This window comes from Schistocerca serialis, chromosome 4 (assembly GCF_023864345.2).
Source record: "Schistocerca serialis cubense isolate TAMUIC-IGC-003099 chromosome 4, iqSchSeri2.2, whole genome shotgun sequence".
In the NCBI taxonomy this organism is placed as follows: Eukaryota; Metazoa; Arthropoda; class Insecta; order Orthoptera; family Acrididae; genus Schistocerca; species Schistocerca serialis.
The window spans coordinates 193254113-193398291 of NC_064641.1; the positions used below are offsets into that span (position 1 = coordinate 193254113).

General features: G+C 40.9%; 1 protein-coding gene and 1 non-coding gene across 3 annotated transcripts; one reads left to right on the forward strand and one right to left on the reverse strand.

Annotated features, from left to right (window-relative positions):
• Positions 1–56321: 56321 nt before the first annotated feature.
• Positions 56322–56396, reverse strand: Trnas-cga (transfer RNA serine (anticodon CGA)). The gene has a single exon. It is a non-coding gene; the product is annotated as a tRNA-Ser (tRNA).
• Positions 56397–63272: 6876 nt separating this feature from the next.
• LOC126473320 (activating transcription factor of chaperone) lies at positions 63273–112606 on the forward strand. 2 transcript variants are annotated; one of them, XM_050100303.1, is made up of 3 exons: positions 63273–63428; positions 80178–80528; positions 110990–112606. In XM_050100303.1, exons 2-3 carry the CDS (start codon positions 80288–80290, stop codon positions 112009–112011), a joined length of 1263 nt encoding a protein of 420 aa, XP_049956260.1. In that variant the 5' UTR covers positions 63273–63428; positions 80178–80287; the 3' UTR covers positions 112012–112606. The 2 variants fall into 2 exon arrangements, with proteins under 2 accessions (XP_049956260.1, XP_049956261.1); XM_050100304.1 differs by lacking the exons at positions 63273–63428; positions 80178–80528 and adding an exon at positions 109709–110035.
• The last annotated feature ends 31573 nt before the right edge of the window (positions 112607–144179 follow it).

A 144179-nucleotide genomic window follows, 5' to 3' on the forward strand; every position in this document is an offset into this window, starting at 1 on the left:
TTCTGCAGGCACCCTTTGTACAATGACCGCTGCTGCTGTGGTTCATGCAGGAACTTCCGCGCGTCCTCATCTCTAATAATAACAACAACAAAAGGCCTAAGTATGAACGTTACTAGTCTATGATAGCATCTGTGAAATACACATGCACTGGAACAATATAACACTATCGCCACAATGAAGTGACGTGATGCGTGCCTGCAAAACTGGTAATAACCCTGTATCCAAGGTTCTCGGGTGTCCAGCCGGATCCGATCATCGAAGTTCCACGATATTTCGGCGAATAACCGTTCCGCCATCATCAGGTGGTGCTGATAACCCTGTTTTTGTAGTAAAACGAGGGCTGACGAGTACTGAACGATAGGCTTCTTCAGATGTGTTATGGACTGCAAAGGGGTCGCCAACAAAAGGGTTGAACTAGCCGTGTTCATAGAGGGTAAGGGAATCTGGACCACTCTCGTGAACGAAACTAAACTCCAGCCACACAGACAGCTACGCTTTCCAGGCTATTGCGTCTACCAAACCGACCGACCGATCTGCGCGGCTGCGGCTGGAACAGCAATCATCATACACCAAGACATAGAACACACAAACATCGAGCTCCCTGCACTTGAAAGATTAGAGGCCACGGCTGTCACGGTCAAGCTCAACGGAGCGAACACTAGCTGATATCGGAATACAATCCTCCTGACAACTTTGTACCACGCGATATCAGCACATTACTCAGCACAGCACCGCGAGTAATAGGCGCTGGCTAAACACCCTGGCTGGAACTCAGCATACGAAACGCGAGCAGCAGAAATCTATACGAACAAGCACTAAGCCGAAACTACATTAGACTAGCCCGCCGAGCGGCCTAACGTACGGCTTTCCGGAGTGGGAAGGAGAGCGCCTGGTCCCCGGCACGAATCCGCCCGGCGGACTTGTGTCGAGGTCCGGTGAGCCGGCCAGTGTGTGGGTGGTTTTTAGGCGGTTTTTCATCTGCCCCGGCGAATGATGGCTGGTTCCCCTTATTCCGCCTCAGCTACACTATGTCGGCGATTGCTGCGCAAACAAGTTCTCCACGTACGCGTGCACCACCATTACTCTACCATGCAAACATAGGGGTTACATTTGTCTGGCGTGAACGTTCCCTAAGGGGGGGGGGGGGTCCGCACAATAATCCTGGGTTCGGTGTGGGGCGGCGGAGGGGTGAAGTGGACTGCGGCAGTCGTCGTTGGGTTGTGGACCACTGCAGCTGCGGCGGGGACGTAGCCTCTCCGTCGTTTCTAGGTCCCCGGTTAACATACAACAACATTAGACTAGCGGTGGCCGAGCCTACGCTCATATTCAATCAGAGGGATCACAGGCCAGGCGTGACAGACATAGCCCCCATCAAGGGCGTCATAGTCACACTCAACGATGAAGTTGTAAACGCGCTATCCTCAAACGTCACCCCTGTTGTACTTCACACGAAAGAGACACTGCAGTACAATGAACCACGCAGGATACTGAACTGCAATTGCGCGAACTGGGCACTGTTCAAGGAAACGCCTGACAGTCGTATCCCAGAGACTCACGAAATAACGCAGACCGCACAGACTGATGAAGCTGTCGAAGCCCTCACCGTCGCGGTTCAGGGCGCAATAGCCGACACCGTTCCAGCAATCACACCACAACGCTCAGCAGCACTGCCCACTGAAATCCAGGGGCTGATCTCAATGAGAAAGCGTCTCAGGAGATTTTGGCAGCCCATCAGGCACTTGTTGTACAAAAAGCACATTAACAGTTTCCAGGGTACCGTACAGGGAAAGATACAAACATTTAAAACCACACAATGGGTCAATACACTCGGAGAGCTACATCCCACACAACCTGATGTGTCGAAACTAGCCCGTCACCTCACCAAGGAGAAAAACTACGTAAAAACTCTACAAGGGCCTGACGGACCAGCATATTCAGCGGAGGAGAAAGCTGAATTGATGGTCAGAACACTATCAACGTCTTTCACAGCGAACCTGGTTCCCTCCGACGCAGCTTTCGCACTTGAAACGGACCAGGAGATCACACGACTTCCTTCACAGCCCACACACGACGAAATAAGACGTACTAGCATACATGAAATCTCAAGGGTCATCAAGCATACCATAGCTGGAAAAGCTGCTGGTCCCGATGGCATTCAAAACCGTGTCCTCCAGGAGTTCACGGATAAAGCTATCGAGTACCTAACACACACTGCGAATGCCATCCTGCAGCACGATCGCTTCCCTTAATATTGGAAGGCATCCAAGGCCCCGATGTTCAGGAAGCCCGGGAAAGACCACTTCCTATCACAAAATTACCATCCCATCAGCGTACTGTGCTCGCTCAGCAAGATTGTTGAGAAGGTAATTCTTAAACGTTCCACTAGGCACTACATTACCAATAACACCCCGAGGCCGAGGCAATTCGGTTTTAGGAATCAGCACTCAACAACACAACAACTCCTCGTGTAGCGTAATATATCACAGACGGCTAAAATCCAACAAAGCAGCTGGGGCTGTGTTCCTGGACATTGAAAAGGACTTCGATCGTCTATGGCACAACGGTCTCATTCAGTGATGCTGGTTTCCCTAGTGGACTCATACGTCTCATACACACATATCTTACCAATAGATGCTTCTGTGCTGACGTTCAAGGCAAACAGTAAACACAACACGGTATTCAAGCGAGAGTACCCCAAGACATAATTCTGGGTCCTCTTGTTTAACCTGTACATCAATGACTTCCCAGCTGCAATAAACAGGATGGAAGCCATATAAGCGGATGACACGGCCATCCTAGTGCAAGACTGGAAAGCGTCAAACATTAATTCATGTGTACAGACAGCTCTCAGAACTGCGGAGCCTTGAGTGGAATCATGGTGCGTTGAAGTAAAAAATCGACAAGTGCGAGGCTGTGCTGTTCACACGAAAACTGAAACACCTGCACAAACACCAAAACTGCAGAAAAATAACACTACACACAGGCACTATATGTTTCTGTGTGAAAGTGAGATATCTCGGTATCTGGCTGGAGCAGAAACCAGAGATGGGGGACCACAATGAATACGTCACCAAACGAGCAAACGCCAGGCTCAAACAGCTTTACACCATGCTCAACAGGCAAAACGCGTTCAATAGGAGGGTGTCGAGGTCCATGTACACAGTACTAATTACACCAGTGATGTCGTATGCAGCTCCAGTTTGGGGATATGCAGTTCCAACGCATCTGCGCCGCCTGCAGAATAAAGTGATACGTATCGTAAGCAACACTCCACGGTACACACGGGCCCCGGACCTTCACAGAGAATACCGCCTTGAGACTCTCACTGAGATATACAAAAATCTTGCCACGCAACTGAATAGGAAAACGAGACACTCAAACAGTCCTGTCATCCTTAACCTGGGTTACTACGATCACAACCACAGGTGGAAACACAACTGCCCAAAAATACTACTACTTAGGGACAATTAACCATCTATGGATAACATCAAGACACAAATATGGCAAATATTGGTGAACCCCCGCAGCACAGCTAAATTAACTGGCACCGCGAGGTGTAAACTAGCCAATCAACCGGCAACGCAGCTAAGTCGTGTTGCACACAAACAGCAAACAAACCCACCCAAAACTCTTAAACAGTGATCGATTTATGACCAATCGTGACCAACAGACCATTTATGTAACAATCTTGGCGGTGCAGACGCTGCAGCTGGCCCAAGAGACTTCGCAGGTGCCCAGCCCAGCAGTACCCCTCCTCGATACGACTGAGACTCTTTTATGACGACCTAAGCTTGAAAGGTGGCTACACTGAGCCACAGCGCCAGAGATTGCGCCAAAGAGTATTATTCCGCCGCCCCCACTGGCAGTGCTTGTCGAGAACTCGTGGTGGTGAGTGCTTGCGGAGATGTCGTAGTGAAAAGTTCTTGTCGAGAAGTCGTAGTGGAGAGTGCTTGTTCCATGTTTTATGCAGTTGTTTGATGGGCTAGACAGCAGATGTCGTTCGAATGGAGATATTGTAATGATCAGAGTGCTTTCGTCAATATATATGAAGGTAAAATATTCCCTGTTTTTTCATTATTTCAGTGTCTTAAATAATGCGTCATTACAGGTTCAGTCAACAAAGCATCTGGCTCGTGTTCTTGTATTAGAGTGTAATTCTGGTTTCCTTACGCAATTATAGTATTTCAATTTCTTTTAATTACTTCAGTATAAATGGTATTTAAAATATCTTGCCTTGTTGAAGAAGAACCGTGCCAGATGTGTACGTTGAATCACACTCCCACACACAGATCAGTTACACTTGTGTTTTGGTTTCGTAGGTTTTATAGTTGCTGGGGACTTAATTAATTAATTGTGTTAACGAAAATTTTCATTTCATTCTTTGTTGTTGCTCTATGCAGTCAGATTGCGTACAAAAACTAGTCAGGGCCAACCGTTTACGAGACCTCGTAATCGGACATACAGCTACTAAAACAAAAAATTAAAATTATTTGCATTTTATTTAATTAAGCCCTCATGCAAGCTATGACAACAATTGCACTATACCCAAGACTAATAACCACCCTACTCTTGCATGATCTGTTGCAGACAGCAAGAAATCGCTGCTGTTCTTACTCACCGAACAGACTATCGCAGTTTTTTCCCTTGGCACTTGACTTATCACTTTTTTCCTCTGTCCTTGAAACTGCTACCCTTCGTTCGCTTTTCGTTCACTACCTATCTCCTCGATGCGACCATGTTAGAGGGCAATCCAATTCAAAATGGTTCAAATGGCTCTGAGCACTATGGGACTTAACTGCTGAGGTCATCAGTCCCCTAGAACTTAGAACTACTTAAACCTAACTAACCTAAGGACACCACACACATCGATGCCCGAGGCAGGATTCGAACCTGCGACCGTAACGGTCGCGCAGTTCCACACTGTAGCGCCCAGAACCGCTCGGCCACCCCGGCCGGCTAATCCAATTCAGACGCACGGATAACATAATGGCCCCACATCCCATGAAATTCTCGATTAGTAACTAACCATACGGAGGTGACAGTATATCTTTCGAGATGGTCACCACGTCGGTGTGGGCGTGGAGGGGCTCCACCCTTTAAAAAAAATGTCCCAGCTGACAGCTGCTGTTGCTGCTACTGTTGTGTTAAAGGCAGTAACTTTTGTGTGTCCTCATCTGTAACACTCACAGCAAAAAAGCTAAGGACAAACGTTATTAATTTATTAAAATAGGGCAGAGTATCTGTAAAATAGAAGTGCACGGAAGACGTGTAACTTTAGCGTCGCATTGGATTGCGGCACACAGGTAGACACAAAAGTGGCGGATTTCTTACCAATAATAACCACACTGTTACAGAAAAAAAAAATTGGCTAATGCTTATTGGTAGGCTTCTGCTTTCCAGTGCTGCGCTGCTGCTGTTGGTGGTGCGTCAACTGGATGGACTTACGTACTGTAAATTATGGTGCTTGTGCAATAAACCCGCAGAAGTTAAAATTGCTCAAGGAGTGGGGGGTTGAGATTGCACGCCATTGGTTACTCAGTATTTTCGTAAAATGCGTGACGCCATTGGTTACAGGTGGAGGGAGAACTGGGATGCCAGGAATAATGTCACTATCCCAGCGCCGGATGCTGGCGTCATCACTTTCGGGAATGCTGATGTTGACGTCAGCGATTTCGGCACAGAACCTGCAGTGCCCCTCAACTTATGTTGTCATTGTAGCAGCGTGTGCATAAAATGGGGTTAAATGCAGAAATCCGGACGCTTGCTAGATTCTACAAGATCAGCACTTACGGCATGCCGGTAGTTCTGCAATCATAATCCAGGCACTGGGCCAATAACTGGCTTTTCGAGACATTTCGACAGGCCTTGTCTTGAACAAAAGAAGGCCAGCTGGGTTACAAATCGGCGTCCACTGTGTGTTGGCTTCTGCCAATGTCTCTCCACCATCTCATTGGGACCTCCTGTTGGGGTCCAGCTGCAGCCTGAGTGGGTTGGGGGTCACCAGTCTGCTGACACCTTGGACTCACCAGTCTCGATTCTGGCTCTAGGCCATGGCCGTCTGCTGCTAAGGCAGCATGCCAGCTATTTCCGACTGCACTTACGAGAGCGGTAGCATTCCCCCTGACAATGAACACGACAGAAATATGTACTGCAAGCAAGGTCGCCACTCTGCAGTATTTACAGGAACGATGACACTGGCGCCTCCATGTCTGTTACCCGATCAGAGTCGTTGACTTCTGCCGCCATCCACTTCCTGTGGACACTGTAATATGTCTATCCAGCCAGGAAGTCAATAAATTATTTGTCTCCATCGGCTGCCTACATCTTCTGTGTCAATGGTCCTCATTCACCAGAGAAACACTTGTCAGAAAAACTGTTGGAGGGTTGGAATGATGACAGTGACATTGGAGATCCCGCAGTAGCATTCTACAAAGACGTACAAGTAAGTGCTGCCTTTCAGTTTACTTTTATATGGGCCTGCTCGTTAATTTCCTGTCTTTCTTTTGTATCCGTTTTGGAGTATATTTTAGGCTCCTGGTAGTGATAGATGCCTAAGATGGCAGTAAGTGAAAAATCATCAACTCGGGAAACGAATCAGAAACTGTTGAATCAGTTATCTTAGATTCGAGTTGCCAGTGAGGACTTGCTTAGGGAGGCAGACAGGCTAGAAGCCCCCATATTGACTACATTCTTGAGTAAATCTGGGGAGGCTCGTGATTCGTGATCATTTTCATCAAAACTGCCATTATCAGACCCCATTAAATTGGTAAACCTAGATAATCTAAATTAATTTCCATCTATAAATGGAAGTACAAGTATTGATAAAGTTAATGTCAGTTATTTCCATATCTAACTACTTAAATTCCACACTAATTCTTCTCCTGGAGGGCTACTTAAATGAATAGGCGAGAGTCCTGTTGCATTCATGTTGAACGAGGCCTCACAGAACGGATACGGGAGGGCCAATGTCGAACTATTAGTCCCACCAATGTCCCGAGCAGCTACTAGTTCTTTTCCAAGTGCATGTAGCGCCGCCACCGAGGGAGGTAGGATGCCAGGTGGGAAGCTGCTAGAGTCGCGGGACAGGCGTCTTCTGTGCTAACTCGAATGGCAATGGTGCGTGTGTCCTAAGCGACGGAAGACTATTCAGTAATAAAAGACTGTTTTAACGTGGCATGTCCACCTGCGTCAGGGGTATCTTCTGACTTTCCCCACAAGTTAATAGCGACAGGACATGCGTGATTTTAAGTAACTGGATTCTGAAGGAGCTCTGCATTCTGGGAAACGCTGGGCAGGGGCCGGTTCAGAGATAGGCTGTAAGAGGTAGATTGAGAAGAGGTCAACCTGCACCTTCGTGCTTGGTAACATGGCACTAGCAGCCAAGCTAATTAAGGTTATTGATTTTTGATAAGAAACTATAGGAGCAGCTACCATTGGTTAACATGAATAAATTCACCAGTGGAAGCACGGTTTTCGCCTGTGTGTATGTGGAGGAGGCCTCATCGGCTGGAAAATGGAAATGAGCGTACGGCATTGTGGGCCAGGAGCCCCAACTTATTTATTGCATTCGACGCCACATTGGGCGACTTGCACACCGAAGATGGGGATGAAATGATGATGAGGACAACACAACAGCCAGTCTCTGAGCGGAGAAAATCTTCTGCCCCAGCTGGGAATCGAACCTGGGCCCCTTGGCGTGGCATTCCGCCGCGCTGACCACTTTTTTTATCTTATTTTGTTTGTTATTGGTCGTTATATTTGTTCGCGGCGGACGTCCGATGGAGCTTGTTCAAGTTCATCGTTTATCCGTTCACTCAGTTTTTCATTACAGAGGGCAGCTAACCGTCTGACCGAACACGCTGAGCTACCATGCCGGCTTACTCAGCTAACGGGGGCGGACATTGGCTGGAACACGAAATAAGACAGGTAGTGAGAGTCAGATGCTAATTGGTTCTGATCCCCACCACTAAAAACCCCAATAAAGGGTAATTATATTAAAATTGAGAATGGAAGGAAGACTGTTGACTTATTAGAATGTATCTGATTGGTTGACACTCGGAAAAAACACACACTGCCATTGGCGATCAAAACCATGCACAATGCTCATACTCAAAAAGAGAGTAAAAGTTCACTTCTTGTTGGGAGTACTCTGTAGAACGTTTCCATCTGAGACTTGACACGTGGCACTTCAGCCGAGAGAGGAACTTCGATTGTGGGCTCTGATGCAGAGCAGCCTTTGATACAAGACAAATGACTTACGATTTTCAGCAGCCATTCACAGCCTCCGGTAACTCTAAGTACGATGAGCAACAGCAGCATGGGCAGACCAAGCTGTAGGATGTACATGAAGATCACCAACCAACGTTAGGATTTTCACATTTCAGAAATTAAGTATGCTTGTTAGTAACCACAGGCTCCACATGTGCTCAATCGAGGCAGCAGGTGGTTGCATGGTCCATTCTGTTGTTCTTTCCTTCCTCCTTGATTATCAATCAGCAGTCACTGTTTGCACTTTGTGAAATTAACTGCTTTCCTTAATGTGTGCTGATTTATTTATTCCAGATCCATTATCTGCACTTCGCCAAGATGCTGATTCCTTAATTCAGTTGTAACTTCTATTAATATTTCATGAACGTAGCTCTTCAATGTCATTTGTGCACTTTGTGTTTAATTTAAAGTTTGCAAGAACTTCTATTAAATAGGGCTTTATAGTCACCATTTTTTCATTCGGTTTGATGACTCCCCCATTTTTATCACCTTTGAGAGTTACAGCAACTGTGTTTCATGAATGTAAGGGCCACATTTGTGTAATTAATTCATTTCGTTAAGTTATCCATTGCGAAACACCTGTAAATAAACTCACATGAGCCTAAGGGAAGCGATCTGTTTATCAGTACAGTCACACAGTACAATTCATTCAGTCACTCACAGGGGTATGTCGATTGTTCAGCCATGATCTCTCAATAGCTTCTTTATGTAATCTTCGCACAGCTGCAAAATAAGGGAACTGGAATGATGAGCGCTTATTAAGTACTTATTAATTTTACGGTTCGACTGAAACTGGTAGTTGATGACAGACCATACATGATGTGTCACAAACAACAGCGGATTGTCAATCCATCCAGGTTTTGCAGGAGTAGTGGAACGTTGTAGAAGAAAAAACAGATACTGATACTATCGAGAACACCTTAATCGGATAACTTAGAGACAGGGAGACCCTGCGATGAGTTATGTGGATCATAAGAAAGATAAACATTAATGCATACAACTGACAGTAGATGACAACACCAGTAAGACTATTCCGCGGGAAGTAGAGCCAAGAGCACCGTCTTTGTGAGCCTTTGTGTATGTTGCCTACTTAGATGTAGCATATATGGAGCATAAATGGAGTTTCCTCAAACAGTAAATGATACTGTAACGGCCACAGCAGCTTTAGCAGAGATTGATGCACTTACGAAGCTTAGGGAGAGGAAAGTGGTTTTTAACACTGAAGTCATGTGTTATGGACGTTTTCAGCCAGGATTCTGTGTTACTGTAGGAAGTCGCAAGCAAAAAGTGTAAACAGGCCGGACACTCTGTATGTAATAGTGACTGCTGGCATACCTGAACACGGGGTTCGAGGCTGCAGGATAGATCTCGCACCCAAACATTAAACATAACAGAGAACGCTGCAGCCACATTGCTGCATTCCAATTGAAGGTTAGTCGAGGCACTCAATGCAGAAATAATGGCAGACTATTGGTTACTTGTCTTTATACGAGGAAGAGTCTGCCAATTTTTACTGGGTTTAGGATCACAGTCTTGCAAGACCAGTCAGGTCGTACTTAATGTAAAGAAACTGAACCCACCTCAGTGCAGGTTGAGTGGTATGGGTGTAGGTATTATTCACCCAGTCAGATTGGTAGAGTCAGAATTATGAATTCAAGAAAAGACTTTCAGGCTTGCTTAGAGGTTCCCCCTGGCGTAGGCTTAAGCTATGTCGTCGTACTTGGCCTACGTAGTCTGATTCAACATCATGTCAAAGTCGATCTGAAGAAACACATAGTGGCGCTGGCTGGGGTGTTGTTCCATCTCTGTTCTACTCCCGAAAGAACCAAAAAGAGGTAAGGCAAACCGCATGCACAGGGCAGGTCAGCTAAACTGTGTTCTAGGTCTTTTAGACTCGACTCGTAGGATACAATAATGAGAGGTGCAGAAAAGACAGTCTGCGTTCATGCAGGAGCCGACGCGCCAGTTTATAATGCATGTCTAGTTGAGCCATTTCTGGAAAATGAAGAATTGGATGAGGCCCAATGTTTTATTAACTACACTCTATCCTATATATAAAGCACAGCCACAGCGAAGTAGTGCTCAACAGGTTGGACAATTTCGGTTCACCAGAAGTGGGGCTTCACGAACTCTGCCGGTACCTAACTTGAAAGTTTTGGGAGAGGAAGAATTAGGTAGAGATTGTACGAAATAATATTAGAAATCTTTACACTCTGTCAGCTAAACCACATCGTCAGGACCAAGGCGTCGCATTTGGAATTGAGAAGATGGATAGATCATTAGAAAAATATGCAGAGTTGTTTAACATTCTTGGACAACTGCAGTACACCGTTCATGCAATACAAGATCCCCAATGGGTATCAATCACCAGTGTAAAAGAAACCATATCGAATCCACATCATCTACCATTAAAAACTCCATTTGGTTATTATCAAAGAGCGTGCCAGTCCACGGTCAGTACCAACAATAACTGTACCGAAAACGAGCCCAGACAGGTGTGAGGCTCTGTTGAGAGTTGTTGTTCTTGTGGTCTTCGGTCCTGAGACTGGTTTTATGCAGCTCTCCATGCTACTCTATCCTGTGCAAGCTTCTTCATCTCCTAATACCTACTGCAACCTACATCCTTCTGAATCTGTATAGTGTATTCATCTCTTGCTCTCCCGCTACGATTTTTACCCTCCACGCTGCCCTCCACAACTAAATTGGTGATCCCTTGATGCCTCAGAACATGTCCTACCAACCGATCCCTTCTTCTAGTCAAGCTGTGCCACAAACTTCTCTTCTCCCCAATCCAATTCAATACTTCCTCATTAGTTATGAGATCTACCCACCTTATCTTCAGCATTCTTCTTTAGCACCACATTTCGAGAGCTTCTATTCTCTTCTTGTCCAAACTATTTATCGTACATGTTTCACTTCCATACGTGGCTACACTCCACACAAATACTTTCAGAAACGACTTCCTGACACTTAAATCTATACTCGATGTTAACAAATTTCTCTTCTTCAGAAATGCTTTCCTTGCCATTGCCAGTCTACATTTTATATCCTCTCTACTTCGACCATTATCAGTTATTTTGCTCCCCAAATAGCAAAACTCCTTAACTACTTTAAGTGTCTCATTTCCTAATTTAATTCCCTCTGCATCACCCGACTTAATTCGACTACATTCCATTATCCTCGTTTTGCTTTTGTTGATGTTCATCTTATATCCTCTTTTCAAGACACTATCCATTCCGTTTAACAGCTCTTCCAAGTCCTTTGCTGTATCTGACAGAATTACAATGTCATCGGCGAACCTCAAAGTTTTTATTTCTTCTCCATGGATTTTAATACCTACTCCGAATTTTTCTTTTGTTTCCTCACTGCTTGCTCACTATAGAGATTGAATAACATCGGGGAGAGGCTACAACCCTGCCTCACTCCCTTCCCAACCACCGTTTCCCTTTCATGCCCCTCGACTCTTACAACTGCCATCTGGTTTCTGTACAAATTGTAAATAGCTTTTCGCTCCCTGTATTTTACCCCTGCCACCTTCAGAATTTGAAAGAGAGTATTCCAGTCAACATTGTCAAAATCTTTCTCTAAGTGTACAAATGCTAGAAACGTAGGTTTGCCTTTCCTTAATCTAGCCTCTAAGATAAGTCTTAGGGTCAGTATTGCCTCACGCGTTCCGATATTTCTACGGAATCCAAACTGATCTTCCCGAGGTCGGCTTCTACCAGTTTTTCCATTCGTCTGTAAAGAATTCGCGTTAGTATTTTGCAGCCGTGACTTATTAAACTGATAGTTCGGTAATTTTCACATCTGTCAACACCTACTTTCTTTGGGATTGGAATTATTATATTCTTCTTAAAGTCGGAGGGTATTTCGCCTGTCTCATACATCTTGCTTCCCAGATGGTAGAGTTTTGTCAGGACTGGCTCTCGCAAGGCTGTCAGTAGTTCTAATGGAATGTTGTCTACTCCCGGGGCCTTGTTTCGACTCAGGTCTTTCAGTGCTCTGTCAAACTTCACGCAGTACCATATCTCCCATTTCATCTTCATCTACATCGTCTTCCATTTCCATAATATTGTCCTCAAGTACATCGCCCTTGTATTGACCCTCTATATACTCCTTCCACCTTTCTGCTTTCTCTTTGCTTAGAACTGGGTTTCCATTTGAGCTCTTGATATTCATACAAGTGGTTCTCTTTTCTCCAAAGGTCTCTTTAATTTTCCTGTAGGCAGTATCTATCTTACCCCTAGTGAGATAAGCCTCTACATCCTTACATTTGTCCTTTAGCCATTCCTGCTTAGCCATTTTGCACTTCCTGTCGATCTCATTTTTGAGACGTTTGTATTCCTTTTCCTGTTGAGAGTACAGGTATTTAAATCAAAACCTAATCACATACATTTACCCAACACCTAACATCACAGAAACAAAAGATAAGCTGGGGCAATACCATTACTTTATGACCACATATATGTGGGGTGGGTAGAATAAGCTAGAGGTAGCCGCAAAGGATTGACCGAAGACAACATTTACCCTCGTGTCTCGTCATTTTAACAGCGAATCCCATCGGCACTGAAGAATGTGTCGGCAACATTCCAGTGCCTGTTGGACACTATACCACGTGGTTTGTAATGTGTTCTGCCCACTCGTCTAATATAGGGTGCCTAGGATGCTCTTTTCTAGGATCGCTAGACAACAATTCAAGCAAATCGTATTAATGCAGTTTATTGTGGTAAGTTAAACTGTCAATACTTAACTTTGCGTGTTCACAAAGGTATGTCGCAAGCCAATGGCGACATGCAAATAATCAATGTGCTTCGATATATACAGTTTCATTGCAAGACAAACAATACAATCCCTAAGTCACTCCTGTAGTGTTTGTATGACGGCTCGTCTTCCACTCCGGCCTTGGCTAGGCGGCGTGGCGCTTATATTCTCTTTGCGTAGAGGCCGCTCCTGGCTTGGTGTCGTCTTAGAAAGGGATTCGTCAGCGTACTGTTTGCTGATGCCGTCTCACAGCCGTCTCTACTCCTCTGTTCTTAATCGTCGTGCCAGCGTTTGTCATTATGCCGGAACAGTTTGAAAGCAAAGCACTGCGTGATGTACCCGGATGATACTGCAGTCTTCTCTACAGACATTCAGGAACTCATGGTATGCTTCCGTTCCTTTGCAGTATGAGTAACGCAAATTTAACAAAGAGTCACTTTGTGCTAAAAGAGATTCACTATTTGGGCCGTATTATCAGCCAGCATGGTGTGTGAACTGATGCTCAGCTTGTGAAAGCCATGCTGGATTAACTACATCTAGAACAGTGAAACAGTGGAAGGTAACTCTGGTGGGACTATTTCACTGACTGAGATGTTGCCAAAATTTAGTGTACTAACAACATTTATTTTTTCAAACCAGTCATAAACTACACTAAACAAGTTTTAGATTTAATACCCTAAACAACTAACAGGTTATTTACAACTTCACTGGGTGGATCCTGATTGGCAAAGACAGTTTACCTAGGTCATCGGTGAGTCAAATACTCTGGCCCTACAAATGTGGATAATGCAAGCTGAATTGATCTGATGCTGAGCAGACTTTATTTGATCAAATCTACTAAGGTCCCATCCCACATGACAGCACAAACTCATGTCGAACCAGAGCAAGCGTTAACAACTCTGTGTCTCTGAAAAAAACAAGAAACTGCCAATTAATGGCTTTTTAAAGTTTTTGCAGAGGGGGAAGAGATGGTTTTTTTAAAGTGATTTCTCTTCCCAAGGCAACAAGCAAACAGACGCAATCTCAAAGATCTTTATGTAAATTTCCAGTGCCTTGGAGTTTGTTCCTAACTATCAGGTGTAATGAAGATTCTATCTCTAAACGTTTCTCAGATGCCAGAGTTTTATTATACAAATGAGGCAGCTGAGGGAAGTGGTTCATTGGCCTATTTGCACTATCAGCGAACACGAAAACATGTGAATTTTTATAACAAGTGGCTCTGCACGTTTGCGGCTCTGTGGTGTAGATGCGTTCCTTTGGACCAGCGCCCCAGCCCAGGCTTGTGCTGGCGCTGTGGCAGGTATCATGGCACTGTTCTGCTGGAGCCCTGTCACGATGAGGGGCTGCCCTGTCTGCCCTGTACGACTGCGGCCCTGTCCAGTAAGATTTACTAAGGGATGGGTTCGCCGCCAATTGCTTTCAACTCCCAACAAGCCGTTTCTACTAGCTAAGAATCATAAAAAATACCTAATGCTTTTAGTGCCTTACCAGGTTCCATCAATGACTGCTCAGGCCGTTAACTTTCTAGAGTCTCACTCAAGGTGCATCAGGTTGTAATGAAATTTTTAATAATTTTCCGTATGCAAAAAGTAGGTGAGAGAGTAACTTGTCCTCTCTCAACAGGTATGGTCCTATCTTAGGATAGTTAATTATTGTAGAAGATTTGTGCTGAAATTTACAGAAATAGCAAGACCACCTGACACATTTGCTGAAGGAGGGTTACGTTTCAGTGGATACCAAAAAAGATTAAAGGTTTTATTGACCACTGGTCACAACTTCACGTCCCTGATTTGTGAGAAAGAATTTATATAATCGTGTGATTCAAGCAACCATGCCTTGGGTGTTTTCTTGAGTCAATAAACTGATGGAGCAAAGCATCTGGTACTTTATTCCTCTAGCCAGTTAAATAAGCCAGAGGAAACCTACTCAGCCACAGCTTTTTCTGATTTATGGAATCACTTATTTCCATTACCATTTTAAAGATACAACACATCATGCAGCACTGAAATGACTTCTGGACACTAATGATCCGTCTACCTGCCTGACATGGTGGGCTTTACAGTTAAGTGAGTTCAACACTGAGGCCATAAACTGTCCTGGAACCAATCTAGTAATACAGAAAGTCTAAGTTGGAAGATACACTCTGTAGAATGTGTTGGTATATCTGTGGATGAGTGGTGAAAGTCTCAGGCCATGGACAAATACTGTCAACAATTCATGATGCACATTCAGTTCAGAACTGATTATGAAGTATTATACAAACAAAGTGTGGTCGATGCACAGTCACGCTGACAATTTTATGTGACAAAGTATTAACGGAGGGTCATGACTCTATTTTAGTAAAATGTGGATGCTGACAAGCTATGAAATGATGTGTTTCACAGTATTTTTGGAGGAAATCGGGAAACAAGATGTGGTATACTTTGTAAGAAAATGCATTCCATGTGCACAAGGAGCTTAACTTGTCCGACAGCAGATTCCACTGCCAATGTTACCTGAGGCTAGTAGACGATTCCAAATGATCGGTACATTCTTGGCCCATTTGCACCAGCAGGTGTGGCGAAATAAATAAAAAACATTTTACATTTTTAAATTCCACGTCATTGTTGATTTAATCAGAGTTCTCACCTTAGACGTAGAATTAGTCCTTCTGCCACAATATTAATTCATTAGTCGCCATCGATGTTCTTCTCTTTGCTGACCGTGTGTACCATCATGAGTCGGCATCGGTTCACTTCACGAAGACGGTGGAAACCAAGGAATACTATGCTACGTCGCTATAAATAATTTTCGTAACACTTCGATACTTTTCACTATTTTTTATTCACAACACAATAAGACTTGCTGTGCTCATCGCACAAACCATAATTACCAACCACATGGCTGCCTTTCCGCACAGTCCAAAATCACGTCCATCCTCCACAAGGCAACAATCGAAAGTGTCCCTTAGCTCCTTGGAGTATCAAACAAAAGAGAATCCAATGTGAACTTTACAAAGATTATAATATACATGTCTCTCAATTTATCTTTGGCGCAGCTTTTAAGATATCGTATGTCTCTGCATAGGAATGTGTCATTACAACTGCCCCCCTACTGTATACTGTCACTAGAAAATTTTATTTGATTGACAGGATACAGTAGTCGACCTTGCAATTGATAGGTTTGGGGGTCTTTTATTTACACACTTCATTTTTATTGTCTTATTTTCATGGCACTGTGAATTCTTTGGTATTTCTGAGTGTGTGTCAGTTTTTTGGTATACTTATGCTAATATTTACAAACCTTAATTCTACTATACAAAGTTCTGGTTAATACTGAGAAAATGACATCATGTAGTAAAGTTTGTACAATAAAATATACACTGAATACAACGTTACATACAAATGTTTCCTTCCTCATCAGAGGTGAAAATTAAGTCCTTGTATTGCTTTCTATATTTATTCTGGGGCGACGAGCTTTGTTCGCTAGCCCGTGTTGAATATGGGCGGGTGATACGCGCGCCTGATTGTTTGGTCGTCCGTTAGCGGGCGACGTTGGTTGAATGCGCGCGCCAGTGCACTGAATATACACCGACGTGCGGGTACCGTCGAGACTTCCGAACCTCAGTATGCGTGTGCTTTTTGTAGTTCCTTCCAGTACTTAGACTGGATACGACGAGGTACATTGGAATATGTGCCCCGAAGAACACACCACACTATGTGCGAGGCGGAGGACGATCCCGTCGATTCAGCTCCTGGTAAGAAGCGTACCATGTCAAACTTGTTTGGCATTGTCCTTTCCTATTGTGACGCCATGTGTCGTTTGACGATACAAGCTTCAATTTTCGCTGTCACTTGTTTAGGGTCGCTGACATTTGCAACGTAGCACTACTTTGCACAATTTTAATTTCTACACACACCACTTTAACCGCGAGTATTGCGATCGAAACTTCCTTTTCACTACACTTTTTTTTTTCTTCGCATTAACCCCTTTTACCTATTGTACTGAGATTCATTCCCCTCAATACTTCTGGTCAATGCACATAATTTGTAAGTCACGGGACTTGGCATGAAATACAAAATACATCACATACAATGGAATAACACATAATACATCCAATACATTGTTTACATTAACTACAGGAAAAAACTTTCGACTAAAATTGAAAAAATTTTTACCACTCATAGTGGCTTCTTCGTCTTGGATTTTACCGACACACACACACTCGCCTTTTTCCATTAATCTGTTAGAAGGAACAAGTCCTTTGTTTTCCTTCTTGAACTCGAGTATAAGTTAAGGTTTACCTCCGTTACGTATTCTTCATACGCAACGACATGCATCAGCATGCAGAGAATACACCTGTAGCCGCTCCACTGAAGCTTGGGAAAGGAATTTTCTACCTTCTACTTCGGGTAGTGGCAACGACTACGTGTATGCTACGGTTTTTTGCGTATAAAATCTGAAAATGCACGAAATAATCATTTGTATGCAGCGTAACCCTAATATGTCCAGTGTTTTGTGCTTAAGCACGTTCTGGTGTGCTTGTAAATTATTACCTCTAATAAAATTTCCTACCTTAACATGGACATATAAACATAAAATTTTGAAGTTCAGGGTGTAACTACTATTAATATGTACAGTGTTTCACAATAGCGGCACGCCCTTGTGTGCGTGTATCATTTTCAATTAAAGTGCGCTTATAGGCGTCTTGTGTTATCATGGGAGAAAAAATAGACATTTTAATGCATCGGTTGTCATGAAAATCTATGTACACGAACAATCAGACTTTCATAGCTTCAGTGCAGCATGAAATTCTTTACGACGCTTTTGTTCATAATTCATTTTATAGACGATTCCTTTGCTTACAGGTCGTCGATCACACTACTTACCTGTTTCTCGTATAGCGGCGACATCATTTTCATTCTTTGTGACTGTAAATTGTTATATGTGTGAAAGATATAATTTTGACATGATTTTTTCCTTTCATGTTTCAAGTGGGTAAAGTAATTCATACCTTCCTTTTGCATACATGAGTGAAGCATCGCTAATGTTGCACTTTGTATCAGGTTTTTCGCATTTTCTCGTAAACTCGTAGAGTCTGACGGTTTTAATTAAGTTGTTTCTTGACGTTAGGTATACCTGTTTATACGAGGTTGTCTTACAGTTTAATTTTCCTTATACACTTCTACGTTGTTTAAGTTCCGTACATGTACAGGGCTTCTTTCGCCTTTCACACATTCATACATACGTTTATACACAAAAAAAATATCTACCACTATAATATACACTTTGCTGGTGGGGCCCTTTTTCGGTACCCTGCACCATTCCTTCAATATTCCAAAATAATTCAGGGTGTGCTGAGCATCGTCCCTTATACTAATAATACTTACAACTAAATATTTCTTCTTACATACATAACTGCCTTACAGTCCATTAATGCGCAACATTCCCTATTTTCCTCCTTTACACTTTAGCTTTCGTACATGTACCCTCGTGTGTAGCTTATATATTCTACAAAGTTGTTTGCTGAGTGCTTCAGGTGTTTCCTAACGTTAATGTGTGTCTCTCTCTCTATAAACTCTAGGTATTTGTTTTGAGAGCGATTCAGTTCATTACTCACGCTGCATAGGTCTGTTTATTATTACCCTATCTTAAAGCTTGTGTCACTCTTTTCCTTAGTCACCTTTACCTTTACCTTTACCTTGTTGTTCATTCTGAAAATCGCTATCTACTGTGTAATGTAAATGTATGCGTTATCTCTTTGATTTCCTCTTTGCTGCTTTTTCCCTATATGTAATTGTGTGCTGTTCTCGTGTACATAGCCTTTCTTCCGGTTATATATCTGCATTATTTATCTATTTATTTTTTTTTCTATTTTCTTTCTCCTTCCGTACAAGCTAAGATTTTACTCAGTATAATATAATATTACAATACCGTCCATGACCAGTATGTACTTGTATGTTCACTTTTATTACGTAATACCAGCTTATAATTAAATTTTCTAAGTTACTATTTACAAGACTTGTGTACCCTTTCCTTTCTTGTTTTTGAATGGCTTTCGTCTCTGTGTCTCATAGTAAGAGTGGTCTCAAAACTTTTAAACGTTCCGCGCATGCGCGCTTACGTACCACGACTGGACTGTAGGCGCGGGGAAAACTCTGCATTGTTGGTGAACATTATTCGTGATAGCCACCATCGTGTAATAGTCACGTGACACCTGGACTCGACCGCGCATGCGCCTTCGCGCTTTGTATACGCTCAGCTGATCGGACATGGAAGGGGGGAAGATTTCTCCCCGGCTCGCTGCCTACAGCGCGGCCAATGACCTCGTCTTGACATGCAGTTATCGCGTGCTCATGAGCTGAGCATTGGATTGCAACTTCGACGCGTGGTTTCTTGCTCGTCTCAAGCGAACAAACTCTGACCGTCGCGCTAATTTGTCTTTGTTCCCCTCTCTTAAATAACTGAGTTAGACTACAAAAGTACTGTATGGTTTATTTTTATAGTGTTAAGACTCACAGTAACACATGTTTCATTAGGTTTGGTTAAATATGCGCTTTTAAGCTGGCATATGCCCCCAGTTGTTCGCAAGTTTCTTAGGTTAATGACAGCAATTTTACTATGTGATCCAAGGTTGTACAATTTCAATTTTACTAAAATAACCTATAACCTTTAATGAAAAAATTCCTTGATGTCCTTGTGGGGGTATAACCCTTTCACCTTGCCCGTTCGTGTGTTACCTAACAGATAACATCCTGGGTGAGGTTTGTCTATTATAATGAAAGGGCCATCATACAACAACTGCCACTTTTTGTTTAATGCCTTAATTTTAGAGGATTTTGGGTGGGTACGTAATAGTACTTCCTGTCCAATGTTAAATTCTGTAACCTTTCTTATCTTTTTGTTGTTATTACAGCCTGCACGAGGTCACTTACCTTGTCCGGTGCTTTCATCTCTTCTTCACATAGATCATCTTCTACGGTCGCATCCTGATCATATCTTAAAAATAATTGTCTAAGATGTAATGTGTGCTTGTTTGTGCCCCCTGTTGTCAAGTCGGTCGGCCGGTGGGGGCTCATTACGACCGATTGTTGTTTACCGGGGGAGACAACGGCGTTGCTTCAGTACTGTCCGTTACCTCTACAAAGTGTACTGAGTGGTTATTCTGTCGCCAATTAGTTTCCGGACCGCTGCGTGCAACATTTTCTTGCGACCGGCCGTCGCTATTCCTCCTTGGTCTATCATTCCTATTACTGTAACTATTGTAATTTTCATTTGAGTGCCGCCTTTCATCACGAGGGCCTGACCAATCATTCACGTGATTTCTATCATTTCCATACCGCCGTGGACCGTAATCTGTACTATACCTTCGGTCTTCACGTCTCTGTGGCGCCGAATTCCTCCGATTTCCGTAATTCCAGGTTCCATTATTTGGCCTTGTCGCATACGGATGCCAACTGTGTGGGTTTTGTCCACTGCCATTAAAATGATATCCGTTACCGTTGTTTTGATTGGTTCCGGAATATTCATTCCGATTACTTGTGCTCGGCTCTTCTTCGTATATTAGATCAATTGAGTCAAGCACGGAAAGAAAGTATTCAAGGTCGTTCTCCGGTATGGTTACCAATTTTTCGCGTAAGTTCGCGGGTAGTTTGTTTTTCAGAATTTTGAGAACATCTACGTGCGGTATTGGATTGTTCCAATAGCGCGTCTTATTCAAGTACTTTTCGAAATACTTTCTCAACCCGCCGTTTTTGAGGTTGAACGGTTGTGGGTTGAATACTTCACGGCGCAGTCTTTCTTGGACCCCAGCAGACCAATATTTCTCCAAGAAAGCCCGTTCAAATTGTTCGTAGGTGACGCACTGTTCAGCCATGTCTGTGGCCCACAAAAGTGCGTCGCCTTGTGTGAAGCCTACTACATATCTAATCTTCTGTGCCTCAGTCCAGTTTCTTGGTAAGACATTTTTAAATGCTCTTACAAATACGACTGGATGAGTTTTTCTGGATTCTGTGGAGAAAACTGGAAACTGTCTATGTTTCAACAGGCTCTCATCGACTAGAATCGTCGAGATGCAAGGCGACACGCCTACTGCCTGTTGCAGCACCGCGTTTGGCGAATAGCCATTGTTTGCCTGTGCCGGTGCGTGCACATACGCCGGACTGGGCGCGTGATGTTCTGCGTTATTGACATCGTAATCTGGCACGGGCGAATAAGTGTCGCGCTGCCTGCTGCTTGACGTAGGCAAGTCATTTGAAACATTCAGTCTACCAGCAATTTCCTTGCGTATTCTGTCCTCGGCTACTTTGATTTCATTACCTAATTTTTCAAAAAGTTTTGTTTCCCGGTCAGTTATTGATTCATTTACACTACCGTTTTCTAAAGTTTCATTTATTTTGATAATGTCGGCGTTGATACGTCGAGTCTCCTGTTTCAGAAAACCGACTTCTTCGTTAACTTTATTAACTTGGTCAGGTATTTCTTCACATGCGGACTGTACTCTTGTTAAATTTAATTGAATAGCCTGTACGTTTTCATGTATTTCTTTTTGTACCGTTTGTGTTTGATTGTGTGTTTCTACTATTTCTGACAGTTCCTGTTCCTGTTTGTTTGTAAGATCTGACAATTTATTTTCTAAGTCATTTGCCAATACATTGTATACACTATTGACGGTTTTGATGACTTTGTCTTCGATCTTTTGATCGATTTCATTGGTGAGTTTATTTAAGCGTTGATCGAAATGTCTGTGTATGTTTTCAAATTGCGTGTTTACACTTGAAAACTGCTGTTGGAACCCAATTTCCATGTTTGACAATTTTGTGTTTGTCATTATTTCTAGATTCGCCAGTTTCTCGCTCACATTTGACATCAGACTATATAATGCCTCAAGCGTAACTGACGAAGCTTGTGTGTTTGTATTTATGCCATTATTTGTTGCCATTGTTTCTCTGCCACGGTCTGATTGAATCGAAACCGGGCTAGGTTCACTGATTTCACGCGAAATATTTTCATCTGATCTGGTAATCGATGCTTCATCGACTGTGCACAAGGTTTCATTTGCAAGTGGTTCGTTATTGTTAATCCCTGTGGAGTGCAATTGAATTGTATTTACTTCTACATTATGTTGTGCTGAAAAACTAATTGCGTCATCATTTACGTCACTATTGTCAGAATCGGTGACGTGTCCATGAACATTTGTCAAATTAAAGTTCTTCGATTCCATTGTGAAGATATTATTTTTATCTGTACTTTACTGTTGATCTAAATCTTTAAATTCTCTCGCAGTTGAATTAATAAAAATATCTCGCGATTGTTATTTGTTGCGCGTCGGCAATTTACAAGATGGCGCACTACGTCTTCTAATTCTGCGATTGTTGAACATAAAAAGTAATTATCAAAGTGTAATTGTGTGCTGCCACAAACACTACCAGGATTTTAATATGGACGGAAAAGGTTCTGCTTTAAGTGGAGCTAAGCCAAGGTGCAGCCACTGCATGCGTTTGCGCTTTCCTACCTTAATTACGGCTGAGCTGCGTCACTCACGATTACGTTAGTTTTGTAAATCCTTGTCCTTGTTCCTTCTGGTTATTGTGCCATCCGTTTATACAGTTAATACTGTTTCACTTTATTCGTCATTTTCCATGTGCGTCATGTAACAGAGAAACAGTAATTAGTACAAGTACATTTGTAGCACAACAATGAAGTACTTACTCTTTGTTCCACCAGCACTGTCCCTGTCAGCGGTCGCCAGTGTGGCGAAATAAATAAAAAACATTTTACATTTTTAAATTCCACGTCATTGTTGATTTAATCAGAGTTCTCACCTTAGACGTAGAATTAGTCCTTCTGCCACAATATTAATTCATTAGTCGCCATCGATGTTCTTCTCTTTGCTGACCGTGTGTACCATCATGAGTCGGCATCGGTTCACTTCACGAAGACGGTGGAAACCAAGGAATACTATGCTACGTCGCTATAAATAATTTTCGTAACACTTCGATACTTTTCACTATTTTTTATTCACAACACAATAAGACTTGCTGTGCTCATCGCACAAACCATAATTACCAACCACATGGCTGCCTTTCCGCACAGTCCAAAATCACGTCCATCCTCCACAAGGCAACAATCGAAAGTGTCCCTTAGCTCCTTGGAGTATCAAACAAAAGAGAATCCAATGTGAACTTTACAAAGATTATAATATACATGCCTCTCAATTTATCTTTGGCGCAGCTTTTAAGATATCGTATGTCTCTGCATAGGAATGTGTCATTACACAGGGAATCTGTATGTGTTGACTACATTTGATCATTTTTCACATTTTATGTCCATAACTGCAGTATTGAATCAGAAAGTGGAAGCAGAAGTTTACACAATGGATTACCACTAATTATTAAAATCTGTGACACTGGAGACGTCATAATGGATCGGTACACTTCTGATGAAGCAAGTTTGTCGAATTTAGCGAATTAGGAAGCTGCAGATATGTGCACTACATCCATAAGCCAATGGGAGAGCAGAAAAAGATCATAGAATGACAGAGAAAATGTTAACTTATTATGTGTGAATAGTCATCATAGTGATTGGGATAATTTACGACAGTATATTGTAGGAGGTCCATGATTAAGGAATTTGTTGCTAGCGCACTCGAGCAGATGTAATTTCGATGGATTGCTCACGCGCTGCCTGCGATATGTAAGGTATAAGAGAATCTCAGACCAGAGACCAGTGTTGTCAGCAGTAGGAACTGTGTAGCAGATGTAGTAGTAGTAGCGTGCAGTATGCTGTATGGAGTTGGCTGAGCCGGTCGTGGGGAGTGATGGCGGAACCTAAACGTTGTAGTATAAGGTAAAAGCAGCCTCGCGCATATACACTATTGTTATATCAAGTCCGATGTAAATGTTTTAAAAAATCTCTTAACAATAATCTTTCTTATAAAAATTAACTTTTGACAATCATTCATCTCAATATAAAGATTTTAATAATTCCTCTAATCCATGGTCATCCCGATTATTGTAAAGAAAAATCAGTTGTTTCTTTTTATACATGACAAATCTATCGGCCAGCATTGCACTGGGCTGCGCCAGAAAAAATTTCTTATAGGAGCAGATATATATATATGCGTTATCCGGCGACTTCATTGAGGTAAGATTTTTCGATTTATTCAGAATGAATTTTCAGGGCCATGACGCAGCACTGCTGACGTCCAAAATTTGCCAGTTTAAATCCACAGTCAATTATTGAAAGGTTATAAGTGAGCCACAATTTTACTGAGAGATTAGTCACGTTTTTATTATTAGTAGGTTATGGAATTTATTTATCTGTTGGTAGGTTACGCATAATGTGAATGATATAATTATATTTTTAACTTTTGGGAGGTTACAATATATTGTAGTGACCTAAAATTCGAAGGTACATGAGGGTAAGGGATTATCAACACATCAGGTTGTTTCTGGGCAAAGGATTCCATCCTCTTTCAAGGTGTGTAAACCATCGTCTGGAGAACTTGTATTTTCCGTACAGAATTCTGCTAACAGACTGAAGGGTAAGTGCCAGATTCACAAGATGAATGTGACGGCCTTGGTGGGTGATGCTGACAATCCCCTAACTACCAAAAGAGAAAACTAAGAAGTCTGTTATATGGTACCAGGAGCCTTATCGAGTAATTGAAATAATTTCTCCTGTTAGTGTAAAACTGCAACTACCACCTTGCATCACCGATGTTCATGCACGGAGAGACCATGTGTTTAAGGGCACCACAGAAGCACTACCTCTTTTACCAGTAGTTCCTTCGCAAGAGGGAAGGGAAGAGATAAGGAAGGAAGGTAATATCAAGTGGAAGTAACAGGATACTCCTGTGGTTACTGTGACATATCCATATGCACTAACGTCACCCCACAAGGATGACCACTCCTTGACGTACAATGAAATTGTAACAGTAGCATATTATTTGTCTTTGTAAAAAGAAAACTCATGATGGCTAGCTAATTCAACATGATGCATTAAGCATTCAGTTAAACACAACATAGCTATTGTAGTCCACTCAGAAGAATACAACCACGCCATATTGTACATGTGTACATCCATACTCAATCCTGAATACCTCAGGCAAAAAAATAAAACATCATGTTCTTCACTAGAAGAGAAAGAAAATGTGCAAAAAAATCAAAGTCTAAGAAATGTGCACTCCAGGATTGAGTCCTTCTCATAATCTACAGATGCAGCACATCTCCACATGGTCACAGAGCTACGGATTCTGAGTTCAGGTGCTGGGCTGCACTTTGCCTAATGAACTCAAAAAAAATGTAGCTTTCAAAATACATTTTGTTCAGCTTCAGTTATGCCAGTCAGTACCAAATACAGAATCTTGAAAGTAATGTAATAAATCGATGACTATGAACAAATGTGAAGTTGTAAAGCAAAGTATTACAGATATGATCAAAGTTGAATAAGGATTTTTTTTATTCTCTGCAGCTTTACTTCATAACTGTTTCGATGGCCTCGATTTAATGGTACGAGGATGTAATTTCAGATTGTCGAATCAAAAAAGGTGGCATCCATAGTCATGAAAGTAATATAAGAAGATATACTTTGCATATACTGTCGAATTATATATACCATTTTGTACCAAAGTGATCTATTTTAATACAAAGTAGATAATTGTCAATAATGTGAAATACAGTAAGTTTTCTGTATATAACTGTCAAATTGGTTCTTCAGGCATGACACATTTTCAAATTTATGGAATCAGTTACATCAAAACAGGCATTTTTGAATCCTGTCCCTCCTGGGAAAATTCACACTGACGCTCATGATATCAGTGACTATGATATTGCCCTCAACAGCAAAGAGATTGTTCCCCACGACTAATACAATTGGGAAAGTCACTCATGAATGAAGGTAAAAAATAGTACCTCTGAAATGTTTATGTGAAAACTCTTAAAGCTTTTAAAACGAAACAAATTTTATTAACATTCTCCATCTTTATTCTTTGTGTCTACAAACTTATTTCTCAATATAGTCACCCTGATGATGAACACATTTCTCTGTGACGAGAGACCAGTTTCTGTTACCATTATTGTAGAGTAGCTGACTTCGTTGGCGGAGCCATAACCTCACCTCTGCTTGCACTACTTCATCACTATCAGAGGTGATCTCCTCAGGGGTGTTCTTCTGGTTTTGGAACGTGATGGCAGTCGTGTTGGCCAATGGAGAATGGCCAATGACAGTGAACCCAATGTGACGGATTGTTGCGGATGTCGCAGCACTTAGGTGTGGTCTGGCATTGTTATGCTGAAAGAGAGGGTGCTCCACAAGTGGACGAGGTTTTCTGTGGTTAGAAACTCGATTACAGCACGCTGTTTATCACGCACCAACATAGTTATGTTACAAAACAATGATACACGCTACAATTCGGATCCCCCTAGTGGTAGACGCTTACAATCTGCTTCAGTGAAGTGGGAAAGTCGACTGAGTAATATGCATGACATGTAATATCTCAATTGATATTGAGAACAGAGTAACAGATACGGAGGCATTACTCTTCAGTACACTCTCGTACATCAGGAACAATACTGGTCCTGACATGCTACCACAAGAAACTCCTGTACTGATGTATTGAGGTTCTCATAAGTGTTTCACTAAGAGCTTAATTTGATGTTTGTGTTATAGATACTCTTTGTAACCTATCTGCTAAGTATGACCGAGAAACAGTAATTAGCTATAACACGAGTACCATACGAATATGGAATCGAAAGGTTCAGGTGGGCTGCACTCAATGCCATGCAGTATCCCAATTTACCATCATGACTAGTCCTGGAAAAACAGATATATTGTTCATTCAGCCATAAAGAATCATACAGTGATATATATGTCCTGAATAGTAAAAGACCTATTTGCAGCTAGATAGCTATCCACACTGATGCCATCTGGAGCATCATGGGGACCTCTGTTGCAGCTTCCTTGACCCAGCTGCAGAGAGAAACGTACCAACAGTAGTGCACCCGATGACAACACAGGACTGGCACCATGTCGTCTCTTCACTTCTGATTTGACGTACAGCTCCACAATAGATGTGTCTATGTATGGAGACGCCAAGGACAGCGAATGTTGTTATGCAACATTCGTCATTGTTATACAGGCCCAGCACCTGATATGATGCAGTGGGATGCCATTGAGTACACAACACGATCACCTCTGGTTCATATAGCTGGTAATTTGCACATTTACGTTTCTGAGTCGTCAAGGCAGGTGGTTATGCTCTATCTTCCTTGTGCCACCATACCTCGGTACAGAGGATGCTCCACTGTTGCCCTGGTCAATATATTCTCCAACTTAGTTCGACTCGCTGGACAGCCGGATTAGAGCCGTTGTTGATGCCAGAGGCGGTAGCTCTGTGTACTAAGTTTCACTCCTTGTGTACCCCCAGCTCGCCTATGAATTTAATAATGTATTCTTCCCCGTGCTTTTTATGCCCAGTAACTAAAATTTCCTTATTTGCCATTCTTCTGTGTGTCAAATTTCAATGTCAAGCTTTGGCTACAGGTTAAAACAGTCACATGTGCGATCAGCTTCTGTTTTCGTAATATCTCAGTACATTATTCATTACTGCTACTGCTGATGCACTAAATAAGTGATAAATAAAACAGCTATTATATCTTTAAATGTTTTGTTATAATCACATAGAGCAATACCACAAGATGACCTTGTGTACCATTAGAACTGAAACTTAGGAAAAAGGCTCTGATTGATTTTGTGAGTGATTTTCAAGGGAAGAATTTTAACGTTTTAAATTACGTACCAGCATACCATTTCAGCATGCGATTTCTCGTTATCCAGAGTTACATCACTAAAAGATGTTAGTGATATAAACTGTCTTTGTTATTACAATGATTTTCTTGCAAATTATCTTATTATTACAAGTGACCATATCAAAAGAAAGGGCATTAATTTTTTAAGTGAATTAATACAGCGCTAATTTAATGTTGATTGTAAACCATTCTGGGTGACAAGTGTTTTATCTTCGTTGGATCTTTAGTTTATTCACAGACCATACTGCTGAGAAAAAATTATTATTTATCAAGACAATATGTAACGATGCAATGGAAAAGTGTATCGAAAGTACAGTCGCACTACTGTTTGAAATACTCATGGCTGTATGGGTTCCATACTAGGAATATTAGAGAATTGCATTGACTTTTCTATTACAGCACAAATACTGTGAAGTTTTCCATTGAAATTGTACTCTTAAGTTATTTCTCATTATATATGGCGTATTTCAATGACCTATTTGCAGTTTAAAAAATAATTCTCACCTAGTGGGACTTATGGATTAGTAAGAGAGTAGTGCAAGTAAGCAGCTAGAAGCACAGAGGTAATTTAGCCAGGCAACCTACACTATAAGTTACAGAATAACTGTATTATAGGGGAAACTACTAAATACAGAATGGCTGGAAATTCAAACAGTAGTGTGGCTGGCAAACTGTTCTCCTTATGTAAACAAACCAGCCACATGGCCTAGCCTGATTTATGTCCATTATGTAAACAAACTGATCATTTCTACTCTAAATAAGTGATGGCTCTGAGCACTATGGGACTTAACATCTGTGGACATCAGTCACCTAGAACTTAGAACTACTTAAACCTAACTAACCAAAGGACGTCACACACATCCATGCCCGAGGCAGGATTGGAACCTGCGACCGTAGCGGTCAAACGGTTCCAGACTGAAGCACCTAGAACTGCACGGCCACACCGGCTGGATAAATAAGTGTTAATTCAAGTCAAATGTATTACCTTAATTATTATAATTTATGACCCACTTTATCTTAATAATTATTACATATAGCCCAAAATAGTCCCCTTTCACCATCCTCACTCACTTTCAATTTCAACCCTTCATCCCTCCCTCTTCCCCCTTCCACTAGGTCAACTAGGAGGTGGGGAACTGAAAGGGGCATTGTACTCTCGGTTGGAGGAGCCAATTATCTTAATTACTGTAATTTATAAGCTAAAAGTGACATCACAGTCAAACATGATTGCCCAGACAATTTGGAAGTACAGTGAACGTCTTTAAAAAGTCACATTAAGAAACCAGCACTGGGCTATTGCACAATTATAACTTTTTAAAGAAAATGCAGAACTTGTTCTTGCATATATCAGTGTGTTAAAATACACTGTACTGCACTCATACCGTGTGTAGTATGGTAGGACTGGAAGGTGTATTCACTTACGTTTATTAAACATTCCCATTTCCAAAAAATGGCTCTGAGCACTATGGGACTTAACATCTGTGGTCATCAGTCCCCTAGAACTTAGAACTACTTAAACCTAACTCACACACACACACATCCATGCCCGAGGCAGTATTCGTACCTGCAACCGTAGCAGTAGCGTGGTTCCGGACTGAGCGCCTAGAACCGCTAGACCACCGCGGCCGGCTTCCCATTTCCAGATCATGCACTGTGGCACATCAGAAGACATCTGCTTGGGATGCAAAACTTCTCACACCAGGCAGCAGCTGCTGTCACTGATACTTGGGTTCCAGTTCTGCCTCACAGTCACTCACTGCTGTCACCACTTATCATGGCTAATACTCTCACATTGTAAGCTATGCTAATGCTGTTGGAGTGTGAGTGATGGCGCGACCATCCCCTGTGGAATGAATGACTCCAGCACTGTGCTAGGCTGCCGTAGAAGACACTCATGCACTTACATAAACATATAAATCACCCACCAACCCAACCAGTAACAGGAAATAAAGCACATCTCTTCGCTCCACACGCCAGAGGCAGCATCTAATCTGAATGCTGATACTATGAACGATCTATAACGCTTAACAAAAACATGTCTTATTACAAAACTTGTTCAAGAAGTGCGCATATGTGCATTGCTTCCATCTTAGCAATGAGCGATCTAAATTGTGCATACACTATCTTAACAGAGGTATCTGAACACCTACTAGTTGACATTAATGTTGGGTGTATCTACTGGTCAAATGGCACATCGTACCGAAGAAGAAAATCGAGACTGGTGAAGTTGAGATACGTGCCTGGAATTTCTGATACATATTATGTGTTTCATTTCGAGATATAGTAGCATAATATTCTTGGTGATTCACTCGGAATCCCATCATGAAGTAACAGTACCATTACATTTCGAAATTACTTAGTGTGTGTCCAGGTCTCAAAACTCCATTACTTACACCTGATTCCGAATATGGAACCGAATTCCAGCTTATAACTCTAGGAGACATGCTCGTGCAAGAGATGGTCTGCATTACAACTGTCAGTTCCTACTAAGGCCTGATACTGCCTTTCCCTATATTCTGTGGTACAAATGGATGGTAATAGCCCTCCAACACTTTTATTTAAACTGGTGTGGTAAAAGACTTGTGCAATTATTACTGACACATATAACTGTAATTATGAAGCGAACATCTGTAGCAGAGAGTGGTGGCGAAGTATTTTGTTGCTAAAATTTAGCGGTCAGTAACATTGCATTTTAATTAGCCCATACTAAATATACGAGTATAGTGATGCCAACACTGATAAAAGCGGAGTACAACCTTAGAGCTGCAAATAGAAAATACCACAGTGATATTAATGGCGAAGGACAGTTCACCAAAATTACCCAGTATCCAAGGAGCTGACCTTAAAGCTCTGACAGACCTAGCATGAAACATCTCAGTCGGTGGGGACTTGAACTCAGAACACCTCAAATGGCACTGTATGGCAAGAAACAGAAATGAACGGATCCTACATGTCTTCCTCCGTGGTAGGAGGGGCGGATTTGTTGCGGCTGCCGATACTCCTATCCACGTCCCACGAAATCACCAACATAGAGCCGATAGCCTCGATTTTTTATCCTCAAAAACATCTGCTGGAATACTAACACATTGTTATAAACAACCTTGATTCCGACCACAACCCTGTCCTCCTCACACTGGGATGAAATGTCCATCATTCTGCTGACTGGCGAACAATAAAAACATCCCACACAAACTAGGACCTATTCAACACGTTTGTGACAAATAACATCCCAGATATTCCTGGCGTAACAACCAATGGAACAATAAATCGAGCTATCCAGTCACTTACGGATACCATCACAGAAAGAAGCAAGAAAGCCACGACACCAATAACCTGTCATACCAAATCATCCCTCCCGCAGCAATTACAGAACCTCCCAGCTGAAAAGAAGTACTACACATGTCGACAGTAGGCATATAGGGACCCAGCCGACCACCAACACACTGACTGTCTGGGCAGACTAATAAGATCAGAACTGCAGGAACATAGGAAAAACTGCTGGGAGGTGACCTACAGAAAGCCGAACGAAACCCTGAAAAATTCTGGACAATAACAAGAGCCATAAAAAACCAACCAATCTGTACCAAACCACTACATGGCCCAAGTGGGCTGGTATATGACCCAGACAGCAAGTTACAAGTTAAGACCGACACCCTCAAGTTCCAGTTCATCGACCTCGTCCCTTCGTCTAAAATCCCAATACTCCGACACAAGGAAAGAGGCTGAATTGTCTCGGGCCTTGAAAGACAGGGGTCCAGTACCCGTCCGATGCATTAACGACGATCTTACACGGACTGCCACCTACCACAACAAAACACGTAAATTTACATAACAGATGCACTGCACACGTGCACAAAAACAGTCATCACTCCAAAATATACGTTAAAACACATGCAATAACAGCCGAAATAAAATAAAAAAGAAATTTGGAAGTTGGTAACTCAAATATGTCAACATAGAAACACTCTTTGCCCAAACTACATTAATTTTGAAGAAAATATATATTAAGAAAAGTTTGTCATATAAGAGAAAGAAATTACAATTGATTCCATATATAATGCTTTGGTAAGTCTTTACAGGGGGATAGCGCTTGGCGTTGTAGCTTATTTGTGTGTGTGATCTTTGCATATTGACGTCGACGACCGCTCGTTGATGCTGGGGGCGTAATTATTGTTTCTCCATTAACCATAAATTTCCATGGATACATTCTCTTGCTTAGTATATAATTCTCCCGGCGAAAATATTATAATCCGTGGCATGTCTTTTGTCATGAGCCAGTCGAACGTAGTCGTTGTTGTGTAGATCCAGTTTTCTACGTGCACGACAAAAACGGCTCTTACAGACGATTCCGTTATCGGTGACCCGTACACAGTTTTAAAACAGTATAAAATTCACCTTGACACGCCGATCGGGAAAGTACAGTCCAGGCGCTTTTAGCAGTCACAATCTAGAGTTCACAGTTCTGGCGAAAACGGTACCACAAGTCATAAACAGCTTGCAAGTTCAAATGGCTCTGAGGTCATCAGTCCCCTAGAACTTAGAACTACTTAAACCCAACCTAACCTAAGGACATCACAGACATCCATGCTCGAGGCAGGATTTGAACCTGCGACCGTAGCGGTCCCGCGGTTCCAGACTGAAGCGCCTAGAACCGCTCGGACACTCCGGCCGTCCAGCTTGCAAGTCCCCACGAAGACAGAAAATTTTTAAGTCGAGCGGCAGTTCATTGACTTGCAAACAGGACAAAAACTTTAAAGCATATTAGTTTAAGCAACTCAGTTATGCGCAAACAGTGCGGTTGTAACATTGGCAATCACTGTCCGTTCGCGCGTACTTGTCACTACTATTGAAAGAGCTGAACGAAGCTCACAGTATTCACAAAGTCTCGCATTTTGTTTCATAACGTCCACTGTCGAAATTTAGTTTAAACAGTGGCCGAACAATAAGAACATGGCCACAAATTTGCGCGGGTTTCTATCTAGCATGATTACACAACACGTACGTCCACGCGGTAATTTACATGAATGATTGCCTGTCGAACGCGCGGACTCCTAACGATATACACTCATCGACCAGAACATTATGACCACCGACATACTATCGATATAAACCCGTCCAAGCGATAGCAGCGTCAGCTGGCGAAGAATGACTAATCAGACACAATGACAGCGCATGTAGTATCAGGGAGTGTGCTGTCCGAGCGTAGACTGGAGAAGGCGCGGTGTTGCTGCCCATGCTAAATGCTGACAAAGTTTCGCTCTCAGAGTGTAAATTAAAATAGACTGTGTCAAAGCATGTGAAGTGATATACCAACTGACCATCAAAATGGAAAGTAAACAGATGGATACTAACGAAAAAAGCCGCCCATACTGTCGCAAGCCAGCACCCATTATGCTAAAAATAATATTGTAACCTCGAGAAACCATCTGAAGATGAACCTGGAAAGGTTCGAAAACCGGTCCATGGAATAAAACATAATTATCCAAAAAAAGTGACTGTTTGCAGTTTTATGTAACTTATTTAAATTCAATTAACAGTCACGGGTTCTAAAATATCCGTAATGGATAAGCTTAACATTTGTCTAGGTAACATATTTCAGTGATTAACATTGCTAGATCACAGGTTAATGCAAGCGCGAGATAAGCCATTGTAAATTTGAGATTCTAGTGCGTTAATAACCTGTGAAACCACCAGTGTGTTGACTGCAAGTATGCAAACGTGCATCTATTGTGTTTTACAGGTGCCGGATATGAGTTTGGTTACAATACAGGGCTGGTTAGTGCTGGTTGTGGATAACGCTGGTGTTGTTTTGTGATTATGTCCCTTACGTGCTCGAATGCAGATAGATCTGGTGATCGAGTAGACGAAAACAACATGTCGACTCTCTGCAGAGCATGTTGGGTTACAACAGTGGTATGTGGACGAGCGTTATCCTGTTGGAAAACACCCTCTGGAATGCCATTCATGAACGGCAGGGCAACAGGTTGAATCACCAGACTGACGTACAAATTTGCTGTCAGGCTACCTGTGATAACCACGTGAATCCTACTGGTGTCATATGAAATCGCATCCCAGACTATAACTCCAGGTGTAGGTACTCTGTATCCAGCAAGAAGACAGGTTGGTTGCAGGCCGTCAACTGGCCTTCTTATAATGGACGCTGGGTCGTCAGTGGCACCGACGCAGAAGCAGCTTTCGTCTCAGAACACAACAGACCTCCACCTTGCCCCCCAAGGAGCACTCGCTTGATAACCACTGAAGTCGCAAATGGCGGTGGTTTGGGTCAGTGGGATGCACGCTATGGGGATTCTAGCTCGGAGCTGTCCTCGAAGTAACCGATTTGTAACAGTTCGTTGTCTCACTGTGGTGCCAAATTCTGCTCAAATTGCTGCTGCCGGTGCAGTACAACGCGCCAGAACCATACGCGAACATGATAGTCTTCTCTCTCGGTAGCGCCACATGGCTGGCCGGAGCCAGGGTTTCTTGCGACCGTACATTCCCGTGACCACCGCTGTAAGCAGTCATGTACAGGGGCTACATTGCTGCCACGTCTTTCCGCAACATCGCAGAATGAACATCCAGCTCCTGGTAGCCCTATTTCACGAACTTGTTCAATCTCAGTGAGGTGTTGATAATGGCCTCTTTGTCGCTTAAAGGCGTTCTTGACTAACATCAGCTCACCATGTCCAGTCTCAAAGTAACTAATGCTCTCGACCGTTACAGCGTGTATTTAAATAAAACCTGATTAGCCTCCTATGCGACTGGTGGGAACACATGGTAGTTGACCAGCGTGCAAGTAAACTTTCCAGACAATCAAGAATATTGTTTTAATTATTTTCCTATACTGTCCATGGAGATAGCTGACTTAGTCTCCAAAAAGTCGCTATAAGTATATACAGAAGTGCTATGTTAAAGCTGGAAGAACATATTTTTTTACAATACAGAACACTGTTCTCCACAATACTGTCGAATATAAACATTACCGAATTAGGACTGGTTCGTACAATCAATGTTATCCCACAGGTGTTAATAAAAAGAACCAGTGAGAGATTTAGGGTACAAAACACATGTGTAACACTACTGTGAAACTTAATTGTTCTACAGAAGCAGAACACATGTTCATGTATTGCCACTCCAGGGGTAGCGGGTGTCAGATCATACACGATGGTACTACTGTGACGATACTGTGGCGATATGCATTAGCTTACATGATGCTTCAGACATGACATACTTACATAGAAATTTAAGCAGATAAACCCCAGTACACGTCTATCTAAATTCAAATGGCTCTGAGCACTATGGGACTTGACATCTATGGTCATCAGTCCCCTAGAACTTAGAACTACTTAAACCGAACTAACTTAAGGACATCACACAACACCCAGTCATCACGAGGCAGAGAAAATCCCTGACCCCGCCGGGAATCGAACCCGGGAACCCGGGCGTGGGAAGCGAGAACGTCTATCTAACTGAAGAGCAAGGTGTTAAGCAAGGCATGGAATACAGCATGCACCTAAGGCTGGAAAGAAGTTTGCAAAGTTTTTAAAAACTGTGTAATAACTGAAGACCAAGCTGTGTTTTCTGCCATGTCTACTAAGCCCACAGTACCATGGTATGCATCTAGAAGATGGAAAGAAGTTTGCCAAGTTTTTAAAAACTATATAATAACTGAAGACCACTTGTTTTTCTGAAGTGGTTAACTTCTATATAAATTATGTGGAACACAGTTACCCATAGACTCCAACACCATTAAAGATTCGGTAGCCACCTTACCAAATTTATAAAGTGTCCTGACTAGAGAACAAGGTAGTATTAAGCTATGCTTTATAACTACCGTGTTTAGCTTCGTTTAATCGGATTAGCGAAGTTGCTATTTTAATTTCTATTGCTTGAAAGTAACACTAGCTGAGTTGAAGGAACTGTTGGATACAAATTCTATGAATCACTTATGTGGAAACGAAAATTGAGGCATGTCTAGCCACAGTCTGACACTTGACCCAGTTGCCTACACTGTTGCGGCTGGAAGCTATTAATAGCTATGTGTCAGTGTGATATGTATGCGGACGTCGCAGAACTAATGTAGACCTGCCGTATAATTTTCGTGAAATGGCGGTCACCCGGTGTTGGAACGTGAATATGGTGCACGTTTTGTGTGGTACATGACGCAGGAGTATCTGTCGTGTCGGTGGTGAGGGTGTCTCTGTAGACTTGCAAATGGTTCAAATGGCTCTGAGCACTATGGGACTTTTGAGGCAATCAGTCCCCTAGACTTAGAACTACTTAAACCTAACTAACCTAAGGACATCACACACATCCATGTCCGAGGCAGGAAGGATTCGAACCTGCGACCGTAGCAGCAGCGCAGTTCCAGACTGAAGCGCCTAGAACCGCTCTGCCACAGTGGCCGGCTGTAGGCTTGCAGTTTGTACTGGCAGTCACTCTCGAATCACAACTTTGCAACTGTGCGTCGGTGGACATTCCGAAAGTATTTTTGCCTTAACCAGGACGACGGTTTCCAGTTGCTTACCGTAATACATAAGTATGATTGGGATTAGACGATGAAAATACTCTCCACCTTATGGTGGCATCTGATTTTCGGTACAGCATACGTTAGCATTTCTGGCAAGAGGTTTGTGGAATTACCTATAATGTAATCTATTGTAAACGGTGTAGGGGGTGGGAGTATGGGTTAGGTAAGGCCGTGATTCTTTAAGGAGCCATTAGAACACTTTACTCGCCAGTCATAGAACCCTGTGTGGGATCACAACCATTGAATATGTCGCAAAGAGATCGGGGTTTTGGTGTATGTGTCGTTTTACTGTGCAATGACGCAATATAGCTGTGAAGCTACAATATAAGTGTCACTTTAGTACATGTAGACTGCTAAATTTACTACTTAACAATGTGTTTCGGGGCAAAGAGTAGTGATATGTGTATAAAACCCATGTGTGTTGTATATTGTAAAATGCAAAGGCTGGTGATAGATGAAGTGGTTGTCTATGAAAAGAAGATAGCAGTGCCTGTAGACAGTAGCGAACTGAGAAGCATCAAAGACTGGTACAGAAAGTGACTGTAAATTAGTATAAAGTATTGTTCATGCATAGGAGAAAAAATTCAGTCTACTTTATTACACTGTTACTGGATATAGTAACTACTGTAAAATACATAGGAGCAATCATCTGGAGCTACCCGATTTGGAATGACTACATAAATCAAAAGCAGATGCCAGTCTGAGAGAAATTTTAAGGAAATTCTAATTCATCCACGAAACAAGTTTACAAAATATTACTACTGTTAAAATCGCGTTAAGTGATTGGCTGTGGCCGACCTGCGAAAAAGCTGCATTAACGTGAATGGTCCAGTGGATAGTATTGGAAGTTCCATGACGCTGCTATTACAGTATCAGGTTCGTATACCCCATTCAGAAACACGTAACAGAAAGCTCGGGAAGGAGGCGTCATATTTCTGGTGTAACACCCTGGGCAAATTTAAAGAAACTGCATTTAAGGAAGAGTATGATATCGTTATACTACTTCCATCATATGTCCATCGTAGCGATCATAAAAATAAAATAAGAGAGATTAGAGTATGCACAGAGGTACGAGGGTAGTTCAATAAGTAATGCAACACATTTTTTTTCTCGGCTAATTTTGGTTGAAAAAACCGGAAATTTCTTGTGGAATATTTTCAAACATTCCCGCTTCGTCTCGTATAGTTTCATTGACTTCCGACAGGTGGCACCGCTGTACGGAGCTGTTAAAATGGCGTCTGTAACGGATGTGCGTTGCAAACAACGGGCAGTGATCGAGTTTCTTTTGGCGGAAAACCAGGGCATCTCAGATATTCATAGGCGCTTGCAGAATGTCTACGGCGATCTGGCAGTGGACAAAAGCACGGTGAGTCGTTGGGCAAAGCGTGTGTCATCATCGCCGCAAGGTCAAGCAAGACTGTCTGATCTCCCGCGTGCGGGCCGGCCGTGCACAGCTGTGACTCCTGCAATGGCGGAGCGTGCGAACACACTCGTTCGAGATGATCGACGGATCACCATCAAACAACTCAGTGCTCAACTTGACATCTCTGTTGGTAGTGCTGTCACAAGTGTTCACCAGTTGGGATATTCAAAGGTTTGTTCCCGCTGGGTCCCTCATTGTCTAACCGAACACCATAAAGAGCAAAGGAGAACTATCTGTGCGGAATTGCTTGCTCGTCATGTGGCTGAGGGTGACAATTTCTTGTCAAAGATTGTTACAGGCGATGAAACATGGGTTCATCACTTCGAACCTGAAACAAAACGGCAATCAATGGAGTGGCGCCACACCCACTCCCCTACCAAGAAAAAGTTTAAAGCCATACCCTCAGCCGGTAAAGTCATGGTTACAGTCTTCTGGGACGCTGAAGGGGTTATTCTGTTCGATGTCCTTCCCCATGGTCAAACGATCAACTCTGAAGTGTATTGTGCTACTCTTCAGAAATTGAAGAAACGACTTCAGCGTGTTCGTAGGCACAAAAATCTGAACGAACTTCTCCTTCTTCATGACAACGCAAGACCTCACACAAGTCTTCGCACCCGAGAGGAGCTCACAAAACTTCAGTGGACTGTTCTTCCTCATGCACCCTACAGCCCCGATCTCGCACCGTCGGATTTCAATATGTTTGGCCCAATGAAGGACGCAATCCGTGGGAGGCACTACGCGGATGATGAAGAAGTTATTGATGCAGTACGACGTTGGCTCCGACATCGACCAGTGGAATGGTACCGTGCAGGCATACAGGCCCTCATTTCAAGGTGGCGTAAGCCCGTAGCATTGAATGGAGATTACGTTGAAAAATAGTGTTGTGTAGCTAAAAGATTGGGGGATAACCAGGTGTATTTCAATGCTGAATAAAACAACCCCTGTTTCAGAAAAAAATGTGTTGCATTACTTATTGAACTGCCCTCGTATATAGACAGTCATTTCTTCCGCTATCAGTATGTGAGAAAGGAAGAGGGGAGAAAACCAATAATACTTTTACGATGTACTCCCCACCATGAAGTGTACAGGGGCTTGCAGAGTATCTGTTTAGATGTAGATGTAGGCTGATTGCAGACGATTGCCTTGTCTATACGAAGATAGCAGTACCAGAAGGTAGTATTGAACTGAAGACGATCAACGATAGGTACAGAGACTGGATCTAATTAAATATCGCCTACTGTTCACACAAAGGAGAAGAAGTATTGTTATACTAATGGCGAAAAGAGTAACAGCCATATAATACGAAGGTCTAACCGTTTCTGTGATAGAAAGTGGAATGATTACATAAAGTGTTTTGGGGGGGGGGGGGAGGGATACATTCAGTTGGAAGAATATTAATGGAATGTAGCCCATTCACGAAAGAGGCACTCTGCAAGAAACTTATTCAACTGATTTATTTGTGAATATTGCTTGTCAGATTGGGACCCATATCAGGATGAATTAATAGAAGATCCAACGCAGATTGACAACTTTGTGACTAATGGAAAGGTATTGTTGCACTGTGGCCGGATTCTGAGAATTTTGCTGTAATATCTATAATTCTTCATTGACAACGATACATTAGTTGCAATGGCGGTGAGCTGAGTACTGGAATTACACAAGCAAGAGAGAACATTAACTGCAGAACACAAGTCCATGTAAGACTGATGACCTCAGACGTTAAGTCCCATAGTGCTCAGAGCCATTTGAAACAAGTCCAAGTAGAGTTGGATCACATGCTACGCCGTCCTATAGTGACACGTAACTGTCCAGTCTTTGAGCTGAACGTTCACCTAGCACTGATGATGCACTTGACAGCACTCGCTGTGGCAACTGCCGTCGAATGAAGCAGGCGCCCTCGTATTGCCTTCTCATGAAATGAAATTGCGTTTGGCATTTGTGGCCGGGATCCCCCTTCCGGGAAGCCCGGCCGCCTAGTGAAAGTCTTTAGAGTTGACGCCACTTAGGCAACTTGGGCGTCGATGCTAGTGAAGTAATTATGAGGACAACACATACACGCCCAGTTCCGAGCGACGAAATTCCTCGACCCGACGGGGAATCGAACCCAAAGCCCCTATATCGAGAGTCAGCAACGCTAACAGCAAGACGAGCTACTGACTGACGCCTTCTCATGAGCGGCACCGTATACGAACGTTGCGGTCGTGGTAGCAGCACAATTATGTAGGCACACCACCACAGTTACGCTAAGCAAAACAGCTAAAACGCACAGAATACCATTTATAATGCATAGATGAGAAACCAACACTGGAATTCCATATGTGTATGTCAGAACAACACTCAGCTCGACTTTTGTGTGCCAGGCAAATAGTCGTAAATCCAATCTGCATGTCACCTAGAGGCCTTAACTACAGTTCGATTCCATCTTTGGAAATAAGTGTGGGTAATGGGGTTGTTTCTAAAATAACTGCCTCTAGACTCTTGTGTTCTGCCCACGGCAGGAGAAACACGCTACGCTGCCGTAAATATGATATCGAAGCCATTCCACTCTCGAATAGCATGTGGAGAAAATGAACAATGTATGTATTAAGCCCCTAAACCTTTCCATACTCTTAAAGTAGCTCTATATGGTGTGTTAGCACCTCACAGGAAGATACTGTTGTAAGAAATAACGCTGGTCTGTGCATGCTGTACTAAGCAATATGTAACTGAAAGTGCAGAAGCAAGGTTTATTTTATCATTTCTCAGGAGAACAGTTAATCTAATAGATATGTACTGTGACAATTAGCAGACACGATTTCAAAATCAGGAAGACGACAGTTGTGGGAGGCCACATGCTGTACATCTTGAAGACTGTAGTTTTAACCTAACATTTATTATTGGTAAGAACATAAGAAAAGGAAGATTAACTGTTACACGAATAATTAGGGTGAAAGGAATGGAAAGGAAATGGACATGCCTGACAGAACAGAAACCACTCTTATCCGTAATTCCATGGGTGTGACGGCTCTTTTAGGTAAAAGTCTCAGTATGGATGCACAGCCAACGTCCGAAGTCCTATGGGAATCAGAAATCTGTGAGTAAGGGATTAATGGGTGGCTGTCCTTGTGGTGCAGCAAGCGGGAAGTTGGGAATTTGGGTCTGACAGAAAGCACGTCCGGATGGATGAGACAGGGAAGGCAACTGTCCTAAAGAAGTAGAGTAACTGGGTTAAACACCTGATCCAGCACAAATTTTGAACTCTCGCCGTTGCATTGCCGCTATGTCCTGTGTGGCTGGAAGTCATTATTTTCTTCTGTTGGATATGCGCGGCAGAACAGACGTCACTCTTACCTATAAATCTATGGACATTATGGCAGTCTGATGAGACAGTTTCTGTGCGGATGCACAGCCTACGTCCGAACCCCTACGGTAATCAGAAATGTGCAGTATGGGGTTAATGGGCGGGTGTCGTTGCCCTGCGGCAAGCAGGAAGTTCGGAATTTGGGTTTGAAAGCCAGTATATCTGCATAGTCGAGGCGATTCTGTAATAAAAAACTGAGTAAAGTAATCAACGATCACCTTGAACGGATGTCTCGTGACGTCCGCCCAGACCAAACGCAACGAACAATACCGGGAAAAAAAGGCGCTTGAGCAGCCATGGTAAAGAAGTGGAGCATCTGAGTTCGATTCCAGGCCTGGCACAAATTTTCAACTTTTGCTGTTGCATTGCTGCAATGCCGTATGCAGTTGAAAATCGTTGTTTCCTTCCTTTCTCTTTCCCATCCCATTTCCTTTCCATTTCTTTCACCCCAATTATTTGTGAACAGTTAAATTGCCTTTTCCTATATTCTCACCAACCAATAAATATTCCATTAAAACTACAGTCTCCAAAGTTTACAGCATGTGGCTTCCTGCAACTGTATTCTTCCTGTTTTTGAAATGCTTTTTGCTTATTGTTATCGGCACATATTTTCCTGTAATTGTTACATCACTTTTTCGCCGTCGTCCAACAGTGTACACATCCTCTATTATTTCAATAGAAGTAAACTCCTTCCACAGCTACTAAGTAGGAGGGCCCTTATAACTTCGGCAGGACAATGGCAGCGCTTCATTTTGAGACGAGACCAGTTACCTCTTTCTTATATAGGATGGTCGGAAATTCCCGTTACAGACTTCTAGGACTTGTAGAGGGGAATGAGTACATCGTATTTTGAATAGGAACCCATGTCCGGAAACGTCATCCAACGAGACTACAGAGGGTCAAAGTTATAGGCACGGGCGTCTGTAAACGTACGTATACACGGGGTGATTCCGTGATGATGTTACAGACTTTCTAGGATGATGGAGAACGATAAATGTATTAATTTGAAGTAAGGATCCCTGTACCGGAAACGAACGAGTCGAGAGTTATAAACGAAAACCGTTCTGATACCTCTGACAGTTGAATACGTGAACCGGTTCTTGTGTTGCGAAGAGTGTAGGGCTGGTAAGTTTCAGTGGGGGTAGTGTGGACAAATACTAAAAAAAATGTCCAGTAAACGTGTACTGTGAAACAATAAAAAAGTTACGACGGGCTATACAGAACAAACGCCGTGGTATGCTGACTTCTGGTATCGTTTTTTTGCACGATAACGCCCGTCCTCACTCTGCTCGCAGAACAACGGCCCTTCTTGAGTCCTTCAAGTGGGACGTTATCAACCATCCACCTTACAGCCCAGACCTGGCGCCAAGTGATTATCACCTCTTCATGCATTTGAAGAAATGGCTCGGGTCACAGCGGTTTGATGACGACGAAGAGCTCAAAGATGCGGTCACAGGGTGGCTCCAGGCACAAGCGGGTGATTTTTATGTAGAAGGAATTTCAAAGCTTGTGAAGAGATACTCGTACATTGTCACTATTTGCCGCACATTCGCTTCCTAACTACGGTTACATCTCAATAATAACTGCACGTTTAGTCTGTAACACCAGTTGCTTAAATAACTACCTAATTTTGCCAGAGGTTATAGGGAAAAGTAGTCAGTACTCTGGAAGGGGACTGACAGGTGTACTGTAGGCGATCTCTTCTGTGCACCTCATCTAGAGGCCTTAACCTGCAATTCGGTTCCTTCTTCGGAATGAGGTGAAAGCATTGGGCTTTTTAGAAAACGAAACACACTAAGCAGTTTCGAAGTGGGATGGTATTGTTGCGACCGGATTCCGAGAGAATCGCCGGGAATATTACGCTACAATACCTCGAAACAAAACGCTGAAGGTGGAGTACAAATACCGCGCCCGGTCCCAGAGTTGCCAGTCACGATTTTCTTCTTAATGGTATGCATTTCGACCGGTAGGTGCACCCACATTAACCCATTAATAAGAGGAATGCGCCGGCACGCTCCTCCAACCCCTAGTCAGCGATGGGGGGCGTACCAGCGCGCTTGCCCAGACTCTCTCTCAATGGCAGAGCATGCCGCCCCGGTCGCGACCATTCACTTATACAGGGCTATTACAAATGATTGAAGCGATTTCATAAATTCACTGTAGCTCCATTCATTGACATATAGTCACGACACACTGCAGATACGTAGAAAAACTCATAAAGTTTTGTTCGGCTGAAGCCGCACTTCAGGTTTCTGCCGCCAGAGCGCTCGAGAGCGCAGTGAGACAAAATGGCGACAGGAGCCGAGAAAGCGTATGTCGTGCTTGAAATGCACTCACATCAGTCAGTCATAAAAGTGCAACGACACTTCAGGACGATGTTCAACAAAAATCCACCAACTGCTAACTCCATTCGGCGATGGTATGCGCAGTTTAAAGCTTCTGGATGCCTCTGTAAGGGGAAATCAACGGGTCGGCCTGCAGTGAGCGAAGAAACGGTTGAACGCGTGCGGGCAAGTTTCACACGTAGCCTGCGGAAGTCGACGAATAAAGCAAGCAGGGAGCTAAACGTACCACAGGATGGTGCTCCACAGCACTTCCATCATGATGTTCGGCATTTCTTAAACAGGAGATTGGAAAACCGATGGATCGGTCGTGGTGGAAATCATGATCAGCAATTCGTGTCATGCCCTCCACGCTCTCCCAACTGAACCCCATGCGATTTCTTTCTGTGGGGTTATATGAAAGATTCAGTGTTTAAACCTCCTCTACCAAGAAACGTGCCAGAACTGCGAGCTCGCATCAACGATGCTTTCGAACTCATTGATGGGGACATGCTGCGCCGAGTGTGGGAGGAACTTGATTATCGGCTTGATGTCTGCCGAATCACTAAAGGGGCACATATCGAACATTTGTGAATGCCTAAAAAATCTTTTTGAGTTTTTGTGTGTGTGTGCAAAGCATTGTGAAAATATCTCAAATAATAAAGTTATTGTAGAGCTGTGAAATCGCTTCAATCATTTGTAATAACCCTGTACGTTTACTTGGCTCCGAGACAGTCCCCTGCTAAAATACACTCCTGGAAATTGAAATAAGAACACCGTGAATCCATTGTCCCAGGAAGGGGAAACTTTATTGACACATTCCTGGGGTCAGATACATCACATGATCACACTGACAGAACCACAGGCACATAGACACAGGCAACAGAGCATGCACAATGTCGGCACTAGTACTGTGTATATCCACCTTTCGCAGCAATGCAGGCTGCTATTCTCCCATGGAGACGATCGTAGAGATGCTGGATGTAGTCCTGTGGAACGGCTTGACGTGCCATTTCCACCTGGCGCCTCAGTTGGACCAGCGTTCGTGCTGGACGTGCAGACCGCGTGAGACGACGCTTCATCCAGTCCCAAACATGCTCAATGGGGGACAGATCCGGAGATCTTACTGGCCAGGGTAGTTGACTTACACCTTCTAGAGCACGTTGGGTGGCACGGGATACATGCGGACGTGCATTGTCCTGTTGGAACAGCAAGTTCCCTTGCCGGTCTAGGAATGGTAGAACGGTGGGTTCGATGACGGTTTGGATGTACCGTGCACTATTCAGTGTCCCCTCGACGATCACCAGTGGTGTACGGCCAGTGTAGGAGATCGCTCCCCACACCATGATGCCGGGTGTTGACCCTGTGTGCCTCGGTCGTATGCAGTCCTGATTGTGGCGCTCACCTGCACGGCGCCAAACACGCATACGACCATCATTGGCACCAAGGCAGAAGCGACTCTCATCGCTGAAGACGACACGTCTCCATTCGTCCCTCCATTCACGCCTGTCGCGACACCACTGGAGGCGGGCTGCACGATGTTGGGGCGTGAGCGGAAGACGGCCTAATGGTGTGCGGGACCGTAGCCTAGCTTCATGGAGACGGTTGCGAATGGTCCTCGCCGATACCCCAGGAGTAACAGTGTCCCTAATTTGCTGGGAAGTGGCGGTGCGGTCCCCTACGGCACTGCGTAGGATCCTACGGTCTTGGCGTGCATCCGTGCGTCGCTGCGGTCCGGTCTCAGGTCGACCACTGGCGACAACATCGATGTACTGTGGAGACCTCACGCCCCACGTGTTGAGCAATTCGGCAGTACGTCCACCAGGCCTCCCGCATGCCCACTATACGCCCACGCTCAAAGTCCGTCAGCTGCACATACGGTTCACGTCCACGCTGTCGCGGCATGCTACCAGTGTTAAAGACTGCGATGGAGCTCCGTATGCCACGGCAAACTGGCTGACACTGACGGCGGCGGTGCACAAATGCTGCGCAGCTAGCGCCATTCGACGGCCAACACCGCGGTTCCTGGTGTGTCCGCTGTGCCGTGCGTGTGATCATTGCTTGTACAGCCCTCTCGCAGTGTCCGGAGCAAGTATGGTGGGTCTGACACACCGGTGTCAATGTGTTCTTTTTCCGTTTCCAGGAGTGTACATGTGATATGTCAGCTTTCTGAAAGACTTAGAGGACCACGGGTACGTCCTCGTTTCCCAGTATCCATTGCAATTCGCCAGCAGTTACTCTGCAACCTCAGGCTGCATAGCGCCCGCATCTTACGAATTTTATCCGATTTTTATGTTGAATCCGAAAATAAATCATTCTTCTTTGGTATCTAATCAAGATACGATAGCATATTATAGAAGGTTATTGGAAAAAATAGCTTTTTTTAGTAACACACACGTTATTCTGATTGACTTAACATTTGGCAGTAATATTGTTCATAAATATTTTTCCGTCCTCCTAAGTAAACTTATGTTCCAGTCAGAATGGTTCGCACTGGAGAAGGTGAAAGAAGGTTTGGCGGTCCTGAACCTATCCCACCAACTTCCTTAGATCCCATGCCTTCGGCGTTAGCACCCATGCTGTAGACTTTCACTGTTCCCCCTATTTCTTGGCTGTTTCCTGTAGCAACCAGGTTTGTGAACGTGCAATTTTCAAAGATTATTATTACTTTTTTGTATTCTGGCTGGCGGTTTATGATCAGAGTGAACCAAATACTCGTATGGACAAACAGACAATATTGCAGTTGTCACAAAACCACATCCTAAGTGTTCTATTCCTATTTGTAGGAGAGTCTCTGACCAGAGAGCAGTATGTAGTTAGTTGTTGCTTGTCACTAGTCGGCAGTAGTCTGCAGTAGTCTGCGTGAGTCGGCAGTAGTCGGCGCGTGTCTGCGATTGTCTGCAGTCTGCTCTGGTCGGGATTCTGGAGGATGAGTATTATTGTAGAAGGTTGTAATTAATTCCATACCAAATGAATCTACTATGCTATCTCCGACTGTTATACTGAAAAATGTTAAACCACCTAACAAAATTAAAGAATTAGTAACCTTTCCTACATCTCGTCGACTACGACACCATGAAATAATTGACATTGCGCTGAACAACATCAAACGTGCCGCAGAGCGCCGGAGAAGACAGCAAAAACAGGTTTGTACACGCCGTGACTTTCACATTGGACAGAAGGTATTAGTACGCACACATTATTTATCTAATAGAGGAAAAAACAGAGTAGTAAATTTGAGCTTCTATATGCAGGTCCATATCGAATTCGCAGCATTCCTCACCCCAATGTAGTACACGTCGAAACTCTGAGAACCAGAAAAACCAAAGGGAATCACCATATCTCCAACATCAAACCCTTTATTGAATGAACATACTTTATGATTTATCACACTGTAATGCCATTTCCTGTTTTTTTTTATGACCTCTTATGCAATTACATTCACATGAAGACTTACTGAAGATTATCGTATTTTTTCTTGGCAAGTGCCCGACAAGGTAAGGTTAGCAGGTCGCTCTTCTTGTCGTTACACATCAGACCTTGCACATTTTTCCAGATGAACTTACACATTTTATGACCACTTATGCAATTATATTTATGTGATTACTTACTGATGATTATCGTATTTTTTTTTTTTTTTTTTTTTTTTTTTTTTTTTTTGGCAAGTGCCCGGCAAGGTAAGGTTAGCAGGTCGCTCTTCTTGTCGTTACACATCAGACCATGCACATTTTCCATTTTTCATGTATGTATGATTGTTTTACTGTTTTGTTCGTATGCACTATGAAATATTTAAGATGTAACAAACACCAGTTGACTTTGACATTTTGCCTTTGATATCTCAATATCGTGACTATTTTACATTCTTTTTTTTTTTTTTTTTTTTTTTTTTTTTTGCTGCTACATTGTGATACTCTGTGTACATTTTTGCACCTGCACACTGTCTATGTTTTTGACATATTACGTTTTCTGTCATGCTATGCTGTATGCTTAATTATATCATCAGAAACCAGTTTTCATTTAATAGGTGTATGATTTAAATGCAAAACATTAATCATTGTTCATCATTTTCAGAAAGAAATAACGTGTAAAAGAAATAAATTATGGGAATTTCACCTTCGGAATGAACGAAAGAAGATGCAATACCTCGTTACGAAGAGTAAATGGATCAGAATTAACAAGCATTAACAAGAATATACTATACACATCGTATGATAGCAGTCTTAACTAATTTTTTCTTTCAGAATACGAGGCTATTGATGCAGACTGTCAGACAGAACTACACATCTTAGTTTTAGTGATGAAATATGCTAGAAATAAGGAACTTTATACTATGAATAGTTGTATAATGAAGTGACCTTTTTTTTGCAGATGATAATGAATGATGATGAATAGTGATGAAGAATATGCTAATATGGAAGTTTTTCTTTGCAGGTGATGATAATAATGGAGTTATGATGATATGGATAATGAAGTTTTTCTTTGCAGGTGATGATAGTAATGATAATGAAGTTTTTCTTTGCAGATGAGGATAATGTTGAAGTTTATGTATTTATGCTATGTAGTTATTTAAGTATTTATTGGAGTTCGTCTTGACAGTATGTCTTATGTCGCATGGTATGATGACTGAAGGTTTTGGAAAGGACAGCTAGAGAACATATATATTTAATACACATTTCATTACCTGTTAATTCGAAATCACTACTTTTCAGCATAATATGCGTTTCTTCTTTCATCTTAATAATCCATTTTGTATATTTTGCAGGAGAAATTATTCGTGAAATTAATGTGCTATAAGCAGTTGGTCATTAAACATGTGTCATTCATGAATGTGATCACATATACTCTATTTGTTTCATTACCTTGCTACAGCTGGCTCATGACAAATGACATTACACATCTTCATTTGCAGCAATAAGTCAAAAGCAAATATTGTTATGCCCCAGCAATTAATTATCGATCCCAATGCAATGCATTGCTAGCACAAAAAAATGTATTTCCAGTCCCAAATAATGATACCAAATGGCTCAAATGGCTCTGAGTACTATGGGACTCAACTGCTGAGGTCATTAGTCCCCTAGAACTTAGAACTAGTTAAACCTAACTAACCTAAGGACATGACAAACATCCATGCCCGAGGCAGGATTCGAACCTGCGACCGTAGCGGTCTTGCGCTTCCAGACTGCAGCACCTTTAACCGCACGGCCACTTCGGCCGGCAATGATACCAATTTAAAAGAGTTATGAGTAATACTGAATGATGTTTTCCAACTACAGACTTGAGTAATAGTTACAGAGTGTTACATTTTTTAAATATGTCATATGTCACTTGAATGATGAGTTCTGAGTAATAGTGAATGATATTTTGTAATAATGCATGCATGCTCTACACTCTTTAACTCCTGTTTTGAATGATGACTTCTGATGATTTGTAACTGGCCAATGTGTGCCAATAATTATTTGTAAATATGTCATATGTCACTTGAATGATGAAAAATGTTTTGTAATATTCAATACTTGTTGACCAATTAATGCCACTATTTCTTATATTTTAAATTTATATTATGTCACTTTCATACTATATATATATATATAAATACCAGTAGCTTGATGCTACACTCATTAGCTCCTCTTTTGACTGATGACTTCTGATGATTTGTAACTGATCAATGAGTGCCAACAATTATTTTTTAATATGTCATATGTCACTTGAATGATGAAAAATGTTTTGTAATATTCAATACTTGCTGGCCAACGAATGCCACTGTTTCTTATATTTTAAATTTGTATTATGTCACTTTTATGCTATATACATGAATACCAGTAGCTTGATGCTACCCTCATTAGCTCCTGTTTTGATTGATGACTTCTGATGATTTGTAACTGGCCAATGAGTGCCAATAACTATATGTAAATATGTCACATGTCACTTGAATGATGAAAAATGTTTTGTAATATTCAATACTTGCTGGCCAACAAATGCCACTGTTTCTTATATTTTTGTATTATGTCACTTTCATGCTATATATATGAATACCAGTAGCTTGATGCTACACTCATTAGCTCCTGTTTTGAATGATGACTTCTGATGGTTTGTAACTGGTCAATGAGTGCCAATGTTCTCTGTAAACAGTTGACTTATGAACATTATTCTGTAATACTTCATACATGGTACAGAAATGTTCAGTAACTGGGTGATGAGTGCCACGAATTAGTCAAATCAGTTGATAGACTAGTGTAATTATCAATGATGACTGCCATAAGACTTAATGTCCTTTACCTTCTGATCTAATTACCAGAAATTACTGCAATATCCGTTTGTCCTGTCTATTCTCATGATCAGGGAGCACTATATTTGGTTTTTGCACTAATTCTACGTTGGTGTACCTTACAAGAACGTGGTGTTGACACGACATGCTGTCCACCACCTTGAGCGATGGAGATGTTGTTATGGTCCCACTGTTGGGTGTACCTAATGTACTACCAAAATGATAACATGTAATATTAATACGACATTTCAGTGTCTTGGCTACACTGATTAATACTTCACGGAAAAGAACTTCAGATTGTCTCACTTGGTGTTGTGCTTCTGTAGAAAGATATGGACTTTCAGTGCAGCTGTGTGCAACCTAATGTGCTACAACCATGATGCAATCCTTCCCTTTCCTATCCTAGTTCTTGTAAGATAGTAAAAAAAAAAAAAAGGAACTCCAGTGCGTGTGCACTTTTGTCATTTGTTAATATGATTTGTACTCATTGCCTATACATTTTGTGATTTGCTGGTATGTTCTGAACTATAGTGCGTGTGCACTTTTGTCATTTGTTAATATGATTTGTATTCATTGCGTGTACATTTTGTGATTTGCTGATATGTTCTGAACTACAGTGCGTGTGCACTTTTGTCATTTGTTAATATGATTTGTACTCATTGCCTATACATTTTGTGATTTGCTGATATGTTCTGAACTATAGTGTGTGTGCACTTTTGTCATTTGTTAGTATGATTTGTATTCATTGCGTATACATTTTGTGATTTGCTGATATGTTCTGAACTACAGTGCGTGTGGACTTTTGTCATTTGTTAATATGTTTTGTACTCATTGCATATACATTTTGTGATTGCTTGATATGTTCTGTACTCAGTGCATGTGCACTATATTTTATTTCATGTTCTGCACTTATATATATGTATATATTCTGTGATTGTAAACTTAGTTAATTAAGAAAAATTTGTTGCTCATGGCAAGTCCAATTGACTCACCATCGCTGCCAAATTTTTGCCCCCCCCCCCCCCCCAGTGGAGGGTTATGTAAGAGGTATGCGCTGCCTGCAATAGGCAAGGCACAGGAGAGTCTCTGACAAGAGAGCAGTATGTAGTTAGTTGTTGCTTGTCACTAGTCGGCAGTAGTCTGCAGTAGTCTGCGTGAGTCGGCAGTAGTCGGCGCGTGTCTGCGCTTGTCTGCAGTCTGCTCTGGTCGGGATTCTGGACAATGAGTATTATTGTATGAGGTAAAGATGCAGCCTAGCGCATATCTAGTAATGCATGTGAATTGCCATTCCAATTATTTTTAAAAAAAGCCACAATAATAATTTTTATAATATAAAGTATTTTTTTAAATAAAAAAAAGCATTCATTTCAATTTAAAGATTTTATCCAATTGATGATCATTCCTTTCATGAATCACAAAGCATAGGCCAGCATTGCACGGAGCTGTGCCGAAAATTTTTTAGGTAAGAGTAGATATATTCGCAGTTTTTACTGAGGTAAGAATTTTTGCTTTTTTTATTCAGAATACAGGGCCGTGGCGCAGCGCTGCTGTCGTCATAAAATTTACCAGGTTACTGATTTTTTTTATTTCGTGGTTTAGGAATTTTTCTGTTTCGAACTTAACATTAAATGAGAAAAGAATTTTGTGGGTACATTAAATGGGAATGCATTTCTGTACAGAGATTATGAATGGGAACCAATTTTGTTCAGAGGTTACAATATTTAAAATTCATTTAATTATTATTTCTGTGGGGAGGTTATACTTGGTTCATCTTTAAATTATTTTGTGGGGAGGTTACACTTGGATCATTTTATTATTTCCGTGGGGATGTTACATTTGGTTCATTTTTTTTATATTTATGTGGGGAGGTTATAAAAGAAGAGTGAAAATTGAGGACCACACTGTGACGAAAATCCTCACTGACAACAAACTTCTGAGGATCGTGGGAGAAGACATGAAGAGAACCTCCAGGGAAACATCAGTGACGACGATGATGAGAAGTTCCTGGAGGAGGAAAATTTTGTTTTACTTCCTGAAGGGGGCGAGGAATCCGATGAAAATGACGAATCACGCTTACCTGACTCGGCATCTCAGGTAAGTGTCCTTTCAGCCTCCCCAAACCGACTCCCTAGACAAAAGACCAGGCAAGCCACTAACACCACTGACGTAAAATCCTTGACTAACTGTAGACATTACTCATCTAGATACTCATTAGAATTGCTAAACCTCTTACGAACGGACGAACTCCTTGACTGTATTGTGACACAAACAAATCTTTCTGCCCAATATTTAGGTGCAATGGCCACAAATTCTAAAGCATCAGTCTCTGGATGTGGAAGAATTGATGATGTTTCTTGGTATACTATACCACATGGAAACCATTCCATAGAGCAGAATATGTGATTATTGGACCACTGACCCTGGACTCTTTGGATTACCATGCTTTTGTCGAGTTATGAGCAGGGAAAGATTTTTAGGACTCTCGGAAACTTTGTATTTTGCAAAAAATCCAGAATCCAATGAACCTCTTCCTGATGACAGGCTGTACAAAATTCGATCATTGAGGCATTTTTATAGGACAATAGATGGATCCATGGTTGTGCAGAGAGGCAGACTCAAGCTCCGACAGTATATAAAGAATAAGGCTCACCATTATGGAATTCAACTTTATATGTTGAATATGTCGTCTAGGTTAGTCGTGAGGGTTATTGTATATACAGGTGCCTCACATCAAGAGGTTGGTGGAAAAGGACATGCTAGTTCAGCTGTCCATAAATTAATAAATGGAATATTGGAGATTGGACATCCATTATTTACAGATAATTTTGTAATGGTATCAAGAACTTCTTTGTAGGAACGCATATGTTACAACAACTCTCAGGAAAAACCGTAGAGATATTCTGTTAGAAGTGGTTACTTCAAACTCAAAAAAGGAGGAAATATTGGATGTTTATAATGAAGAGGGAATTCGTGTACTCAAATGGAAAGACAAAAAGGAGTGCTGATCGTCAGCTCAGATTTTACTGGGAATATAGTTGATACCACGACTTGTCGAGGCGTTGTAATTCAAAAATCTGAGATGGTTCTGAAGCACAACGAACCAATGGACGGTGTCGGCCATTTCTATCAAACGATAGCGTATTACCCGATTCAAAGAAAGAGTCTCAAAGGGACGAAAAAACTTGGAGTACATTTTCTCCATTTATTGTATAATGCATATGCAATTTATGACAAATACAGGTTGAAAAGAAACCTTTACAACTTTCGTAATTCAGTAATAAAATCTCCACTTCCCCGGTTACACAAACGCCAACAGCCCGCATCTCGTGGTCGTGCGGTAGCGTTCTCGCTTCCCACGCCCGGGTTCCCGGGTTCGATTCCCGGCGGGGTCAGGGATTTTCTCTGCCTCGTGATGGCTGGATGTTGTGTGCTGTCCTTAGGTTAGTTAGGTTTAAGTAGTTCTAAGTTCTAAGGGACTGATGACCATAGATGTTAAGTCCCATAGTGCTCAGAGCCATTTGAACCATTTCAACAAATGCCAACAATGAGTCGACCTTTAAAAAGAATTGGATGAAAGGACTCTCAGATCATTTCCACACAGAGTTTGTCTACACAATAAGAAAAGGCAGGAAACTTACTATTATTGGCCTATCTGCACAGATATGCCAGCGTTATGCACGACGACCTGTTTACAGTATTATGATAAAGATAGGACACTTTAATATTTTATGTGTGAGTTTTTCAAAATGCAGGATACATATTTGTTTAGATTTGATTATGACTGAAGTAAATTACAATTATTGAAATATGAATTGCGCTTTTTCAACAAAATCCTAATTTCAGCTTCTAGAAGACGTATATAAAAACTGCCTCAGTGATACTTTTTAATTGATAAATTTGTACATTTCAGTTCGACTACGTATTTTCGATGAAGAGTCAAACATAAAGCCCTAGTATGCAGGACCGCAATGCAGGTCACAATCCCTCTCAGGTATGGTGAGAGCGCGGGAACGCTGTGTCATTCACTGTGTGTGCGTGTGTGTGTGTGTGTGTGTGTGTGTGTGTGTGTGTGTATGTGTGTGTGTGTCAACCAGTAGACGTCTGGATACTTTTGATCCGATAGTGTGTAATGTTATTGCATTAAGTTGCTCTGAAAGCGGTGCTGATATTCAAGACAATAAAAGCGGGTTAAAAGCTGTGAGCTATCTGGGGATGTTATTCTTGCATTACTGAGCAACTGTTTCACCAGGGAGCCAGTCTAGCTTTCCAAATTCCCAACCAGACTAACATTAATTATAAATCTTTAATAGTCGTCTTATGACAACCAGTGATATATACATATAAATAGAATTTAAATAAAAAGAAATAAATCGGTTTATATTTAGACATTTATTTTAACATTGATCATTGTACCGTTAAAATTTCTGCATATTAAACTTGATTCATAACTAAACTGGTGCCTTATTTAGGATTGTGAAAATGTGAGTTTGTAATCTTACGGAACACATCAAATATGGAGCCAAGATTGGGAGACTGCATACAACACTGCATTCATAAAATAACACACGAAGAACGTTGAAACATATGCAAGAGGAAATTAACCACAACCAACCGATTCAATTTTCACCCAAAGAAGTTACTTTCGTAGCGCAATCCTATCCGTCATGAAATTACCACACACTGGTATACTAAATTCATACTAACTCTCTGTGAAATCTTCCCGAATAGAATAGCTGAGGGCTACTTTGATGATTACACTACATGCTTCACGTGGTCAACTTGGTTTACACAAAGAGTGTAACTCCACAATAATTTTGATAATTAAAATAAATTACATCGAAACACAAACTACAAAAGAAAAACATCGAACTGGTTACTATCGTCATACTATTAACCTGATGGGTCAAACAATTGTATAAGCACATGGTACTGGTCTCAGAAAGTATACCCCATGAGGGTTGAAGATGAAGAAAAGTTGCTATATTGAAAAATATTGTCAAGACGAGACGTTATAATCTCACGCACATTCACATTTAAGATTGATCTTAGTTAGAGTTACAGATCATCTACTTGTGGTTCCACTTTACTCACAAAGTAGTGACAAAGCAACTACTGGAAGATATTCTGAAGCGTCGCAATTTAAGATAACATTAGATATTTTAGATCTAAACCTGAAATAAAGGTGATTAAATTTTCAGTTAGGCTGAACTTAAGAAATCCATTGTCCTACTGACTGAGCAGAGACGCGCTTAGCCGGAGATCTTACCACTTCAGACGCTCGCCGTGAACGGACTGCCTGGGTCCGTACCGAGAGTGCTTAACAGATACAAACGGAAGTGACCAGAGAGGCAGCTTCCTATACCAACATGACAAGGGACAGACAGGACCATACTAAGAATAGAAACCTCTCTGCTTTTAGAAAGCGTAGCTACCTGTTCTGACGTTGGTCCTACTGTTCTCTAGCAGACAGGCTTGTCTGCTACCATCAAGCATGCAACTAGAAATACATTTGCTCATTCATCCTCTCACACAGAAGGGAAGGGGGATGACAGTATCTTATCATATACAGTATATAAAAGAAAGCGGATGTAGGTTCCGTATGAGACTGTGTGACATGAATTACATATAAACTGTATTTTAAAGTATAGTGGTGTGACAGATCGTTCTTGTTTATGAGTAAAAGTGACACGTTCCACTGCTCAGTCTCCTCCCAGATAGTCAGAAACACCACAGTAAATTTAGAACAGGAATTTATGCCGTAAATGACAACAGATTTAAGAAATTAACATGAAAGGAATCCAACAGAGACCTTTCAAGTGTACGCACATTGTAGACTGCACATCAGTTAGATGTAAGCAAGCTCACGTATCCACGCTTCTCAGATAACTTTTATAATTAGATGAGGTTTTGATAAGCGGTATACATCTTCCTCAGAGTATCTGCGTTCGTTTTAGATGCCGCCTCGGGCATGTGGAGCAAGGAGACGAGTTACATCTGCTACAGCAGGTGATTGAGGTGGTGGGCTGTTTTTGTGTTTATGCCCTGCACTGGTGGCTTCTCCCTTAGCCTCACACTGCACTGGAATCATTCATTCTACAGTGGATGGGGGCGCTTATCTCTCACATTGCAGTAGCGTAACTGAGCTTGTAGCCGGAGTACCTTGTTCATGATGAGCGGTGGCGGCAGCGAGCGGTGGCGGGGCGTCGCTGGAGGCTGTCGGTGGTGGTGGCTGCGGCCTAGCTTGAGAAGCGTTGTGTACTCACATGCCTCTTGACGTGTATGGCGATGCATGTTTTGCGGATTGCAGTGTTTAATAAACGCAAGTGCATCCCTCTCACATTCCTGTCGTACTGCTACACAAGATAATGATAATGCAAGAACAAGTTCTACAGGGTGAAAAGTATTTATACCGACAAACTCTGGAAGGTTGTAGGGGACATCAAAACAAATATTTTTCCCTAATGTCATTTTTTCCTATGAGGATTTTTTTTCCGGCCTTTGAGTGTGTACTCAATTTAGCCATCGGCAACACATAGTGACAATGTACACGTAATTGAATAAACAAATACAGAAATGCATATTTACAAGAATAAAAAGCTTAACTTCCTGGCACATTAAAACTGTATGCCCGACCGAGACTCGAACTCGGGACCTTTGCCTTTCGCGGGCAAGTGCTCTACCAACTGAGCTACCGAAGCACGACTCACGCCCGGTACTCACAGCTTTACTTCTGCCAGTACCTCGTCTCCTACCTTCCAAACTTTTCTTTCAGGAGTGCTAGTTCTGCAAGGTTCGCAGGAGAGCTTCTGTAAAGTTTGGAAGGCAGGAGACGAGGTACTGGCAGAAGTAAAGCTGGGAGTACCGGGCGTGAGTCGTGCTTCGGTAGCTCAGTTGGTAGAGCACTTGCCCGCGAAAGGCAAAGGTCCCGATTTCGAGTCTCGGTCGGGCACACAGTTTCAGTTTTAATCTGCCAGGAAGTTTCATATCAGCGCACACTCCGCTGCAGAGTGAAAATCTCATTCTGGAAACATCCCCCAGGCTGTGGCTAAGCCATGTCTCCGCATATCCTTTCTTTCAGGAGTGCTAGTTCTGCAAGGTTCGCAGGAGAGCTTCTGTAAAGTTTGGAAGGTAGGAGACGAGGTACTGCCAGAAGTAAAGCTGTGAGTACCGGTCGTGAGTCGTGCTTCGGTAGCTCAGTTGGTAGAGCACTTGCCCGCGAAAGGCAAAGGTCCCGAGTTCGAGTCTCGGTCGGGCACACAGTTTTAATCTGCCAGGAAGTTTCATATCAGCGCACACTCCGCTGCAGAGTGAAAATCTCATTCTGGAAAAAGCTTAACTGTTACAGGTTTGTACATAATGTTTTAATTGAATTGAATTGAATTGGAAAATAATTAAAAGTGCCTTGGCTTACCATTCACACCAATTCTGAAATATCTTCATCAGCAAGACATATTTATAATTTACATACACCATTAAAACCTACAGATTGTGACCAGTACTCTTGATGAAGTTAACTAACACTTTATATAGACGAACGTCTTTAGTACACAAAAGAGAAGAAGCTGATTGAGGAAGATTGTAGCCCATACTCAGCAATGTCTTCAGAAAGACCAACCGTTCACAGTCAAATTTGGGGCACATAAATAAGATGTGGTTGACATCAGCTTCCGACTCAGGATCACACTCACATGCTGGTGAACTGTAAACGTTGATCCGATGTAGATGTTGTGGGAAAGAGGCATGATTGAAGCGGAATCTTATGATGGTAGAAATCGTGGATCGGTCCAGATGTGTCCTCATGAACCACGGCTGTGAAGGAATCCGAGGTTGTAGCACTGCGTAATAACCGCCTTTTGTCTGTTGAGAAACGTTCCACATTTCCTGCCATTGTTGTCTTGCGTGATCCTTGACTTCACGTAAGTAGTCTGTATAAGGAAGGTGCAGATCCAGGACGGTGCCTAAGGTTGCCGCTTGTTTGGCTAATGCATCAACTTCATCATTATAGAGGATACCAGAGTGGGAAGGTACCCACAACAGATGGATCGTCCGGCCCGTGCGTGTGCTGCGAATATATTCAGATATCACATCCAAGATATAACTCTTGGTTGTTTTGTTCCATCGACTGTACTAAATGTTTTTAAGAACGCTTTGCGAGTCAGATACTATCAGTATCTTGGGGAAGTAAGTGCTAGAGACAAACTTAAGTGCTTCCAAGACTGCCACTGTCTCCGCCGTAAAAATAGAAGTGCTCGTAGGCAGTTTGAAGGTTTTGCGGATCTGGATCTGAGGGCAGAAAAAAGTGCATCCTGTACACTCTTCTTGCGGAATTTTGGAGCCATCGGTATATACACAGAGAAAACCCAGCCATTGTGCTTGAACGAGACGATTGAAGCCAACGTTGCCATTAGTACTGTCCAGCCAGGTCGTACTTAAGTAATGGACTGGGATCTGGGAGCAGAGCGTTTGAAGATCATATTCAAAAACAGGTAGATGCGCGGCCATATTACGCTCTTCGGTTGTTAGAGTTCGTATTACGATCTTCAGTTGTTAGAGGGCGTATTACGCGCTTCAGTTGCAGGCAACTGCTGTCCACCAGTGTAGCAGTGCATTGTCTCTGTTTACTAATGGAGCGATACACCTGGAGTGAATACACTGATATGGTTGGTGCGTACTACGTAGCGCACCACAACGGACGAGCTGCACAGTGGGTTTATCAACAACAATATCCTAATCGCCGTATACCGCATCATGCGACCTTTTCTGCTGTGTACCAATGTCTGCGTGAGACCGGGTCATTTAGCAGATTACCTGGACAGGGACGCCGTCGCACGGTAAGAACGCTGCAATTTGAGGAAGCTGTCTTGCAGCATGTGGAGCGGGATCCTTCAATCAGCACTCGTGCAATTGCACGAAACATGGTGACGAATCAAACGAATGTAAGAACAGTCCTTCGAGAGCAATTGTTACGTCCATTTCACTTACAGCGTATCCACAACCTGGAACCAGTTGTTTATCCATCCAGAGCAGTTTTCGCAGTGGTACCTGGAACAGTGTGAAATGCATCCTACATTTCCATCCTCTGGGTTGTTTACCGATGAAGCAACGTTCGAACGTGATGGAGTCTTCAACATGCACAATTCGCATGTTTGGAGTGAGGATAACCCACATGCCACAGTTACTAGCGCTCATCAAGTGCGGTTCTTCGTTAATGTGTGGGTCGTATCTGCTACCTAGGTCATTAAATGGCAGGCACTATTACAATTTTCTTGCCAGAGAATTGCCATAATTGCTGATAGACGTCCCATTCCCTACAAGACAAAGCGTGTAGTTCCAACATGACGGGGTGCCGGCACATTTCAGTCATCGTGTGCGTCGATTCCTGGACCGACGGTTTCCAGAAACGTAGGTTGACAGAGGTGGTCCTGTACCATGGCCTGCTCGATCCCCAGATATGTCCTCTCTGGACTTCTTTGTGTGGGGAGAGGTGCACAACCTTGTTTACGTAACTCCGGTTGCATCAGAAGAGCATGTGGTTGCCCAGATAGTAGCAGCAGTAGGAACAATTCAGGATACTCCTGGGGTTTTTGCCCGTCTCAGAAAGAACATGAATCGACAGTGTAACCTTTGTTTACATGTCAATGGAGGCATTTTTGACAGTCTACTGCAACTGAAATTGGGTTGTGTTAGTGTGTTGTCTCTTGGTCATAAAAAATGGAAAAGTGTTTCTTTGTTTAATTAATTCGCCGCCAGAGAAACCTTCCTCTACTGATTTAAGTACTCCTCATAGGACAAAATGACATTAGGGAAAAATATTTGTTTTGATGTCCTCTACAACCTCCCCGAGTTTGTCGGTTTAAATACTTTTCACCCTGTATACCTTCTGTACTAGCAATGTGCTGGTGTGTTTTTCCTAACACAATACTGGTAGATGCATGCTATATCACTTGGATTTTTTGAATTTCCCGCCATTATCTCACATACACTGTAATGCCATAGCGTATGGAGCGCCATGTTTAACTGTGATGTCATTTTAAGTTACAAATTATAATAATTAAGCTAACTGGCTCCCACACAGTCAATAGGATACTGCACATTTGAATTTCCTGCCACCCAGTTGTTCTAGAAGGAAGAGGAGGGGAGGATGGGTAGGGGAGGGGAGGGGAGGGGAGGGGAGGGGAGGGAAGGGGAGGGGAGGAGAATGACCTTGAATGTGAGGCGGCCATTTTGGTCCAAATGACTCTGAGCACTATGGGACTTAACATCTGAGGTCATCAGTCCCCAGAACTTAGAACTACTTAAACCTAACTAACCTAAGGACATCACACACATCCATGCCCGAGGCAGGATTCGAACCTAAGACCTTAGCGGTCGCGCGGTCCTAGAACAGCTCTGCCACACTGGCCGGCTGCGGCCATTTTGCGTCATAGATTATAGTAACTAGGATAATACATTCGACTTAAATAAACACTGGATAAAGATGTAAGTGGTCGGTTTGTTTACATAAGGATTGTAATTAGGCCTTTCACATGGCTGGTTTGTTTACATAAGGGGAACAATGAGCCCATATTTCTGAAACCTGCTCAGCCAAGCGACTGTTTGAATTTCTTGCCTTTTTACATTTATTAGATGCCCGCACTGTACAGTTGCCTCTCAACTTAAACAGTATGTTGCCTATCTACATTACCACTCAGTGAGGTGGCACAGTGGTTAGCACAATGGACTCGCATTCGGGAGGACGATGGTTGAAACACCGGCCACTGTGGCCGAGCGGTTCTAGGCGCTTCAGTCCGGAACCGCACTGCTGCTACGGTTGCAGGTACGAATCCTGCCTCTGGCATGGATGTGTGTGATGTCCTTAGGTTAGTTAGGTTTAAGTAGTTCTAAGTCTAGGGGCCTGATGACCTCAGATGTTAAGTCCCATAGTGCTTAGAGCCATTTGAACCATTTTGAACCGTTCAAACCTGTGTCTGGCCATCCTAATTTAGGTTTTCCACGACTTCCCTAAATCGCTTCAGGCTAATGCCGGGATGGTTCCTTTTAAAAGGGCACAGCCGACTTCCTTCCCCACCCTTCCCTAATGCGATGGGACCGGTGACCTCGCAGTTTGGTCCCCTCCCCAAAACCAACCACTGTACTCATACACACTTATTCAAGTGCACCATGAGTTACAATGAGTTCATAATCTGGGCTAGTCAATAATGACAAGAATTGATGTACTAGTAAACATATATTTTTCTTCAGTCCAGTTCAGGTTGATTTTCCCAAACACTCCTCCACCTTTCTCTCCGACATTACTTGGACTCTTTGTAAAAGAACTTTCATTACAATCTTAATCTGGTAATTGTGGAAGTGCGTTTAAAAAATATTTAATCTTATTCCAGTGCTGAATATTAGAAGGAGGAACAATTCCTTTTTAAGTTAAATTTGTTAAAGTGGATGTAAAAAATGAAAGTATAAAATCTGTTTTTTTTATTGAACAGTGAAAATTTTCAGTTACATAACTTACAAATTATATCACTTCTCATTGGAAAAGCTGAGAAACAAATACGAAAATTTTACAGTGGTGTTTTAAATAACTGGAATTGTTTAACTGCACAAGTTTTAAGTTACATGAGAACAACAAGTATTTCAGAAAATTTGCCACGAAAGTGGTTGAAACCTGTTGAAGATCTTAAAAATTTTAATTTATGCTACAGGAAAGGAAAACACAAATTTATGCACGGTACAATAGAGAAATATTGTGTTAATAAAATGTTGTGTAGTCGACACACTGAATGCTTCTTTAACAAGTACACACGTAGGGCCTATAAATTATGACATGTATTGTACTCATATACTCTATGAACTTGCTGAAGTAGTATTGTATTTATTATTAAGGTAAGTCTTGGACGAAATTTGAGGCCCATTAGATGGAGACGTTAATCGCCAGTTTTTACTGTATTTCAAATACCTTTATAATGACTATGACAATATTTGATGCTGGAGTCAGTGGTGGCTGGTAACCACACATTACAACGTGTATCTCACTCTTCCAAAACCATCATGGCTCATTTAACAATACGTGAGGAACGCCATTAACCATCATCACTTTTATGAACTCCCAATGTTGCTTATTATCTCACAGACGGCTTGTTTGCGCACGCATATTTATTGGAACGGTTTTGCTTCTGTTATCATATAAGTATACATGTGTCAGTTTCTGCTACTAGTTATGAAACACCCTGCGCAAAAATTTTGCGCCGGGGTGCGTCTCAGTATGGCACCCCCAGTAACGGCTCCTGACGCTTGCCTCTTGGGGCTTAGACCAGCCCTGATTATCTGTACACTCACTTCCCTCTAGCTTGCTAACGGAAAAATGCATTACCTATGCTTCAGCGGAACTTCGCAAACCATGACGTGAAGTAACACGACCACTGTTGACCGCGTAAGATGTTATCCAGGAAGGAGTTTCTTACTCGATGCACTCGGTACCATAACAATTAACCAAGCAGTATTGTGTTTCAAGTCCTGGAAATTTATGTTGTTTTTTGTGCCCCGTAGGTATACCAGCAGAAATTACTTGTGCATTAATCTGAGATGCCTCCAAAATATCCATTTTTCACGTCAAAAACAGTTGTCTTGTGCAGCACATCGAAAAAAAGGCGCTTTTAATTGTCTAGTACATTTTCGTCAGAAATGTCTTGAACACTCTGCAAACTGGAACTATAAGATCGAAAGTTGGGGATTATACTGCCTCAGTCTTACGTTACGTGCAGACAAACGTTTTGCATACCGACACCTCATTTTTTCGTCTAATTTTGAACGATACGTGGGCCCGAGTATTTAAGTTATTTGAAGCTCAGACTGTTGGAACAGTTAAAAGTTGTAATAAGGGCCATTGAAAAACAAACTGGAACATGGTTGAGTGCCCCATAAAGCTGTATGTGTTGGAAGTTCATCAACCTACCAAAAGTACATTGGTTACACGAACATGGTTGCATAGACAACGCTTTACGTTGCTTTTGTTGCACTATAAACAGCGCTAGGGCATGAAAGTTGCACCTGACGTGTTTTGATACCGTGGTGATATTGCTGTTAATTACAAAAAGTATTTCTGATCGATGATCAAGTCAATACGACAGAAACGTTCTACAAAATACTTGGCTTTCAGACATTTGCGGAGGCTGTAAGTTTTCGATTAAACGTCCATACCATATGACGAATATAGAAAAGGACATTGTCTTAAAAACAGACACAGGTAGCTTTTAAATTTCAGATGGATGTACTATTTAGAGATTTACCGAGAAATTGGTATTGTCTTCAACATATGTATTAAAGGAACCCAAATACAAACCATCAATGACGTCATATAAGTTTCTGATGCAACATTGTGACAGGTGGAAGCAATGACATTCGCACAAAAAAGTAGTCCCTTATAACAAGCGAAATTTGTATTTTTTTCAATCAGTTAATTGTTTCATATAATTTACTGTAATAATTACACACTTTAATCCGATCATTTTTGATTTTGGAAAGCTGGTAAAGCAGTATTTGTTACGAATACTGAAGTAGCACGCGGAGGAGGATAACTACATATGAGCGCTCTAGTATTCATCCACCCATTCGTCCCCATGACACGATACAAGAAGCACGTGAAAAATTTCTCTCGTTCTATATCGCCGTAAAAATGGGGAACTAGTCGCTTAAAAGCGTCGCGCACCTAGTGTGCAGGAGAAAGTTTACGAAAATGGAGTAAGTATTGCCATTCCACGAATTTTAGTGCTAACATTACTACTGTGCATATTGGTGCGTCCTTCCGCGTATGCCATTACCACGAAGGGTGCCCTCTGTAAGTATGTGTACTTTCGAGAAATTTGATGTGACGGAGGTAAGCATTTCTTAAAAAAGTAAATATTTTAATTATACTAACAGGTTACTACATTTATGTTCGCACTTCCCATACTCACATCTTTGTTTGCAGCTTACAGTAGATGCCTCTTGTGTTTATGTGACACTACGGTCGCTGATTCGTACCCTATGATTTGACAATATTTCGTTTTAGGCGAGAACATGTTATAGTGTGTTATAATAGTGTGTCATAATGTGTTCGCTTTTGTCGCTCTCCGAAAAAAAGTATGCAGGCCTACACAGATTTCGTAGAGTTTGGCCTGTTGAATTAAATATAAATAAACCTATAGGCATGTCTTTGTATTAAATTTTCATTGCGTATATCTTAAGTATACGAAACTGAATGGTACATAAATATGTTAATTGATAGTTGGGTTACTGATACAAATTTTAGGGATTAAGAGTGATTTTATAGGATTCTATAGTTCATAATATTCTTGTTGGGTATTAAAAGGTGCCACGCAACGCTTGTAAATATTTAGAACATAAGGCCATTACTTGTAACAGAATCTAGCCGAAAAACTGAAGTGCATTTGATGATAATGCATGGCATGTGACACACATTCTTGATAATTGGTGTACTGACATACGAAATAATCCCGTTCTCAACCTTCTACTGATATGTGACAGGTGAAAACTGTGTACTTGATTGGGTTTGAAACATGTATTTCCGCCCTCCATGTGCAGAACAGTAAGTTACAATACTAAAGCACAACCCAGATTGATCAAAGGCTGCAGCTTGTCAAGGACATGTCCCCTTGCTTTACAGACTCAGCAGAGGTTCACAGAACAACTGTTAACAATTTCACAGTTGTGTGGGATGCATGTTGTGATGGCACACTTGCTAACACATTACCTGCAAATGAAAATGATCTTGCTTCTGTACACATTCTTCTCACATACTTTGAGTGTAGCATATACTTTGCTTACGGTAACTGGTGTCTTTTTAAGTTCTTTTTACTGTTGAGATGTTGTAGATTGCTGCAATTTCTTGTTCAGAGGAGTGAAATTTCATCCAGTTAGTGTTTGGCCAATTGGTTGTTTGTTCCGCTAGTTTTACTGTTAGTTGTTCATTTTAGTGTCATTCCATTGTAACTGTTCTGGTATTTTAGAATGATAATGTTATGAGCAATCACATTTAATGTGAAGCCCTTAGTGTAAAAGAGAGAAAATGGTTCAGTTACCATACACTAAAGCATGGCATAATTATGTACTTCTTTCAGTGGATATTTTGAAGATGACCATGTGTGTGCTTCAAACTATCCAAATTTCAGTTATTAGTTGATTACCGTCAAATAGTGCTACATTCAAGATGTGCGGGAACAAATGTAAACATCATTGTTTTTGTTTACAAGCTACCAGATTTAAAATATAAAATCCTGGGCACATGGTGTGGAATACACAACATACATGCATACCTTTGAATAGAATTCAAAGGCATTCCTTTACTTTTCAGATGTGGAGGACATGATAGTTACATGCTCTCCTACTTTATACACTGAAATTGGGGCTTCTAATTGTCACAGCAAAAATTAAATGAGGGAAATTAACTAACCCCTGGGATGCCTCGTGCAGAGATTAAAATGCGAACTGCTGTCTCAGTTAATGGGGGCTAAATCTAAGAATAGCGACAGTGCCTATCAGGATGCCCATATATTTACAATGTGTACTTTTATATAGCAAATTGCATGGTTTCAATATGGTTTGGAGTTTATTCCCCGCAGTTTACCATTTCTCGGGATATACAGGGCTATTACAAATGATTGAAGTGATTTCATAAATTCACTGTAGCTCCATTCATTGACATATGGTCACGACACACTACAGATATGTAGAAAAACTCATAAAGTTTTGTTCGGCTGAAGCCGCACTTCAGGTTTCTCCCGCCAGAGCGCTCGAGAGCGCAGTGAGACAAAATGGCGACAGGAGACGAGAAAGCGTATGTCGTGCTTGAAATGCACTCACATCAGTCAGTCATAACAGTGCAACGACACTTCAGGATGAAGTTCAACAAAGATCCACCAACTGCTAACTCCATTCGGCGATGGTATGCGCAGTTTAAAGCTACTGGATGCCTCTGTAAGGGGAAATCAACGGGTCGGCCTGCAGTGAGCGAAGAAACGGTCGAACGCGTGTGGGCAAGTTTCACACGTAGCCTGCGGAAGTCGACGAATAAAGCAAGCAGGGAGCTAAACGTACCACAGCCGACGGTTTGGAAAATCTTACGGGAAAGGCTAAAGCCTTACCATTTACAATTGCTACAAGCCCTGACACCCGATGACAAAGTCAAACGCTTTGAATTTTTGGCGCGGTTGCAACAGCTCATGGAAGAGGATGCGTTCAGTGCGAAACTTGTTTTCAGTGATGAAGCAACATTTTTTCTTAATGGTGAAGTGAACAGACACAATGTGCGAATCTGGGCGGTAGAGAATCCTCACGCATTCATGCAGCAAATTCGCAATTCACCAAAGTTAACGTGTGTTGTGCAATATCACGGTTTAAAGTTTACGGCCCCTTTTTCTTCTGCGAAAAAAACGTTACAGGACACGTGTATCTGGACATGCTGGAAAATTGGCTCATGCCACAACTGGAGAACGACAGCGCCGACTTCATCTTTCAACAGGATGGTGCTCCACCGCACTTCCATGATGATGTTCGGCATTTCTTAAACAGGAAATCTGAAAACCGATGGATCGGTCGTGGTGGAGATCATGATCAGCAATTCATGTCATGGCCTCCACGCTCTCCCAACTTAACCCCATGCGATTTCTTTCTGTGGGGTTATGTGAAAGATTCAGTGTTTAAACCTCATCTACCAAGAAACGTGCCAGAACTGCTTGCTCGCATCAACGATGCTTTCGAACTCATTGATGGGGGCATGCTGCGCCGAGTGTGGGAGGAACTTGATTATTGTCTTGATGTCTGCCGAATCACTAAAGGGCCACATAGTGAACATTTGTGAATGCCTAAAAAAACTTTTTGAGTTTTTGTATGTGTGTGCAAAGCATTGTGAAAATATCTCAAATAATAAAGTTATTGTAGAGCTGTGAAATCGCTTCAATCATTTGTAATAACCCTGTATATTAGTGCCTAAGGGTTTGGAAACTAGGACAGAATATAAATTTGTTTTTGATGTTGCAGATCACAAAGTTACTGCACAATTGAGACATGTTATTTTCAATTTACTGCTCTGTAATATGCCATCTACCTAATACTCTCTGTGTGGCTAAAAAAAAAATGGGGGGGGGCAGCTGTTGAAGTATTCACATGCTTCACACCATATGCCAAGTGCTACGAAGATTGCTCTGCCAGCATGTAATAAATAGAACTGTCTGTATTCTCCACTTTTACCAGCTGGAATGTCGTGGAAAGGAAATGTGAGGAGTATCATAAAGTGTCACACCCACATTACAAAGTTTCACACCCAATACAAATATTTAGTGTCATCATACTGTTTAGGTACATGCAGTATAGAAAGAGATTATGGATATCTCAGAACATACGTGACACTTGGTCTGTGATTAATGGGCAAGCTAGATGTAAGTAACATGGGGACAGTTATTACAGATGTGTAAACAACAAGTGTGGATTAAATTATTGATGAGTGAAGATTTCAACCTTACAATTTCTAGATTGCTCTGTGGCTGTATTACAATTTATGGTAACTTCAGAAGAAGCTGTAATATGAAGAATTGCAGATTTTATTCCTCAGAATGTTTTTTAAGTTGCTAGGTCTATGTGAAAGAGTAGTAATCCATAATAATGAAGAATTTATCAGTTCAGTGATTTTGTTGTCTGGAAAGTTGATTGGTATTGGTAAATAAAATTTGTTCATCTTTGTGTAAGGTTTTATAATGGCTAAAAGAGAACAAGAGGCAGTTGGAATCTACACTGATTTAACAAAAGTGTTTGATTATATTTTATATTCTTGTGTAGGCAGAAAAATATGGTACTAACAAGTGAACCTCCCTATCGCACCCCCATCAGATTTAGTTATAAGTTGGCACAGTGGATAGGCCTTGAAAAACTGAACACAGTTCAATCGAGAAAACAGGAAGAAGTTGTGTGGAACTATGAAAAAATAAGCAAAATATACAAACTGAGTAGTTCATGCGCAAGATAGGCAACATCAAGGATAGTGTGAGCTCAGGAGTGCAGTGGTCCCGTGGTTAGCGTGAGCAGCTGCAGAACGAGAGGTTCTTAGTTCAGGTCTTCCCTCGAGTGAAAATTTTACTTTCTTTATTTTCACAAAGTTTTGATCTGTCTGTTCATTGATTGATGTCTCTGTTCACCGTAATAAGTTTAGTGTCTCTGTTTTGCGACCGCACCGCAAAACCGTGTGATTAGTAGACGAAAGGACGTGCCTCTCCAATGGGAACCGAAAACATTTGATCGCAATGTCATAGGTCAACCGATTCCTCCACAGTAAAACACGTCTGATATATTCTATATGACACTGGTGACTGCATGTGCATCACATGACAGGAATATGTTGTCGACCTACCAAACTTAACTTGTACACTTGCCGAATGGGTAAAAAGGTTCTTCTCACTTGCCTGGTTTAGGTTTTGTTGTGGATGTGATAATCAGTCCCAAAAAAGTGATGAAAACATAAGAGTTTGTCACATAAACTTCAACAAATGAATGCAACAGTTTCACAGTCGCACAGTTTTCCCTGTGCTCGGTCAAAACGTGTTTTTAACGCTTTCAAATTTTTCCGTGTGTAGACCGACAAATCCTGCATATGTCCAAGCAAATCTGAACATGTCCTGGAATTTTGGAGAGCGAAGTTGATTATGTGTGACTGCCTGAACTTTCATAATTGACACACCATCACATAAACAATACTGCTCTGTGTACCTGTGCAGCTTCGCAAAATCATAGAATCTTTTCACAAAGTATTCACTTGCCGAAAACCACACACATCTAACGGTTGCACAAGAGGTGTTCAACCTGGAGGAATGGTAATCGTGGATGGACGGACAGATAATAATTGTCTGAAAATAAAAAATTAAACTTTTCACTCAAGGGAAGACTTGAACCAAGGACCCCTCATTCCGCAGCTGCTCACGCTAACCACGGCGCTCCTGAGTTCACACTATCCTAGATGTTGCCTATCTTGCGCATGGACTACTCAGTTTGTGTATTTTGGTTATTTTTTTCATAGTTCCACACAACTTCTTCCAGTTTTCTCAATTGATCTGCGTTCAGTTTTTCAAGGCCTATCCACTGTGCCAACTTATAACTAAATCTGAGGGGGGTGTGATGGGGAGGTTCCCTTGTAAGGACAATGCCCAGGAATTACAAAGTTGTTCATTGGCATCAAACATGGAACAAATATGAAGACTATTGACATAATTGTATTTGAGACAGTGGAAACTAGATTTTGAAAAAATAGAAATGTTTTGTGAACGATTTAGTTAGGGTAGGAGCATTAGCACATGAGTTGCAGAAAATGTTATGTTCGCATACTATTTCTGATGAAGTGTTTGGTTTGTGAGGTGTTATCATAACTAGCTGATCAAATAAGTGAAGGCACATTTTGAATTCCTGGCACTATGCCTAAATTGTACAACAAAAGTTATTGACAGTTTGTTGTTTACGGTACAACTATCACTGCAGGGTCATTCCATGTCAAGTCACCCAGGCCTTGACACCAACCATGTCAGATTTTGATGAAACTTGGTACAATTACTTCTTTTATCATCCTGAAAGCACTTGTAAAATTTTTTTGCTCTTTCTCTGATAGTTTTTTTTAATAAATTTTTAAAGTTTTTAGATTTGGCGTTGTTTCAGCAGTCAGAAATCTTAACTTAAACGTGTCCTCACAACTAAAAAAAATTGTATATTAAAGAATACTCAAGATATCAGTATGAAATTTTGGAATAAGTTTGTACAGTATATCTAAATGTTAAAAAAAATTACCATAAAGATATATTAAAACCTTTCAAATGAATAAAAATTTACAAGTTTTTTTTTAGCTAACGGATGTTCAGTTTTACAAAAACTGCAATATCTAGAGTCTCAGACCTGATAGAAAGCTCAAATTTGTTTTAAAATACTCTTAATTGTATAGGCTATTAGATAAAAGAAAAATTATGTTGGCTTTTTAACCTGTTTAATAGTTACCTAATTTTTAAAATAATATTAATTATATTTTACAAATAAAAAGTACCAAGTGACTTAGACACCGAAAATAAGTTTTTGTCTTCTTCAAGTAACAATGTACGCTTGGATTTTGTTTTGTTATTCCTGTGTTTTGAAGTAAAAAATTATTACAGTGTTAAATAGTGCTTGGATAGTATTTTATTAAGTTTATTCGAACTTTCAGTAAGTACTGTTACTTAGTTTACAGAGATTCTTTTCCAATATCCTATAAAAGTAACCAGAACAGTAATCAGACCAAAAGTGAAATCAGTATGTCAGATATTCAAACCTGTAGCGTAGGGTTATTTAAAAAATCTGACTGTTTCCAAAAGAACCTACACACCTTCAAAAAAGTTACAGCCGGTATCTGAATTGAGCGAGGAAGAAAGAGATTTGATCCACTTACGATCTGGAATTAATCTGTGTGAATTTAAGAATATATGTTCATACCACAGCTACTACTTTTTAAACGTTTTTGAAAAGTAACAAACAACATCTGTAGACCCACTAAAAAACACAAAAAGCTCATCAAAAAATCATTGAGAAGTGTAGGCTTGGATCTTTCTAAACAATTACTGACAAAAAATATTAGCATAAAACCTGGACAAAAGTTTTGCTCAACATGCCGTAACTTTTGTGAGGAAAAATTAAGAGTTGAAGTCAATGAAAGTGAAACAGATGAAGTCATGGTTGAATTAGAATCACAGGAATCCAGAAATGAATCCCACGTACAAACAAACATTGCTCTTGATAATTTAGGTTTAACACCGATAGAGCTTCATGGCTTGTCAGAACAAAGTAAAGGGTCTTATTTTAAAAGGAAGGTTAGCAGTATTGAAAAGACTGCAAAAAAGGCAGTTTCAAAAGCATTAAAATATGATGCACCAAGTTCTGATGATGTCGAAGAAGATGCAAGTGTGGTTGAGAAAGCAAAGGATTTTGATGTAATGATTTCTCTTATGAAAGAGAAGATTTCATCTGTTGGGAGGTCTAGAAAAATCCAGATTCTGACCTTGGCTCCAGATTCTCGGAGTCAAAATAAAGTGATGAAAGAATTTAATGTAAGTGAGTACATGGTGCGACAAGCTAGAAAGCTAAAATATGAAAAGGGTATTTTGGAAACTCCTGGTCCAAAAAAAGGTAAAACTCTTTCTGAAAATACAGTAAGACTTGTAACAGATTTTTATGAAAAGGATGAAAGTTCCAGAGTGCTACCTGGAACAAAAGACAAAGTAAGTGTTCAAAAAAATGTGTACATGCAAAAAAGACTCATTTTGTGTAACTTGAGAGAACTCTATTATTCTTTCTAATGGGAGAATCCCGAGGTAGAAGTAGGATTTTCAAAATTTTGTTTCTTGAGACCTAAATGGTGTATCCTTGCTGGTGCTGCAGGCACACACACTGTATGTGTATGCAGTATCCACCAGAATGTTAAACTATTACTGGATGCTGTGAAAATTGAAGAATCTTATAAAGACCTAATTAAGATGCTTGTGTGCAACACGGAAAACCAAAACTGCATGCTACGTCATTGCGACAGCTGTACTGCAAATACTGCACTAACTGAGTACTTATCTGAAAAACTAAGTGAAGATAATGATTTAGAAGAAGAAATTGTAATCAGTCAGTGGGTTAACACAGAGAGGGCAGAAATGATCAAACAGTCTATCAGTGTTGAAGACTACATTTCTTTATTGGTTAGGTCATTGGAAAAGCTCACCCCGCACTCGTTTATAGCAAAATCCCAATCAGCAGCCTTTAAAAGATTGAAAGAAGACCCACCACCCAAAACAGCAATTATTGTGATGGGTTTCAGTGAAAATTATTCCTTCGTTATACAAAATGAGATCCAAAGTTACCACTGGAATAGAGGTGGTTGTACTCTACACCCAGTTGGAGTTTTTCTAAGAAATGAGGAAAACAATGTTTTTGTTTCCAACCAATGTTTTATTAGTGATAACCAAGAACGTGATACTGGTTTTGTTAACTTTGTACTAAAAGAAATTACAAAGTGGCTGTCATCACATCATACTGACATTGACTCAGTTCACTACTTTACAGATGGTTGTGCTGGGCAGTACAAAAATAGAAACAGTTTTAAAAATTTGACTGAACACTTGAGAGACTTTAATTTGAAGGCCCAACACACTTTTTTTGCAACAAGTCATGGGAAGTCAATTTGTGATGGCCTAGGAGGAACTATTAAAAGAATTTTAAGGAAAGCTAGTCTACAGCTTTCAGACAAAGAACAAATAATGACAGTAATCGATGTGTGTTCATTTTCACTTTATTGACAAAAAAGAAGCTGATTTGCTATGGTTAAAACTAGAAAACCGTTTTTCAGCAACGCGAACCATTCCTGGAACAACAAGTTTTCATAACTTCAAACCACTTCCAACAAGAAACCTTGAAATTAGAAGTACTGCAGATAGTGTAAAACCCTCCTTACTCTTTTCTTTCCATTCATCTTCTGATTGGGTTCGTGTTGAACCATCCATAAATAGCTGTGTGGCTGTAAATTACTATGGTAACTGGTACTTTGGACTGGTAAAGACAATATTCAATGATGAAGAAGATGCAGAAATTCTATTTCTACATCCTTCAGGACCAGCTGCATCATTTTAATGGCCTGAAAGAGAAGATTCTTGCATAGTGCCTTTGGAGCACATAGTCTGTGTAGTAGACGCACCTCAATCAAGCGGCACTGGAAGAATGTATTACTTCAATAAAGACTGTATCAAAAGAACTGAAAGCTCTTGGATGAAGTGGAAAAACAAGTTGAATCAGCATTAATGTTTATTAAAAAGACAAAATTACTCAAAAAATTCAATGTTTCAAGCAATCAGTTGGGTTATACATAAGTGTCATAAGTACACTATCTTTGTACATAATTCTAATGTAATCTACTATAATTAATAAACATGTTAAAAAGCCATCATTATTTTTGTTTTATCAAGTAGCCTATATGTTTAAGAGTAAATTAAAACAAATTTGAGCATTCTATCAGGTCTGAGACTCTAGATATTGCAATTCTTATAAAACAAAACATCCGTTAAAAGAAGAAATATATATATATATATATATATATATATATATATATATATATATATATATATATATATATATATATAATTTCATGGAAAATATTAATATATTTTAATAGTATCATTTTTATCTTCAAATATGTATAATAAATAAACTTGCTGCAAAAATTCATGATGTTATCTAGAAGAGTTTTTAAGATAAGCAGTTTGAAAGTTTTGAATACAAATTAAATTTACCATTTCGGAAAACGCAAAACATAAAAACTTAAAAAATTTATAAAAGAAACTATAAGAGATACAGCAAAAAAAATTTGCAGGTGTTGTCAGGATAGTATTAGAACCATTTGAACCAAATTTCATGAAAATCTAAGGAGGTGGGTGTAAAATTTATTTTTTATTGGGTGGTTTGATGTGGAATGACCCTGCACAAGTCTGCCCTATTGTCAGTGTGACAGAACGTCAATCCTAAGGGCCTGGGTTCGATTCCTGGCTTGGTCGGAGATTTTCTCTGCTCAGGAACTGGGTGTTGTGTTGTTCTAATTATCATCATTTCATCCACATCGACATGCAAGTCGCTGAAGTGACGTCAAATCGAAAGACTTGGACCCAACGAACAGTTTACCCTTCGGGAGGCCCCAGTCACGTGACATTTACATTTAGTTACCAGTCAGCTGCAGCCAGTAATTGTGGCCTTTAATGTAATTGTTGTGTTTGTTTCCTGTGTATTTTATGTTCCTTTGGATGGTACATGTTTCTTTTAAGGAATGTATGATGTTAACCATCAAATAGTGAAGAAAGTCTTAAGACAGTTATAATCCTGCAGTGCGAACTTAATGATGCATGTTAACGGAAACATACGACCTTATTCTTGTTATATTTGTGATAATTGAAAATGGTCATAATGGCTGAACACGTTCAGTTCAGAAAGTAAATACAGGCAGTATAGTGTGAAATTCATTCTTCCATCTGATACTTGGTTTAGGTTTGAAAGCAGTATATATTTGACCAGCTGCTGACTTGCTAGACCTAATTCTGGTGAGGATTTTCTTTCAGGGTTTACTCCCTTAGTCTTTGAAGATCCCTGGAATATTAGGCGTAAGTTGGCTATGTAGTGTGTTATCACTGGTTTTTAAGGGAGTCATCATTCCTCTGTTGAAAAAGGCAATCGATGAAAATGTGGAAATTACAGAGGCATCATGCTGCTGTCACACACCCTGAAGCTGTTAGAAAAGATCATAGAAATTAGCCTTAAAAAGATAGTAGAACCTTTGCTTGAGGAAGAACAACATGGGTCCTGGAAAGACCGAGGTACTATTGATCTAATTTTTACAATAAGAATGCTGACAGAATTGTACTGGGAATATGGAAAAAATCTTGTGATTGGATTTGTAGACACCGGAAAAGTGCATGAGAGTGTTCCTTTAAACAAAATATGGAAATGTTTGGAAGAACTATAGGTACCAAAGTACCTAATTAATAAACTCAAGATGCTGTACAAAAAGTATTACAGCTGTGTCTAGATAGGCAACGGATGATCAAAATGGTTTGAAACAAGAGAGGTTTCCAACAATGAAGTGGCCTGTCACTGCTCCCGTTTGTAATAGTAATGGAAAAGATCATAAAATCCATAAAGAAAATAGGTGATGAATCAAATTCCCTGGTATTTGCAGATAATTTGATAGTACGGGCAGAAGCTGAAGCATGGAGGAAACTTAATGATTGGAACAACATACTCAGAAATTTCTGACTAAAAATAAGTAAAACAGACAGTAGAAACAACCCTCGATAGTCAAGGAACGACGGCAGGTATGTTTCTGGAAGGAGTCAAAGTAGAATCTGTTTCCCATTTCAAGTACCTAGGAAGCATGATCTCAAGAGGCAACTCCCAGTAAGCAGGAAGTACTCAGCAAGACACAGAAAGCATCCAATTTTTTCGGTCAAAACAGAAATCTTCTTCTGAAAAAGAAAAGTGACGACGTACTACACATATTTCATACCAGTCCTAACATATGGTGCACAAACATGTACCCTACTAAGTAAAGACCTTAGTAGAATTCAGGCAACAGAAATGAGATTAATTAGCACTGTGAACCAAACAACTAGAAAGGACACAATCAGGAATGAGGTGAATAGAAAAATAGCTGGTATTAAGGTTCATGTCAGCAATGTCATAAAGAAATGCAGGCTTCAGCAGTATGGGCAAATAATGAGAATGAACAGCGAAGGACCTGCCAAAAGGTATTTCAACGCAAACCTCATAGACCACAGGGAAGACCCTGAAAACGCTGGATAGAGACTGTAAGATAAGATGTGGAGGAGGAAGCTGTCCTGGAATAGATGATGTATGAAGGCAGAAGGCGATGGCAAGCGCTTGTACACAACACCCGGGAAACTGGAATTGGAAAATGATGATGATGGTGTGAAATTCTAAGTACGTGCAAGGCATGACTCTGTAAAACACACTACAGAACAAGATACGAGTCTCGTCTGAATTATTACTATAATTGAATTAAAATAACTTTGTGATTGACGTGTCAGTTTTGGGTAGTGGAGTTGCTGTCTCATACACAACGTGCCAATTCCTCATCTGATCAACAGTTGTGTGCACACCAGAAATTTGCTTACCGAATTTTGTCGCTGTCTTTGTTGGTGGTGGAGAGAGCAGTCGTGGTGGCTGCAGCAGTGATGTATGTATTTGGGTCTCCTTCCCTTCCCATCCTGCCATGTGTAGACAACCGCAATTGGTCCACTACCATTCAACCTACTGCACATGACCCACAAAGTTACTGTAATTGAAGTGTAATGGTGCTTTTATGCTACAACCACTTGTAAAGGTGGGTTGTGTAAACCTCTAGCTTTGGTGCAGATAGTTACAGGAGTGCCATTAATTTCTGAGGAGTTAATTGCTTAAGCAGTATCCTTTCTGGTTGTAGAGGCAATACAGACTGATCTATGGGATTATTTTGTTTTGTTACTAATACTGATTCTGATTTTATATCATCAACTGTGCCATTTGAAAAGTAAATTACCATTGAAAATATATGGGAAAATTGTATAAAAATGCAGCATTCTATTTAGATATATCATTCGTGTTGATTTAAATTGTAAAATGGTATGCTTGCATCTAGGTGAATTTAATTTACTTTTGTGTAATGGCTTCAAAGGAGTCCAGCACCAGTTCACAATAATGTTTCACAAGGTACGTTGACTTTATTTATCTACAAGCTACGAACATTAATTATGAATCGATGATTACACCATAACATGCTTCTCTAAGTTGTAAAGTGTGTATAAGCGTCACAAAAAAACCTGCGCATTTCAGTATTGGAGATGGTATTCTGATGTAACAGCAGTTAACATATCTGGTTCATAATAGTTATGCAGATCAATACCAACATTTGCCAAGCAGGGCTCTGTATTATATTTGAAAAACACCGGTGTAATCAGTCAAATATTAAGCGAGCAAAATAAGGCGAACAGCAGCTGTTTTGTCTGAAGATTCTACAGCTTTCTGTGTAATTTACTCAGTTTAAATTTATCTGTTTTGTGCATGAAGATAAAGCAGTATAGTGATATTTTATTGTTGGATTAAGTTCCAACAATTTACTTCTCTTTTGTTAATGCAGGTGTATACTCCGATTTGTTCCACACCACCGCAGTTTCTTCCTCTTGTTCTATGAAACACTATGTATGAGTGCATGGGTTAGGATTACATCTGAAATTATACTGATAGTGTATGATTTGGCCCAAATGTCTTAATGTATGTGTAGTGTATGCCTATCTTTTAATGTAATATAAGAATGGTAAACAGTTAAATGTTGGGTGTCTGTATGTACCAGTTCATCAATCCATTTCACTGATCACTGTTAGCTCTGAGATGTAGACCATAGAAGCAGACCAAAGTTAATTTATTGTTGCTTGATTGAGGGAGACATAAAATATTTAGTTTTATTAAAATAAATGCCACTTACAATTCTCATCAGTGAGTTTAATAAAATATTTAATGTTGTAGTTATATTGAAGATTTTTACAATAAAAGTCTAAGAATAGGGCTGTGGCTACCTACGTGTTTCACGCAGCAGTGTTGTTAGTGCTTACTGTGAGATGCCGTGGGAAAGAGAAGGGTGTGTCAGCTACTTGTTCTGTGCAGCCAGTGTGAGAGCATCAGACAGATGATGTGTTTTGAAGCAGGAGACAAAGAAATATCACCACCTTCTCATGTAAATGTACCACAACCTCAGAAATAACAACACATGCAGAAGAAATGATCAAATATTTATGTTGACTTTGATTATAAATTTAATTGCTCTTTGTTTCATTCACAGCAATTTAAAGTGTGCTATTATCTCCCAACATGACAACAGGCTCATAATTCGTAGTGTGTCCAGAAAGAAAACGTGAAATATTTGATAAAACAGTGTGTATTAATGTAATTACTGCTCATTTCACTTGCAGCAGTCTAAGCTGTTTTATGAACTCCCAGTCTAACCACACATTCATAATTTGTGACATGTTGGGGAAAAACAAATTAAATATTTGTGACGACGAATATTATTAATTTAATGTTTTCGAGTCAAACTGTCACATTTCAACCTAACTGCTTTCTCGTAATTAGTAATGTAATTACAGAAACAGTCAAATATTTGTGGAAACATATTGCCAATAGAATTGCTGCTTATGGTCGGAATGAGAATTGTGAACAGAAAAATGCAAAAAATTAAACTGAAAGAAATTTTATTCATGTGAACTGTAGATCAAAGCAGCAGCACACAAAAAACATAAAAATAGATCTGAATCATTTTGGTTCTGCTTCTTCCACATGTGTTTGAACAAGAAGCTTTAAAAAATGTCTTCCAATTCCTTGTGCTGCACAAGGACCATTTAATGGCAGCTAATATGCCCTCTGTGGTATGAGTATGTGCTCCTGTCACTGCATTCTTAAAAGTCAATTTGTTGTTGACAGTGAGGTGCTTAAAATCCTTATTTTTCAGGCACTTACTCATTGAAAAAAAGTCAGAAATTATTGTTCTGTCTAATGATTTCCAGCTCAGCAGCTTTTGACCACACCGCACAACACGAAAGGAACTTGAGTAAGATCCTCTGTGTATGCTCCTAACACTCGGCAACCTTTCTGTGTGTACCCCATACCGAACTTTTTTTTGCCAGACTGAGACTTGTCAATCTCAACCTTGTTCACCACCAAGTTTGTCATTCTGTCTCAGGCACATTTCAACAAGGCACATTTCAACACAAACATCCCCATAGATTGTCTCCACTCAACAAAAGTTTGCTTAACTAACTCCAGTTAGTGGAATATAAACCTGGATCTGCACTTACACATAACACAAATATGTCAGCTGCAGAATTGTACTAATTTTTGTTTCCTGTAAACCAGGACTACTTCCAGATGGAACACTTCATAAAGTGGCTACTTCTGCTGCATATCCACACTACACCATTGATAGTGACTATAGACTCTTTTTAGAGCTATTTTTCCACATTTCTTCCACAATGATACTATGAGACATACACCACTGCATCATGTCGCCATGGAGCACCAAGTTACTGATCTCATTCAACTCCCAGCCATAATCAGAAGAGATACAGGAACAAAACTACAAATAAACAATGAAAAGTGAAAGAGAGAATGGTTTCAATTTTGGTGTAAGAAATACATTTCCTCTTTCTTTCATCTCTGATTGGGTATGTGGAAGTATCATCCAGTTGGCTGCATGAAATGGATGCATTACCAACTTATGAGCAGCAGCTAAAACACTGCCATAACTGCCACTGGCCCTGATCTAGACTTCAGCAGATTTTCACAGAAAATATGTGTCATGATGGTGTAGAATTTATTTGTAGCTGTTAATGAATGAGTTATGTATTTGAGTGCTCAGCATCCTAATGTTAAATATGTGCAATCTGCAAAATGGCGCGCAGGTCACTGAGGAAAAAGTCATTCACTGGGTGCAAGCTGACTTTATTATTCCAGTATTACACATATCGGACATTGCCATCTCATATCTACAGAAAACAATATAAAAATACATAGCTATATATAAAATAAAAATGAGTTACAAAACCAAGATAGTGGACACTCAAATATATTATGTCATTAGAAGAAATATTCCTATATGAAAGTTGTATGTTGTAGTAGTAACAATCATAAAGAGACAGATAAAAGGTTGATGGTTGCCGTAATAATTTACAGATTTTCAACACCAGGTGGCGTCTATGTGGTGAGAGTGGTACTATATATTGCCAAACTGTAAACTACATATAATTCACAAAAATGATCGAATATGATAACAGATGATAAGTAACAAGCAATATAATACAGGGTAACTGGAAAAGTACAATTCATAACCTATTCCAAATAGAACGTAACATCAACAAATGCCAATGCGGGTATATTAATCAACAGGTGGAAAATAAAGACAATAATGCAATAATTATGTAAGTATTACTCAAGAACGTTATGGGCACTGCAGCACTATCTGAGCAATGCAAACCAGTGATGACATGCATATGTACAAAAGGTATAAAAGAGTCAATGAATATGAACAGGATATAGGAGCCTTATAATAGTAATTTTTTGCATGAAAGTAACATACATGAAGTATATTGGAATATTATAATAAAAAAATTATTTTCATTAAAACATTATACAAAGTAAATAGAAAGTGCCGCATTGCTGCCCAGCATTGCAAACAGGAAATAGTCAGTACATACGTAGGAGATATTAAAAGAATCAAAACAAAGCTTTAAAACAGATCCTTGCGAAAAGAATAAAATCACCATTAGGAATATTCCAATTATAAAGAATAAAAGCATCATGAAAAGAAGTAAAACAGATACAAAAGGATTTGTTTCTAATTTTTTTAAAATATGTACAAAATAAAATAAGTTGTTGTTCAATCACAGGATAGCGCCCTAAAAAGAACTACGAGCTTATTGTGGAAGCACACAATTAAATTGTAAAAAATGTGAAGAGAGGGGCTTGGGAGGTGGGCAATGGGAGTGTCAGTTAACAGGGTAACCACTGAAAGGTAGTCACCGACTCATTGTGTACATTATAAAACAAGGTGGGCGGGGGGTGGGAGAAGTGGAAAAGGAGTAAAACAAAAACAAGGGCTGTGGAATATATATATAAAAAGAAGAGAGAAACATACTATGCTATGTATCCAACAAGTCACTAAAGATCTTAAAGAACCATTTGTGGTTCAAGTTGATTTGCTCGTTCAGGATGTTATGCAGACTATCAGCATTTTGCAGGCTACACATATTTTCCAAAATGGTCGCATACCTCCTTTGTGACTTCATGTTGCAGCTATGCTCCTAATATTAAAGTTAGCAAATAATTCAAATAGCAGAAAGTTATAGAAATGCCTTTTGTTTACAGAGCCAATATGGCGTTTTATATTCAACCATCTGTCGTCCAATCGACAAAGGACGCATTTTACGGACCAAGCAGCGGATCAGGTGTAATTGCCCAATACATATCGCAAGAAAATGGAGAACACAATGTCATTGTACAGTCTCGATTGGGAGTTGAAGCAGGAGCCCCTGTGGAAGCAGGAGCCCTGTTCGCCATCGTATGTCACCCTTGATGGCAATGACGAGTGCTGGCTGCCCAATGATGATTTAGCAAATACACAAGAAGAGCCTTTCCATCAAAAACCACTTTCACGTGGGGAGGTTGCGGCTAAATTACTAGAAGACCTAGAAGATCTCACTGAGTGGATCAAGTGTGGTGAGTCATTTTCAACATCTTTAGACCAAGCATTTTGGCTAATTTTCAAATAAAATGTTACCAATAAAGTTTTAAAATGTATTACTTCTGCTAAAAAGACATTGTGAATGTTAGTTATTACAGGAAGCATTGACTTGTTTTTGGAACTCGTTCTTCAGTGTGTTTTTCTTCGTGAGATAAACTAGATTTCAGCTGTTAAGGCTTCTTGTGTGTGGAAAAACCACATTTCACTCACCCGAGTGAAAATAGCAGGTAGTAAGTTTGTCTTCCTACTGCATCACAACCAGTTTTGGTATTACTGGATATTCCTTTTTCTGTTAGCATTGCGTGCTGTGGCCCTGATCTAGACTTCAGCAAATTTTTATAGAAAAATATGACTCATGATTGCAGTGAATTTATGTGTAGGTGTTAATAAATAAGTTAAGTGAGATGATAGCTGTGTAATGTGATCAGATGTGTTTTTTTTGATTAATTACAGTTTTGAAATTAAAAAAAGGCGTGCTAAGATATCTCAGTAATTTTATTTTTACATGAAAGCCTGTACCTAAATCTACGCATTGACGCCATTACAGTCTGATTATTCCATGTTTACTTGTTTACGTTGTGTACTGAGTGTTTAAGATGCCTCCGATAATCGTGAGTCCTGCCAACTGTGAAGTACGTGCTGTTACAAGATTTCTTAGTGCTAAAGGCCTAAAAGCGGTCAATATTCATCGTGAGATCTGTGCAGTTTACGGAAAAAACATTATGAGTGATGGAATGGTAATGAAGTGGGTGAGAGCATTTAAAGGTGGCCGCACAAATGTTCATGATGAACAATGGAGTGGGCATCCTTCAGTCATTAATGAAAGTTTGGTGCAGGAAGTGGACAATAAGGTGAGAGAAAAGATGCTTTTACGATTTCCTCCTTGCGGGATGACTTAACTAATGTTTCTCGTAGTGTTTTGTATGGCATTGTGACCGAGCACTTGAATTACCAAAAATTGGAGCACATTGGGTACCGAAAATGATGACGGATGTGCACAAAACCAAACATTTAGGCAATGCATTGACTTTCCTTGAGCGGTACCACGACGACGGTGATGATTTCTTAAGCCAAATTGTTATGGGTGATGAAACATGTGGCCTACGTCACACCAGAATCAAAGCAACAGTCCATGGAAGTTGAGCAAGGGCATTGTTTTGCTGCAAGACAGTGCCCGTCCACATGTGGCGAATCAGACCAAAGATCTCATCACATCTTTTCGATGGGAAACTCTAGATCGTCCTCCGTACAGCCCTGATCTTGTGCCCAGTGACTACCATCTGTTCCTGCACTTGAAGAAACACTTGGGCGGTCAGCATCTTAAAGACGATGACAAAGTCAAAACAGTGGTGATGCAGTGGTTAACAAGTCAGGTGGCAGACTTCTATGAGGAGGGTATGCAAAAACTGGTACGACATTACGAGAAGTGCCTCAATATTGACTGAAATTATGTAGAAAAGTATATTAGGGTACAGGCTTTCATGTAAAAATAAAATTACTGAGATATTTAGCACGTCCTTTTTTAATTTCAAAATGGTACTTACTAGAAAAACACGCCTCATATGTACAATATGAGGCAGAGAATATATTTTGTTGTGTGCTAAATGGGTAAATAGCCTCACAATACCTACACTAATACCAATGCTAAATCAATCTGAAATACGCCACTGCAGACACATGTAGCAAAATGACACTATTGGCTGGGAGTGCATTGTACATTGTGCCACCACATGCTTCTGTCGCTTTAAAAGTTGGAAATGGCATCTTTCCAGAAATAACAATATACACTCCTGGAAATTGAAATAAGAACACCGTGAATTCATTGTCCCAGGAAGGGGAAACTTTATTGACACATTCCTGGGGTCAGATACATCACATGATCACACTGACAGAACCACAGGCACATAGACACAGGCAACAGAGCATGCACAATGTCAGCACTAGTACAGTGTATATCCACCTTTCGCAGCAATGCAGGCTGCTATTCTCCCATGGAGACGATCGTAGAGATGCTGGATGTAGTCCTGTGGAACGGCTTGCCATGCCATTTCCACCTGGCGCCTCAGTTGGACCAGCGTTCGTGCTAGACGTGCAGACCGCGTGAGACGACGCTTCATCCAGTCCCAAACATGCTCAATGGGGGACAGATCCGGAGATCTTGCTGGCCAGGGTAGTTGACTTACACCTTCTAGAGCACGTTGGGTGGCACGGGATACATGCGGACGTGCATTGTCCTGTTGGAACAGCAAGTTCCCTTGCCGGTCTAGGAATGGTAGAACGATGGGTTCGATGACGGTTTGGATGTACCGTGCACTATTCAGTGTCCCCTCGACGATCACCAGTGGTGTACGGCCAGTGTAGGAGATCGCTCCCCACACCATGATGCCGGGTGTTGGCCCTGTGTGCCTCGGTCGTATACAGTCCCGATTGTGGCGCTTACCAGCACGGCGCCAAACACGCATACGACCATCATTGGCACCAAGGCAGAAGCGACTCTCATCGCTGAAGACGACACGTCTCCATTCGTCCCTCCATTCACGCCTGTCGCGACACCACTGGAGGCGGGCTGCACGATGTTGGGGCGTGAGCGGAAGACGGCCTAACGGTGTGCGGGACCGTAGCCCAGCTTCATGGAGACGGTTGCGAATGGTCCTCGCCGATACCCCAGGAGCAACAGCGTCCCTAATTTGCTGGGAAGTGGCGGTGCGGTCCCCTACGGCACTGCGTAGGATCCAACGGTCTTGGCGTGCATCCGTGCGTCGCTGCGGTCCGGTCCAAGGTCGACGGGCACGTGCACCTTCCGCCGACCACTGGCGACAACATCGATGTACTGTGGAGACCTCACGCCCCACGTGTTGAGCAATTCGGCGGTACGTCCACCCGGCCTCCCGCATGCCCACTATACACCCTCGCTCAAAGTCCGTCAACTGCACATACGGTTCACGTCCACGCTGTCGCGGCATGCTACCAGTGTTAAAGACTGCGATGAAGCTCCGTATGCCACGGCAAACTAGCTGACACTGACGGCGGCGGTGCACAAATGCTGCGCAGCTAGCGCCATTCGACGGCCAACACCGCGGTTCCTGGTGTGTCTGCTGTGCCGTGCGTGTGATCATTGCTTGTACAGCCCTCTCGCAGTGTCCGGAGCAAGTATGGTGGGTCTGACACACAGGTGTCAATGTGTTCTTTTTTCCATTTCCAGGAGTGTATGTCACTTGTGTTGTACTGGCGTCTGGACTTTCTATGCCTCATCACATTCTATGTGGTAATTATCTTCTCATGTTGCTGCAAATGTGCTTCTGATTATTTTCAGAAATGTTGGTTCAAAAGGAAAATTTGAAATGGAGATTTTAGTGATTTGCTAACATTTTGCATATTCAGGTACAGGGCTTTTTTTGTGATTTGGAGTGAAAATATTTTGTAAAAGCGAGACAGTGGACTGTGCCTACTTGTCAGTTTACATCTTCTTCCAGTTAATTAGTTTTTTGATGTTGTTTAAAATCAATGAATTGGAAATTATGTTTGATTTATCAGTTCTCTCTCTTCAGCAGTTACACTATTGATTGATTGTCTTACAATTCAAGCATTGTGGTATTTTGTTTCATTATAGTGTGGCTGGTAATAACAGAAACAGTTTGTTCATTTCAAAACATGGTGCTTTTCATTTGTTCTAGAAATGTGAAACTTGTTCTGGTTTTAATTTGATAACAGGTTAGAATACTGGATATATCAGTAATAAACCACCAAACTACCTGTACATAAAACAATGACTTTTGTTTTGAAGAGGCCTCATGAAATTTTTTGTATATTTAACAATACCTGAATATTTAAATTACAAATTGTGTTACTGATACAGTTGACATGCTATTTCTCTAGATTTACAATAAATTTCAACATGCCTTGTTGCAAAATTTTTGTCAGTTACATGTTACCTAGATCATGCAGGCACATTACAGATATTGTCTTCATTTGAAAATGTAGTTCTTCCTTCTGCTATGTGATGTCAGCTTCCGAGCCATCCATGGTACTAGGCACACGGTATGTTTAAATCATTTCGTTATGAATTCACTTGTAGTAGTATTCTGTACTATAAGGACTTACCATCACTTGCATCTTCTTTATGTGGTGGGGAAGCTCTCATTGCATTTCTCTTGCATGTACCACTCAATATAAATCTCAGATTCGTAACACCTTTGCTTCTTAGGTACTCTGAAAATTTTTTTTCATTTAGACCTGGAATTTGTTAATGTATTTGTTAACTGACACTAGCTGTAGATGATTCTTTCTTAGGCACGGTTATTTGGGGCTTCTGCTACATGAAACATAATGAACGTGAAGTTTGTATGAAGCATTTGTAAACTGCAAACTCGTAGACTTCAGTAAACTCGTGGACTTAAGCAAAGTCTTAACTGTATTAAAAGCTAAAATTTACTATCCTACATTGAAAGTGAGTAGACTGATTTGTTGCAGTTATGATAGATAGTCACAAAATACAAACACTAATGGACTAGTGATTATGGACATAAATTTGAAATCAATGGCTAATGACCCTTCATCTGCAAATGTAGGACAGCCCTATGTTTCTTTTCTTTAGTGACAAATTTGGAGGCAAGCTTTGTTTCAAGTGCATGTGGTAAATTTCAGAGTATTTGATTATATTGCTATCCCTTCCTAAGATTGTTTCTCGCTGATTCTTCAACTGGTCAGTTAACAGGGGCCAGTGATAAACTTGCAGTTGATTATTTCACTCCGTGTGCTTGTTGGACAATCTGTTTCATAGGTACAGAAGCTGCCTTGTTGTGTGTTATAACTTACACCGAACAGTGAACCAAAACCACATCTGCTCGTGAAGTTATATTTTTCTCTTGCTTCCTTCAATTTTGTATAAAAATGGGAAAGTCTTGTTTTTGCAATAATTTTATACATGTTTATATTTCTGCAACAATTGACCCAACTCACCTGATGTCTGTAAATAATTCTGCGGAGGGGGTATTGACATCTGAAGTAACGTTCAACCTCATCCCAGATGTGTTCAATCAGGTTCAGATCTGGGGCCTTATTCTATATAGTTCATACCGATCGGTGCAGTAGGTTAGTCTCGGTAGTGACATCATTTCGGTTCTTTATCTGAATTTCCTATTCAGTAAGCTTCTGAGACCTGTTACCAAACAGTCCTCCCGCCGATTTTACGACAACTGCACCAAGAGGTTTAGGATTTCGGTGTGGCCCTGTCATTCGGTTAGCTGTGTTTTATTTACCCCTATAATTTGTTATTTTAAACATATTGAGTGGTTTTAGCTTTGGGTTTAGTGATTGTGTTACTAAAGAATCACTAGAGGACGCGTCTGCTTGGAAAGTGAGTTCATAATAGACTATTTTCATTTGTTAGAAATGAGGTTCGGTTGTTACTATGAATGATTACAACATCCAGAAAAGAAAAATGTTTTCGGTCAATATTCTCTCAAAATACCTGTTATTTTATGTAATTAAAGAGTTTAAAGGTCATTGAATATCAAGACATTGGCTCTGCTTATGCATATTACATGAGTGTTAGCTGAAATTACTAGTGACTTCATGTACTCTTTTCCACAAATGATTTATGGTTTACTTATTAATTATTGAAACACATTTAAAACTTTTAAGTAACTATGCAAAGGAATTATATGATGTCTGATGGAGGAAACCTTCCAAAATTTCATGCATTTATGGCTTACACCCGCATCATTCAGCAACGAAGTCAACATGTGTGTCTCTCTAATGGAATTACACAAAAAAAGTGCTGAGAGCATGCAAGTTGTAGTAGCGTAGTTGGTAAGGTGACAGTGTCGTGGCGAAGAGCGTAGGTTCGTATACCGCTGGATGCGAAAATATTTTTTTTTTTTTTTTTCCTTCTTCCTGTTTGCAACACATTCTGAGACTTGATTAATCGTCAAAGTTACGCATTTTTCTGAAATATTCGTTGTAATTTACATGTAAGAGCACACTTTCTGAGTAACGAGTATCTCTGATTTTGTGACTTCCATATGTTAAAGAAATGAAAGTTGAAATTACTGTGCAGGAAACAACTGACAGTGACATGTATACTACTTCTTGTCACAAATAATTCACCATTTTTTCAGAATATGTAGCGATTTCCAAGAGTGTGGTCAGACAGGAATCTAAGAGGACAATGTAAATGACTGCAAATGAAACTAGCAGCAATCATTTTTACACTCCTTTGTCATAAGTATTTATCTGCGATCGAATCCTCAACAACAGTAGACAGAGACGAAAGGTTCCTGCCACAATATTTTCAGCCTATACCACCATATATTAAACATTTTGATTCATAAGATGCACGTTATAAAGTAAAACGAACTTCTATATCTGCACTCACCACACACTCTCAAAAAGGCAATTTTTTAAATTTTGTCCTAATGAACCAAATTGTTGATGTATCATATAGGGAAGTAGTCTACTTCATCATTTGGATCTCTAGGAGCGAGCTGCAACCACATTCTATGCATCTTCTTATTGTTTGACAGTCTTCTAAACAATTTTTCGGTTTCGTGAAGATGTGTTCTTCCTATGCAACTAATTAAGGGCAGTTCATTCTCATACACATTTCACTTCATTTATTTGTTGAGCGTCGTCACGAATAAAGGATGCAAAAAGCAGTGGTAATAAACAAACTGCCTTCAATAAGTTGCATAGACGGAACATACCTCCATGAATTTTGAAGCAACTAAGGAACTACAGAAAATAAAATGATGAATTTTTCGGGTGTTTCTATAGATGTATTTGTACAATGTAGTACTACACTCCATTCCTAACTCATATTCCAAAATGTAAAATCCAAAACAAGATGTTGTTGTGAATGAGAATAAAATAACATAATGTGACATTTAAGACAGTTTCCAGAACTGAGTCAACATTCTATCGTTATCATGCTTTCATAGAAGTGCGGGGTCAGCTAAATTTGAACAGTATTACGTACTAAAACCACACTTTTTGGTACTGTGAAGAATGACATGCCTGTGTCGGCTGCTAGCCGCTTAGAGTTCGTGCCGCTTTGGCGCTGCAGTGTGCATGCGCGGATCTGAGGCAGATTGCTTTTCATTCGTTAGTGCAAGGAGAACTGACAACAGCATTTCAGTTTGCTAGGACCATTTGGAATCTCTTTGGAAATGCTTAACAAATAGTGTTGGGTTAGGTGCGCTCGCGTACCGAAACGATCAGTAAAGTGGCGGAAAGATACAGAATATGGCCCCTAGCAAGTAGAGGGGGGGGGGGGGGGGATGTAGGCAGCCATTGTGTTCCTCAAACACCACCATCACACTCCTGGCCTTGTGACATAGCACACATTATCTTGTTGAAAAATGCCACTGCCATTGGGAAACGTGGTCGTCACGAAGAGGTGTGAGTGGTCTCAACTGATGTGCAATGCTCCTTAGACGTCATGGTGACTTGTACGAGCTCCACTAGACCAATGGATGCTCACGTGAATGTTCCCCAGAGCATAATAGAGCTGCTGCTAGCTTTCCTTCATCCCATAGCACAGGTGTTAAGGAGCTGTTCGCCTGGAAGACATTGGATTCGCGCCCTCCCATCAGCACGATGAAGAAGGTATCAGGAGTCAGCAGGCCATGCAACATTTTGCTACTGTGCCAACGACCATTGCCAATGGCCACTTGATCATTTCAGCCATAGTCACTAATGTCATGGTGTTAACATTGAGACATGCATGGTTTGTTGGCTGCGGAGATACTTTGTTAAAAGTTTTTGGTGCATTGTGTGTTCAGACACAATTGTACTCTGCTGATCATTAGTCTGATAATTCTCCCACAGTTTGCCATCTATCCTTTGTTACCAGTCTGCCCAGCCTAGGATGCTTGATGTCTGTAAAGAGGGTGGCCACCGGGTCGCACGACATCTGGTCGTGGTTTCACCATGCTTTCATCATGTGTTGAAGATACCAAAGCACTCCTTGAACACTTGAACACCCATCAAATCGTGTTGTTTCCGAAATGCAGGTCCCTAGCCTCTGGGCCATCATAATCTGCCCATAGTCAAACTCAGACAGATGGCGTGCCTTCCTTATTCTACACGTGGACAGTACATCCACAGATACTACAGGCACCATGCTTGTGTTTGACAAGCTATCATTCCTTGCCAGGTGATGCTGCTATTGCGTGGATGGGTTTATATCGATAGTGGGTCAGTGGTCATAATGTTCTGGCTGGTCAGTGCACTTACTCCAAAAGTCACAATATGGTGCTGCATGATGGAATGTACTCAGTAACACTGCTAGTTATTTCCTTTGCTGTTCCACTTACAAATAGACGAGGGAAAAACGACTGTTTATATGTCTCTGTACAAGCCCTAATCTTCCTGATATCATCTTAGTTCTGATGCGAAATGTGTGTTGGCGGCAGTAGAATCGTTCTGCAATCAGCCTCAATGTGGCTGAACTAAGTTGTTTGAAGAGTTCCAAAATGTGATTTTTCTAGTTTAAGTTCTCATCAATCAACACTTGAGAATTTTTAAGTTTCCACCCTGTTACATTTTCCTCGCCATTGTTACACTTATCATTCGTGTAGTACCCCTACATTGTCTCTATTCGAAATTGATGGTGAGACCGTTTGTAGAAAGCCAGTCAGTGATACTTCTAAGAACTTTGTTTACCATTTCCTTTGTTTCTCCGTGTGTGCTTGGATTGATTACAACACTAGTGTCAATGCCGGAAAGAACTAATTCTCCCTGTTGTATATTAGACAGAAGGTCATTTACATATCTGGGGAGCAATTGTGTACCTAAGATTGAACCTTGGGAAACCCCATATGTGATTTTACTTCAGTCAAAATTATGTCCACAGACTGTGTTGGTAGAATTAGTAAGTACAACTTTCTGCATTCTTTTGGTTAAATATTAATTATCCATTTGTTGACCATACCAACAGTCCCATATAATAGCAATTTATTTAGGCGAATACTGTGATTCATGCATTCAAATGCCTTAGATAGGTCGCAGTCACAGAAAATACCAGTTGTCACTCTTTTATTATTTAATGCTTGTAAAATGTGGTGAGTGACCATGGAAATGGCATTCTCAGGAGAACAACCCTTCTGAATCTCGAATTGTGATTTGCCGAGGATATTAATTTTTGCTCAGGTAAGATACTGTTCTAGAATACATCACCTTCTCAAAAATCTTGGAAAATGATGTCAGCAGGGAAACAGGTCAGTAGGTATTGATAACTTGTATCACCTTTCTTAAAGAGGGGTTTAACAACAGCATATATTAGTCTCTGTGGCAAAATGCCTGAGTTAGTGATGCATTACACATTTCAGATAAGACTGGGCGTTTTATATGGGATCAGATCTCGGACTTATTGTATGGGAACAGATCAGTGGTACTGTATTGGAAACACCATCAAAACTAAACAAGCTCTTATTTTTGGGAGAACATATAATTCTCTTAATTTCAGAAGGGGAAGTTGGTGATACATCTACTATATTTAAGACTTTATTATTAAATACCTTTGACTCGTCATTTATAGCCCTTCCACACAGTTCAGTAGTGATGGTATCCTGTTTTGCGGCTTTTTGTCCTGTCTCTCATTTCACTACATTCCATGTAGCCTTAAGTCTATTGTCAGAATTACCAATTTCAGACCTTATGTACATGTTCCTTGGTTTTTTAATTAACTTTAAAGTAATATATAAAAACAAAGATGAGGTGACTTACCGAAAAAAAGCGCTGGCAGGTCGATAGACACACAAACAAACACAAACGTACACACAAAATTCAAGCTTTCGCAACAAACTGTTGCCTCATCAGGAAAGAGGGAAGGAGAGGGGAAGACGAAAGGAGGTGGGTTTTAAGGGAGAGGGTAAGGAGTCATTCCAATCCCGGGAGCGGAAAGACTTACCGTAGGGGGAAAAAAGGACAGGTATACACTCGCACACACGCACATATCCATCCACACATACAGACACAAGCAGACATATTTAAATTTTCTTCCTGGTGCACATACTGCTCAATTTGTGAACACCCAATACTGTCTTGTTGCTAGTTTATGTGAGTTCTTTGTGATGCATCACAAAATGTCTTCCTGTTTGCTCTGTGTAATGTGTCTTACAATTATCAGTTGTAATATTGTAAACATCAGAACTGGTACTTATTATTTATAGTTTTAATGTCATGTCAGAGACAGAATTCTAAGTTCCACTATTTTTCTTTGTATTTGTATTTTTTTTTAAGTGCAGCCTTTTAGCCATTCTCAAGGTGAGTCACTTGGAAGATTTTTAATGCACTTTACACTGGGGAGAAATTTTGCATGCATCAAAGGTTTTACTGTTGGTAACAAGAGTATCAGCCGTAGATAAAACTTTATGCATCTAATAATAAAACAAAGCAAGTGTGGAGAGTATATTTTGTAATGCCAAACACTGAAGACCTAGACTAATGTTTCCTTTGACAGTTGGGAACTTTATCTCAGTTGAGCAGGTTGTCTGCCAATAGTGGGATATTCCATCTGCTGGGAAAACGTCAGGAAACACACATTATTAAATTCTCTGTGGTTTTAAATCCAGTTTCAATTTTTTAAAAACCAGGTTGGAATATCAACAGTTATGGAAAGGATGTATTCCTACTCATCATGAAAGTGACACATTGAGTTACAGACAGGCACAATGAAAACACTATTAGAGATTAAACTTTCAGATGAAGTCTGCATCAGAAAAGACAAACATACGTACATTCACCCAACCAAGCACATCTCCCATGCACCTGACTGCTACCTTTGGGTGCCCAGGCTAGACTGAAATTGAAAACTTTTCAAAAAGGAGCAGTAGACTGTAGCGGAAGGGGAATCCTGTAATCTCCTCCCAATTCGTGTCCCCATCCTGCACTTCTCAACCGTCTCTGCCAGTTGCTTGAATGACCTGAGAGCCCAGATGACAGGCATCATTTGTTCCAACATGCACCACAGTCTGCAGCTGGTTGCACCGTGTTCCCTCAATAGATGCTCCTTCAACATGTTGTATGCGACCCCCAAGCATACACAATGAACACCCCTGGTGTCCTTTCCTTTCCATTGCTGCTATTTCCCTACAATCATTCGCTGTGTGTTTCAGTTGCTGATGATTAATAGACCTCTACTGTTTTGTGTTTGCCTCCTCCTGACACCAAAACAGACTTCCCCAAAACAGGTAAAGTAAGTGACACTGGCTCAGTTTGAGTGAAAGACACCACCTCAGACTTGTTGGTTAGGGGGGTGTGGTGAGTCCTCCCTGGTCCCTGTCCATCCTCTACAGCCCACCATGACATAACACTTGCAGTCAAGTGGATGAGTAATGACAGATCCTGAACTTTCTGCATTAGTATGTTCTGCAGAAATAACTAGCGTTTGAACCATGTCAGCATGCAACATCGATACCGCAGCGCAATACCACCTACCGGTAAATTGTGCGTGTGGCTCTTATTGTCACTAAAAAATGAAGGTAATGGATCAGTGTGACTTGAGCAGACATGCAGAATGCCTCACAGATGTATGCACAAACCGTACTGTGAAATCAGTGAGTTTGAAAGAGGGCGCATTATTGGCATGAGAGAATGTGATGCATCCATCCAGGAAACTACTGCTCATGTTGGACAGTGTGTTTCAGTATTGCAAAGGTTGTGTGCTGAATGGTTCATGGAAGGCTGTAGAACACAATGAGATACGACAGGTCGCACAACCCATACCACCCCATGAGATGATTGACACCTCGTCCAAATAGCATAACAGGACAGATCTCCAGCATTCTCGGTTCTGGTGCAATGGTGGAGCATTGTAACACACAGTACACTATCGGGGTGACACTCTGTTGCTGTTTATTATGGCATGGGTTACATGCGCGTTGTCCACTTCTCTGTCTATCTTTAATGAATGTGAATGACATGACTAGGGACAGGAATGCCATAAGAGAGAGTTTTCGGATGAACCCGGGTTCTGCTTGTTTGAAAATTTTGTTGCAGCGGCAGCACGGTGACTGCGTTCACACAAGAGATACTGCACCAACTCAAGACCTTTTGGTGTTGGGTGCTATTGGGTAAAACCACAAATCACAATTGGTGTGTGTCCAGGGCACAGTGACCAGTGTGACCTATGTGAATGACATCCTGTGACCAGTAACCATACCCCTTCTGCACAACACCCCGGACATCATTTTTTCAGAAAGACAGTGCACGAGCACATGTTGCTGCAGGAACACATGCCTTCTTTGTATCATAGGATGTCAGCCTTTTGCATGTCAGCCTTTCGCCCTGGCCTGCCAGATCATCAGATTTGTCTCTGCTAAAAAATCTGTGGGGTATGGTGAAACAATGTGTGCAGCACTGTGACCCAGTGCCAATCTCCATAGATGAACTTTGGAACTAGGTGAATGCAGCATGGGTGGCTGTACCGCAGGACACCATTCGCACTTTATGTGTGTTAATGCCATCACACATGAAACAAGTTATCAGGGCCCATGGTGGACCCTATGCCTACTAGGTAAAAGGACACATGCTGAACTGAGGTGACTGAGATGCTAATCATTTTTTCAGAACATGTTTTTTTCTGATCATGAGTGTACTTCAGGTACCTTTGGTACAGGTATCACAGGTACTCGACTCTTGGAAGCTGTTCAAGCACACTGATTCACAGCAGCTGCCAATAGTTTGGCAGTAGTTAGGAAGATTTCCAGCTGCTTACAAGTGTCAACCAACTCGTCCTGTGTTGCATTTTGGCTGGTGCAGTATATTTCAAGGCAGTGAACAGATAACTTTAAATTAAGCTCATTGTCTATTTTTCAATCTGCAGAGCTAAAAAGTTGCCTGTTTTTTATAAGAACTTCTATTTAGGCAACATAAAAACCTGTGGTAAAAATTACTCATTTCCTAAAATGTTTTAATTTTAATTATAGACAGTAGCATACTTGAAAACAGTGTTAATTTATAATAAGTGGAGATAATATATAGGGCTACTCCTCTTTAATGGAAAACTAGATGTAACACAGTATTTTAGTTAGAAAATCTGTTACAGTAACTAAATCACAAAGGCCGATTTGCTACAAATTGCTTGTAGATTGTCCAAAGTACAATGGTAGCTTCTGAAAATTCTCAAAAATGCACGTTTATTTGCTTTGATGTACAGCAAAATTCAGGGGTGATGTACTCTTTGGCTGAACTATGAACCACAAACACTGATTTTCTGTGAAATCAGTTTTGTATCCAAAACACCCTTACCAATAGCTTACAAAAATATAGTTTTGTAAACACCAGAAAATAGTCAGAATAACATATTTCTCTTGTAATTTTACAATTAGATTAGAGTATGATTGTTTTGAATGAGGATAGGCTTACTGTTCTCAAAAAATTTCAAAGAGCACAGGTAAGCCTACAATTGACGATAACAGTAAGAGTATATTGTGGCATTCACGAAAGTTTGAAATTTCACAGTATATCACATTACCAACAGTCACAATATATCGCAATACAAATGGTCATTGATACAATCAATGAAAGATTACACAGAACTGATGCGAATAGTAAAATGTAAGAATCTAGAACGGTAAATTGGCACACGATCTTGTACACATGGTCTCACACAAAGGAAAATTACTAAGTTGGCTTTTATATGTAAACAAAACTTGTGTATTGCCCAGATTTTTCACTTAGCTAATTTTGTGCACACTTCTAAACTGCGGTGCCGAAAAAGAACAGTGCAGTGTGAGATTATCTTGATCAAAATTGCTAAAATGTGCAGCATCAACAAAGCATGTCTTCTGCCTGTTGCAGCTAACAATGTAGCTTCAACAGCTGCAACACAGCATGCCACCTTTACGGTGAGTTGCAGTCTACCCTTTCCATAATTGTTGATATTCAGCTTTAACCTTTCTTTTTCCTCAAAATATCTGCTCAATTTTATTGGATGCGGCTTCATTATATTTCATACTACTTGAGTATTTCACTGGTTTGTTCATGTGACAGTTTGCTCCATAACAGCATTATCCGTTAGCACAGTGGCATTCCTGAAAAATGCTCAGCATCATCTTGCCCAATGACTTGTGGGTCTTGTCTATGTTTCTTTTTTTTTTGGGTCATAGTGATATGCCTCTCACTTGGACATGGTAATTGGAGAGATGTGGCTGTCGTCAGGATTTGCCTGTCATCCCTGCAACATTTATATTGCTGTTTTGGTCCAGAAAGCTTTTTAAATGGGTGTGAGCAGTCACAGAACCCAGCAAATGATTACTTTTGTCATGTTCAGAATCTGTCCACACTGGAATGGTCTGCAGCACTTATTTACTGTGTAATAGGTTGGTGCATTGTTGTTGTATACTTCAACATCAGATTTTAGCAGATACAGCTAGAGCTGTAGATTCATTTTACTTTTATTTGTGTAGTAATATGGCGAAAGAAATTTAATTTTCAAATGTTTGGCCTCCTCCTCAAAGGGGAAATGATCGTTTTTAGCTACCATCTATTCCAGTCGATCAGGCTTTGAGTATTATCAACTTTTTTCCAACTTTATCCAGTAATTGACCATGTAAAGTTATGAGCTCAGCTGTTTTGTGCCGTAAAGCAGCTACAACAACAACAACAACAACAACAACAGCAACATGTTAGTGGTCAGTAGTACTTTTTTGGTAGTAATGAAAATGCAGTTGCGATTATGCACCACAGTCAGTTCATGCATGTGCAATCAATTCTTTCTAGAGAATCTCCCCCCCCCCCCCCCTCCATGCTCCCCCACCTCTCTCTCTCAAGCAAAGCCACGATTGTGGAAAAATACCAAAGCCATTTCTTAATGTAATACTGAGATTCCTTTATGCTATCCGTAACAACACTGCAGTTGCTAAGTACCTTCACTGTATCTAAACTGACATAAAAGTAAACACTAAACATTCTGCATGCATCCCAAAGTGCACACTACAAAGGACATTGTAGAACAACTCTCTTTGCTGGAACATCACATGGTACACTGCCTATTGCTACTGCATATCGTCCCACCATGTCTCCTTACAGCTTTCGTGCATGCATGCCATTATGTTATTAGACTGTTGTGGCTTAGAGGTTGCTTGGTAATAATATGAGCTTCATAACAAGATAATTCCACTAGCTTTTGGTTAGATGTGCAACTATTGCACAGGGATTCTGTAAATGATTCATTCCTTTTGAATGTTCTACATGTACAAATATGGTTGATGTGTGAATAGAACGATAAACCCTGAGTTTGCATTGTGCCCCCCACGTAGCAATGAGTGTGCATTACCTTGACAAAATGACAACAAAGCAAGTAGGAGTTTCTGTCTGTTGGAGAAGACTGTGACAATTACCTCGTACCTTGACATGTTTCAGTTGTTGTTGTTTCCACAACTGGCTGCTGACACTGATAATTTCATCTTCCAACAAGACAGGGTATCCCCTCATTGAAGGATTGGTGCTTGTCACCACCTAAACAACAAACTTTCATATCACTGAATTGGGCATAATTGTGAGAATGGTGTGGCTCATTTCTCTTGGCTCCCCATGTCACCTAACCTAACGTCTTGTGACTTTTTCCATTGGGGATACGTTAAGGACTGTGTTTACTTATCCCCACTGCCAAGAACACCAGAACAGCTCAGAGGATGCATCAATCATGCTGTGATGACTCTTAACGGGATGGTGCTATATAATGTATGGAATGAACCTGGCTAAAGGGAACTAAAAAATCATTCACTCTATTTTTTCCAAGTGAAAAAAGAGCATATTACAAAACACTTTCATTTTCAACACTACTAATCAAACATTTGACAGAAATGTCGTAGAGAGCAACATACTAAAAATTTACAACAGGTCTACATCCAGACTCTGCAAGCCACTGTGAAATGCATGGCAGAGAGTACACCCCATTGTAACATTTCTTATGGTTTCTTCCCTTTTCTTTCACATGCAGTGTGTGGGAGGAATGAATGTCTGAATGCCTCTGTGCATGCTACAAGTAATTATTCTAATCTTGACCTCATGATCCCTACATGAGCAATATGTAGGGGGTGTTGTATATTCTAGAGCAATCAATTAAAGCTTATTCTTGAAACTTTTGCTAGTTAATACCTATCTTCAAGGGTCTGCCACTTCAATTTCTTCAGTATCTTGGTAATGATCTCTCATGGGTCAAACAAACCTGTGCCCATTTGTGCTCTGGCCGTGGTGGCTGAGCAGTTCTAGGCGCTTCAGTCCGGAACTGCGCGACTGCTATGCTCACAGGTTTTAATCCTGCCTCGGGCATGGATGTGTGTGATATCCTTAGGTTAGTTAGGTTTAAGTAGTTCTAAGTTCTAGGGGACTGATGACCTCAGATGTTAAGTCCCATTGTGCTCAGAGCCATTTGAACCATTTGTGCTACCCTTCTCTTCACATAAGACAAATAACACAAAGGAATTAAGTGAGAGTGATAAATTCAACAAAAACATAATCTGTGTTGTCATTTTCCATTTCAGTATTGTGCCATTCATAAAGTAGTGGAAATCTTGCAGTACTTCCTCGTTGTTCACCAGGTTACTGTTGGTTTTTGATCAGAATGAACTATGTTCTAAGCTGTCAAACTTGTTGACTGTCAAAAGCCCACAGTGTTGTGAAATAAAGTATTGGGCAGCTAAAGTTGTTTTAATAATCTTTCCACCAGTTATTGGAATCTAAAATATTGAGGATTAAAATTTTGGCACCTGAAACTGAGCACATTGTTGTTTGATTATTACTTCATTATATGTGAGAATTTCTGTAGTTGTAATCAAAATCTTAATTATTGGGGAAAAAGGGATGGCCTCTTATGGGAAAGCAGTGTTTTGTTTTTCTCGTTGAAGTGCACACAGTCACTCGGAGCAAGACAAAATCAAATCACTGTGCAGGTTCCAGTTTTATTCTAAATAACCATCAGAAACAATGCAAAGATTATTGAAAGTATAAGGTAGTGATTCATTTGTGAGTTTGAACAACATAAGAACTCCATTTGCTCCCCCTTTTTCTCTTCTACATTATAACAAAAGGAAATGTTAACCAAAACAGTTAATGCTTAGTTGTTGCAGGTAGCAGAAGGCTGGAACAGAAATTTTTCATGATGGAAGATTCTGTAGAAAGGCACATATGATATTTACTAATTCATCGTTATGTGAACGTAACTCAGTTATACATTTCAGTTTCCTCATAGAATGTTTTTGCTCTTCATTTGTGAACTACCAGCTCTCCTTCAGGTATTTTGCTCACGGAATGTGACACTGAAATGTGTCCGTATGCAGTAGGAGCTCTTCACTTTTCATTCAGATATCGAAGTGGGATCAGTCAAACTACAGGTTAAAATTTTCATTTAGAGAATGGAGATAAAACTCATACTTCACATTAGAGCCCATACACAAAAGAAAGAACATTTAATGAATTTTGTCAAATCTAACCTAGCATCTAAGTAGGCTATGTCCTGGGGACATAATTACTTGAGGTTCAGAGGAAAATGTTCAGTATGGTCATGAATCTGAAAGCAAACTTGTGAGCTCACTGTTCAGGATTTTTTCCTTACTGTCAGTAGTCTCCCTTGTTTTGTTTCATTATGCGATGAAGTAAACGTGACTTTGTGTGCTTTAATTTTTTGCTGTTGTTGAAAGTATTGTCAAGGGTAACTGAGTGATATTTTATAGATACACTTTGTGGCTTACTCTCTTTCAATTCAGATGTTTTGATGAGTTTTTACTGTTGATTAATAGTGTTGGCTTAGGCCAACTTCTCATCAGCATTTAATTTGGAGAAACACAGCTACGATCCTCAGTCAGGATCAGTTGCTGTTGCTAGAAACATGTCACATTTCTAATGTTTATTTTCTTACTCTTTATCTTCAGTTATCTATAAAAATTCCATCTTTGATCTCAATTGTTTGGATTTCTCCTCTTTAGTGCACTTTTAACACAACTTTCACTGTAGCTCATTGCAAAATGCACATACTCCGACATCACAGCAACGACAGTGGAATGTCTCACTGTAACAGCATGGTCTTGGAATGTTAATGATAACTTGAACACTTTGTTATGACCACTTCCTTTGTTTGCTTTCTAAATATCGTCCCCCAGAGTTGTGATGCCAGTTATTGACTGAAGACGCTGAGTTGCGGATAGGTACAACAAAAAGACTGCCAGAAAGTAAACTTTCAGCCAACAAGGCCTTCATCATTTGTAAGGCGATAGGGAAATGCAGGAAAGAAGAGAAAGGAGGACAGGCACTGAGTTTAGTAATGCATTAGAAAATAGTAAGAAAGGAAAATAGCACTGGGTTATGTGATGGAAGAAAGGCCATTTCTAATGCATTGCTATAATCTGTGTCCATCCTTCTTTCCTGTGTTTCCTTGTCACCTTACAAACGACAAAGGACTTGTTGGCCAAAAGTTTACTTTCTAACAGTTTTTTCGTTGTGCTTATCTGCAACTTGAGTTGTTGCTATATGGTGAGTAGCAACTATCCTTTTCATAATATTGTTACATTCCTTCCTGGATTTTCCATTGTTCAGTTACTGACTGGTGTAAAAAATGTGAGTTACTGACTTCTATTGTTCCTCCAGTCATCACAGTTTTCGGTAGATCTATAAGTACCATATGAGATACCTAAATAGTGTCATTTCTACTGGATGACACCAGAAATATCCAGTAATACTCTAAAATGCACAGTAAAACTTGCTCAAAATGGAATTGCATGGGATTGAAATAATTTTCTAAATTGGACAAGTTCCCGGATTACAAAAAACTCACTAGGCTACATAAAATTTGTCATGTATTACGCACAGAAGTATAAATTTGTAGTTAGGCAGATATTTACCTTCACTCCTCTTTGTTAGATGTTCATTTATTGTATGTTCTACAATAATCGATAAATAAAAAAGCATATATCTATTTTTACTCTTAACTTTAATTTCACTTCATGTTGTGTGTACATACATATGATCCCTATGTTTATTTGCTTTACATTTCACTTTTTTGCCGTGTATCAAGGAGGGAAACCTCTCTGAATTTCCTGTTCAGAATTGTTTATTCTATGCAGGTTTTCGCACTGTACAATAGTTACAACAGCTTGGTAGAATTTGTGTGTGCTGCAGATTGTATAAGGTCATTTATGCATGCATTAGCTTCTTCAGACATGTAAATTTTCTAGGGACGTAATTTTTCTCCTCTGATTCTTCCTGGTCACCTTTTGTGTTTTGAATTTTATATTAAATCTGTTGCTGAAGTAAAAATGAAGTGAGTTGACTGAAAGTTGTCGCTTCGAATGCAGTCATCTGCACTTCAAATGTTTCACATTTTAATTAATTCACCGATAGTTGCTGCATTTTGTTTGGCTTTTATGGCCATAGATGCATCATGTTCGTGACTTCCAAATCCCGCTTTGTTGAAGCACATGGTAACAGTTTTGGGCTTAATTGTTTCTTAAAGTATCACAAATTTGAGTTTTACCACATTTGAAATCAACATTATTTTGTGCGCAGAGACTCTCTCTCTCTCTCTCTCTCTCTCTCTCTCTCTCTCTCTCTCTCTCTCTCTCTCTCTCTCTCTCTCACCCACCCATCCATCTCAATCACCGTAATCGGTTTGTTAAGTGTTAGCGACATATACTTTTTGTTCGACATCATGTTATCACTTAAAGTGCTACTATTCAACTGAAACTGGCAGAAAATAATGCAGTCCATGGTTAATAGATTGTCCTTCAGTGTGCTAGCCTATAATCGAAACTTCTGTTTCATGTAATAAGAACATGATACACTTCAGTAGAATCTATATGTACTCATCAATCAGATATATCAGTTATCTGCTCATGTCTGCTGGTGCAAGTTCATGCAAATCCTGAAAGGCTGTGTCTAGTTCGTGGTGAGCAGGTAACAATATTGAGAGACACGGGAGAAATAGATGAACAGCTCATATGCAGTGATGTAATATGGGAAGATGCTTTGCAGCATAATAACACAATAATCGGTCAGTGACAATGGAAAATGAGAAATACTGACAAGCGGAGTGCTCACGAACGAACCATATACTTTGATGTACTGACACTGCATGTAACTTGTCTGTTGTTGCACAGAACGGAGCGGTTTGATGTCCACACTTGTAGCACCATGCTGTACAGAACCTTGATTCTTGCTTTTGTGCCACTGAAATACATTGTCAGGGCTGTACACTCTAGAGATGGGGAACTAGTTCACCGGTAATCGCTCTTTTTTTAGAACCGTTCATTTAGTTCACCAGTAATCGCTCTTTTTTTAGAACCGTTCATTTGTACTTGTTCGCCATTCATAAGTGCATGGAATATGGTTCTTATTAAAAATTAGTAGTGTAGGTGATTGAAGATGGAAGGTGCCAATAGGGGGCACTTGCCTCCCCTCTGGAGTACATAGTTCTTATTCATTATAGAATTCTCACACACTTGTAGAAGTAATTTTCGTGATTCTGAAAAATCTCTCGTTTAGCCAACTGCATCGTTATGTGGCTGATGGCAGTGAAATAATATAAGATGGCACATGAAAAATAAGTCCCGCATACAGACTGCTCACCAATTACGCACAATTTGTTGACCACTATGACCAGAATAGATAAACATATAATAATTAGGCAGTAAAGAAATAACAAATAAGCTAATGCAAACAACTACTTTGAAACAATAGATGACGATTGTTGGGCAACAGTGAGCAGTCTAGACCTCAGGGCCGATTTTTCGTGCACCACTTTGTTCCACTGAAATAATATTGTAGAAGTTATCTTATACTCTTTACAAAATGTGACACCAGACACTCGATTATGAAGCGTGGGTTTCATTCGGTTGTAAGTCCGTTTGCCTTCCATAACAATGAAAATGCTGTTTTACCTTTGATAAAAAAAAAGGATGGAAAATGGCCACTCGTACGTACCATGCCGACTTCGTTTGCATGTGTTATAACAAAAAAACTTCCCTTTTCGTAGGTATGTCTTCTGCTGTTTATCAAAATAGTGAAGTAAGCTGATATGGCCTTTTGTTACCTGAAAAGATGTATTTATTACATACCACATAATTTTTATGTAATTTATGTAGTTATAAAATACATTTTAGTTACCAGTCGTGGATGCTGAATAGAATACGAAAAGAACCAGTCAAAAAAGGTTTGAAACAGATCGAGACTGGGCATGCACAGCGAATGAAACGAACAACAACTCAGTACTGAACTAACTGGGAGCAGTTGGCAGTGGAAGTGTGACAAGTGGCTATGCAAAGAAGGATGAGTCCAGCCGAGGGAGACAGAGATTCTGGAAAACAGACGGGAATGGGACCGAGGCTGGAACCAGACCGGCCAACATGCCGTTGCGGGAACGAGACTGAGCATTTCCCGTTCCCAGGAACTACAAGTAGAAAGCTGCGACCGAAGTGAACTGTGAAAGACCGTTCATTAGAATTCATTCCTTGCTCCTTCTGTTCATCTTGGTGAACCGTTCCTTTGGACCTGTTAGCTCGTGAACGACCCATCTCTAGTACACTCTTAAGTTAGAAGTAGTCCCCTTGTACAGTTGTGAATAACTAATTTATACTGTAATACAGTAGTACTGTATGATACAATGAATTATTGTCTTAAAATTTGGATTCCATGTCCGTGCTAGGCACATTCAGCTTTATACAAAAAATTAGCATATAAGAGGGTACTGAATGTGTCAGGACTGAATTATTTGTATGATGTGGGTAGATTTCTGAATTATACATGTTTTGCTTTGATCAACTTTACTGTATTCCAAGCTCATGTGGTTATGTGGTTCCTGCAGTCACTAGTTCAATTCTGTTGTGTCCAATGTGTTGTATATTTTCAAAATTATGATTGTGAGCGACAACTAAATAAACTTCTTGGGTTTTCCTTTTTCTCCTCCTCCTCCTCCTCCTCCTTCTTCTTCTTCTTCTTCTTCCTCTTCCCATATTTAAGCGGTACAAGTTAACGTTTTGTTGTGGGCTGCTGCTGTAGTTTGGGTATGACACATTGAGCTGCGAGTAACAAATTGTCCTTCAGTGCGCTGGCGTATTATCGAAATCTCTGTTTCATATAACAAGAACATGCTACAGTTCAGTAGAACCTGCTCATGTAAGCTGGCGCATGTTCATGCAAATCCTGAAAGGTCGTGGCTAGCTAATGGTTAGCAGGTAATGATATTGAGAGAAACAGATGAACAGTTCATATCCAGTGATGTAATGTGGGAAGATGCTATGCAGCATAGCAGCACAATAATATGATTGGTGACAAAATTGTTTTATTTTCGAAGGTACTATACTAAGAGGAAAGATGGTGAAATTGAGCGTAGATGTACACTCGTCTAGCTTGTGACGTTGTAATGTGTGACGACTATGAGGCGGCAGCTGTGTAAAGAGACATGGTAGCTCTTACGAATCGTGTACACTTAAAATTAAAAGGAATGCCATTTTTTGCAAAGTTTCGATGAAGTGTGAGTGAACTTTTAAGACCATTGTGTTACTAAAAAGAACATAGAAACTAATTACTAATGAATATTCCTCACTTTTCCTTTCACCAAATCATTAATACCAATCATCAGTTTTTAATGAAATTAATTCAAATACATAATTTGAAGTCTGTCAAAGGCCTCCTTAGAAGTTTCTTCTCGACATTATAGGGAAAAAATTGTACACACTTGTGTGTGTACCAAGAGCATACAAAATTGTGGCTGCAAGCTCCTAAAGCCAATGAAATTTAGGGTTGAGAAAGTGCAGGAAACTGTTACTGGTGCAGATTTTCTCTGTTGAATGGATGTTGTTGTGTGTACTTTATTAGTTAACGTACAGTCCTTAATTAAGCCTAATGTGTTTCCAGCTATCCACATCAATAAACAAGGAAAATGGCGATACGTTAAACATTTTGCGCCATTCAGCATTTACGGACTGACTTTGTCAGGATGCGTACACCCCAGGACAGCTGGGTAAAATACGGGAATTTTTTTTTCATTAGAGAGAAAACTGGAAAAACCTGGGAATTTTTCAGAATTTTTTTACGGGTATTTTTTATTGTTTTAGTTTTCAGTTAAATTCTTGTAATTTTGAGTTATAAGAACTGATACTCTAACAAGGGATTTCACTTTTTTACAACAAGACATGGTGCACACACAGCGTCTTCAGGCAGCAAAATGTGTCGATCACTTTAGGATGAAAACTGCGCAATTGCAACAACAAACTGCTTTCGATGAGCATGATGTCAGAACTGTTCTCATTACTTTCATTTGAGGAGTTAGTAGTGGTCTAACGCACATGCACAGAGCTGAAGTTACATATGAGCAGCGTCTTTCCCCGCTTCTGCCTATTTGAAGTGTGGTTTTAGCTGTATAAGCAGTAGCAGCAAGCAGCCAGATGCTAGCTGTAAAAATTTATCTAGCATGCCCAAACTGCCAGATTCATGCATGTGCCAAGCAATCTGAGTTAGAGGAAGGGGGTAGTCCCCATGTGATCTGTGTTAATTTTTCATAATATTTTGCTGTTTTCTCTCTGTTTTGTCAAATGAAAACAAAACTGATTTCTGTGGCTGGAAGCTATCAAGTGAATGAAAATCCAGTCACAGTCATGGAAGACAAAAATGTGATGTTAGTTTGTTTTCTGAATTTATTTTATTTTCACATTACTGGCAGTCAAGCATTACTCATGTCACAGAACGTGAAGTTATTTTTGTTGGTTTGCTGAAGAAATTTTGCTTTTATTAATCTTTTCCACAAAGACAGCCAATTTATTTGAAAAACTGTTGGTTGGTTTAAACTGTCTGCTGAATTTTAAGTGCACATTTTCATCTTCTGGCATTTATGGCATAATGTTGTAATAAAGAACCAAACATCAGATAATACAGTTCTGCTACTCAAGAAAATTGGCATGCCGAAAACCACACTGAAAAGCTGAATACCAGGTAGAGGTCTACTTAATTGTGAATCAGGACATATGAATGCGCACTTTAAGCCAAATTATGCATTTTAGTATTAAATTCTGATGCTCATTTGGTATCTGATGTTCTGTTTCTTTTAACACATCGTTATATACATATGAAAATATTAAATTTTCACTTGAAGATAGCTACGCAGTCAAGTTTGATTAATAGTATTGAATAAAATGTTTTGTTTGAAACATATTGACAGCTTTAGCAGAATTTTACAAATTGCCTGCCATCAACACAATGTTTTTTGATCACAAGTCGTGTCAACACTTCTCTGGTACCTCCTCTAGGCTTGGCATTACATCTTAATTTGTGTTGTTCACATCTTTAAATTTACAGAATGCCATTCTTCGGTAAATTATAGGCTGGCAGGACATCGTATTTTATCATAACTTCCCACAAGGCTTTACATTTACTCCTGAAGTACAATATTAATGTCAAGTCGTACAGTTTCTTGACTTCGCAGAGAAACCTTGTGGCTTTACAGAGAAATCTTGTTAATTTTTTATACTGTTTGAAAACAATGAAAAACTTCTTGTCTGTAGTTGTAGCATTTGTAGCATGTGCAAGGAGAGCTTTTTTACAAGAAATTTTTATTCATTCTGACTAGCTTTGTGCAGTGCTGCGTTCATATGAACTCGATTGGAAATGCTACATAATAGTATTTCAGTTGTAGAGTCTAGTTTTGAAATGAATGTTATGCCAAAGATTACTTTCTTATTTTGCAATCCTCAATGGATATGAATTGCTCTAAGTACAGTAACTCCATATGTCCTCTCCGAACAACATGCTGTAGTGCTGCACCTGGTCATCTGATGCCCAGATATGCACGAAATTCCAAACAGAAATGCATCAAAAAGCATACAAGCAGACCAAAACCAAGCACAGACCACCTGTGTCACAATAGCTGCATATGCGCAGTAATGCCTGTTTCCTGACACTCTCTGGCAGTTTTGCAAATTAACCTATTTGTAACAGATCATAAGAAAAATATTGTTAATAGTGGTTTTAGAAATGTTACCTTCAAAGTAAATCTCCTTTTATACAAGATGGATTATTTTACGTGTGAGAATGTGTTATGAATTTTTTATATCACAGAGTGTTTGATTCTTGCTCAAAACGTAACACCTTGAGGACCGCCACTGAGAAAAATTTTGGGCCAAAGAGAACCAGCCATTTATGCCATTATTTAAAAATTTTACTGGCATGTTCGTGTTTGATTAATGTTAAAGAGCAACACACAAAAAGGAACCAATGTGACATGTGAAAGCTTATCTATGTTTGTAACTATACTATATGTACATTAATTTAAACCATTAACTTTTTCTATTTGTGTTTTCGTGCTGCTTAATGGTGGTATTGTTGTTGGCTGTCTACATCATGTATCATATCCTCTGAATATCTGCTGTCATTGGCTGGCAAGGTCACATGACATGAGCTATAATTGGTTGACAAAAGCAGTTTGCAATCTTTGTTTCAGTGCTTGGGAAGCCAATGTGCTGTATTTGGTGGACTTCATGTTTACACCTTCATAATAAGAAAATATGCAGTGTACATGTTGCTGCGCATCAAAGATCTTTCAAAAACACGTTTTTTTTTTCATTGCATTTCATTTCCTGAAGTACTGCAAAGTTCTATGCTGATGTATAAAACCTTTACCATTCAAAGGATTGATAGGTTTTACAGCTCCAAGGGAAAGTATACTGTCACTTGACCCAGAAAAGCGTATTTTCGCTTTGGAAAAATTGTATTTTCACCCAGGTAAAGGTGTATTTTTAACTGGGAAACCTGCGATTTTCTTTTTTTTCCACGTATAGAAATTGAGTTTATACAAATAGTTAGGGCATTTAAGAATTCCAGTGCTCCTTGCAAAAGCAACAATAGTTACTGAACCCTCTGGATCAACACATTACAATTTTCTGTTAAAATTGTATGTCACTACGCTTCGGTATGTCGTTACCCTGATCTCCAGTTCTGGAAGACTTTCCCATAATCTAACCCTTTTCCTAGACCTCTTCAGTCCTTTTCCTTCACCCTTCTTGCATTCCCTTCAACCCTTCTGCCTGAAGGAGGAGCCTTGGCTCCAAAAGCTTACCAATCACAACAGTGTGTTCTGCCGCTGCTTGGTGAAAAGATTTTTTATCTATCCAGTTAAATAATTTTACCAGCATACTTTCAGTAATATCAGTATTTTTTGTACCTCTTATTTGGAAATAAGTCCATCAACTGTTGATAAAACTCCATTCAAAATAACATGTTGTGTCATCCTTAGAAAGAAATCCTCAGTAATGTGTAATATAGTTCGTCTGATTCCAGGACCAACAAGGGATGCCTTTTCTTGCATTGCAAATGAATACTCAGCTGTCAAATTATTCCTTCCTCCATCAGTTTAAAACATTATACTCACCCATTCCAATGCTGAAAGAATAAGTCACGCAGTGAGTCTGCCGAAAGTTCATGGGATGAATATGAAGGTCGCTGAGTTTCAGAGCTACAGTGTCTCTAGAAACACTCAAGAGATAACAGGGGTTATTACATTTGATGATACGAGGCAAGACTATGAAGTGGTGAACAAGATAAGTTTGGTACTATAAGAAATTTTTGGGAGAAATGGGTAGAGATATTTCCTTACAATTCCAATATGTTTGTTACGGTAGATGAACAACTTGTTGCATTAAGGGAAAAACCACCTTTTCCACCAGTATATGCATAGTAAATTAGCAAAGTGTGGCATCAGGCTCTCAGTGCTTTCTGACAGTGAAACAAATTACATATGAAATATTCAGTCATATACTGGGAAATGGTAGTATCCCTGAAAAGAACCAAGACCTAACAGATTTAATTGATGTAGAAGGGGATAACATTACCTTTGAGAACTTTTTGACCACTCATGAGCTAGGACAGATGCTAATGAAAAGTGATAACGCAACAATTGAAACTGTGCTAAAAAGAAGCCTTCTAGCCCACAAAAACTGTTGCAAACCAGAGAGATTTATAATCTCATACGCATTTGCTTTCACTAAAGACGCAACACTTTTATATACATCCCAAAGGAGGAAAAAAAGTGTTATTCTGCAAAGCACTCTGCACCATAATGCAGAAGGTAGTGATAACAGCAAAGGAAAACTGCTAATTATTTTAATCTTAAAAACATAAAAGGAGCTGTGGACACACTAGGCAAGATGATGGTGAATTATACAGTAAAAAAAAATAAATAAATAAATAAAAAATGGCCTAGTGTGTTTTCACGTGTTGTTGACATGTCTGTATGAAATTGCTATTGAAGGTACTTTATCCCCAATGGTAAGCAAACGCACTGCAGAGAAGAAGACTGTTCCTAGAAACTCGTGGCAAGCAGGTAATTAATGGAGAAATAGAGAGACGAGGATGTTGTCCACATCGAAAGAAAATTATACGAGGAGTAAGAAGAGAGGCAAATGTCATCTACGAGGAAAAACTGACAGCAAAAGTTTAGTGAAGAGAGTTGAGTGTAAAAAAATTCATACATATCCATGTAAAAACTGTTAGTAACAATTAGGCATAGGGTTGTAAAAATCAAGTAACACCTCATTTTAATATATCAGTTATTGTGTCATTGTACTATTCTGTATGCAATTGGAAGGTTTTGGAAATTGTCTATCTTGTATTTTGATACCAATTGTCAGTATGTTTAATTAAAACTGCACGTATTAATAGTTTGAGCCTATGACATCTTGAAGAGTGTAGCGCACTAAATATTTTAGAAATAATTTTTTTAAGCCTCTGGAAGCAACCAATGTTATGGACTACTGTAGTATGCTATAGTGCTTCAGTGGCTGATCCTTTTGAAGTTATGTGGAATACTGGAATGAGGGGGTCTGGGGGGCAGGGAGGGAGGGGGAGAGAGAGAGAGAGAGAGAGAGAGAGAGAGAGAGAAAATGGAAAGAAACTATCCCAAAGCGGATAATAAGATGAAAACAGCTTTTCAGTCACAAGGCATGTTGTCCATATCTCATTTTCATCACATTTGCAAAAGGATTCTTTCTGCATATTGGATTCATGTTAGATCAAAGGAAGCTCATATGAAAAAGCTTCATTTTGAGTTCTGGTGGTGGTATCCACTTTAACACAAGCATATTATAATTAACAAATATATTTGACATTTTTTCTAGATACCCACAATTTCAATTTTTTTCTTTGCCCCAAATTTAACAGAAGTAATCATTCCAGTTATATTAATGAAAGATGCTTATATTCATTTTAACCAAAAGAATGTATATAAACCCATTTACTTGGAGTTGTTTGGAAAAAAGTAGTTTCTGTGATTATCCAGGTTGCATCTAACTCATACTGGATACCAATATTTATGTATATTAAAATCAAACTCTGCTAATTGCTGTATGTGAGTCATTCATCCAATGTCTGTGTGCTTGGTTTCTCGTGGAAAACTTCCCCAAAAGTACTCCACACTCTTCCACTTTTATAAGATTAATAAAGTTACAGGCAAAAGTAAAAGGCAGTGCATCCAATAACTGGTTTTGTAAAGTCTAAATAAACATAGGATTTGATGTAATTTAACAAAACTTTCATTTATTCCAATTCCAGGAGGAGCTTGAGATTTGATTTGCAGAAAACAAACAGTAATTCATCACTCTAGAAATACTTTAATGGCAACAAATACCAAAGACAGGAAAAATAATGTAAAGAAATGTTTTTAATAGGATACACCTGTGTCCAGAAAAATGCAAAAGCCTGTAAAAAAAAACTGAACTCCATTAAGCAGAACAAATTAGGCAAAAAGTAGAGTCAGTCAGACTGCATTTTAAATATGCAGAGAGCCTGGTTGCATTATATACTTTAAACATGGTGTGAAAAAGTAAGGCTTCATTGGAATATGGGGACATGTGATGTTAAGTTTTATTCATTTGTGATTATGATCACTTAAATTCTCATTTTTCCTTGTAAAATTTTAAAGAACAGGCTCAATCAAATAATTGCTTCTTTTGCTTAGTTGCAAAGGTCTGTGCCACTTGAATGATGATGCATAAGGATATTGCGAACATGATAACCTCAATCACTTGACATGTTTACATTGTATCAGGTTCTATTATTGATTGTTGTTGTCAAGTAAGCTGCCTCCCCACTCCTCACCTTGAGGCAGCTCTAGAGGGGGGACACTTATCTCCAGTGGAAGGGAGGAGGCTCAGATAGGGCAGCCAGCAGAGGAGGCAGTCTGCGTCCAGCTGTGTGGCAGGACAGATGTGTTCACTGTGAATAGCCTGTTGCTAGTCGCATGTTGCACTTTTCCCATGTGTTCCTTCATTTACTATAGCATGCAGTACAATTACCTGTACTTGTGGGACCGTGAAATTATTGTAAATTCAGAGAAATTGGTGAACCGAAGGTGAACATTTAATTTCTTGGGTGCAGAGATTTCTTCTCCCCCAAATTGTGAACAAAGTGTTTGCACAAAATTAAGAAAACAGCTGTCAAGATAATTTGTAAAGAAGATTATACTTTGGATAGTTACAAGTTATGGCTGCTGCATTCTTTGGTATGTAATATTGCAATGGCTTTAAAAGTGAAAGTGTGCAGTATATATAATTATATATTTCTTTTGTGATTGATGCAACTATTTTTTGCCTGGTGCTTACATACTTCTGTACTGAGCATGTAATGTGTAGGTACGCAATTGAATTCAGTGGTAGACGACTGAATTGTGTTATGTTTAATTCAAACACTTAAGTTCAGTTTCCCATTGGTTTCATTTGTTTTGTAATGTGTTAGCACTAGCTTCAGCATTGTTTAGAAAACACTGAAGTCTCAACTGCATAATTACTGATACAGGGGTTTAACATTATAAAGTGTTGCCTGATAACTACACACCAGATGTTGGTATGACTATTTAATAGAAACAGCACAAAATGATTGCCATATAATCAGTCAATTTAACTTGGTAAACATTCATTTGAATAGCTGTTCTCCAGTATCTAGTCAGTTTACTGAGCTGTACTGTATTGCAGCTGTGTGACATCATAATCTTACTGTGTATTCTAAATTATTGAGCATTTTTATGAAATATGAGCAATGTGATGTTAAGTGCTCTGACTGTATTATTACACAATGAGACAAATATGGAGTACATTAGCATCAAGAATTACAACAGTTATTTTTATTTTTTTTTTGGTAAAATTATGAGATTAACAAAAGTTAAAGAAAGTTGAAAATAAAGAGTGAGTTTCAAAGTTTTAACACATTCTTGATAGTAATGGCATGGGGGGGGATAAAGAAAACAGCAGTAATTTTGTACCATGCGGTATTTTAATTTGTGGCATTCTCAATTGAAACACAAAAGTCACCAAATGAGTTTAATTCAACTCAGGAAATGTTTTGTCTATTGTAGTTTCATCCGTACTGAAATACCCATACAATCATGCAGTTAATTTCATATATATAATGATTTGTCAGTTGACAGTATTACTGAAATATTTTTACTTTTGTTATGCAGAACCTTTCAACAATTGGTTGGAGGAGAAGACTGATCTACCTATTCTGGAAGATTTACCAGTGGAGCAACCTCGTGATACTTTCTATGGTGTCAGAGCCCCACTACATGAGGCTGTGAAACAACAGTCACTGGTGGCCGATGCCTCTCACATTTCCAAGGAGGTGCTTCAACCATCACTGTCTGCCCCTGTCTCTCAGACAGAGACACTGCTTCAAGAATTTGAGTCTGCATTTAGAGAAGTTGAATTAAACAATGGAACCCTCACACCACCTCAGAGTCCCACAATTGCAAATTCTGTTACTCATTACTCACCAACAGATAGTGTTGTATCTAATGATGCCTTTCTCATTTCGGAGCCACACATTCTCCCCATCCATGCCACTGCAGTTCCAGTAAATGTTACTGCCGTTGGCCCATTCATAGAAGTAATTTCTGAAAAGAAAGATACATTTTTCACCAACCTCGAACAGATGGTCCCTTCTACTCCTGCGCCAGATATTGCAAAAGAATTAGCCGACGTAGATGAGCTGGTACGATCTCGAGCAGAAGACATGGAAGTTAGCAGTAATGCGTGGCAAGATGTTAACTGCAGGTTCACAAGTGATTCTAAAGATGGATACGAGCCTCATGTGTTACCACTGAGCCCTAGTACAAGTTCCAACAGCAGTTTTGAAAGCAGTGAAGAAAGTGCTGATGACCCTGAGTGGGTTCCAGCAGCAGAACAGCTGTCTTCACCTGGGCCACAGAAATCATCAGGAAGGAAGAGAGGTTCTTCATCTAAACCTTATGCTCGTCCAGGGGTGGAAGAAAAGAAATTACGTAAAAAGGAACAAAACAAAAATGCTGCTACCCGCTACCGTCAGAAGAAGAAGGCAGAAATTGAAGAAATCTTGTCAGAAGAGAGAGCCCTGGAACAGAAGAATTCTGAACTTACACAGAAAATAACTGATCTGTCACGTGAAATAAAGTACCTGAAGGGGCTCATGAGGGACGTGTTTCGAGCAAAAGGACTGATAAAGTAATGTATTTAATAATTCAGTGAATGTATCATTTGGTCTGAATTGTTAGCATTAGCTTCATGCCATAAGTTCTGTTGAGTACAAGTACTTAATTATTAGTTAATGATCCTAAGGCGTTTACCCAAGGAAATTTAAACTTAGTGCAAATGGAAAGGCTGTTTTTGTGTGAAGTGTTAATTCATCCTTTGGACAGTATTCTGCAGGGTGGTTACACTGTCTCCGCTGGTTCACTATACCATTGTGTGCGTTGTGATTGTAGATAGCTAACTCTCATTGTGATGACGTACAATGTACTGATGCTGAGAATGGCAGTTGTTATCATATCACTACCCACACAGTGGCATGGATGCAATGTATTTGCTTCATTGTTTTAATCTGTCATCAGTCAGGCATTTCTTGTGTGCTGTTAAAATATCAATGGAATATTAACTTAAACTCTTTAATGAGACACGCTGTTAGGTAAGTAAATAATTTTAGAATAGTTTAGTTTTCTTCTACTTGTGTGTGTGTCTCATACTTTATATTTTTTACTTGGAACTTTTAAGCCTTATTACTGTAAACACTGAATGAGTAATAAATGGAGAACCTGGTGGAAAAATGTTTATCACTTACATGACTTCATGCTTTAGTCGTTTATAGAATTGTCATCATTCATTTAATTTTGGTTTTACACACCTGTCTCACTTCTTAAGCAAGCAAGACATCATTTTAAAATTTATATTTTATCCACCCCCTTCTCTCTCTCTCTCTCTCTCTCTCTCTCTCTCTCTCTCTCTGTGTGTGTGTGTGTGTGTGTGTGTGTGTGTGTGTGTGTGTGTGTGTGTGTGTGTGTAATGTAAAGTAAGAGTTCCTGAAGAGCAGTTTTAAAGTTATGTGATACCAGATTACCCTCAATTCTAAATAAGGGAGGGTCACAAAAAGTTTCCAGAGCTACTCTTTTCCACCGCCAACAGGAAGTGGTTAACATTGCTTCTGATTTTGGTGAAATGGTGTTTGCAAAGCTCTGCACATGCTGTCATAGACTTTTGCCTCAAAACTCATTTCACACTAATTCTGAAATGACAGCATCTATTTGTAATATAATAAGAAAGATTGGGGTGGTCAGCCAACTGAGTAAAGACCTATTTTCTTATGATCACATTGTTTAAGATCATTTATCTCTTGACTCTTCTAAGAACCACGAAGAAAACACAAACCATATTATTTGTGGTACAACTTTAGACCAACTATATTTATCATATCTAGTAAAGTCAACAACTCTTTGAAACTTCCTGGCAGATTAAAACTGTGTGCTGGACGGAGGCTTGAACATGGGACCCTAAGAACCTGCCAGGAGGTTTCAAATTGGTGCACACTTGGCTGCAGAGTGAAAATTCATTCTGGAATCAGTAACTCTTTGGTTAAATCTACTGTGCAGTTTTGCAGCAGCCAGATTTTGACAAACTGTAATTCTGCTAAAGAAATCACTCTTAAATTAGAGGAATGACCCTTCCATGATAGCATATTACTAAATAATATCAGTTAGTGCACTTCGGAAAAATATTTTTGGGCAAGTTGGTGCTGTGGGAAACATTAAATTTCATTCGGAAGGTGTGGAATTTACATCCCTGTGTGCATCAACTTTGGGTTTTTCTAGCAATTTCCACAACCGTATGCTATTCAAAATTCCTGGTCAATCTCTAATTACCCTATTGTTGCTGGGGTATTAAACTAAATTTTCCTTCCTTCCAGCCTATTAAACTGTTATGTTGATGAACAGCATTCATGTGAATATGTAAATGGGCACCAAATTTTGCAGAGAGACTTTTCTGGTATTTGAATTTTCTTTTATGGTGTCATGCTAGTCCCTCCAGTACATATGTGGCTTCTACAGCTGACATTTTCCAAAGTGACAGAATAAGACACACATTTTACAGTGATTTTGAGTATCCAGTGTATACCTCGCTTACATGTCATTAAATACAGCTGAAGGCAGTTATTTCTGTTGTATAGTATTGTGTGCCTTTATCCGTACAATAGAAGTAACAATGCAATCGTAGACTAAAGAATAAGTTTTTGAAGCTAAAATTTCTCAAAGTTAAATAATGCATACTTCTATAGAACAATATAAGGTGAATATATTGTAGATACCTGGCATAGGAGACGTGCGTTATATCTTTGCAGCACATTTTAAGGTATTAAGTGTTGGAAGTTGCTCAGGCATTATGTTGGTGAATAAATATTTACGTATGTTAGCGTGTAGTTTCTGAACTGTAAGAAGTGTATAGACAGCTTAATAGTTCTGAATAAATGTGTGTGTATTCATTAGAAAGTTGGAGTCAGTGATACATCAAAGTTTCACAGGCACAATAGCAGCTAAATTTCGTGTCAGACAAATGTGATTATTGGGTGAAGTACGTGGCCCGTTTAAAACTGAAGCAGTTTTGTAAGAAAGAATACATTGAACAGAAAAAGGCAAGCAATTTTACAGTACAAATTTTTATTTAGTAGTAGGAAGTGAATGAATGATTCAAACAAAGTGTTACCAGTGCTTGTGAAAGACTCATTATTGCTGTATCTAGGTGGTGTACAGAGTTTGAGGGATAGTTTAAGCTCTTGTTCATAGAAGACAGTTCTTCCTAGTATGCACGTAGCAACCAAATAGAACTATTATGTGACAACAGAATGTTAGGCAGGCTGAGTTGAGTTTTGCCTAAGTCAGTTTTGATTTGCAGGATGCCAACTACCAAAAGTGTCAGACACTAAATGTTAGGACTTGTCTGTTACCGTCATAGAATTTCAGCATAGTGGTGATTCAATGAAAAAGTTGCATTGACTGACAAGTTTGTGCTGGTACTCCTTTACAATTTTAGGCATGCTCTCAGTGCCTACTTCGTGCAGTGTGACTGCTTTGTTTCACAAATAAAGATTTTACAAATAAATGACCATTTTCTACAGATTAGGTGCACTGATAGGAATAGAGGACAAAATTTCAGCTGCTAAAAGCAGCTGTATACTTCAGTATACTGGTAAACTTATTTCTGTTTATGTATACAATCTCACATCATAGTTTTACATAGTGGTTTTGCTCAAATGTTTCTGCTGCATGAATGATGTCAGTCACATAAAATTGTACTGCCTTCAGTTTGTGAGGTATCAAATAAATGGTGTGAGGCAAGATATCTCAATGGACGTTTGTTACAGATAATTTGCTACCCAGATTTATTAGTGGAAGAGATGATATGTGTGACAAAGTGAATTCCTCAATAAGTCTCTCTGCTGTGTTACAGAAATGACTTTTTTTTATAGTGACACTGCTCACCTTGATATGAATAACACTAAATTCTATATGAAACTCTCCAAAAGTCCTCAAATGCAGTGTTGGTTGGCAGAATTAAGAACTTCTCTAGTCCTTGTGAAAAGGGAAGTTGAAAGTAGACTAGAACTACCTGCAATGAGAAATCAACAGTTAAAATTGTTGAAGATAGAAAACTATGTGAAAAGGATGGTTGCTGCTCACCGTGTAGATGACGTGGAGCTTCAGACAGGTACAACAAAAATACACATGTGGGACCACAGCGCCTGTCCCCTTAGCTCTCAGGGAAAGGAAACACATATGTTCTAGTCAGGTGCTTTTCTTTCAAGGAAAAGGGTAGGTATTACGCAGGTTTTTAACTGGGATGCAAATGGAACTTTTTATGGCAAGTAACAAGTCGCTAGTCTGAAGAAACAATACTGTGTAAGCAGTTGAGAATGTTTATTTTTCTTTCAATTATTTACAATGAAAATGAAGCTGTAAGAATACTCTGTAAGTAAAAAAGGACAGAAGTTACACTTAAATGAAAGAAAAGCCCTCGTAACTGGACTGTTGGGAGTTCCTGGAGAACGTTTGTGGACGATGCTAAATGTAGGACCGACGCAGTGCAAGCCTACCGGGATACAGGAAGATGGCAGGTGATCGACGGTTGGAGCACTGGCTGGCAGCAACCTTTGCTCTAAAAAACAAACTTCCAGCTCCATACGCTATTCGTAACTTAGCAACCATTTATTTCTCAGTGAACAGATCGTTTCTTGAAATGCTGTCCATTGCCCATCAAAAGAAGCCTTGACTCGAGAACTGCTTTGAAATACGGAGAGATACATAACAAACAATAAGTGTGCTGCGGCTTCGCGAGCTTTTGCCTTTATGCAGCAAATCCACACAGTCAATTATGCTGTAAAATATCCATTTGCTTCACGTGATGTGATAAGGGCCATCAGGCCGCCTCTTACATGGGATTTAACTACTGCTGTTGCTGCCGCCGCCGCCGCAACAACTAATAATATCTCAGAAGGGGAATAGTCGATGTTGTAGCTATACAATTAGTTTATTTTATTAAAATGAAAGTAAATGTAAACGTATTATTGGTTCTGCAGAAAGTGATTTTAAGAAAACACAGAAGGCAATAATTCTGGAAAAGCGTATGCAGTTGGCAAAAAAGTTGAGTGTGTTCTTGCGACAGCTGTGCATTACAAGGAGTACCATACGCAGACCACTGATACATCAAATCAGTTGAATTTTCTGAACTTCTGTGGACGACAGGTTGACGTTTCATCACGTTGACAGCCGTGAGGCGCAGCGACTCGAGCGCACTGAGAATTCCTTGAGCTTCTAGTTTGAGATTCTCGAAAAGCTCTCGAGAAACGACGCTGTGCGCGTATGTCTGAAGTTCATTCGAATAAAGTTGTGATTCACATCAGTATGGATACACGAAAACGAAAGTCGTGGAACTGGCAATACTTTACATGGGATGGAGGTAACTTTTGTTGCAACATTGGCTATAAAAAATTCCGTAATGTTTAAAAAAAAACCTTATAAAAAACAGAGTGCGGTAGCTGCAATTGGAAGTGTAACACGAACACGTTTAATAACATCCTATTCGCTGACAAATTACCGCAAGCACATGAAAGAGTTACAAATAACTTAAGGTTGGCGGAGATTCAAGACAAGGAACCGATAGGATATTACGTTATAGCACACTGATTCATTTTCGCGATATGACGACAGTGATCGCCAAAATTTGAGTTCGTAAAATTATGCATGCCAGAACTGCGACTTCCTCCCACTCATTAACACAGCAACGTTTACGTTGCAGTTTATACTCACTGAAGCTGATTGTGTTGTCCGCCTGTGCCGCCGTCGGCAGCCACTTTGTCGGATGATGCTGTGAATACCGAAAAGCTACCTAACGCAAACATCATGATCCCGTTGGAGCTGCAACGTCAAAGGACTATGAAGTGATTCTCTCACTAGCAGCGGACAATGTGTCACCGTAGTTCCTTCTCTCTTCCGTCATAACATTCGCCCCTTCTTTGAGATCCACTTCTCACAAGCAGTCATCCTACAAGTGTCAATTCTCCTGGAGCGTTCTCCCACTTCTCAGTGATTTTCCAAAGCTGCTGCATCAGACCAGGCTGACCAATAAAATTTTCGCGCCCAGAGCCCTACAGCTAAAGAAAGGAATGTGTTTTGGCTCTGTCCTGTCGGTGCCTCAAAGGAGCGCATGAGCATTTTATTTCCTACGACCGTCCTAAGATTCCTATCTGCTTTATACACCACAGTGATAAATCGAAACATTGTTACCACTGCCAACCGCGACGGTGGATGCCGCCTGGTAGCGTTGCGATCACGTGACGCGGTAGCAAAACTATGCATGCGGAGCGCACACATATCATCCTAGCGTAGGTACGGACTGCAAATGGGGATATCCATTGGGACAAGCGACTTTGACAAAGGGCGGATTATTATTACACAAGGATTGTAAACTAGTATCGAGAAAAGGGCGAAGCTGGTCGAATGCTCACATGCTACTGTCATAAGCATCTACGGAAAGAGGTAGGACTGTGAAACTACCACTGTGCGCTAAATAAATGAACGTCAACGACTCTTCACAGCAGATGGGGTTTGGAGGATTGTCTCCTCTGTAAAATAGGATACATGATGATCTGTGGCATCTCTGCCGAAAGAGTACAATGCTGGCGCATGCACAAATGTTCCAGAGCACACCGTTCATCATACATCGTTGCACATGAAGCTCCGCAGCAGAGGTGAACGGCGGCTCGGAACGTGCAGCACGGACGCAGGCTGGTGGAAGCAATATTATGCTATGGGACACACGCTTTTGGGCTTGCATGGGACCTGTGGTTGTAATTGAAGATACGCTGATGGCTTTGAACTACCCGTAGCCCTTCGGGCTTGATGTCTTCCCCGAGGGCGACGTCATCTTTCAGTAATGTAAGTGTCCGTGTTTCGGATCCAGAACCGTCCGACAGTGGTTTGAGAAGCATTATAATGAACTCGTGTTGTATATCGGTGACCAAATTCGCCTGATGTAAATCCTATCGAAACCATCTGGGTCATAATTCGGTGCCGTCACTGCACACCCAAATCAGTGGCCCATTATTTACATGAATTACATGACTGTGCGTAGACATCTAATGCCACATACCTTCACAAACCTAGCAACAAACTGTCGGATCTCTGATGCGCAGGATCAGTGATGTATTTAATTCCAAAGACGGACAAACTACGAAGCAGGTGATCATAATGTTTTTAGCTCATCAGTCTATATGAGAGAGAGGCCAACTACAGATATTTTTGTGGCGAGAAAGTTGCAGTCTCACACTTATAGAATCGTCACACCTTGCCTGCCATGTTCGGCCAAGATCATAGAGCCATAAATACCTTTAGCTTTCACAGAGCCTGCATAGCGACCATCGGCGTATTGCTCACCTATTGGCAGACTGGCGCTGTCTTCTCTACATTTTCCGCCAAAGTATCATTGTTGCCCTCCTTCTGGGACCTTTACTGTAATTTACAATGTCTCAAAGTAGAAAAACGCTTTAGGAACTAGGCAGCAGCGGTCATCTCGTGCAGAATTCCGACTCCTCTGCGGCCGTCTGAATGACTGTGGCATTATCTGCTGTCCGCGTTGTGTTGACTCGCAGCTGGTAACCCTTCATCCTGTCTGGCACACACGACAGCCTTTGGCGAATGCTGTCCTACAGGGTGTCGGCGTCCTCTTTTACAATCTACCTTAAATTAATGGTGCCCTTCAGGCCACTTTGATCAGCTGTCTGCCTCTTCAGTGAGGAAAAAACCAAACGCACACACTTTACTTCGAAACACTTTTACTTGCAGTTAAATATGAAAAAATAAGAAAAGTAATCAATTGTACAATAACTATACATTATCAATCACAACATCAAAACAATGTTTTATGAAAGTAAATATCAGAAATGAATTCACAAGTATACTAGTAATTTACAAAGATGTCCAAAAAGTGTTGAGTTGAGATTCCTGCCATTACAACAGTTCAAACATATAAATAACTGCAAAATCGTATAATGATAAATTTGCAAGTAAATGATACGGCATAAGACTGAGACCAATTGAATTACATAGTGTTAAAGCAAATAAATGACACAGACGTAAAAGAAAAACTGTACAAAGAATTCCAAAACAGTCTTGCTGAAAAAGAACGAACGTTCGTCAAATAATTTACGAAACTATTTTTCTTGCACTGAATTCGAGGTGGCAGACGACACACAGGACAACACACTCTTCCGTATTTCTGAAGACACAGGGTTAATTCCATCTTATCTGTTTGTTTGTGTGTGTGTGGGGGGGGGGGGGGGTCGAATGGCAAGTTGTGGAAAGGCATGACATTATCCCAGCTTCTTGGCGAGGAGAAATCCGTCCTGTAGTTCACGGTATGGCACAAAGGGTGAGGTTAACACCGATTTAGGATTGTGGATTAGTTGCGCTCCATTTCATGTGATACCAGCTCATGCCAATGCTTGTTTTCCACAGCCATTTGCTGAGTCGTTTTTGTCGATGACCAGACTCTGCTGTCGGCGTCAGTGTCTGCCTTAGTAGGTGAGTCCCAGCCCCTACTATTTTCTGGCCGCGAGGAAACCGGTCTGTAGGGATGACACGCCGGACAGGGTGGCGACCCTGCTGTGGTCCCGTACGGCAAAAAGTGGGTCAGTCAGCTCCTACTTTCACTTTCGTAGCTGCTGGACTTCGCACTGTGGTTTCCTTCCTGTCTCGCGAGCATAAGTGAACCCGCTCACCGGTCCTGCGTCATCTGTAGGGTCATCTGCACATTACATCCAACTAAATATTAGATTCCTACAAGGACTTTGTACGTAAAAAGTACATAAAGAATCCGCCAGATTAAACCTTAACCGTACGTATTCCTCAGGAAATTATTTATGAAATTGTCTTATACATACAATGGCTCTATATCCTTCAATATTTTGTTTTTCTTTTATAAAAACTAAAGTTTTGAGTCAGTGGTCTAAAATTATTCGAAGAGATACAATAAATTCTATATTTATTTAGTACTTGTAATAATAGAAATAGTTTACAAGGTGAATATTTAGTTATTTATCATAACTTATGAATACAATGAAGAATACTGCGCTAGCATTTTCAATAATCTTAACATGCCTTAATCCTTCAACACCAACACGCTGGTATAATCGTAGATGTTTTCATGCCCCCATGTAATTTTAACCTAATACAATTTCACCTTTAGACTAGGAGCTGGATCAAACGAGTTCCTCCCAATCATGCTTTTCAATCTACATCCATTTATCTACTTCATCTAACTACCTTATAACTCCTCACGTGGTTCTTCTCTCGGAGTGGGTGCCCATTTTGCCTTAAACAAACTCGCAACAAAGAAAACATAAGCACAACCAAACAAATCCTGATCTCTGAATTATTCAAATGTGGCAAGGATCAAACCTTAGACAGAGTAATTGTAAATATATACACTCCTGGAAATTGAAATAAGAACACTGTGAATTCATTGTCCCAGGAAGGGGAAACTTTATTGACACATTCCTGGGGTCAGATACATCACATGATCACACTGACAGAACCACAGGCACATAGACACAGGCAACAGAGCATGCACAATGTCGGCACTAGTACAGTGTATATCCACCTTTCGCAGCAATGCAGGCTGCTATTCTCCCATGGAGACGATCGTAGAGATGCTGGATGTAGTCCTGTGGAACGGCTTGCCATGCCATTTCCACCTGGCGCCTCAGTTGGACCAGCGTTCGTGCTGGACGTGCAGACCGCGTGAGACGACGCTTCATCCAGTCCCAAACATGCTCAATGGGGGACAGATCCGGAGATCTTGCTGGCCAGGGTAGTTGACTTACACCTTCTAGAGCACGTTGGGTGGCACGGGATACATGCGGACGTGCATTGTCCTGTTGGAACAGCAAGTTCCCTTGCCGGTCTAGGAATGGTAGAACGATGGGTTCGATGACGGTTTGGATGTACCGTGCACTATTCAGTGTCCCCTCGACGATCACCAGTGGTGTACGGCCAGTGTAGGAGATCGCTCCCCACACCATGATGCCGGGTGTTGGCCCTGTGTGCCTCGGTCATATGCAGTCCTGATTGTGGCGCTCACCTGCACGGCGCCAAACACGCATACGACCATCATTGGTACCAAGGCTGAAGCGACTCTCATCGCTGAAGACGACACGTCTCCATTCGTCCCTCCATTCACGCCTGTCGCGACACCACTGGAGGCGGGCTGCACGATGTTGGGGCGTGAGCGGAAGACGGCCTAACGGTGTGCGGGACCGTAGCCCAGCTTCATGGAGACGGTTGCGAATGGTCCTCGTCGATACCCCAGGAGCAACAGTGTCCCTAATTTGCTGGGAAGTGGCGGTGCGGTCCCCTACGGCACTGCGTAGGATCCTACGGTCTTGGCGTGCATCCGTGCGTCGCTGCGGTCCGGTCCCAGGTTGACGGGCACGTGCACCTTCCGCCGACCACTGGCGACAACATCGATGTACTGTGGAGACCTCACGCCCCACGTGTTGAGCAATTCGGCGGTGCGTCCACCCGGCCTCCCGCATGCCCACTATACGCCCTCGCTCAAAGTTCGTCAACTGCACCTACGGTTCACGTCCACGCTGTCGCGGCATGCTACCAGTGTTAAAGACTGCGATGGAGCTCCGTATGCCACGGCAAACTGGCTGACACTGACGGCGGCGGTGCACAAATGCTGCACAGCTAGCGCCATTTGACGGCCAACACCGCGGTTCCTGGTGTGTCCGCTGTGCTGTGCGTGTGATCATTGCTTGTACAGCCCTCTCGCAGTGTCCGGAGCAAGTATGGTGGGTCTGACACACCGGTGTCAATGTGTTCTTTTTTCCATTTCCAGGAGTGTATTTAAAACATACAGACAGTACCTCTGTATGTTCCTTTGTAAACCTTACTTCCTGTAACACGTTCCTCTTCTGCCGCCTGATTTGTCGTCAACCGGTATTTCCTTCTCATTTCATTCCTCCTTTTCTCACGTATTCATATGTCTAAGAAAATAAACTCATTGAAACATAAGTTATCCATTGTTTAAATTCGTATACGTATGTTTATGGCATAATTCTTGGTTGATTGACATCCAACTTCTGTTGATCCACGTTGTACAGCCTCTGTTTCTAGCTGTCCTTGACGCTTCACGTCTTCCAGCATCCAAGTGCTCCTAGAAAAATATAAAAATAATGTTCCCAACTTCTTTCCAACCGAATTCCTCTAATATTCAGCACAAACACACCTGGGCGTGGCCTACATAACTCTTCTTCCCTTCCCTACCTATATTTGGGTGCAAACGCTCCTCGGCATCCCTCTTCTGGTTTTTCCACTCTATTAATCTGTGTCCAGAGGCAGCCTAGGCATGGACCTTAATACCCCAACCGTCAACATTACTTCCCTTGATTCCAAGAGTAGCCCTATGAGGCATCAGCCGCGTAGTCGCTCTCGATACTTTGAGTAGCAGAAATCTTCCCCCTTTATACCCAATTATCACAAAAGATAATCCGCTCTTCTCGCTTCCTGACGCCGTCTACTTACTTCTCCGATCTTCGCATTCATCGTGAAAACGCCATTTTTCTTCCTCAAATAAAAACGTGTTACTGATGTCATGTAGTAACGGTTCGATTATTTTACAACACCTCGACACATTTTACAACTCTATAATTTTTTAGTGGCAGTTACTATTTTAATTACTGAAAATGGCAGCCGCGCGGGGTGTCCTTTGACTCCGAAGTAATTTATCCAACCAAATGTTTTCCCCATGAGCTAAATGATAACAAAACAAAATGTGACATCGATTTTTGCTCCATTGCGCAAGTCCTATTACCTCCAGTTTGCACAAAAATTCTGCATTTGTTTGTTCCACACAAACTCCTCCTTATTCCGTGAAGGGCTTGACGTTGCTGATATGCTGGACACTAGTTGATTATCCTGTGTTTATAGATTGCAGTTCCACTATGTTCTCGTGCGCAATTCTGCAGATTCGCGTGGGCCCTTCGTAGACTGAAAAGAATTTGTGGCACACCGCTTTTTATTTGTTCGAGAGACGCTGAGAATGTCCCAACGCCTTCAGTCCTAATTGGATTTGTCTAATCCTTGCTTTCTTGCCTTCTCTTCCCTGCCTTTACATGGTTGCGCCGGCCAGAGTGGCCGTGCGGTTCTAGGCGCTACAGTCTGGAGCCGAGCGACCGCTACAGTCGCAGGTCCGAATCCTGCCTCGGGCATGGATGTGTGTGATGTCCTTAGGTTGATTAGGTTTAATTAGTTCTAAGTTCTAGGTGACTGATGACCTCAGAAGTTAAGTCGCATAGTGCTCAGAGCCATTTGAACCGTTTTTTTACATGGCTGCCACCTTGAGATGCATTAGCGCTTGTTTGACGATGTTTTCGTGTCGTTCCTTTTCTCTCGGCGCGTAGCCCACTTCTCTCATGCAATCTCGCGGTTGTCGGTTCTTCGGTAACGTGATGGGCGGAAGTTTGGCGGAGCTGTGTGGCAACTCATTCGTGACGTCCTGGAAGTTTGGCAAGAAAACGTCCCACGTCGTGTGCTGTTTCGAGCAATAAATCCTACAGAGACTTCCTAAATCGCGCATAATACGTGCTGCAGGGTTGTATGCAGGTCTGTAGCATGAAATAGGTATAATCCTATGCATTTTTAATGTTTCCACCTATCGTTGTTATTGAAACTGTGGACCGTTATCCGAAATAACCCGTTCCACATTATCCACCTGTGTCAAGAAATCCCTATTGATTGCTTTCGAAACCGTCATTACTATTTTGAAGTTAATTCTATAACCACAAAAACAAAAACCTTGTTTTGACCTGGGTGGGGGACCTAGAAGGACACAGGCTGCGAGCTGCTTTAATTTCTTCAGAATAATCGAGAACATAGGTGCGTGAATACCTTGTATCGAGGGTTTACCTCTTTTGTAGTCCTTACAATTAGCCAACACCTTTCTAATCCTCCATTTCATTTCTTAAAATGACACAATGACTTTAATTTCAATAAGCATTTACTTGGCGCAAAGCGAGTGTAGCTCAAATGAATGTATCGTATGGTTGATAACATCTTCTGGAAGGCAGAGTAGCCACAGCGACTCGCCTGTGTTCCTTCTATAGAATAATATCCATTTTCTCAATAAATGGTACTGCCTGATATTCGCTTGGTTCTTGCCCTTCCACTCATTCTTGATGGCGAATAGTACTGGGTCGTTATCTTGCCTTTAGTGACGAAACTATGAGGTTTTCTTCGGCTACCTTTTTAAAATAAAACGGACTGAAATTATTTTCTTCTCATTCATATCTTCCGTCAACCCTATTGGAGACTGTGATAATGCATCTGCCACAACATTCGTTGAACCACGTACGATTGTTTCGCAAAATCAAGCTGCTGAAGATATAAGGCCTATCTGGTCATACGATCATGTCTCAGTTTTGTGGTAAGCAGAAACTGTAATGCTTTGTGGTGGGTGTAGCCTCTTATTTTTCTCCCGAACATAAAATAGCACACTCACTCCTCGATCCAAATTCCCATTCATGCCTCAACCCATTTCGTATTCCCCCTAAACTCCAACGGCATTGCAGAGGCTCTCCAAATGTGTTGGAATAGCACCTGAACATCGAACGAGATGGGGGACCTGCCTGAAACCCAGGAGTAGGTGCTTCAATCAAATGAAATTATGTGGTTCCCTTAACCTTTTCAAGTCTCAAACATCTATGATGTATATGTGCGTACTGTAATGAATGAAAATTTGTAGCAAGGCCACAATTCGAATCTGCAAATCCTGCTCACTAGGCAGATGCACTACCCACTATGCCACCTTGGCACAGTAATTTTGCACAACTTCGTAGACTACCATAGCAAGTTGTTTCGTTCGATACTGAAGTGCTATTCCAATACAGCTGGGTAGCCTCTGGAATGCCGTTAGGGCTTAGGAGGAATCCTAAGTGGGCTGAGGTGCGAATGAGAATTTGGATTGAGTGGGGAGACATGCTAGAATAGTCCACGCAGTTGTGCAAAACCACTCTGCCAGGGTGGCGTAGTGGTTAGCACATCTCCCTAATGAGCAGAAGACCCGGCTTCAAATCCCGGCCATGGTATAAATTTTCATTCGTCGTTTCAGTTTGCTTATGTACATCATAACTGTGACGGTGAATGGAAGCTTTTCAGGTTTGATTGTTTTGCGAGGTAGGTGCCTGATAAACTGGAAACTGAAGAGAACTGTTTCAATAATATGATGAAGACAGTTTGATATCTGTCATTGTACCAATTTTCTATCAAACCCCTATGAACCCACGTTGCCTCCTTCCTACTGATTTATTCAGATACATATTAGTGACTCAACACAATTTCGTAATGGCAGATAGTACCGAAGTCAAGGCGCTGAAGTTCATTGAAGGAGCATATGAGGGTGAATCAAATATAAACGGGATTTTATTAAAAATTAGTTATTGAAAGATAAAAGGAAAATATAATGTATTTTTCTACTTAGTTTCCTGTTTTAGAAACACATTTTTCCCAGCGAGAAGGGAGTCTTTTTATTCCAACCATTGTAGAATGGAACTAGTTGCGTCAGGAGTCAATTGTGCACGAATCCCTCCATGCCCTCGTCTCTTCAAATCGTTGCCCTTCTACATCTTCTTCATGCGGCTCGTACAAATGAAAGTCGCGGGAAGATAGGTTCGGCTGTAGGGAGGATGATCAAATAGAGTCCAGTGCATTTCTTCAAGTTTTGAATCGTTGTAGCTGCAGCGTGGGGCCTCGCGTTGCGAAGGAGGATGGCCTCACGAATGGGTTGGTCTTCTGTGACAATATGCTGCCCTTACCTCGTTCAGCAGCTTGCAGCAAAATATAAATGATCAGAATGCCTCGCCAGTAAAAGAAAACAGTTTAAAGAACCTTGACAGCTGACAGTCGCGTCTTGGCTTTCACTGGGGCTGTCCCCCCTTCCCTTCGTCAATCCATACTATATTTTTTTCTATTTGGGAGTGTAGCTGTGGACCCACGTTTCATCGCAGGTGACTCAGAACTGCATCACATTCTTTCACGAATCTAGTTGTAAGCCTATGATAGACCTCTAAACGTTTCAACGACTGATCTACGGTCCAAAGGCGAGGGACCCGTCTGACAAACAATTAACGAACTTAAGATCGTGTACGGTGATCGCTGGACAATTACCATAACCTGACCTGTTCTACGACTTTGGATACAATCACCCGTCGATCGTCTTCAAGGATGTGTCGAACCACGCGAATGTTTTCATCCGTAACGCTGGTCTGAAGATAACTCGTTCTTGTCCTTCCTTGAGCTCCTTATGCCAGAAAAACACAAGAGTCGTTGACAATATTTGGTCCCCGAACTGTGATGTGATTTCTGAGAAATTACCGTCGCTTGAACTCCTTCACGATCAAGACGTTTTGCAAGTTTTCAGTTCGTAATGGAGGGATGCACTTGTTGCTCCGATATCGTGAGTCTGGGATGGCCGGCTCTCCCCACTCAGAAGCAGTGTACCAAGGATACTAGAAGCACAGGCTCAGTCCTACCAACCATATACTCTCAGGCCCAAAATCTCGTTTATGTTTGATTTGTCCTCAAATAAACCAGCGCACACCTGTGGATGTTTCTCACATCCTGGCAGTCATGTCCCTGATTTTTAAGAATAAAAAATGAGGCGCAGTACGTACTACTTTTGGAGTTCTAGTCTTGATTTCGTTGTTGTATTTCGTTTAAAATACCAGTTTCCTCTTAAGCATGTATACAGTATTTTTTTGTATTTTGTGTGTTCTACAATCTAGGACAAAAAAAAGACGCACCACGAAGGAACTATCCGAATGGGACAGAGATAGGTCGATGCACTGACCGTGCGGTTCTAGGCGCTTCAGTCTGGAACCGCGTGAGCGCTACGGTCGCAGGTTCGAATCCTGCCTCGGGCATGCATGTGTGAAGTTCTTGAAACTTTGTAAATAGACTTTGAAGAGTTAGTGTGTCAAGTGTTTACCAGTTCAACATTTTAACCTCAGTGACCTGTGGGTTAAAGAAGCCTGTGACTATCCTTGCTCCCCTTTTTTTGTATACGTTCAATATCCTGTTTGTCCTGTTTGATTCCGGTACAACACACTTGAATAATATTGTAGTGTGGTACACGAGTGGTTTGAAACCAATTTCCTTTGTAGACTGATTGTGTTTTCCAGTATCCTACCAATGAACCCAAGACTACCGCCTGCTGAGCATATGTGATCATTCAATTTCATATCCCTACAAATTATGATTTGACTGATTCCAGTTTTGACTCATTGATATTGCAGTAATAAGGTACTACACTTTTGATTTTCCTGAAGTGCGAAATTTTACGTTTTTGATTATATGAAGGATGTTGCGAATCTCTTAACATCACTTTTAAATGTTACCAAGATCTGATGCGATAATGAGGCAGCTCTTTTCAGGTAGTTCTTCACCGCAGAATAACTTCAAAAAATGGTTCAAATGGCTCTGAGCACTATGGGACTTAACTGCTGTGGTCATCAGTCCCCTAGAACTTAGAACTACTTAAACCTAACTAACCTAAGGACATCACACACATCCATGCCCGAGGCAGGATTCGAACCTGCGACCGTAGCAGTCGCGCGGTTCCGGACTGCGCGCCTAGAACCGCGAGACCACCGCGGCCGGCAGAATAACTTAATTATCAAGAAGTCTGCAGTTATTGCTAATGCTGCTGCCAGATTATTAATATACAGTGTGACCAGCAAGGGTCCCAATATATTTCCTGGGTTGCTTCTAATGTCACGTCTACATCTGTTGATGACTCCCCATCCAAGATATGTTGAACCGTCGCTCCTCAATCCAGCGATCTCCTCAATCCAGTCACGAATTTCGTTTGATATCTCATGTGATCATATTTTCGATATTAATCGTTTCATTTGTGTAGTACTGAATCAAAAGATTTTCGGAAGGAAAGAAATCTACCTGACTGTCTTCATTTAAGTCTTTGATATGTCATGTGAGAAAAGCACATGCTAGGTTTCAGGTAACCAAAGTATCAGAAATCTACTTGGCGAGCCCGCTTTTTCAGTAGTCTGCAAAGTCATAGTAGAGACGTATTGTAACTCTAAAACAGCACAGCTCCGTAAATTGGCTTTCCACTCAATTATAGCTTTTGAAATTCACCCGCTAAGTCAATTAGCTTTTCTGCTGAATATTTCCTCAGTCAGCCATCAACTACGTGCAGGTTCTATTAATGTCATTGTCTATGTGGCCTTTCGTGACAACATACTGCCAATCTTAGTTTCGAGAATTTTTGTGTCTCCAAATAACCGCACAAAACCTGCTTGTGATCTCTCGCAAAGGTATTCATAAAACTTACAGATCTATGGCCCTTGTTTTCTCGATTTCTACCGACGTTTCTGTCTTCCATACTATCAGGACTCTTACCAATGCCAGGCAATCATTGAGTTAGGTAGAGGATAATCTCTGAATCTCCTGCTAAATTTCGTCTGTAGCTGAGCCCCTTACAGCTTTTAGTTCAATTAGTGCTTCGACACTTCCCCTTGTATAGATACGGATTGTAAATACAACCATTCAGATGTGGTTGCACCCTTTGCTATGGAAGCTGAACATGCCACTCTCCCCTCACAGATGTCATTGTACCATCTCATTTATGTACGGCAGGGAGAACAGTGGCATTACGTTTATCGTAAGTACGCTCTAGGGCATCATTGGAGTCACAGTATACCATACACACACAGTGTCGATGTGCAGCTGTTAAATATTCATTTTGTGGTGCAAGGACTGTGCGTTGGAGAGACAGCATGCAGCGGTTGTTGACTCTTCAGGTCGAACAAACGTTTCTTTATCATGCCACGCTTAGGCGTACCATGCAGTGTCAACAATTGATGGACTCTGACCACCGTTGAGGCCGTGTGATACGGGAAAGTAGGTTATCCGAGCACCAGAATGGCGCAGCACGAGTTGCGTCGCATAAGAAGACTGCCGAAGTCGTCGTAGTTGACAGTGCGTAGCCACATCTTCACATTAGAAGCCTAAGGAGTCAACAAGTCATCTCTAAAGCGACTGTGTGCTTGTTAAACTGTACTCGAATTAAATCAAGCGATAGCGAGAGAACAGGATTAGGAAATTACACGTAAAAGAAGTAGATGAGTTTTGCTAAATGGGCAGATGTATCATTAACGATGGCTGAAAAACTGAGAAAATAAAATGCAGACTAGCAGTAACAAGTAAAGCGTTTCTGAAAAACAGAAATTTATTGACATCGATTGTAAATTTAAGTGCCAGGAAGTCTATTCAAATGGCTCTGAGCACTATGGGACTCAACTGCTGTGGTCATAAGTCCCCTAGAACGTAGAACTACTTAAACCTAACTAACCTAAGGACATCACACACACACATGCCGGAGGCAGGATTCGAACCTGCGACCGAAGCGGTCGTGCGGTTCCAGACTGTAGCGCCTTTAACCGCTCGGCCACTCTGGCCGGCTGAAAATATAGAGTTAAGGAATAATGCAGGAGATTAGGTGGACAGATCTGGTAACTAATGAAGAGGTACTGAACTGATTTGAGAAGAAAAAACCTTGTGGCACAACTTGACTGAAAGACGGGATCGAGTGGCAGGACGTCTGCTGAGGAATTAAACAGTTGTCAGTTTGACAATGGAGTGGAGTGTTTGGGGCTAAAATTGGTGGGGGGAGACCACAATAAGAAGGTGCAAATGGGTGTAGGCTGCACTAGTAATGCAGAGATGACACCTGTATAAGATATATGACCGTGGAGAGCTGCATCAAACCAACCTTTGGGCTGAACATAACAAAAACAGCCCGAACAGCCCCAGGCACATGCAACATGTTATATGTAGCAGATCAAGTGATAAGTGTGGATGTTTCACACTCATGTGATGCTATATTTCAGAGGAGAGAAGTGAATAGATCGTTTCCGTTGCTCTGCATTCTTACAATTAGTTATATATATCATGTTCACGATAAACATTACAACGTGGATTGTATCGAATAAAAATTTTATACACTTCACAAAAATATATGTGTACAGAGTGTTTCCGTAAGAGCGTGCAAAAAATGTAACAGGACATAGAGACTGCTCCACAGAACAATTCTGAGGTTGGGAACCTAGGATCGGAGAAGCCAGCTTAAGGAGGTATTGAAGTAAACGTGTCTACCGCTTTCTCTAGCATTACTGTTTTCCAGCTTATTTACAACTAACATGCGTACAAGTTTACATGAACTGTGCTGTGTATTTACATGTACATTCTTTACTTCCTGCAAGGAAACAAGGAGGACGAGCCTGATTACTACGAAGTCGTGATGCAGGTTTTGTTTACTTTACTTGTCTGTAAGGTGACTCTGTTGTATGGTATTTACATTGTCCCATGACAGAACGTGCTATGAATCAACAACATGACGGTGCACCGCCTCACTTCAGTGTGGCCGCCCGCAACCATCTCATTGCTGTATTTCCTGGTCACTGGATCGGAAGTGGACGTCCTATTCCACGGCCTGCGAAATCACCTGACCTGAATGCTCTTGATTATTTGTTATGGGGATATCTGAAGTCACTTGTGTACGAGGCCCCAGTGAATGTGGAAATGGACTTAATTGCCAGAATTGTAGCTGCCTGTGATGTGGTTCGATGCACATCAGGGACATTTGTGAGGGTACGACAGAACCTTGTTCTTCCTGGCAGATTAAAACTGTGTGCCCGACCGAGACTCGAACTCGGGACCTTTGCCTTTCGCGGGCAAGTGCTCTACCAACTGAGCTACCGAAGCACGACTCACGCCCGGTACTCACAGCTTTACTTCTCATTCTGGAAACATCCCTCAGGCTGTGGCTAAGCCATGTCTCCGCAATATCCTTTCTTTCAGGAGTGCTAGTTCTGCAAGTTTCGCAGGAGAGCTTCTGTAAAGTTTGGAAGGTAGGAGACGAGGTACTGGCAGAAGTAAAGCTGTGAGTACCGGGCGTGAGTCGTGCTTCGGTAGCTCAGTTGGTAGAGCACTTGCCCGCGAAAGGCAAAGGTCCCGAGTTCGAGTCTCGGTCGGGCACACAGTTTTAATCTGCCAGGAAGTTTCATATCAGCGCACACTCCGCTGCAGAGTGAAAATCTCATTCTAGAACCTTGTTCGCTGATGTTATGCTTGCACTGAGGTTGATGGCCGTCAGTTACAGTACATTTTGTAAGACACGGTACAAACGATACGTTCACTGTGTCAATGATGGTATTGCAGTTAACTGTAACTAACGTAAATAATAAAGTACACAGTAATATGATTTTATTCCTATTATCTCATTAAGATGGCTTCTCTGACCCCAGGTTCCCTACCTCAAATTGTTCAGTGGAGCATCCTCTATGCCCTGTTAAATTTTTGCAGGCTCTTACAGAAACACCCTGTGTAGCTATTTATGGATTTGTAATAGACTATTTATTTCGAAAATTCATCTGTGATATAGAAAGAGTTATCAGTGGGGAACCTACACTGACTACATTGAAGAACATTGTTGCTGCCTGTCAGGCATTTTACTCCCATGATAGACTGTTATAGAATATCATGGGCTCGCATTTCAATTCAGATTTGACTAAGTCTAGTTGCACTAAAGGGTACTTGAGATAACTGAGATAGTTGTTTTTCGTCCTTCTAGTATTTCTGAATAGTGCTATTATTCTCAAGGTACAATAGGTAACTTACGCTAAATGTGATCAGTGAATAAATACACCGTGAAGAGTAGTAAATATGCCCCTACGAGGTTTACGTGGATGAACTAGACTTAATACTGGTTGATACTTTTGCACAATGAATACGTCTTGCCTGCGCAAGCAGTCACATCAACATTCGGGGTAGCCGAGATAAAACTGTCTCGCGATATTGCACACCAGATACCGATATTAACGTTATGTAAGGGCTGGTCAGTATACGAATGGCGACTTTTGATGCATAATATAGTGTGTTCTGTGAGTTTACGTATCCAGACGCGTTTACCAGGCATGTTCTGAAGAAACAGAAAGAGAGGATTCAAATCTCTCGGTACAGCTTCATTCAGAAACCACCACCAGAACTGATGACGTGCAGGCTGTTCTGAACGCTTTAAAACATACACACACACACACACACACACACACACACACACACGCACACACACACACACACACACACACACAAAAGAAGTTTGCGACGTCAAAGGTGCAGACCTTTTTTGATTCTTAGTTATTAGTTACAAAGATGACGATTACTGCACGAAACAACTTTCTGGTTTTAATTCTGACTCTTGCACGTCATGTGCTCGTTTTCAGATTGTCTATACCACCTTTTATTAACAGGATAATTGTGCGACACATCACGTTCCCATGATACCCCTTTTCCTGGCAGTCTAGGCCCACCCTTTACTTCACTCATGTATGTCTCTGTCTTACGCAGTCAACACACATGTTAGTTATGCAACTGTCCCTCTGCCTTTTATCTTTTGTGAAACACTCATTTGCCATTTCATCTGTGTCTGTCTCTTAGTTAATCAAAAAGTCCGCCTTTTATATATTTTTTATGCAACTGAGTCTATGTCTTTTTATTACGTTAAACATTCACTTTTTCAACAATCGTGTCCAATTTTATAATACGTTTTAGACTGTTTACTCTCATGCGGCTGAAGAGCGGCGACTTGTATCCGCTGACAGCCCACTCCCGGCCATACGGGGCGAAGGGCATGAAATGGCGATAAAGGAAAAAAGATACAACACATCGACATCTGTAAATTTAGTTTTAGGCTGTCCGTTGTAAAACATTATTTTTGTATGTCAGTAAGCAAATCTAATACTTATTGTATCTTTGATCTCTTTCTCTGTAGACAGGACTTGAAAATGATCTGTAAGGCAAATCTTGCAAAAATAATAAACTACATTTTGTGAAAAGCAGCCGAAGTGGAAACCTTCAAAATGTCCTTTTCTGATATTGTTTTACATAACACGTAGATTGTTCTGAACGCTATAACACGCACACAAAAGATATTTGTGACGTTAAAGGTGCAGACCTCTTTTGGTGCTCGATTATTAGTTATAAAATTGACCATTATTGCACGCAGCATTGCTGGTTTTAATTCTGACTCTTGCACGTTATGTGACGCTTTCAGATTGGCAACATCGCCTTTTATTAAAGGAATAACTGTATACCGCTTTCACAGTCATTAGAGTTTCTATTTTATAGGACTTATCTACAAGCTATGTTTCACTTGAGCAATGCTTGCTGATATTTGGACTTGTTTCAGATAGTTTCCTATTGACCTCTCTGCTGTTTAGATTACGTTGTCACGAGCTGCTGAAAATGGGCATCAACGAATGAAACATATGTAATGTTTGTTAAGTGATTTCTCCGTAGCCAAGTTTGAAAGTTCTATTATTGGACCGCTACCAAAGTTTGTGAAACGCCTTTTTAGCCTGGAATATTTATTGTTTCCTCGTAGATATACGTCGCAAGGAAGTATTGAACTCAGCTGGGAGTTAACCAACAGTCGATATTCCCGCGAACCGTTCGCAACTAGGACAGGGAAGGGCGGAAGTAACTGTGGATATACTTCGCTACACATCAGTTGGTGGCTTTCGGAACGCAGATTCACAGGGCTTGGCCAAAAATATGGAAACACCGCGACAAATTCATGCTTGAACGTGTGAACGTAACTGCATATATTACCAGGCTTGCGGGCTGCGCTGTTGTAGTTGACCACGAACGGCACCGGTGTAATGTCCTCAATACCTTGAAAGCGTCAGTTGTGGTCAGAAGTTCTGTGTAGTTGTGAGCGCCTACGCCGGAGCTTGGTGGATTAGAACGTAGGCAAATCATTGGTGTTCATATGGTAGGTGTTTGCGTAATCAAGGAGGTCGAAGTGTTTGGTGTTTTAAGAGGCACAGTATCGAACATTTATACCGCATACAGGGAAAACTGAAAAGCATCATCCATTAAGTCACAACGCGGACGAAAGTGCGTGTTGAGTGACCGTGACAGACAATAGGAAATCGTGCTGCCGAAGCCGTATGCCTGGACTATGGACAAAAGTAACAAAGTTATTTGGTAGGATGAGTCTTGTTTCACGCTGCCTCCAATTTCTGGCTGAATTTACGTCCCAAGAGTGAAACGTGGCGGGGTTTACTGATTATTTGGGCAGCCATATAGTGGTATTTCGTGGTCCTCGTGGTAATTCTGCAAGGTCATATTACTGTGAAGGATTATGTGATCATTTTGGCTGATCACGTCCACGCCACGGTACAGTGTTTGTTCCCCAACGGTGATGCTCTGTTCCAAGACGAGAAAACAGGGCCCCTGTTCTCACAGGTTTCATCGTCCAGGAGTGGATTTGTGAGCACGAGGATGAAGTGTCGCATCTACCCTTGCCACCACAGTCATCAGATCTCAACGTTATTGAACCTTTGTGGTCTACTTTGGAGATAATGATGTGTGATCGTAATCCACCTCCATCATCGTTAACTTGTCACTATTTTGCAGAAATAATGGTATGAAATTCCCTTGAAAACCATACAGGATACGTACAGCTTGCGATGGTCATCTGCATCTCACATAAGGGGGGCGCGAGAGGTGCCCTCCCCCTCCCCCCTCCCCCTTGCAGGGCCGACGGCATTGCCACCCACGCCGCCCCCGCCTGTCAGCCCGCACGCTATTCGTTCGTTTCTTTCGTGAGTCGACTTGATTGAATCGCGTTCCAGAGTAGTTGTACTTTCCTATGTAGCACGCCCATCCGCGTCGTCGTATTTTATACGTTTCTGTCTGGTACGTAGATAGCTAACACACACACACCTACGAGAAAAGTCTCGACCATTCTAGTGATCTCGATACGTTGTTCTCTCTGGCATTTGTTCGAGAAAAGTCGCGAATATTCTACAGTTTTCTTGTACAGAGAACCTTCGAGGTCGACAATGAAGGACGATCGACTTAATGACTTCATGGCTTGAACACTCACCCTGACATTGATTGTCCTATTGACGATGTAATTAACCAATTTGCCAGGAAGAATAGGCGCATAGAATTCATCATTTAAGGAAGAGAACCACAATTGTAACTTTTTTGTATCATAAGATGTAGTCGAATTAAGTCAGGTGATGCTGAGGGTATTAGATTAGGATGAGACACTTAAAGTAGTAAAGGAGTTTTGCTATTTGGGGAGCAAAATAACTGATGATGGTCGAAATAGAGAGGATATAAAATATAGACTGGTAATGGGAAGGAAAGCGTTTCTGAAGAAGAGAAATTTGTTAACATCGAGTATAGATTTAAGTGTCAGGAAGTCGTTTCTGCAAGTATTTGTATGGCGTGTAGCCATGTATGGAAGTGAAACATGGACAATAAATAGTTTAGGCAAGAAGAGAATAGAAGCTTTCGAAATGTGGTGCTACAGAAGAATGCTGAAGATTAGCTGGGTAGATCACATAACTAATGAGGAGGTATTGAATAGAACTGGAGAGAAGGGGAGTTTGTGGCACAACTTGACTAGAAGAAGGGATCGATTGGTAGGACATGTTCTGAGGCATCAAGGGATCACCAATTTAGTATTAGAGGGCAGCGTGGAGGGTAAAAATCGTAGAGGGAGACCAAGAGATGAATACACCAAGCAGATTCAGAAGGATGTAGGTTGGAGTAGGTACTGGCAGATGAAGAAACTTGCACAGGATAGAGTAGCATGGAGAGCTGCATCAAACCAGTCTCAGGACTGAAGACCACAACAACAAGATGGCATTGTCTTGTGTATGTGTATAATCAGTTTAAATAAAACATTACTGTTTATTACAGGAAAAGTAAAGGTGGCTCAAGATATCTTTAGCGCCCCCCCCCCCCCCCCTCCCTCCTTGAGGTTTCTGGTTACTGCCTGCATGTTACATCAACATACCCCGCCAATTGAAATCTAAGTTGCCATTCGTCCTCCATAATTATTGTAATAAATAGCAGTCTTTTTTTACCTGCAGTTGCTCGGCGCTTCGTTCTGTAATTAGCTTTTTACTTTCTTAGTTTTTGCGCTATTTTATATTACTCCGCAGTTTCACTTTGTAGAGTCTTGTAGCGCAAGGAAGCAAGGGAGAGGATGTTGCTGGGTGGCCGCAATCCTCTGTCTACATCACAAATGCACACGTGGATTAATACGGTTCTTTAATGACGAGAAGCTGCTACTTGACTGGAATAGAGTCCATGCTCGTGGTACATGCTCATCAGTAATAGTAATCTTACAGACAATATCGGTAATGTTGCTATTACACTAATCCGGTCGCTGTGTAATGTCATAGCCTGCGATGAAGAGCCAGACGCCATCTGGATGACTGAGTAAGTCAGTGAGAGAGGGCTTCCGGTCAGTGGCAGCGGCCTGAATAAATGCTGTCGAGAACGCGGAGGTGGTTTTTACTTGTCGGTGTGTCTCTGATCTCTCTCTTGCTAGGCGCGCTTGATCCAGCGCCTACTTTCGATCTCCGCGTTACATCTTTGCCGACTAGTGTGCTGACGACAACTTACGCCAGCACACTCTTACTTTTATGATCTGTGATGGAGGAGGAGTAGATTACTGTTTAACGTCCCGTCGACAACGAGGTCATTAGAGACGGATCACAAGCGCGAATTAGGGGAGGATGGGGAAGGAAATCGGCCGTGCCCTTTCTAAGGAACCATCCCGGCGTTTGCCTGAAGCGAGTTAGGGAAATCACGGAAAACCCAAATCAGAACGGCCGGACACGGGATTGAACCGTCGTCCTCTCGAATGCGAGTCCAGTGTGCTAACCACTGCGCCACCTCGCTCGGTGATCTATGATGCGAAATTACCTAAGTACACTACTGGCCGTTAAAATTGCTACACCAAGAAGAAATGCAGATAATAAACGGGTATTCACTGGACAAATATATTATACTAGAACTGACATGTGATTATATTTTCACGCAATTTGGGTGCATAGATCATGAGTAATCAGTACCCAGAACAACCACCTCTGGCCGTAATAACGGTCTTGATATGCCTGGGCATTGAGTCAAACAGAGCTTGGATGGCGTCTACAGGTACAGCTGCCCATGCAGATTCAACACGATACCACAGTTCATCAAAAGTAGTGACTGGTGTATTGTGACGAGCCAGTTGCTCGGCCACCATTGACCAGACGTTTTCAGTTGGTGAGAGATCTCCAGAACGTGCTGGCCAGGGCAGCAGTTGAACATTTTCTGTATCCAGAAAGTCCCGTACAGGACCTGCAACATGCGGTCGTGCATTATCCTGCTGAAATGTAGGGTTTCGCAGGGATCGAATGAAGGGTAGAGCCACAGGTCGTAACACATCTGAAATGTAACGTCCATTGTTCAAAGTGCCGTCAATGCGAACAAGAGGTGACCGAGACGTGTAACCAATGGCACCCCATACCATCACGCCGGGTGATACGCCAGTATGGCGATGACGAATACACGCTTCCAATGTGCGTTCACCGCGATGCCACCAAACACGGATACGACCATCATGATGCTGTAAACAGAACCTGGATTCATTCGAAAAAATGACGTTTTGCCATTCGTGCACCCAGGTTCGACGTTGAGTACACCATCGCAGGCGCTCCTGTCTGTGATGCAGCGTCAAGGGAACCGTAGCCATGGTCTCCGAGCTGATAGTCCATACTGCTGCAAACGTCGTCGAACTGTTCGTGCAGATGGTTGTTGTCTTGCAAACGTCCCCATCTGTTGACTCAGGGATCGAGACGTGGCTGCACGATCCGTTACAGCCATGCGGATAAGATGCCTGTCATCTCGACTGCTAGTGATACGAGGTCGTTGGGATCCAGCACGGCGTTCCGTATTACCCTCCTGAACCCACCGATTCCATAGTCTGCTAACAGACATTGGATCTCGACCAACGCAAGCAGCAGTGTCGCAATACGATATACCGCAGCCGCGATAGGCTAAAATCAGACCTTTTTCAAAGTCGGAAACGTGATGGTACGCATTTCTCCTCCTTACACGAGGCATCACAACAACGTTTCACCAGGCAACACCGGTCAACTGGTGTTTGTGTATGAGAAATCGGTTGGAAACTTTCCTCGTGTCAGCACGTTGTAGGTGTCGCCACCGGCGCCAACCTTGTGTGAATGCTCTGAAAAGCTAATCATTTGCATATCACAGCATCTTCTTCCTGTCGGTTAAATTTCGCATGTGTAGCACATCATCTTCGTGGTGCAGCAATTTTAATGGCCAGTAGTGTATATCTGAATTTTAGAGGCATCAGTTTAATGGATCTGTAGCTAATCACACAAGATATCCAAATGGTGCAGAAATATGACTGTTAAGGTCTCGTTTATGATTTGTTGACTATACCGTTCCTGTAGCAACCAGCTGAAGATACCGAGCAAGTTACCTCGAGGAAATATTGTGCGCTTTACACAATGTTATCTGGCACAGAGAACCATATTTTGTCGTGGCGCAAAGAAGTGAAAACAGTTGAACCACAAGCAAAACTCCAGATCCTGAAGGTACCACTAAAAGACAGAGCCTTTATTGTTGTTGCGGTGCTTAAATTATCTATTTCTGTTAATGTTTGGAACTATTCCTTTACTGCTTCTTGTTTCTCGAACACGACACTGGCAGCTACAGATCTGGAATTCCATCTAGCCGATCCACCGCTGACAATCCACGTAACATATATGGATACAAAACCGATGTTCTGTGTAGACAGCGAAGAGAAAAGCCGGAGGAATAGCAGGCGACATGTTGTACAGGAATATGTCTTTGTATTTTCTGTATCAGTCCTTAAGACGATCAAATCGAGTAGATCGAAAAAATAATGGAAAAAATATGCACTCTGCCGATGTGATTCTTTGTTTAATGATTTATTAGCTAACTTCCTAAATAAATTTGTCTAGCACTGTTTTGTTAATTTAATTAAAAACGGTTGCACTTACGAGATAAGTTTTCACTGAACAGGCGAGTTCAGTGGAATGTTGTATTAGATCCATGAAAATCATTGAGCGACTTGAGCCTCCACTGTCATCGTGTCCTATTAAAGCCAGTTGGTAGACACCACGAATCTTATTTCAGTGAATGATCTTATAAATTAAGGTATTTTTTTCGTTTCCTTGTCTGTCTGAAGCTCTCTATTCACAGCAGCCCCGTATAACAGTATATACTTTTAACGACATCGTTCAGTTTGACATCAGTCACATCAGGTTAGAGAACTTTCTTTGTAGAGTCCTTATCCTCGGGAACTAGCCTCTCTAACCACTCTAAAGAACGTTGTTGTTGTTGTTGTTGATGTTGTGGTCTTCAGTCCTGAGACTGGTTTGATGCAGCTCTCCATGCTACTCTATCCTGTGCAAGTTTCTTCATCTCCCAGTACCTACTGCAACCTACATCCTTCTGAATCTGCTTGGTGTCTTCATCTCTTGGTCTCCCTCTACGATTTTTACCCTCCACGCTGCCCTCCAATTCTAAATTGGTCATCCCTCGATGTCTCAGAACATGTCCTACCAACCGATCCCTTCTTCTAGTCAAGTTGTGCCACAAGCTCCTTTTCTCCCCAATTCCACTCAATACCTCCTCATTAGTTATGTGATCTACCCATCTAATCTTCAGCATTCTTCTGTAGCACCACATTTCGAAAGCTTCTATTCTATTCTTGTCCAAACTAGTTATCGTCCATGTTTCACTTCCATACATGGCTACACTCCATACAAATACTTTCAGAAACGACTTCCTGACACTTAAATCAATACTCGATGTTAACAAATTTCTCTTCTTCAGAAACGCTTTCCTTGCCATTGCCAGTCTACATTTTATATTCTCTCTACTTCCACCATCATCAGTTATATTCCTCCCCAAATAGCAAAACTCCTTCACTACTTTAAGTGTCTTTTTTCCTAATCTAATTCCCTCAGACTCACCCGACTTAATTCGACTACATTCCATTATCCTCGTTTTGCTTTTGTTGATGTTCATCTTATATCCTCCTTTCATGACACTGTCCATTCCGTTCCACTGCTCTTCCAAGTCCCTTGCTGTCTCTGACAGAATTACAATGTCATCGGCGAACCTCAAAGTTTTTATTTCCTCTCCATGGATTTTAATTCCTACTCCGAATTTTTCTTTTGTTTCCTTCACTGCTCGCTCAATATACAGATAGAATAACACCGAGGATAGGCTACAACCCTGTCTCACTCCCTTCCCAACCACTGCTTCCCTTTCATACCCCTCGAATCTTATAACTGCCATCTGGTTTCTGTACAAATTGTAAATAGCCTTTCGCTCCCTGTATTTTACCCCTTGTGGGGTGGCTGGTTGAAATTAATTGTTATATTTTATATAATGTTTTGTGATGTAGAAAAGATGCATTCCTTGCCGTTTTAACCATATGTGGGGCGGCTGGTGGAATAATGTTGTTATATAATATGTTTGAATGTAGAAACACTGCATTTCCCGGCCGATTAACCATATGTGCGGCGGCGGGTGGAATTATTGTTGTTAAATGTTCCTATTATTTCTGCTGTCTTTTGCCGTTCTCAACACTGGCTCTGTAACTACAATATTGGCAACCAGAAAGTGATTAGCAAAACGTGAAGCCTGTAATTAGAATTCCTAGTGCCCACTTCATCTGAGAAACACACTTATAGCTGCAGCTTATAGCTCTGAGGAATTAGGAGATTGTCTGGGATTCATAATCAAAAACGATTTTCTAAAATAGTTCAGTATATTCTGAAAGTCACAGAAAAAAAATCCACACAATCTGACTAACAGAGCAGTTCAGAGTCTAATGCGCTGATGCAACTATAACTGTCCAAATTAAATATTTAAATGAATGCTCGCCATAATTTGATGATATTGTTCATCAAACGCCACGCTAAATAATGGTAGAATGTCTGTCCCGCGACGGCACGTGAAAATACGACATACGAAAACTGAAGAAAGATAATTAAAATCATCCCAGAATTAACACGTCATTCGAAAATGATTTCATGGTTACGTGTATCCCGAGTAACTTAATACGGCATCCGAGGCTGTTTACAGCAATGATACCGACGCGGCGCGACTCCCGACACAGATTCAGCGTCTGGAGAGAACTGGGGCCTTTCTTCCTCGCGCAGCTTTCTTATATATAAGGCCGCGGTGCGGACGGCTAAGGGAACGCCTGATCAAATCGGCTCTCCCGACTAGCCGCTGGGCTAGTAATGCACCACATTAAGTTATTGAATAAATCATTGCTCCCTTTGCTGATGGTCGATGAAGCTCTCAATTTAAATGTGCAATCAGCACACAGGTAAATAATCATAATATAAGTTTGACGTGGCTAAGTTAAATATTTTGGGCGAGAGAATTAATTTAATTACACTGCACGCGGTAGTCGAGCTCTGAACTTGCCCTTTGGAGATACGCTATCGCTATAGTTTTATAGTTATTCGGATGAAACTTCTCACATCTTTATTGTTATAGCGGTTCTCCATCCTACTTAAATATAAACATCCTAGCCTTATTTATTAGCCTACTTAATCTATCTTGCTTCCTTAATTTTTAAGACAAAAACCAGAAAATCATGAATTTCCACTAAAATTTTAATTTGTGAAATCCAAAGTATTGTTTCTATTAAATTATTATGAAAAAGGAATCTAAATATAAATTTTTAATTCTCTAGCTCTTTTCTGTTGCGCCAATGATTTTTACAGAAAAACGTCCAAATATCGAAAATGGTTAAAGTTATCGAACTGATATTGAACACTTATTAATTTAGTATTACGCCTGACATGCTAGAAACGTTTCAGGTTATTTACTTGATTTTTAAAGTATTGCGCAACATTTATGACGTCAGAGCTAGGCTGGCACTCAATGGAAAGACTGATGTGAATTTATTACGGCGTGAGTAGGCTGCTTCTCTACACCCTGCCACCTTCAGAATTTGAAAGAGAGTATTCCAGTCAACATTGTCAAAAGCTTTCTCTAAGTCTACAAATGCTAGAAACGTAGGTTTGCCTTTCCTTAATCTAGCTTCTGAGGTAAGTCGTAGAGTCAGTATTGCCTCACGTGTTCCAATATTTCTACGGAATCCAAACTGATCTTCCCTGAGGTTGGTTTCTACCAGTTCTTTCATTCGTCTGTAAAGAATTCGCTTTAGTATTTTGCATCTGTGACTTATTAAACTGATTGTTCGGTAATTTTCACATCTGTGAGCACCTGCTTTCTTTGGGATTTGAATTATTATATTCTTCTTGTAGTCTGAGGGTATTTCGCCTGTCTCATACATCTTGCTCACTAGATGGTAGAGTTTTGTCAGGACTGGCTCTCCCAAGGCTGCCAGTAATTCTAATGGAATGTTGTCTACTCCCGGGGCCTTGTTTCGACTCAGGTCTTTCAGTGCTCTGTCAAACTCTTCACGCAGTATTGTATCTTCCATTTCATCTTCATCTACATCCTCTTCCATTTCCATAATATTGTCCTCAAGTACATCGCCCCTGTATAGACCCTCTATATACTCCCTCCACCTTTCTGCTTTCCCTTCTTTGCGTAGAACTGGGTTTCCATCTGAGCTCTTGATATTCATACAAGTGGTTCTCTTTTCTCCAAAGGTCTCTTTAATTTTCCTGTAGGCAGTATCTATCTTACCCCTAGTGAGAAAAGCCTTACATCCGTACATTTGTCCTCTAGCCATCCCTGCTTTGCCATTTTGCATTTCCTGTCGATCTCATTTTTGAGACGTTTGTATTCCCTTTTGCCAGCTTCATTTACTGCGTTTTTATATTTTCTCCTTTCATCAATTAAATTCAATATTTCTTCTGTTACCCAAGGATTTCTACTAGCCCTCGTCTTTTTACCTACTTGATTCTCTGCTGCCTTCACTACTTCATCCCTCAAAGCTACCCATTCTTCTTCTACTGTATTTCTTTCCCCCATTCCGGTCAATTGTTCCCTTATGCTCTCCCTGAAACTCTGTACAACCTCTGGTTTAGTCAGTTTATCCAGGTCCCATCTCCTTAAATTCCCACCTTTTTGCAGTTTCTTCAGTTTTAATCTACAGTCCATAACCAATAGATTATGGTCAGAGTCCACATATGCCCCTGGAAATGTCTTACAATTTAAAACCTGGTTCCTAAATCTCTGTCTTAGCATTATGTAATCTATCTGAAACCTGTCAGTATCTCCAGGCTTCTTCCACGTATACAACCTTCTTTTATGATTATTGAACCAAGTGTTAGCCATGATTAAGTCGTGCTCTGTGCAAAATTCTATCAGGCGGCTTCCTCTTTCATTTTTTAGCCCCAATCCATATTCACCTACTACGTTTCCTCCTCTCCCTTTTCCTACTACCGAATTCCAGTCACCCATTACTATTAAATTTTTGTCTCCCTTCACTATCTGAATAATTTCTTTTATTTCATCATACATTTCTTCGTCATCTGCAGAGTTAGTTGGCATATAACCTTGTACTACTGTAGTAGGCGTGGGCTTCGTGTCTATCTTGGCCGTAATAATGCGTTCACTATGCTGTTTGTAGTAGCTTACCCGCACTCATATTTTTTAATTCATTATTAAACCAACTCCTGCATTACCCCTATTTGATTTTGTATTTATAACCCTGTATTCGCCTGATCAAAAGTCTTGTTCCTCCTGCCAGCGAACTTCACTAATTCCTACTATATCTAACTTTAACCTATCCATTTCCCTTTTTAAATTTTCTAACCTACCTGCTCGATTAAGGTATCTGACATTCCACGCTCCGATCCGTAGAACGCCAGTTTCCTTTCTCCTGATAACGACGTCCTCCTGAGTAGTCCCAGTCCGGAGATTTGAATGG

Coding starts and splice junctions, on each gene's coding strand:
- LOC126473320 (XM_050100303.1), top strand. CDS start 80,288: ATGGAGAACACAATGTCATTGTACAGTCTCGATTGGGAGTTGAAGCAG. Junction 80,529..110,989: donor CACTGAGTGGATCAAGTGTG/GTGAGTCATTTT, acceptor TTTGTTATGCAG/AACCTTTCAACAATTGGTTG.